This window comes from Pristis pectinata, chromosome 24 (assembly GCF_009764475.1).
Source record: "Pristis pectinata isolate sPriPec2 chromosome 24, sPriPec2.1.pri, whole genome shotgun sequence".
Classification (NCBI taxonomy): Eukaryota; Metazoa; Chordata; class Chondrichthyes; order Rhinopristiformes; family Pristidae; genus Pristis; species Pristis pectinata.
The window spans coordinates 19184852-19320109 of record NC_067428.1 but is presented as its reverse complement, the minus strand read 5'-3'; the positions used below and the strand labels follow the sequence as shown (position 1 = coordinate 19320109).

The window sequence follows — 135258 nt, the reverse complement described above, 5'->3', positions numbered from 1 at the left end:
TCTTTCCAAGTATTCCCCAGCCTCGTGTTGTATCTATCATATAAATTTTCACATATAGCCACAGAAGGATACATATTGAAACAGGCAACCAAAAACATATTGAGGTCGAGTTTAGGGAGTGTTTTAAATGAGGATAGAGGAAATTCCAGAGCTCGGGCCCAGACACCTGAAAGCACAACTACAATGTTCATTAAAATTTGGGAATGAGTCAGAGGCCAGATTAGGAGGAGTACAGATTGCAGACGATTGCAAGGGTGGAGGCCAATACAGAGATGGGGAACGGGTGCGATTAATGGTGGGGGGGGGGAATAGAAAATCCAGAATGAGCAGTGAAGGTGACTGAAGAATGTCTGTGAGTCTTTGTGTTGATACCAAGCCTATTGCAACACAGCAAAAAAAGGCACACAATGTGGCAGTTTAGGGATAAAAGCCAAAAAAAAAAGAAGTGAAGATTGTAAAAGGCAACTTAGTCTGGTATCCAAGCCAGAATGCCTGCAGGCCAGCACCATTGTTTCAGAGGAAATCAAATAGCTCAAAGAACCACCTACTCCTTGTCTTGTCTTTCTGTGCAGCATTTATTATTTGTACCAGCAAGGATTGTATTTTGTGTGAATCTCCTGGAAATGGGGTGATCACAATGTGATCTATAAAGGGGATGAATGGCTTGGGTTTCTATAGCTTTGAATTCTCAACACTCTTTCCAGCCAGTGAAGTAATGTAGAAGTGTACTCATTGTTGTCTTGTTGGAAACTTGGCAGCCAATTTGTACACAGCAAGTTCTAACAAAGTCCATTATAACAATGGCCAAATAATCTGTTTTAGTCTTGCTGCTTGGGGGATAATTATTGGCCAATGTATCAGGGATATGCTGCCTTGCTCTTCAAAATCAGTACAATGAGATCTCCTGCATCCGTTCAGCAGAGAGAGCAGGCAGGACCTCAGTTTAACATCTCCTCTGAACGATGGCATCCAGCATTCTCTCAGTACTGCACTAGGATGTCAACTCATGCCTCTGGTCCTGAAGTTTGACCCAACAGCCTTCTCACTCAGAACCAAGAGTGCATTGGGCTAGCTTCCATTTCAGACTTTTGTACCCCCACACTGAGCACCAGTGTGAAAGCCCATGAATACACAATCCAATCTCTCAGTGTTATATCTAAACAGGGAGAAGTTCTATTAAGTGGTTTCCTCTGTGGTTTGCATCACTGGTGGGTTTTCCATCAGTGAGTATCTAAATTTAAATTTTTTAAATTTAAATTTTAAATTTTAGATGTTTAAATTTTATTTACAGCGTGGTAGCAGGCCCTTCCGGCCCAAAGAGTCCGCGCCGCCCATTTTAAACCCAAATTAACCTACCCATACGTCTTTGGAATGTGGGAGGAAACCAGAGCACCCGGAGGAAACCCCCGCAGACACAGGAGAACGTACAAACTCCTTACAGACAGTGACGGGAATCGAACCCCGATCGCTAGCACTGTAATAGCGTCGTGCTAACCGCTATGCTACCGTGCCGCCCCTGCTTTCCCCTGCTTTTTAATTTCCCTCCAGTTTCTCTTCTCTAGTGAGTTATTATGATAAATATCAAGGCAATCATTGCTGCTGAGGGGCTGCAGAGTACACCTCAATGAGTCTGTGATTTCTGCTTGCTTTATTGGAGGCTTAGGTGTGTGTTCAGCAATAGTAAGATAGGTAAAAGTTCTGAGACTCTGTACCACCTTGATTGTGGTACTCCAGTTTTCTTTTGGTTTATTTCTTGCAGAGGCTCTGTCCTTTTTGACTTGATGAAGTCAGTTTCCATTGGCACCTGACTCAAATCACCATTCTTCATTCCAGCTAACAGTGCTAACAGTCTGCAAAAGGATATCTTCTCTCCCATTTGCTCACCAAGATACTGAATTTAACATTAATCTTGAATTTAAGATAACAAAGATGTTCTATTTATATGTTATGCAAAGCAACAGCGCATTGCCAGATTGACTTTCTGCTAATAACAAAGAACAGTTCATCAATAGAATGGAATTGGTTTATTGTTGTCACTTGTATCATGATACAGTGAAAAACTTGTCTTGCATACTGTTCATACAGATCAATTCATTTTACAGCGCATTGAGGTAGTACAAGGTAAAACAATACAGAATGCAGAGTAAAGTGTCACAGCTACAGAGAAAGTGCAGTGCAGGTAGACAATAAGGTGCAAGGTCATAATGAGGTAGATTGTGAGGTCAAGAGTCCATCTTATTGTACTAGGGAAGTGTTCAATAGTCGTATAACAGCGGGATAGAAGCTGTCCTTGAGCCTGGTGGTACGTGCTTTCAGGCTTTTGTACCTTCTGGGAGAGGGGAGAAGAGAGAATGTCCAGGGTGGGTGGGGTCTTTGATTATGCTGGCTGCTTTACTGAAGCAGCAAGAAGTAAAGCCTCCCCTCCATGGACTCTGAGGGGAGGCTAGTTTCCATGATGTGCTGAACTGTGTCCACAACTATCTGCGGTTTCTTGCAGTCCCAGGCAGAGCAGTTGTCATACCAAGCCGTGATGCATCCAGATAGGATGCTTTCTATGGTGCATCAATAAAAGTTGGTGGGTGTCAAAGGGGATGTGCCAAATTTCTTTAGCCTCCTGAGGAAGTAGAGGCACTGATGAGCTTTCTTGGCCATGGTGTCTACATGGTTGAACCAGGACAGGTTATTGGAGATGTTCACTCCTAGGAACTTGAAGCTCTCAACCCCCCTCGACTTCAGCACCATTGATGTAGACAGGAGCATGTGCATCGCCCCCCCCCCCTTCCTGAAGTCAATAACCAGCTTGTTTGTTTTGCTGACATTGATGGAAAGGTTGTTGTCATCACACCATGTTACTAAGCTCTCTATCCCCTTCCTGTACTCTGACTCGTCGTTATTCAAGATATAGCCCACTACAGTGGTATCATCTGCAAACTCGTAGACGGAGTTAGAGCAGAATCTGGCCACACAGTCACGAGTATATAGGGAGTAGAGTACAGGGATGAGGACACAGCCTTGTGAGGCACCAGTGTTGAGAATAATCATGCCGGAGGTATTGCTGCCTATCCTCACTGATTGCGGTCTGTTGGTCAGAAAGTCAAGGATCCAGCTGCAAAGGGAGGTGTTGAGTCCCGTGTCTCGGAGTTTGGTGATGAGTTTGCTTGGAATTATAGTATTGAACGCGGAGCTGTATTCAATAAATGATAGTCTAATGGAGGTGTCTTTACTGTCCAGATGCTCCAGGAATGAGTGTAGGGCCAGGGAGATGGCGTCCGCCATAGACCTGTTTCGGTGGTAGGCAAATTGCAGTGGGTTGAGGTTTTCTGGGAGGGTGGAGTTATTGTGTGCCATGACCAGCCTAGTACTGTTAACCAATATTGCATACATTGCATCTCTGTTTTTTAATGAAAAATAAACTAAAGGCTCGAGCAAGCATCCAAAATAACTGTACAGTCTCTGTGTCCCTTTGTTCAAATTCCTCCAGGTAATTGGGCTGAAAGATCTGGTTCTACATGTGCTCTTCCAAAGTGGAACGGTCTTGTTTGCCATGACCTTGTATGATTTGGAGTGTGGCATATGTCAAGTCACCACTGTCTTTTGTCATGTGATGTGTCAGACAGGTGTGGGCTTCACCCATGCTGTGTGTCCAAGCAGATCTTCAGTATCATTGTTGCAGTAGTGGGCCTGTATTCTTTTGACTACCTCCATTTATCTTTTGGCACCCCTCTGCAGTTCTGTTCTCCCTCTTCTGGGAACAGCATTGACATATTGATCTGCAAGTTACATGGCTAAAGTGGTTACTTCTATTTAAGTACTCTCCATGGTGTAGCATCAGTCCCATTTGCTATTTTGTAATGCTTCCAAGTTTAAGTCTAACATCTTTCTGTCCTAATACAATGAAATCCACATCAAGGTTCTCCAGACTCCATGCGTTCAACAGCTTTTGGAGAGCTTCTCCCAGCAGTTTTCAGTGTTGGCCTGTTGTACATCAATAGCACATTCGTTATAACCACACTGCCTCACGGCTTGCTTCAGGAGGATACTGTACCTTGCTTTCAAGTCAAGTTATACCGTCATCTCAGTGTAGCTACTTCATGCAGGCACCTCTGACAGTGGTGCATCTGTCAGCTTTATTAGGTCCAGGTACAGTGTATAAATTTTACACTTCCATCAGTCATCACTCTGACAGAGGCAGGAATTGAGTCTGTGATGTCCCTAAACTGCCTGACTGAGCCTTGTTCTCTGTTAATCAGCTGGGCTCCAGGTCACCTGAATAACTAACTTGATCCTAACTGGGTCTCATGAGCTCAGAGTAGATAGGAAGGACAGTATGGTAGCACAGTGGTTAAACATTATTGGACTAGTATTCGGGCATGTGGCAAATCGATCTGGCAACAAGTTTGAATCACACCATAGCGGATGGGGAATTTAAAATCATGCAGCATCACGGTGGTGCAGCTGGTAGAGATGCTGTCCCCAGCTCCTGAAATCCAGTTCAATCCTAGTCTCTGGTGCTGTCTGTGAGGAGTTTGCACCTTCTCCTTGTGGCTCTGTGGGTTTCTCCCAAGTGCTCTGGTTTCCTCCCACATCCCAAAGACGTGCTGGTTTGAGAGATTAATTTCCCAATATAAATCTCCTCTAATATAGAATCTGGAGGCAGCTGATGAGAATGTGGGGAGGATTGGTTACAGGGAAAATTGGTGAGGGAATGGGATAGATTTAATGGGCTGAAATAGATTTGGAATTAAAAAGCTGATCGTGGAAATGATGACCATGAAACACATAGATTAAGTGTTCTTTAGATTTGGAACTCCGCTGTCCTTCCTTAGTCTGGTCTATGTGATTCCAGGGCCACTAGTGTAGTTGATACTTAACAGCCCTCTGAAGTGCCGGTTAATGTCAGGGCAGTTAGAGAAAGGCAATAACTGCTTGCCTATCCAGTAATGCCCACCTCCTCTGAATGAATGTAAAAAGAAGACAGAGACACACAAGACCACAGATGCTGGAATCTGGAGCAATACATGAGATGCTGGAGGAACTCAGTGGGTCAGACAGCATCTATGGAGGGAAATGGACAGTCGACAATGGATTAGACGAGTCCAGTCCAGATGAAGGGTCTCAACCTGAAACATCGACTGTCCATTTCCCTCCATAGATGCTGCCTGACCCACTAAGTTCCTCCAGCATCTTGTGTGTTGAATGTAAAAAGAAAATTGATTGTAGGGAAGGGTGAAGGAAATATTTTCAGGATTAACCATATCTCATTATTATTGAAGCAGCGAAGTACTATGGAGTTGTGATTTCATCTCTGGAGAGTCTTGGCAAGTGTGGAGAGGCTGTTTCCAGGACATGGGCTGCAAGTCCTGAAAAAAGACAATAATGATCCTTGCCTTTTCTTTGTTTTTCTTTGTTCTCTGTCCCAAAACATGATCAGACTCCAAAGTTTTCTGTACTGTACTGCTGTTGCACAATTCTATCAAATGCACAAATTGGTCCATCTACAGCAGAGTATCCACCTGAGGTGAAGAGAGACTGCTTAGACTGTTCCACTGAATACAGGAGACTTACAGGACTTGGAATGAAGATAATTGAAGGATTGATGAGTTTGGTAAAGAGAAGCTATTTCCTCTACTTGGGGCATTCCAGAACAAGGGGGCATTATAGAGAGCAAGTTCTTTCATGGGTGATGTTAAGAGCACTTCTTCACATCAGAACAATGGAAATTAGGAACTCACTTCCCCATGAAATGTTGATGCTGGCAATCAATAGAAAATTTCAACCCTGAGATTGATGGGCTTCTGTTATGAAAGCATGGCTACTGCCTTGTGTTCATCCATCAGAGTAACACATTGTTCCATTGCCAGGCCAGCCGCAAACCTTGACTTGGCATCTGCATGATCCTAAACTGCCTTCATGCAGTGAGCAGATGAAAAGTATTGCATGGGTAGTAGAGGTTATTGAACTGAGGCAGATAGATAGACTTCAAATGATGTCAGCCTCAATCCAATTAAGTAGCATCAGCACTGCAAGATTGAATCCTGTTCCCGTAATACCAACTTAATGGGAATTTTGGAATAGAAAGAGAGAAATCAATAAAATAGTTCCTGTTCCTTATCCAGTATCCTGTGATGGAATATGTACGTGGCCATGGGAACTCAGTGAACAGAAGGTGAGAAATTACCATTTGTGCATAACTGGATGATCAGAATGAATCTGATACCCCTAGAGAATCCCTTGACATTTGTCAGCACTTTCTGGTGGCAAGAGAAACATAATGAAATCCAATCTATTATTTTTGTAAAGTTCTGTAAATCAACCTCCTTGCAATTCCTGTTGATTATTTGTAGTTGTTTCATTTTTTGCTTTTGTGTAAGGAAGTAGACTGTAAGTGCAGTCTGGTCTTGTTTCCAATCCATCAGTCCAGTCTTCACAACATTCCTATAAACTGATCTCTCTCAGCCAGAGAATGTCATTAAATATGAGACTAGCTCAGCAAATCGACCAAGTGCTCAGACCAGCTTCCCAGTAATTGAATTGGATTCCATAAATGTATTATTTTGCTTCCTGTCTGCAACACTTCATACAAAATTTCTATTTGCTTGGATATCTTATGTAGTGTAGAGATTAACACTGCTCTAGTTTTCTCTCTGTTTAGTCACACCTGTGCATCAACTGTGGCTCAGTTAGTAACATACCCATTTTGGAATCAGAAGGCTGTGGATTCAGAGACATGAGCACAAAAGTCCTGACTGAACCTCGTACTAAGGAAGTGCTGCATTGTTGGCACTGTAGCCTTTTGAATGAGACATTAAACTCTGGCCCATCTGCCCTCTTCGATTTTTGTTAAAGATCCGAAGACACTTCTTTGAAGAGTAGGAGAGTTCTTCCTGGTGTCTTGGTCAATATTTATCCCTCAGTAGGCATCTGTAAGAGCGGGTTATCACAGAACTGATTTTACTACATGTAAATTGATTACTGCAGTTCCTACACTACAACTGTGACCACATTTCAAAACCTCAGTGGAGAAGGAGCATTCAGGATAATATTGGGAACCTCAAGTCTGTGCACCAAAGGCACACAGAACAAGTGTGTAAACAGTGGAAGGAACGCACCACCACACAGACTCGTCATCTGTGGAAAGTATGCAGATTTCACTTTTGCCTCATCAGAACCCTCATAACCCACAGAAATGGAGTGGAACTAAATCTTTCTCCGTCCTGATGGACTGCATGAGAGAGAAGAGACACTTCAAAATTATTGCTTCATGCAAACATTTTCTATCAGAAAGAAAGGTTTTCATTGATATCAAAGCTTCTTACAGAGAGCCTGGTGTCCCAGCCAAAACCCAATGAGACCCACCTCTATGTTCTGCTTGTTTCCACACTCCTCAAGATGGAGGTTAGACATCACCTCCTCCATTTCTTTTCTCCACACATCACATCCAAATTTTTGTGGATGTTTTAATAGCATAGCAGATTGCGAATCCCAAGGATGGTATCATCGAACTGCTGCTTCTCAATCTCTCCTGTTCGATATCCCTGAAGACAGGTATTAGCCCGGCCCCAGGCCCCCAACACTTGATGGATGGCCTCTTCTCTCCCCAGCCTGGGCCCAGCCCCTCCAATACCTGATAGGGGCCTCCTCTCTACCCCGCCCAACTCTCTGACCCCATCCGCCCTCCTCTGCTTCCATAACCCAATCCCAGTCCCAACACTATCCCCAGCTGTTCTCACTCCTCTCTGTCTTCTCACCACCTCCCTTCCCCCCCCCACCCCCACCTTCCCCAGTAACAGTGATAGAGTTCCCTTCATCGTCACCTTTCACCCCACCAGCTCTGCATCCAACACATCAGCGTCGGCCATTTCTGCCAGCTCCAACATGATCCCACCACCAGTCACATCTTCCCCTTTTTCTCCCTTTCTGCTCTCCACTCTCTTCATCACTCCTTGGTCTGCTCATCCCTCCACAGCGCTCCTCCCTTTCCTCCTGTAGCCTTAAGGGGTACAACACCTGTCCCTTCACCACCTTCTTGACCACCATCTGGGGACCTAGACGGCCCTTCCAGGTAAGGCAGCGATTCACCTGCACCTCTTCCATGCTTATCTACTGCATTCAGTACTCGTGATGTGGCCTCCTCTTCATTAAGCCAAGCACAAACCAGGTGACAGTGGCCTAGTTCGCAATGGCCATCATGTGCTTATGGTTGCATGTCGCTTTAACTCTCCTTCCCACTCCCACACTGACCTGGAGCAACAAACAATCTGCTGGAGGAACTCAGCAGGTTGAGCAGTATCTGTGGGGGGTGGGGGGGCAACATTTCGGGTCATGGTCATGGTTTTGGGTCAAAACCCTGCATCAGGACTGAGAGTGCAGAGGTGAGATGGCCGGTGAGAAGGGGAGTGGTGAGAAAAAGATGGAGGAAGGTTTGTTTTATTTTTATTTTTTTGTATTTTTTTCCCCTTTTTCCTCTTTCTCCTCTCTTTGTTTGCCGCCATCTATCATTCACCTGCCACTGTGTCCCAGCTCCGCCTCTGCTCCCCTCTCCTACCTGACACAACCTGCCTGTCATCTTACACCCCTCCTCAGTCCACCAATCACCTCGGACTCCATTCTCACCACCCCCCCTTCTCGACAATTCCATTCCTCCCACAGATGCTGCTCGGCCCACTGAGTTCCTCCAGCAGATTGTTTGTCGCTCCAGGTTCCAGCATCTGCAGTCTCTTGTGTCCCCAGATCAACCTGTCTGTCCTCAGCCTTCTCCATTGCCACGGAGAGACCAAAAGCAAAATGGAAGAACAACATCTTCTATTCCATCTGGGCAGTTCATCCCAATGGCATGAACATTGAATTTTCCAATTTTGGGTAACCCACCATCACCAATCCACGTAGTTCTCCTCTCCCTTTGTTCACCTCTCCTATCCCCCTCACCCCACCCAGTTCCATCTTCCAATCATCCTCTCCCCATCTGATTCCACCTATCACCTATTAGCCTCTGTTCCCTCCCTGCTTCCTGTACTGCTGTACACTGTCAACCTTTCCTCCCCTCTCAGTCCTGATGTGAGTCTGGACCAAATATGTCAACTTACACCTTTTGCCTCCACAGATGCTGCTTGACCTGTGAGTTCTTCCAGTGTTCTATTTTTTTGTCTTCCAATATTCCTGGAGGACAGCCAAGGTGGCAGTATACTTGGAAGCTTCTACAAGAATCAAAAGAGGAAATTATAGGAGGTTGACAGTAAAAATGTGCAACAAAAATGCTGCCAACCACAGCCTCTCCAACCACTTACCCTCCCTGGGCTGTACATGAACCTTTTCCTGATTCAGCTTCCATCCACCCTGCACACCCAATCCCCCCTAACAATACTAGATCACAGTGGTGAAGAGGCCCTGATCTACCAAGAACTCCGATACGAGCATGCAGACTCCTTGCGGACAGCGGCTGGGGTTGAACCTGGGTCGCTGGCGCTGTGGAGCATTGCGCTAACCGCTACACTACTGTGCCAAGGGTGGTATCCATGTGGAATCAGCTGCCAGAGGAAGTGGTTGAGGCAGGTATGATAACAACTTTTAAAAGACACTTGGATAGGTACATGGATTGGATTGGAAGGGTTTAGAGGCTTATAGGCCAAACTCTAGCAAATGGGACTAGTTTGGATGGGGCATCTTGGTCAGCATGGACCAGTTGGGCCAAAGGGTCTGTTTCCTTACTGTATGACTCTGCTGACTCACCCTAGACTCCTAGAGTTTCAGCCAACTCTACCCCGCCTACTGAAGAGAAGTGTCCCCACCTCTTCAAATCACGTCAATGACAGCAGAATTCCACCAATGAATTAGCGGGGGAGCCTGGTTGCAGAAATTCAGTGGTCATAGGAATACAGTTAGCAAATTTCATGTCAAATAACTAACACTCTGCATCGTGCTTCTCCAGCAAGAGCATTAAACTAATACGTCAACTGGAAACCACCAACAGTTAGTTACCCAGCAAACCTCAAAAACAAAATAAGGCAATTTTTTGTGATTCCAAAGAGTTAGCAGAGAGGTGCAACCAGTATTGAGGTTGATTTGGACCATATGGTGATTTTGACTGGTTAACGGACCAGAATACATCTTGCCCTCTACTTAAAGATTCAAATACTAATGGTCGTCTTGTTGTTTATGATTCAATGTTGACAGTCGTTTCAAGGAGACCATATGCTAGTGAAGGAAAAAAATCAGACCAGATTCCTGCGCCTTTGTGTGAGAATTGGGTTATATCTGTATAGGCTGTTTTGAACATTTCCAAAGTCAAGTAGCTTTCAACAGTCACTGTCTCAACCCTAGACTCTAAAGAAAAGAGAGGTTTGCATTACTTAGCATCTTTCACAACTGCACGTCCACCCAAGGTGTTCTGCATCTATGAAGTACTTCTAAAGTGCAGGTTAACATGTCTACCAATTTGTCTATAACAAACTCCTACATTATTATTATGGTCTTGGCCAGAAAACCTGTTATGTTAGAGTGAAGTTTTGATGGTCATTGGCCAGGATACCAGTGAAACTCCACATGCTCTTTACTGAAATGGTCAGTTGCATCTTTTGCATCAACCTGACAGCAGCCAAAGGCTTAGTTTATTGTCTCATCTAAAAGACATCACTTCTGACAGTGCAGCACTCCCTCGCCACTGCATTGGAAGGTCAGCCTGGATTTTTGTGTTCGAGTTCTTTGGGTTGGTGGAGCACACTTTCTAATGCTGAAACGCCCAGCAAGCTGAGCCATGGCTAACATCAGAAAATCATCATCTTAAGCACAGGAGGATATGCAAAGCTGCATACTATAGAACTGAGTGATCTGTTCACTTTTGTCACTTGGGTTCACCACGGTGTAAGTTACCATTTTTTCCACAAAAGTCATACTGTGTCGATTAAAGCTGGATAAGTGGCTTTTTAAAGAGTTTATTTGCAGCTTGTAGAAGTGTATGCAAGAAATAACCAAATATCTCATGGAACTTAATGTTCCTTTTCTTTCAGATAAGAGGGGAAACTGTACAGAGAGTGGCTGAATTTCTACTTGGAAAGTTGCAGCAAGTCCTGGAGATTGAGGTTCAGGAAGAAATTTCACAGCTATTCATCTTCATGGACAGTTTGCTTATGATTAATTGCCTGTCACATGAAGTTGGGTAAAGTGCAACCTTGACCTGACTTCTGGAGTAAATAGATTTGATGCATTTTATATTATCTACATCATATGTGTCAGCTTGTCTCAGCTGGAAGTATTCTCACTTCAGCAGGTATGATTTCTAAGCCCTGCTTCGTAACCTGAACATTTAATCTATGCCAATCATTCAGTTCAGAACTGAATAATCATCAAATGATACAATCAAGGAAGATAATTGGCCCATTAAGTCTTTGCTGAGTCTTTTAAAAGAATTAGTCCCATAGTCCTGCAAATTTCCCTTTAAGTAGATGTCATGGTCTGCTACCTTTGCCTGCGAATGCAACTGAAAATCAGGCAATCAATGGCAAAGACTCCACGACTGACCACATGCTGGATGGAGGGGAGGTGACTGATGTAGCAGCTGAAGATGATTGGGCCTGGGACACTGCCCCAAGGAACTGCTGCAGTGATTCCGTTTATACCTCAGGAGACCCTGACACAATGGTAAAAAAGGTCTTGGGATGTCAGGAGGTGACTCACTTACCACAGGACACCCAGCCTCTGACCTCCTCTTGTAGCCACTGTGCTTACATGGTTGATCCAATTGAGTTTCTGATCAATGGACACCCCCAGGATAAGTACCCTATAACGGTAATGCATTGAATGTCAAGGATAGGTTATTATGCTCTCTTGTCGGAGATAATCATTGCCTCTCACCTCTGTGGTGCAAATGTTACTTGCCACTTATCAGCCCATGCCTGAATGTTGTCTTGGTCTTGCTGCAAGCAGGCATGGACTGCTACCTTTACCTGCAAATGCAACTGAAAATCAGGCAATCAATGGCAAACACTCCACGACTGACCACATGGTGGATGGAGGGGAAGTGACTGACGTAGCAGCTGAAGATGATTGGGCCTGGGACACTGCCCCGAGGAACTCCTACAGCAATTCTGTTTATACCTCAGGAGACCCTGACACAAGGCAGGGCCTTGTTATTTAGGAGTGGGTTGGCTTCAGGGTGCAAACACTATCAGTGAACCTGGAAAAAACAAGTCCATAGCAATTGAATTAGGATCCATGATCCTTTCAGGTAGTTCATTGAAGCCCACAGATTAAAGTTACTTTCCTGTACCTTCCCTGCTGTCTCTTTTGTCAATTATTTTAAATCAGTCAGCTGGAGATGAGTAAATTGGTCCAAAAGGTTTCTGTTCCTGATCACTGGTTGAACCGCCCTGCTGGGAAGTGCTCTGATAGTGTGCAGCTGTGCATCATTCTCTTCTGGTTCAGCAGTCTGCATCTACAGACTTGGCACTTCCCTCTACAGTCACCATTTAACTGACTGTTCTCAGAAGCAGAGGGTAGTAATATGTGCAGAAATAAAGCCCTATGAAGTGAGGTGCTTTAGGTAACAAGAACTCTATTGAATTGTAAACAGAATAAGTTAAAGCAGTTATGTCCTCAGTGTCTGATACACCACATAGAATCATGGAATCGTTATGTGACAGAAGGTCATTCAACCCATTGATTCTGTGTTTGCTCCTCGTTGAGCAATCCAGTCAATCTCATTCCCTATAGCCCTGCAGATTATTTTCTCTCAAACCCCTGTCCAATTCCTCTTCAAAGCCATGATTGATTCTGTTTCCACAACCCCAACAGGCAGTGAATTTCAGATCATAACTATCTGCATTTTTTAAAAAAAATTCCTCACACCTTTTGTATTATTTGCACCGTATTCTGAATCTGTGTTCACTGGTGCTTGAATCCCATCACTCGGGGAACACCATTTCTCTATCTACCCCATCTGAACCAGTCATGAGCTTGCAAACATTGTCAAATTTCCTTTCAACCTTGATCCAAGAACAGACTGAGCTTCTCCAGTCACACCCTGCATCTGAAGTCCATCATTTCATCATAGTGAAATTTTCCTGCACTCCTTTTAGTGTCCTTGTATCCTTCATTAAGTGTGATGACTAAAACTTGCTGCAACAGAACAGTGTATGATTGTGTAAAAGGTATCCACAGTGACACGACAGGTTAAATGACTGCTTCCTGTGCTGTATGACTATAAACAACGTGGTCTGTGAAGATCTATATTAATATTTTTTTTTCTCTCTTTCTCAACCTCAATAAGACTTGGTTTGCCCACTTGGTCATCGTTGGATGAACATTTAAGAGCTCTTCCTGTTCACCGTGGAAGGTGTGTCCACTCTTCACTCGCTGTGATTGTGGGGGTTCCTGGCATCGTGATTTAGTAATTAAAGGAATATGAGAAATCACATTGCCAGGGATTACCACACAGTTGCAGGCATGGCCAGCTGTAACAAACAGACCTAACAGCAAAAGCTTCAAACTTGTAGAATAATGGTTTCCTGTTAAGTGAGTCACAGGGTGTGAGGTCATTGACTTGTTGTTTAAGTCCAACTCTCAGCAATCTTCAAAAATTTTAAACATAGAAACAAGTTAAATAATGTGACTGGGGTGAAGGTTTGGCCCATAGCTGGAAACAGGAGATCATTATCCTTCAGGTCATCTTCATCCTGGCTTCATGAAGAAGAAAGTTCTGAATTAGAAAGGATTTTGTCTAAACTGTTCCTTTAAACATGGGTGCAGGACTATTGCTTTGCACAGACTATTAAATGTTCATCAACTCAGAACAGAAACAGATTCTTTAGACGTTGAGCCATTCTGACACTCCATGCGACTGGCCAGGCCTGAGATGTGTGCTTAACTGGGCACCTCTATAGCACACACATCTGGAGCAGTGTCTGTTTGGGGTTGAAATTAATTCCCAGGTTATGGATTAGCTCTGCTAAGGCTAAAAAATGAGAAATACATGCATTTCTATAGCACCTTTCTTGGCTCCCAAAGAGCTTCACAGCCAAGAAAATACTTTTGAAGTGGAGTCACTGCCATATTGTGGGAAATAGAAAAGGCTGTCAAGTAACTGTATTAATGAGCAGATAACCTGGCTCACTAATAACCACCCCAATAACATCAAATCGACCACAGAGCTGCAGTTATGGTCTGGCGAACTGACCTCAATATCACACAGGACAAGCATCAACCCAGCACACAAGTGTGTGGCTATGAGATAGTTTCCTTCTTCCTGAACCATGGCTTCCCCTCCACCACAGCTGGCAGTGCCCTTGACTGCATCTCATCTATTTCCTACCTACTGTTCTCACCCTCGTTCCTGGACAGAGCAAAGACGGAGATCTCCTGTCATCACCTTCCATCCTACCACCCGCTGCATTCAACAGATCATTCTTCACAATGTACACCCACCTTCAACGAGATTCCACCACCAGATGCACTTGCCTCTCTCCTCCCCTTTCAGCATTTTGAAGAGAACGTTTCCTTTGTTGCATCCTTCTCCACCAACCTCTCCCCTTCTTAAGGCACTTTCCCATGCAGCCACAAGAGATGCCACACCTGTCCTCTCATCTCTTCCCTTCCCACCATCCAGGGACTCAATAATTCTTCCAGGTGAAGCAGTGATTCACTTGCACTTCTTCCAATCTAGTGTACTGCATTTGGTGTTTCCTATGTGGTCTCTACATTGGCAAAACCAAATGCAGATCAGGTGGCTGTTTTAAGGAGTAGCTGTGTTCAGTCTGTAGGGGCAATGCCGAGTTTCCTGTTGTCTGTCACTTTAATTCTCCATCCCATCTGCACTCTGACATTCTACCTGTGGCCACCTACATTGTTATAAGGAGGCCAAACTTAAGCACCCATCTTCATTCTGGGCATGTTTCAGTCTTCCTGAACTCAATGGAATTCATTAGCTTTATTTGGCGTACTTCCTCTATCAGAAGTGACCATTCCATCAGTAATAATTGACTCTCTATTTTTCTCTCTGTTAGCACAGCATTTTGCAGCTTTTACACTTCTTTGTGTTCTTGCTTACTAACTTTCATAACGTCTAAGTTCCTTTGTTCAGGTCTCTTTAACTAACCCCATTAATCCATTAACTGGATGACCTACTTTACAGGTTATCCCCATGGAAAACCTAGCCTTGCCTTACCAGAGATATGTCTTTGTCCTATCCATCCCTGCCCAAACTCTCTGCAACTTTAAAACAACTTGTTTTTTTTCTGTTTCTTTTTCCAAGGTCGGACAAAGTGTCTTGAGCCTGAAACATTAACAGTTTCTCTTTCCACAGACACTTACTGGCCAGCTGAATATTCCAGCATTTTCTGTTTTTGGTTCAGATGTCCAGCATGTGTAGATTTTAGTTTTTTGATTTTAATTTGTTCAGGTGATCTTGGATGAGATGGAAATATTGGCCAGGACATTGGGGAGAACACTTCTGTCATCTTTGAATTAATGCCTACTGTCCCCTGTAGAGATCACGTAGGTTTCAGTTTAACATTTCATTTGAAAAATGTCTCCTCCAATAGTCCAGCACTCCCTCAGTACTACAGTAGATTGGTGCTCAAGTCTCTGTAGTACTCCCAGAATCTAGCTGTGGCAAGACTCCCGCCTCTCTTTTAAAAGAAAAAAACATTTTCTGAGAGAGAGTATTTTTATGATCGATTCATACACAATTCATGCAAATATAGGTAATTTTCTTTAATATTTACATTTGGTACATATTACGGTCATAAATTGGTGATATATTACGGTCATAAGTTGAGTGATCATTTTCATTATGTGATCACCACATAAGCTCTGGATGAGATATAAATATTGGGGAGAACACCTCGAGTCATCCTCGAATGTCTGGCCTTCTGATGCAAGAATTGTTGGTGACCCCCAACAGGTTCATGAGGCAGAGATTCCTCTCCCCCTTCCTCCATCTTCTGATCTCGAAAGAAAGTACTCTTCAGACTGGCACAGAACTGAGCTATTTGGAGAGCAGAGCCTTGTCTAAAATCCTGTTCACAGTGGCTAAGTTCAGTTCCACCGAAGAAAAAGCCATTCTTCTCCCATTAACTGTTTCCATTGCCAGAGTTCATTTGCAGAAGTTGTAAAACAATAACTTGTACTTACACTGCACCTTGAATATAGCAAAAGATCCCAAAGTTCTTTGCAGAAACATTTAAATACATGACAATAAGCCATATAAGAGTGGTGGAGAACAGTGGGGACTTTCAAAAGGGAAATGGATGGATATTCGAGAGAAAGCAACTTTCAGGGCTATGAGGAAAGAACAAAGGGAATTGGGACTGAATGAATTGCTCTGTAGAAACCTCACATTGACTTGATTTGTCAAGTAGCTTCATGAAGCAGGGAGTAGTATATGTTTGATGATGCTCCTGTGAATCTCCTTTGGAAGTTTATGGAGCATTTAAGGCTATATTCAAATTGTTGTTATAATTGGGTTTAGGGTTGCTGACCCTTCAGGATCATCTTGGCATTTTTGGGAACTGAAAATTCGCCTCCTGGATATGACAAGGAGCCATGCAAGGGAAATGTCACAAAATGAGTCAAATGCTGTTCTTTAAATTTCTTTTGAACACTTAGTTTTAGAAAACCTAGAATCAGAATCAGGTTTATTATCACTGACATATGTCGTGAAATTTGTTGCTTTGTGGCAGCAGTACAGTACAAGATATAAAGACATAAAAAATTACTATAAGTTACAAAAATAAATAAATAGTGCAAAAGAGGAATAATGAGATAGTGTTCATGGGTTCATGGACCGTTCAGAAATCTGATGGTGGAGATGAAGAAGCTGTTCCTGAATTGTTGAGTGTGGGTCTTCAGTCTGCTGTACCTCCTCCCCAATGGTAGTAATGAGAAGAGGGCAGGTCCCGGGTGGTGAGGGTCCTTAATGACGGCTGCTGTCTTCTTGAGGCACCGCCTCTTGAAGATGTCCTCAATGGCGTGGCGGGGGGGTGGGGGGAGTTGGGGCTGTGCCCATGATGGAGCTGGCTGTGTCTACAACCCTCTGCAGCTTCTTTCAGTCTTGCACATTGGAGCCTCCATACCAGGCGGTGATGCAACCAGTCAGAATGCTCTCCACTGTACATGTGCACAATTTGCAAGAGTCTTTGGTGACATACCAAAGCTGATGGGGATTGACATTGGTTTACTGAATCCAGTTGAAATGGAAGGAACCTGTCACTTTCTGCTCGGTTCTGAGGAAGTAGATGGATGTGTCGGACACTAATGATGGGGAGGGTGTTGTGTGTGGGTTTTCAAGTAAGGCAGCCCCAGACTGAATGGCCTCTTTTTGTGGAATCTCCAGGGATACTTTCCAGATGTTGCAAACTCTTCTCGGAAGCCTACGGAATGGACCAGTTCCCATTGACAGTGGTGACGTGATGTCATTGAACCAGGCCATGACCTCCTGTGCCTACTGAGCTGATAACAGTGAGTCTGTGAAGTACTGGCTCAGTTCAGCAGGAACTGGAGTCGGGCCTAACAATATCCATGGGGGGTCGACAGGTGAACAAAAGGACCTATGTTTCAATAAAACACCTGTTCCACCAACAAATTGCTTTGACATTCTTGAAGTGGAATCAGTATTTACAACTTAAATGCAGCAGCTTTTTTTTAACAATAAGCAAGAATTTGAAAATGGCAATGAAGATAAGTGGTCAGATAATTTGATAGCTGCAGTGTTGGTTGAGAAGGGTTGTTGACCAGGACTCATCGAAAGCTCCTCACACACACAGAATTCCCAACTGGGACATTGGTAGTGCACTACTGTTGGGACACTCCTGGCTTAGTAGAGCTTCCTTACCCAGGACAGTGGAAGGAGTTCCTTGACTGGGCCACTGAGACTGTTCCCTTTGTCCAGTCACCAATAAAATTCCTGTGTCAGAATGTGCTTAGGACATACAAAGGAACTATTCCTTTTTTTTTTGATGGGGAAAAATCTTAAATTATTGCCAAGCTATTCAGGAGTGAAATCAGGATTCTGGTCTGTCTATCCTGGCACAAATGATGGTTGACATCTGAAGCTCCTCTAAAAGGCAGTATGGGACTGTAATAAGTAGCACCCATTCAAATGTCCTGCAGCCCCATAGTCTGTTTAACTGTGTTGAATATTCTTTCAGAGGATGCGGCCATCACTTCTTGACCATCCATTTTTTTTACCGCATGTGTCATTTCTGGGAAGCACTTTAATATTTTCTTACATTTTTCATGTTGAGAGCATGTAATTTGGGTAATGCAGTACTTCAGAGGGTGTTGACATCACTGGAGCACCAATTTGCCTGAGTGACCTATTGGAATTGCACAGATGTTAGAAGAGGGGAGAATACAAGTGAAGCATAAAAGTTTTTAAACAAAAATCCTTAACCAGTGCTGTAGCTGTGTGTACCGTCTAATTCAGAATTTATTTGGTTAACAGAAATTAAATATTCCAGATGCCATGGTGGGATTTGACCCCACGTCAGTCACCCAGCCTCATTATTAGGTGATGTGGCCACTACGCCACTGTACCTGAGTAGTCATGCTGCTGTACACAAATGATGCGTGTGTTTGCAAATGCTCAGAGGCTGAGCTCCGAGTCATCTCTGACACTTTCATTGAGGCAGACAAGAGCATGAGACTTCCACTCAACACCTACCAGACAAACGTCTTTTGCCTGTACCACAATGTCATTCAAAAGTAAATGTCCGCAATCAGACCCTGGAAAACACAAACCACTTCCCACATAGTGAGAGCTAACTCATGGTAAAGGTAGATATCAATGCTGAAAGTTACCACCACCTTCAATGTGCCAGCACACCTGCTGACCGATTGAGGAAAAGGGCATTTGAAGATCAAAACTTCAGACTTTGAGCAAAGCTTATGGTCTGCTGGGTTCTGACACCTGGATTCCTACAGCAGACATTTCAAGGTGCTGTGAAAATATTACCAACGCTGTCTGCGCAAAGTCCTCCCAATTCACTGAAAAGATAAGCAAACCAACATCAGCGTCCTCTCCCAAGCCAACACCCCCAGTATTAAATTCCTAGTTACACTCAGTTGCATACATTGGGCAGGCCACATCATTTTCATGCCTAACATCAGACTTTCAAAACAGACACCCTATTCCAAGCTCAGTCATGGGCAAAGATAACCAGGTGGGCAGAGGAAACGATTCAAGAATGTCTCAAAGCCTCCCTTAAGAAATGCAACATCCCCACTGATTCCTGGGAACATCTGGCCCATGACAACTCAAAGTGGAGAAGGCGCATTCAGAACAGTGTTGAGAATGTGAGGCCATGCTTCAAGAGCACATAGAAGACCTGTGTTGGTACAGAAGGAGTAGACCAAATCACAAACTACCCACCTACCCCATCAGCCACGACCAGCCCCATCCGTGGAAGAGCTCATCATTCCCACTTTGGCTTCATTGGCCACCTAAGAACCCACATGACTGTAATGGTAGCATGTCATGCTCAATCCCAAGGGATTGCCTGAGATGTACTTTTAACATTTCTATTAAGTCTTGTACATGAAGAAAACCCACTTGGGTAACATGGTAACCATATTCCAACATAATCAGGAAAAGAAGTCAAATGAAGTTATTTTTCTGAACAATAAAAGGACAATAAATGGAATAAAGCTCCAAGTACCCATTGGTTCCTCTGATGATCATCCTTGGATATTTCAGAGAACTGAAGGGAAAATCTTTGAGTAAAACAGGTGACTGTTTTCATTATGGTGGAAATTTATGCAAAAGCTGTCACAAGAGTTTAGAGGCAAATATCCAAAGGTTTGGGCCAATCACTGCCTTCCTGTGATCTAGAGTTGCTAAATCTGGCTGGAGGCTTCGGGATGTTTCATTACTTGACTGCCCACCTCCCACTCTCCTGTCATTGGTTCCTTGGCACATCCTTCCATGAGACACAACAGCAAATGGAAAACAAATAGACTCTTTGTTAATCATTGGACAATTTGACAGCCAATCAAGTTTGAATCTCATCTCCAATATTTTCATAAGTAATGGAGTCTAGAAATTAGTTCCTGAACTCTCTAGGACAATTAAGGATCACTCTCAAACATAAAAGAGAAAAGGACTTGTGTCTATATTGCACCTTTCACAGCCCCAGGTTGTTTTTAAGAACTTTTGCAATATAGCCACTGTGGTAGTGTTGGAAACAATGCAGCCTATGTACTCGCAGCAGGCTCCCAGAAAGAGCAATATGATAATGGCATACTAATTTATTTTTGGTGTTAATTTAGGGATAACTATTGCTTAAGACACTGCAGATAATTTCCATGCTCTGCTTTGAAAGAGTGCTGTGGGATCTTCCATGTCCGACCAAGGGGACAGTAAGATGATCCTTCTGTTTAATGTTTCACCTGAAAGATCACACCTACAATGGTACAATACTCTCTCAGTGTTACAATGCAGAGTCAGTGTAGATTGTCATGCTCAACTCTGTGGAAGATCCCGGTTTTACCACTAGTTCCTGACTAACATTGAACTGCAGAAGAACCATGAAATGTAGCCCCTGCTGACCAAGGATTAGCAACGAAAGATTGGCAGCATCTCCTCCCACTCAGGTAAGACTTGTGGGGATCGGTGATGGTGTCTTCCTACTACTCAGTTCTCCTTACTGCACTGTCCTTTCCCACTGAACTCATACTCTGATCATCTGTGAATGTCAACAAACCCCTTGAATTATACACAGTATGTCTGCAGTGACTCACGCAAGGCAAGGTTAAATACACAATAGTGTTTTTTTTATTAAGTTCAAAAATATTTATTCACAGTTTACAAGCTAGATAACAATCGTAATGGAGTATGAGATGGTTTAATACAACTTTGTTGTATCATCATTTCATGGATTCCAGAAATGCTTTGTCATAATCCTTTAATACTTTGATCTACACCAGCACTATTTCAGTGTCCACACTTAAGCCATCAACAACCCATCCACACTGTTAATATCACAAAAGATCATTCTAGCACTTGAAAGAAACTCTTGATATTAGGGAGATGTTTGCACATCAATGTCGAGTTATATCAAACTGCATTGTTATACAACAGCTGAACCCTTGAACAGCACTCCACTGTTTTACTGTATCTGTGTGCACTATAATATTGGCACATCCTCAGGTGAAGGGTCAATTTGGAAACTATGAAATCTTACTTCGGTGTCTTTTTAAAAATGATTCAGTCTTTGGATGCAGAGAACTGGAATTTCACAGTCCATCCACAGTTGCTAATGTTGACGTGATGGTGGTGACTTGCCCCCTTGAACTGTTATGTGCTGATGTGCTGCCGCTGTGTGGTCAAACTGAATTTTAACTTGACAAAATTTACTAGTGACACGTATTGGTGTCATATCCATACATTGTCACTGGAAATGATTTTATAGTCCATATTTTAATATTTATGCCCCTTATAAATATACAGGCTAGCCTCAAGGCATTTCATTTTGTATGTCCTAAATTAGAAAAATGGCTGTTAGGAGTCTTAATGCAAAATAAGTTCATAGTAGTCTGGATATTTAAATGAATGTATAATGTACAATTGCACAGAATTTGCTGTTAGCTCATCTGATCTACACTGAGGTTCATGCTCCACACTAACATCATCCCACCCACCGTGGCTCACCCCCTTCGGCTCTCTCTCCCTCCCGCTTTAATTTATCAGTTTTCCCCATGGATGGTAACATCTTTCTGCCCTGGGGAACATTGAACTCAAGCCTCGAGCCCGGTATATCAGAGACCTGCAATGCTTAGATGATAAAGGGTTGTTTTCCATTTCACATATGTTCAACCCAGGCCCCTGTTTGACTGCTATCTCTTTTATTGTTGAGACCACCTGTGTAAAGAGCCTAAAGGTGGTTCAGGCATTTCAGCATCTTGCCTTTAAAACAAAAGGTAAAGACATGTTTTGGGTGAGTGCAGAATTTATGTTCCAGTATCAGCTATCAGTTGTATTCACCTCCCACGTGTTCAGTCTGCTGTGGATTCAGTGTGGGAAGTGATACAGCCACCCGCACATTATCTTACACCTGGTTTGCAATCACGACCAAAGACTAATTTTCCCCTTCAGATGTTATATGGTAAAAGGGCAGCCATTAGAAGTACAAGAAGCCACTTAGCCCTTAATGCTAACTTTTTTGAATAAGTGCTCCAGTAATTCTCCCCTACTCTTCACCCAGGGAACCTTCTTCTCTTTAGCTACTTAACCAATTCCCTTTTGAAAGTGCTTCTCAACTCTCTACCAAATGTTCAGGTGCAGTAATGCAATTTATGTCAAAACACATTATGAAACAAGAGCAGAATTGCAACATCCACAGCAGCGATGACGAAAAGTCCAGGGATGCTGTTCAACAATTCGAGCTTCTGAGACACCAATCAGTTGGATTCAGTTGGGTATAAAGAGTTCTGATGCAAAGACAGGAAAGGTACTTCATGGTGGAAGACGCTCAACGGCTGAATAGCCTCCTATGTTGCTCCATTACAATGAAGATGTCTGTAATTGTACACGGCTTATCTCTAAGGGCAATGCTTTTTAATATATACAAATAAGATTTTTGTTTACAGGAACAAGAGTTTTCTCGTGACATGATGGCTCAACATATACTGCCAATCTTCTTGAACACTTATGTATTATATACCAGTGCAAATTTCTGCAGTGTCCAGTGAGGATTCTCTACTGTGGTTTATGTTGGTTTATAGAAGCAATGCCATTCAACAATCTGTTTAGATAAAATCAATTTAAAACTTAATCCCATCTTTTGGTTTTGATAAATGGAGAACATTAATTGTAAAAACTTATCTGAAATGTATATAATAGCAGTGCATTCTGAGGTACCAAAAGTATGTAGCACCAGTCAGGTCTTCAGCCAGTTCACTAAGGTATATTTGTTGCTGTTATGCTGGTAAAAATATGGTGGTCAATTAACATGCAGCAGAATTGTGCAAAGCAGTGAGATTAACAGGCCAATAGATAACGCCTCAGACAGAAAGAGTTCTGAGGAAGGGTACCTGACCCAAAGTGTTGACTGGTTTTCTTCTGATGCCACTTGACTGGCTGAATTCTTCCAGTGCTTCCTGTTTTTGTTTCTGCAGTTTTATTTGTTTACAGAGAGAATTGTCCCATCCTTCACTAGATTCTCACAACAACAAAAACATAGTCATCATAAAAATCTTAGAATGCTTCACAAGAGTATTAGCAGATAAAATTTCATATCTTTTACCCAAAAGAGCAGCCAGTCTTTCACTCAGCACCTGATTTGAAAGACAGTACCTCCCTTCAGGCACCGCCCCTTCAATACTGCACTGAAATGTAACCAGGACCACGTGCTGAGGATCCTGGAGTGAGGCTTTAATCCAACAGTTTGTGGCTCAGTGGAGAGCCAGGAAGGCACGGCCATTGAATAGGCTGGGAAGATCCTCTCATCGAGTTCTGCTGCCATAATCTCACCAATTCTAATGGTGAAGTTAAAGCAGGAGAAAGGTCGGAGCTCCTGGGATACTTGCAGTGGCTGGAATCGTGTGGTGAGAACTATACCCCTTCTGACTTGGGCAAGGTCTTCTTTGGACTCAGTAGCTTTGAATTTCGGAAGCTCTCCCTCAGTCTGTAGGAGCTGTCGGTGGAGGCCCCGAGCACCGACTCACTGCGGCTCAGGAAGGTGGGCAAGGGAGTGCCAGCTTTGATGAAGCAGAAGCACAGAAGCCTGACGATGGCCCGTCTCACATCCTTGCTGCCAAAGGAATAAATGATGGGATTGATGGCTGAGTTGACCACAGCCAAGGTAATAGTCCACTCCATGGTGTGTAGCTTAGAGCAACGTGCCGAGTTGCAGAAGACGTCCAGAAGAAGGAGCACAAACAGAGGGCTCCAACAGACCACAAAGGCAGCTACTATCATGAATACAGTCTTGAGCAGCCTCACTGACTTCTGCCTGCTCTTGCTACTGGCAACAGACTTGGCGCTGCTTCGGACTAGCTGGTAGATGCCACTGTAGAGTGCCACTATCCCAATGATGATGATGCTGAACATCACAACGCAGAAGAGGATATAGCTCTTGGAGTACAGAGGCAGCAAGGTGGAACATTTTTCAAAGTTGCATATGCAGTTCCAGCCCAGCAGCGGCAGAAGACCTATAAGGGAAGCCAGCAGCCAGCACAGTCCAATCAGGCAGTAGACCCGGTAGGTTTTGTTTGCCGATGCATATGGTACAGGTTTGACCATGGTCGCGTACCTCTCCATGGCTGTGATAAGCAGGCTGAACGTTGAGGCAGCCAGGGCAAAGAACAGGACCCCTTCCCTGAGGAACCAGAGTGTGGGCGTGATGCGAAAGGTCTTTTCTCCTGATAGGCACAGGTTGACAATGTAGGCAGTGCCAGTCAACAGGTCGCAGAGGGTAATGTTGGCAATACAGTAGTAAACCCAGCTCCGGAAGCGGGTGTTATTCAGGATAGCGAAGAAGACCAGCAGATTCTCTATGACGACGAAGCAACTGACGATTATGAAAATGATTCTGACAATGCCCATGCCTTCACTGGGCAGTCGTCTGTTCTCCAGCTTCCCGGTGTGGTTATAATGCAGGAGAATGATGCCTGCTTCTTGGCTGGCATAGAAAGCCATGCATTCACTGATATTATTCATTTTGTTGAAAAGGGATGGTGCTGAAGAACAATGAATGCACATGGACATCAACAGAGCCAGGGGACTTTTGATTGTATCTTAGACAGGGCGTCAAACTTCAAAGAACCTGCAAGCAAAATGAAGGATATTATCACCAAGCTTCATTGGTAACAATTATCTCACTTCTGTACAGATAAAGTCAATGTGGTTGTTATCAAGTGCTGGTCCGAGACCTAAAGCTCTCCAAGTGATTCTCCTGTAGCACTGAAATTTTGTTATGATATGTTCATTGTATTATTCACTGTTTGGCTGTTGATACTCTCACCAAGCCTGTCTCAAGGTACCCAGCACTTAATAGTTTTTTTAATATAGAATTTAATATTGTAAAACAATCTGCGGTGTTTCACAAGGCAAAATTTTAAACTCAGTCGGATAAGGAGATATCAGACGGCCAAGCATTTGGTCAAAGATGCAAATTTTAAGAATCTCTTAAAAAGAGGAAGAGGGGAGATTTACGGAGGGGATCCTAGAGCTTGGGGCACAGGGAGTGAAGGTAGCAATTCAATTTGGGCATGCAGAAGTGGCCGGAGTTATAAGCTGTCAAGATATTGAGGGATGGTTGGGTCGGAGGAGGCTGAGTGAGGGACTGGGGTCAGTTGGTAAGTCCATGGAGAGATTCCCAATGTTGGGGATTTTGAAACTGAAATATTCAACCCTCCATTTTATTTTTACTCATTTTTGGGATCTGGGCATCGCAGGCAAGGCCAGTATATATTTCCCCTAGGAAGGTGGTAATGAGCCACCACCTTGAACCACAGCAGTGCTTCTGGTGAAGGTACTCCCACGGGTAGGAAGTTCTAGGATTTGGACCCAATGACAATGAAGGACCAGCAATACGTTGCCAAGTCAGGATGGTCTGAGAACCGGTAGGTGATGGTGTTCCCATGCCCTTGTCCTTGATGGTAGAAGCTGCAAGTTTGGGAAGTGTTGCCAGAGTAGCCAGGGCAAGCAACTGCTGTGCATTCATGGAGACGGTACACACTGCAGCCATTCTGTGCAGGTGGTGGCGAAGACAGGTGCCACTCAAGCAGCCTGCTTTGTCCTGGATGACAATGCGCTTCACGAGAGTTCCAGGAAACTTAGTTTATTTTAACAAAAACTCTCCAAGATATAAATAGAAAATATATTAGACATTTTCCTTTCTTCCCTCTCGTCGTTTCATTACTCCTGACCTCCCTGTCATAGGGTATCATTTCTTATCATTATCATTGCACAAGTATTTCACTCATTCACGATACAGTACTCCACCCTCTTCTAACCCACCTTTTCCTGGCTGTACACTTGACACAAAACAGGTAATCTTTAATATTTTCCATTCTTGCTATAAGTTCATCGAAGTGAAATATTAAATTGATTTCTCTCTCCACATCTGCTGCCTGACCTGCTGAGCACTAAAGCCCTGAGAGAGTGCTGCACTAGCAGAGGTGCCATCAATTGCATGAAGTGCTAAGGCAAGGCCTTTCTGCCCTCTCAGATGAGCAGTAAAGACCCATCACACTGTTTGAACGAAGAGCACGGGAGTGACGACACTTCAACAATACATCACTGGCTGTAAACTGCTTTGGAATATGGTAAAAGAACAAGTATTGCTTGCCTGTGTAGAAAAGATTCTGCATTTCTTCCCTACGTAGACAAGCAATACTTGTTACTCAGTGGTGCCATTGCTGGAGTGACCTTATTTGGGGTGCTCAAAATCTCACTTACTGCTCTTTTAAACAATGCCTCATTTTTTTTGTTGATGATATCATCTGTACTTTTGTACACAGACTCTTGTTATGAGATCACTGAATTTGCCTGCAATTTGGTTGTTCATTTTGCCCCACTACTCTAAATAAACCTCAAAAGCAATGAGAATATGAAGAAACAAGCACATCTGTGTGTTTTAAAATGTTGTAAATATAGGTTGCTGCATAGGGACTCGAGGGAATAATCTTGACCCAGCGAAAGCACCAGGCTGATTCTTGTAACAGAGAAAGGTATGAAACAAAATACATGGGAGACATATAGACTTAAGAAAGAAATTATTTTAATTTATACAATATGTTCCCCAGCCTTGATTCAAAAACATTTTACAGCCATGTATATGAAGTATGAGTAGTAGTTATTATGCTCCTCAAACCTGCCCCACTATTCAGTTTGATAATGGTTGACTTCTGACCTACTTGCCTGCCTGATCCCTCTCTCACTCTTTCTGTGTGCAAAATGTGATCAGTCTCAGCTATGAATATACACAGCACCTGACCATCTACATCTGTCTCCTGCGCTTGTCAGCATAGAATTTGCGCTCTTGCCTCTGGACTGGGGTTTAAACCCACTAACTTCAGATTAGAGAGTCACCCATTGAGGCACAATTGAGGTAACATATCCATATCCTGATATTGCTCCATCTGAAAGCTGCCAAGATAAAAATGTTGCAGTGGTTGGATGACTGACTGCCAACATTCTAAGAGTATTGCTCCTGCACTTATTCAGCAATAAGCTCTTACAAAAACAAGTGGCTGCCACTATATTGTACATGCTGCAGTCATAACTGGCAGATTGGAAACACAATCAGTCAAGTTTCATTGCACAACTCAAGTTCCTCTTTGACAGTAGCTGTAACTTGCTGAATTTGCTTGGGTCACCTCACTTGTATGCTTTACACTTCTTGCATGAGAATTTCTGCTGTGTGCCCATTGTCAGAGGAACACGTTCCTCCCCAACTTATGCATCCTTGTTTGGTCTATAGAAAACAGACACAGGAAGGGAGGTCTTCTCTCAGCTCGCCAGACTTTTGTTCTTCTTACGTTCCAATGCAAGAGTTTTCATTGCTCAGTTGCTGGCGCTGCATTAACACAACAATTTTCATCACCTTGGCACGTTCCCAGGCACTCACAGCCAACGTAGTGGTTGCTTTTTGTACTGTTGGGAAATGAAGCACAGCAAGATCCCACAAAACCCCCAAAGCAGAATAAGCAGCTAGAGCAGCTCCCTACATTTAGTGGGGTAGAGATGGATCTGGCTGATCTCAATAACAACAGGTAATAACAGTAGCAATTTAAGGTAGGGATTAGGAGGATTGGAGAGGAGCTGAGGAAAAATCATTCACCCAGGAGCTGGTGGGATTTGAACTCACTGCCTGAAAGGACGGTGGAGGCAGGAGCTCTCACCATATTTTAAAATAGCTGGATGGGCGCAAGAAGAGCAATAACCCCAGGGTCACAAACCCATTTTATTTAGAGGCATAACCCCAGGACCACAGTCCCACAGTCTAGTTGCAAACACCCATTTAGCCTACAGTTCAGCAGAGGGGTTGACTAGATGACTTTTTCAGACTGTCTGTTCTCCTGGGTGTGAATGTTTTACATTCCCCTCTGACTCACTTTCATAAGCTCTGCACTTATCACATCACACCTCTACTTGTTTACAAACCTCATCTTCCCTCCTACATTTTGCACTACGCCCTTTGAGTCTCTCAATAACAAACATCTGAATACCCTGTTCAGAGAGGTTGCCCTGGACATTCTGCAGAGAATGGTGCATGTGTATGTGTGTGAGGGGAGAGAATGAGAAGGAAGAAGAGAGAAGGGTGCAGAGTGGGTTAAAAATGGAGAGAGAGAGATAGAAGGAGGTCAGACAAACAAGAAAACTAAGGGAATGGACAGGAGAAAGGAAAGGGATAGGATAGATACAGAGAAATGAAAGGAGTGGCACAAAAAGAAAAAGGGAAAAGAGGGGGAAAAGTGAGGAAGGAATCAAGGAGAGAGACGACAATGAATACAGAAAGTGAAAAGTAAAGGAGTCGGAGTACTAGATGTTGGGGAAGGTAGAAGGTCACCTGTACAGCACCTTTGCCTCTGAGTTACATTGTTGTGCTTGGAAATCCCACTCCAGCATCTTAAGCATGAAAACTTACGTTGGTGCTTCAGTCCAACACTAAAAATTCCAGCAGTGCTCAGTGGAACTTCCCCAAAACTAAGGCCGTACCTGCACTCTCAGATGGATGTAAAAGACCCATGACAGTATTTTAAAAGTAGAGCAGGGAAGTTATTGTCAGTGACCTGGGCAACAATCATCTCTCAATCAAATCTCTAAAACAGATGATCTGGCAGTTATATTGGAGGTTATAGGGTGCTTGGTGTGCACTAATCACCTGGAGTGTTTATACTTTGAGAAGTACTTTGTCAGCTGCAAAGTGCTTTGAGCTGTCTGAAGTCAGTAAAAGATGCTTTCCAACTGCAAGTCCTTTCCTTTTTAACACTATTTCTCCATTCTGACATATTTCCACATAGTAAAGCCACGTTTTCAGAACTTCTATATTCATGATGGTAATATGCAGATTTTTCAAATACATGCATTGAAAGCATCAAGAAAAAACTAAATTATGCACAAATTAAGTTATTTTTCCTTCAGCCTTGGATACAGGCTTAAATACAATGTTACTAGTGCCTATCAATGCAAACTGTTAGATCCACAGGTAACAGACTTTAGCTGAATTTAAGTAAACTTCTCCCTGACTAGTAAAATGCTATAAAGTTAAGACAATAACAACTCTGCTTGTAATTGTTTAGTGCAGAGATATGGAAGGTTGAACTTACCACGGTGATGTTGCACACTTGTCCTTTCATTATGTGAGCTGCTGCTTACTCCGTGCCGATATTTCAGCAGCTTCCACACGCCACAGCTGCCTGAACTACGCACATGGTCTCTTCAAATTACAGAAGTTGCAAGTAGACTTGTGATCAGTCTACTCCACCCAGGATGACAAGACAGACCGAAAGGACTGATAAGACTTGTAGTCCTTGCACATGAACTTCATGCAGCTGCACAGTTCAGGATTGAAACAACCCCTGTCCAGCTCACGTTATCTTAACCTGTTAGCTGCCAGCTGTCTCTGGAGAGTCATTTCTATCCTGCAGGGATTTCTCCAAGATGCCATTAAATATACAGTGAGGGGATCCACTGTATTAGAAATACACCTGCACTTTGGGGCTCAATGTTAGCATTCTTACCTCTAAGTACAAATGAAGTCAAAGCAAAAAAAACAAAACTGCTGGAAGAATTCAGTGGGCCAGGCAGCATTTGTGGAGGGAAATGGGCAGTCCATGTTCCAGGTCTCAACCCAAAGGTCAACTGTCCATTTCCCTTCGTAGATGCTGCCTGACCCGCTGAGTTCCTCCAGCAGTTTGTTTTTTGCTCCAGCTTCCAGCCTCTGCAGTCTCTTGAGTCTCCAGAATGAATTCAAATCCCACTCCAGAGACTTTAGCAGAAAATCTTTACCTGGTGCTCCAGGGCAATACTGTGAGAGTACAACACTGCCAGCAGTGCTGCCTTTCAAAGCAATATCAAACTGAAACCTCTGACTGTTCTCTCAGATGGATGCAAAAGATCATATGCAACTATTTAGAAGAAAATTATAGATAAGCTGGTCATTATGTATCCCTTAATCACAAAACTAGATTATCCAGACTTTATCACATTGCTGGATGTGGGTTCTTGCTGCGCAGATATTAGCATCTGTGCTTCCTATGCTAGAATATAACTGCATTTCTGAAGTACTTCATTGGCTGTAAAGTTGCTTTGGATGTGAAATTGTCGAAAGTGCTACAGAGAAGAAAGACTTTTTTTCTATGGAACAGGGAGGTACAGATTCCTCGTGAGTTGCTATAAGGTGGAGAACAAAACTTGTTGGTCCCGTACGCTCCAACACCAGTTCACAGGGATTTGGTGTGGGCTACTTTTAAATGCTGGTCTATTCTGTTTCAGGGACCCAACCTTCAGGCAGACCTTCTGGCCATCGAGTTCTTTTATTTATTCATTCATACAACGTGACTGTCGCTGGAAATGCTGGCACTTATTGTCCATCCCTAGTTGCCCCTGAACCTGAGGGGGTGTCGTGGGGTTGGGTCTTGAGTTACAGCTCAGCCAGATCTGGTAAGGATGGCAGATTTCCTTCTCTGGAGGATATCAGTGAACCAGGTGGGTTGTTACAGCAACCCAGTAGTTTCCTGAGACATTATTAATTTAATTGAACTTGTGTCAATGGATCAACAGTCCGGGCCTCTGGGTGCAAGTACAGCAACCCAAGCCCTGTTGCATTGAACTGTGCCCATGATAGAATGCAGTGGAAGTGTATGTGGTGAACTAAATGTGGGAAATGCAAGCATTTGGGCATGCATGGTGAGAATCTACATTATGGTCTCTATGTGATGCTACATTTTGTGTATATTGTACACAAGGGACATGAAACCTGAAAATGCAAAGAGTGTTCACTGAGTTATGGAGACACAAGGGATTCTGCAGATGCTGGAATCCGGAGCAACACACATAAAATGCTGGAGGAACTCAGCAGGTCAGGCAGCATCTGTGGAGGGAAATAAACAGTTGAGACCTTTCATCAGGACTCCCCCAGTCCACCAGTTTATTTCCCTCCATAGATTCTGCCTGACCTGCTGAGTTCCTCCAGTATTTTGTGTGTCACTGGGTTATGGGTCAAGTCAAGTCGAGTTTATTGTCAGATGCACAAGTACGTGTATGCACAGGTGCAATGAAAAACTTACTTGTAGCAGCATTGCAGGCACATAGCATTAGAGGACTGAGACCACTACTCTCTGCAGCTTCTTACATTCCCGCACATTCAAATTGCCATACCGGACCATGATGCAACCAGTCAGGATACCTCCAACGATACCTCTGTAGAAGTTTGTGTGAGTGTTCAGTGACATGCCAAACCTCCTTAACCTTCTAAGAAAGCAGAGGCACTGTTGTGCCTTCCTTGTGATTGCATCTATGTGCTGGGTCCATGTGCTGGGTAGACTGTTTGATTGCATAATCTGTGCATTTCAATGAGTCTGTACCATGTGTAAACTTGGTGAGTGTGTGCAAAATATGTGTTCACAAGGTGCCTCATGAATGTGTAAGCTGAGTGTCAGCTGTGGTCAACAGAGAGTATGTCTTTGAGGTCTGCTCAGGTATAAATTTAGATCTAGTTCCAACCCAAGCCCAAGTACTAGCCCTAAGCAACCATCATCCCTCTGTGCGTCTTTTTGCTTGTCTCTCTATCTCTCACACATATACTGCTTGCCTCTCTCTCTACTTGCCAGCTTCATTCTTTCTCTCTCCTTTATCTGTGTCTCTTATTTCCTGCCTACATGGCACACACAATCTAGCCCTGGCACTAGGCTTGGGTTGATATTCCAGTTCCAGTAAGGCTGTATATGGATACAGGATGAGACAGGGTTGGCCTCAGTACATCTGTCCCCATCACAGGATATGTTCCCTAGGGTACCTTCCCTGTGGACAACCAACACATGCCCTATTAGAACATAGAACATAGAACAGTACTGCACTGGACAGGCCATTCAGCCCACAGTGTTGTGCCGATCTTGATGCAAATTTATACAAAATGTCCTCTTCCTCTGCAACATCCATATCCCTCCATTCCCTTCATATTCGTGTGTCTATCTAAAAGCCTCTTAAAATCCACTAAACTGCCTTCTTCCACTACAACACCTGGTAACCCATTCCAGTCACCTACCACTCTCTGTGTAAAAAATTTGCTCCTCACATTGCCTTTAAACTTCCTCCCTCTAACCTTAAAAGCATGTCCTCGGGTGTTTGGCATTTATTATTATTTAGAGTCTTCAAAAGAGAAGAGCTGGGAATGGCTGTACAAGCTTTTGCACAAAATGAAAGCAGCCTGAAGTAAACATGGTGCAGCTTGCAGAGCTGCTGCCTCACAGCTCCAGTGACCTGGCTTCAATCCTGATCTCTGGTGCTGAATGCTTGGAGTTTGCACATTCTCCCTGCGATTGTCACAAAATGCTAGAGGAACTCAGCAGGTCAGGCAGCATCTATGGAGGAAAATGAACAGTCAATGTTTTCGGGCCAAGACCCTTCATCAGGATCCATTTCCAGCATCTGTAGTCTCTCTTGTGTCTCCCTGTGACTGTGTAGGTTTCTTCTGGATGCTCCAATTTCCTCGAACATCTCAAAAACGTACATGTTGGTAGGTTAATTGGCCACTGTAAATTGCCCCTAGTGAGTGGTAGAATCTGATGGGAGTTGACGGGAATGCAGGGAGAATAAAGTGGGGTTAGTGTAGGATTAATGTAAATAGGTGTTTGATGGTCAGTGTGGATTCGGTGGGCTTAAAGGCCTGTTTCCATGTTGTACCTCTCCACAATTCTAAAACCCTGTTTACATCAATGAGTCACAGACAATGTGTACCCTGACAAATGTTCAGCATGCACCTCACCCCTGTGTAAAGATGCTGCAGATGAATTTAACTGAGATGGCAAAACAGGGATTGTTTAAAAAAAAAATTGAATGGTGAATGTGAGGAACTGCTGACATTCTGAGATTGCTTCTAGCAAACAACACCCTTATTGCACCAACTCCCAACGTCAGTCAGCTTGTGCAAGAAGAAAAAGTCTACGACAAACTGTGTTGAGATCTTCCTGTTTACTGTCTTCATAGTGTCTCTGTGACAAGGTACAGGATATTGATCTTTGATGTCTAGTTTTGCAGGCAGATGATTAACCGCCTTACTCCCTCACCCTGCCCTTCCCCCTCATGCTCCCCTTTCCCCGACATATCTCCCTTCAAAAACATTATGTTAGAAAATGTGTATAGCTCTGTGCCACAAACAGCAGTAGGTGTTAGCTTATTTAATAATTTTAAGGATGCAAATAATGACGCTATTTCCAGTAAGAGAGAGGTTGATTGGATAATTCCCCATTGGTCAAGCTTGCTGGACACATTGTTACAAATATTGCATGTAACTATCTTTCACGCACTGCAATTTTCTGTGGAAGTTGCCACGGTTTCACTGGGAGAAGGTTGGCAGTTTCTACCATAAGTTCAGCTTCCTCCACTCTTTAAAGAAGCTGATCCAGAAATTCTAGTGGAAACAAAGGGCTTTGGATGCAACTGACCTGGAATTGCACAATTTCAAGTTTGAAATTATAGTGCGTGATACACAGAGGCCAGGTTCGGAAATGTTGACAATCACAGGGCTGTGTAAGGGGGGGAATTGGGATGCTAACGTTAATGAATAGCTTGGAGAGAGGGGTGCTGATGGCAGATCAGAGGATTGGGGCATAGGTCTCAATTGAGTACTGAGATGCCAGAAGGATGGAAGATAAGGACTTCACTAATTCCAGAGGGCCCGACAATGGGCACTCCTGGTAAAATAGGAGTATTGCACAGGGAACAAAACCCTGGAGTAAAAATTACGGGAGGATAATAATGATTCGCATGGTGTGATTCTCATTTGAATTTTCACAATGAAAGAAAATGACCCAAAAATGGTCATTGTCATGTTTCACTCTAGGAAAGTAAAGACCTTCTTCAGTTGCATGGCACTGGAAAAATGTGTTTCAATTCATTTTTTAGGCAATATTATTTTCTAAGTAAATTAACTTTGCTGTAAGCCCAGTCATATGCCAGGCATGAAACAGTTGCTTGTTATTAAACAGTCATGGCACCATCTTTGCAAATGCCGGGAATTATTTTTATCTCTCTATATTTTATTTCATTTGTTAATAAGCACTCTGTAACTTCAAATTAGAGAGTAACAGACTTTTGATAGCTAAGGATCTGTGGGGCCTGAATTCATTAGCACTTGTCCCCAAGGATAAAATACAAGGAAAGGTTACATAAACTAACATATTCCCTGCAATGTAGATTAATTTTTTTGAGATATTAAGGGTAGCTGTTTGGGAAGGTGAGGGGAGTCTACCATTTAATAAGATCATGACCGACCTTTTACCTTAGCACCACTTTCCTGAACTAACTCCATATCCCTTCATTCCCCTAACACACCCCAAAATCCATCCATCTCTGTCTTGAATATAACCAATAATTGAGCCTCCACAGTCCCCTTGGGTAGTGAATTCTGAAAAGCCACAAGCCTCTGGGTGAAGAAATTTCTTCATGGTCCTGAATGGCTGAGTCATTTTGAGACCTTCACAGAAGAAAACACACTCAACCTGCCATATGTATTAGATAAGCAAGGGTCAAGTGAGAATGAAGAGCTGAAGGAACTATTAGTCAAAAAATAGTACCAGTTAGTGAGTTTAAGAGCTGATAATTCCAAAAGACCTGATTAACATCCTAGGGTTTTGAATGATGTGGCGTTAGAGATACTCTGTTTATCATCTTTCAGAATGTTATAGATTCTGGAATTATTCCTGGAGGACAGCTCACCATTTAAGAAAGGAGGGTAAAAACAGGGAGCAGCCTACCTGTTAGCCTTGTACCAGTGGTAGGAAAAATGCTAGAATCTGTAATGACAGAACACGTTGAGAAGAATAATAGGATTGAGCAAAACCTATATGGATTTATGAAAGGAAAATCACGTTTGACTATTCAGCTGGAGTTTTTTGAGGATGTGACTAGTAGAATAGATATGGAAGAGATCCAGTGGATGTGGTATTTGGATTTTCAGAAAGCATATGATAAGATCCCACACATGAGGTTGATCTGCAGTGTTAGAGGACATGCAATTGGAGGTAATATACTAACATGGATTTAGAATTGGTTATCAGACAGAAAGCAATGAGTGGGAGTAAACGGATCTTTCTTAGGTTGGCAAGCTATGAGTAGTGGGGTATTACAGGGATCAGTGCTTGGGGCCCCAGCTATTCACAATCTATATCAATGGTTTGGCTCAAGGGAGCCAAATGTCATATTTCCAAGTTTGCTGATGATACAAAACTAGATGGGAATATGATTAGGGAGGAGGTTGTTAAGAGGCTTTCATGGATTATGGACACTGAGTGAGTGGGTGAGAACATGGCAGATGGAATATAATATGGAAAAATGTGAGGTCATCCACTTCGGTGCATATAACAGGAAAGTGGAGTATTGTTAAATAGTGAGAGTTTTGGTGTTGATGCTCAAAGGGACCCAGATGCACCTGTACACATGTCGCTGAAGACAAGCATGCAAGTGTAACAAGCAATTAAGAGGGCAAGTGGTATGTTAGCCTTTATTATGAGAGGATTTGAATACAAACTTAAAGAAGCGTTATTGCATTTGTATGAGCCTGGGTGAAGTATTGGACATCTTGAGTATTGTGCCCAGTTTTGGTCTCCTTACCTAAGAAAGGAGGTACTTACCACAGAAGGAGTGCAGCAATGATTCAATAGGCTGGCTCCAGGGATAGCGGATTGGCCGTGTGAGGACAGATTGAGTAGACCAGGACTGTATCCTTTCAAGTTTGGAAGGAGGAGAAGATATCCTATTGAAACATACAAAATTCTTAATGAGCTTGGCAGTCAATGCAGGAAAGATATTTCCCCCATCTGAGCTCCAGAACCAGGGCACAGTTTCAGAATAAGGGCCAGTTATTTAGGACTGAGTTGAGAAGTTTCTTCACTGAGAGGCTGCTGAATCTTTGGAATTTTGTATTCCAGGTGGCTGTGGAGGCTCAGCCTTGGAGCTCATCAAAGCACAGATCCATAGATTTCTGGACATTAAGGGAATCAAGGCGTATGGGGTTGTGCTGGGGAAAAGGGCATTGAAGTAGAAGATCAGGCATGATCTTAATGAATGGCGGAGCAGGCTCGAAGGACCTGATGGTCTAATTCATTGTTTATGTTCTTAGACTCCCCGGCAAGGAGAGGGGGAGATAAATGGTCTCTTCCTGTGCCTATGTTTCATTGAATGGGAGAATGGGCTTGAGAGACTGAATGCAGTAAATTGCTTCCTATGTTCCTGTTACTTCCCTGCACATTGTGGTCGACACTCCCTGGTCATCATCCATTATTTGTTTATATGGGAGGTTTGACAGTAAGTGCTACTGGTTACGTATGGGTGGTTCTGTGGTGGAACTTATCTACTACCTTACAGAATTTACTGCACAACCAATTCTCTTTCTTCTCCTTTCTAACCCAGCCTGCTCAGCACATCCTCCAGATGGACTCTGCCCCCTTCCCACTCTTACATGTCCTTGCTGCTGTCTGGGTAAATTCACCTGTTCAACTATTCATCTGTTGGTATGTACAACAGTGTTAGCAGTAATGGAACATTAATTGTTGAGCAAACCTACATTACACCATTTCAATCATCTCTGATCTAACTCCCTATATATGCTTTACCCTATATTAACAAACATCCACTACACTCAGATTTAAGACTAACAATTAACCAAACACCAATTGCTGAGCGCAGAAGAGAAATTCAAATTTCTACCACAGGAATGTGTCCTAAATTTTCTCCTGCCTTTCATTTTCAGACTTTTCTTTCCCCTAGACTCCCCAACCACCAGAAATAATTTCCCTTTATCTTCCCAGTCAGTTCCCCATAATATCTTGAAATCAATTCAAACCACCAGGTAATCTTTTAGCAACCCTGGTTTGGCTAGTCTTTCCATGCAAAGTAACCTTTGGAGGCCGTGGCTAATATGTATTCAAATTTCATTAACTACCCTCACTATATCCCCTTTACGCGAAAATTATGGAGACTGAAGTATTGAATATATTGAAAGCTGAGCTGGACTGATTTTTAATCAATAAGGGAGTCAAGGGATAGGGACCTGAGGAAAGGTGGATCAACCATTGAACAGTGGAGCAGGCATGAGGGACTGAATGTCCTACTCCTGTTCCTGTTCTTATCGTCTTACCCTCAGCTGACAAAACATAACCTCAGATTGCTTCAAAAGTTATCTCCTGAACTTGTTTTTTCAATTAATACAGGTATCATATAATTGCAAGGATCATTTTTTTATTTAGTCTGACTTTGAATCCTAATAGAAAAGAGGGCCTTCAGTGCATAAATTGTCATTGATTGTGCATATGTTTGTCCTCGTTCTGCTGTTGATTACTGTCAATGTGGAGGAAATGTTTTGTGGTGAACAGCTCATCCAACATAGGAGAGGAACTAAAACTGGAAAATAAAGAATACCATGAATACTAATAAAGTGCAATAAAAACATTGTGTTCCATCTTTTTATGTATTTGCCCAGAACTTTTCACAATAACTGCATGGGTGAAATTGTACCTTTAGTTGATAAACAGTATTACCGACTTGACTGAGACATTTCAACATAAATTTCCCTTTAACAGATTGCACACATTTTTACAAGTATCGCAACAACTTACTGGCTTCTTGCAAGCATTTATTTGCTTGGGCTCTGAGTGAAACTATTGATTTATTCTGCACGTGGTTCCAAGAGTTATCATTTGTTGTCTGTGCCCCATGTTGTTCCATTTTATACATAGAGGGGAAAAGGGGACAGAAAATTTGACACACTAGTTCTTCTCTACTCCTCACCTGAAGCCCATGTACAGGAGTACCTGGATAGTAAAGATCCACACAATTTTTGAGTGGATTTTTAAGTGCCTTACCTCAGTTGGTAACATTTTCTCTGAGTCAAATGATAGTGAGTTTGAACCCTGTCTCCAGAGAATTAAGCACACTCAAATTCTGAGGGACTGCTGCACTATCTGCTGTTCTATCTTACATTTAAAGCACACTTAGATGGATGTAAAAGACTCCATGCCACTATTTTGTAGAACATCAAAACCACTGCCAAAAGATTATCTGTAACACATTTGTGTGGGGGGAGCTTGCTGCACACCAAGTGTCTGCTAGCTTTCCTTCACTACTTGGGCTATAAAATGTATAGGATATTGCACAGTAGTGGGGATATACACTGCTGATTACACAATATTCAATTCCATTCACAACTCCTCAACAAATCAAGCAGTCCATGCCTGCATGTAGCAAGACCTAGACTTAGTGGTAAATCACTAGAATTCTCTATCTCAGAGGATTATGGAGGCTAAATTATTGGGGATACTTAAAGGGAATGTAGATAAATTACTGAAGGATCAGGGGATTATGGGCTCTGGGGAACAGGCACAGAAGAGGTGACAAAGCCTGGGGAAGATCAGCCATGATCATATTAAATGGGGTGCAGACCTGAAAGGTTGAGTGGCCTACTTCTGCTCCTATTTTTTTGTTTAATGGACAATATTCAAAATGGGCTGATAAGTGGCAAGTAACATTTACACCACAAAGTGCCAGGCAATGACTTCCTCCAACAACAGTGCCTAACTACTTTCTGTTGATATCCAATGGCATTACAATCATAAAGTCCACCACTATCAACATTCTGGGAGGTTACCATTGATCAGAAACTCAGCCAGACCAACCACATAAATACAATACCAGTCAGAGCCTAGGATTCTGTGAGAAGTGTCTCACCTCTGGACATCCCAAAGCCTTTCCACCATCCACAAGGCACAAGTCAGGAGTGTGAAACAGTGCTTCCCACCTGCCTGGATGATTGCAGCTCCAACTTTCAAGAAGGTCAATACCACGACAAAGCAGGTAGCTTGTTTAGAATTCTACCCATCACCTTAAATATTGATTCCCTTCATCAGCAATGTACAATGGCTGCAGTGTACACTCTCAGCAAAATGCACTGGAGTAACACTCCCAGGCTACTCTGACACACCTCCCAAACCTACAGTTCCTGACATCAACCACACACTTTATAAAAAAGTACCCCTCAGATCTCCTTTAAAACCATTTCCTCTCATGTTAAACCTTCTGTTTTTGACATCCCTACCATGGGAAAAAGATTCTGGCTATCCATCCTATTTATGCCCCTCATAATCGTATATACACCTATCAAGGAATACAATGGTTCCAGATACAAGGGATGACCATCACCTGCATGTTCTCCTCTAAGTCACACATCATCCTGACATGGAAATATATCACCAGTCCTTCATCTCCACTGGTCTAAACCTTGGAACTCACTACCCAACAGCACCTTCGCCAGAAGGACTGCAGCACTTCAAAGAAGGCAACTCACCACCACTTTCTCAAGGACAGTTGGGATGACCAGTAAATGCTGGCCTTGCCAGTAATACCTAGATCCCCAAAAATGAACAACTAGCAACAAAATATTGGACCAAATGGTAAAGAGTGCCCAGGGAATACTCAGAAGATAGATCAGGAGTACTGAGTCTCATTTGTTGGGAGGGAGGGGTGGAATTATCTCAAATACTGCCTCTCGAAGGTATCTACCCCAATGATTTTCTCTAAAATTACTGCCTAAACCCCTTCCACCTTTCTATCTTTCCCCCTTTTATACACTCTTTAATCAATACATTTGAGACATTAAACCTGTCTGTCTGCACAGGGACATGTAAAAGATCCCATGATTCTATATGAAGAGTAGCAGGTGAGTTACCCCTAATAGCCCAACTGAAATCTCTCCCTAAACCAATACCTGAAAATTAGACGATCTGGCTATATATGGGATCATGCTATGCTTAAATTGACAGCCATATTTCCCTATATTGAAACAGTAACTATGCTTCTGAAGATATTTCTTTGGTTGTTTCGCATATAAGGCTGTCACTTTGAACCCTAGGATTTGCTTTTAGTGGATTAGAACTGAAAAACAGACAAGGTAAATGGATAGAATTTTTGCTGTGTTACGAAGATGTGTAAATGTGGGTTTTTCATTTTTCTCAGAAACGGTCACTTTTCACAAATTATTTGGAGGATTTAATCTCAATGTGGTCAAATGTTTCCTGGTAACAAGTTAAAATTCTAAGAATAAGGAAAGTGTGCTCTTCATTTACAGCTCTATCAGTATTTTGTGATAAACAGGTATTTCCTCTTTTTTAACAGTAGAGTGCTGGCTGAAACAGAGATGGACATCAGGCTGGGGGAATGAGAGATGGGCGGTGGAATTGGTTCAGGATTGTCCAGGCAATACTGCTGTAAACTTCATTAGCATTATTTATCCATCATCAATATCTGATAAACTATCTCACATTGTTCTGATGAAGGATTTTCAACCTGAAAAATAACAATTGTCTTTTCACAGATGCTGCATAACCTGCTGAGCATCTTCAGATCTTAGTTCAAACATTCTTTTTTGTTGTGTAAGAACAAACTTCTGTTAAAAAAACATTAAAAATAGGAGACAAAACTCTGGGGTTCATTTCCGGAGGATTAGAACTGAACAGCAGAGAAGTTGTATTAAACAGATAAAATCTTAGTTAGACCACACTTGGGGCACTGCGAAGAATTTTGGTCTCCATAGAATAAACACTTTCAAAAGTTTCCAAAAGTTTTTCTGGAATGATACACAACTCATAGAACAGAACATAGAACATAGAGCAGTACAGAACAGGAACAGGTCCTTCAGCCCACCATGTCTGCACCAACCATGATGCCAATCTAATTAATCTATCCAACTGCCTGCACATGGTCCATATCCCTCTATTCCCTGCCTGTTGATGTGTCTGTCTAAATGCCTTTTAAGTGCTGCTATTGTATCTGCTTCTACCACCTCCCTTGGCAGTGCATTCCAGGCACCTACCACCCTCTCACAAATCTCCTTGAAACTTTCCTCCTCTCACCTTAAATCCATGCCCTTTAGTATTTGACATTTCCACCCTAGGTAAAAGACCCTGATCGTCTACACTATCCATGCTTCTTATAAGTTTAGATGCTTTATTAAGTTGCCCCTCAGCCACCGATGCTCCAGAGAAACAATCCAAGTTTGTTTAACCTTTATTTATAGATAATACTTTCCAATTCAGGCAACATCCTGGTGAAACTCTTCTGCATCCTCTCCAAAGCCTCCACATCCATCCTGTAGTGTGGCAACCAGAACTGCACACAATACTCCAAATGTAGCCTGACTAAATTTTTATACAGAGGTTGTATCTATCAGGAAACATTGAATAGACTTCAGCCTCTTTTGTCCATGAAAGAGACTAAGTGATGGCCCAGTAGAGGTTTTTTAGATGATAAGGTTTGATAGGGTAGATAAGGTATGTGTAGAGATGGTTTCATTTGTTGGTAAGGACAGAATTAAGAACAGTAACTACAATATGTTGCTAATACCTGCACTGTCTGCCTGCACTGTAACTATAACACTATATTCTGCACTCTGTTATTGCTTTTCCCTTGCACTACCTCGATGTACTGATGTGGTGAAATGATCCGTATGGCTGGCATGCAAAACAAAGTTTTTCACTGTACCTCGGTACATGTGACAATAATAAACCAATTATCAATTACCAATAAATTGAGTACAATGTTGAGGAGAAACATCTTTACCCAAAGAGTCGTAAGAACGTGGAACTTGGGGAATGGTTGAGACTCGATGGCATGGATTTCTGAAACAATTTATAGAGAAATAGATAAATATTTGAGAGAGAAAGGAATTGAAGGATGCATTGATCAGGTTAGTTAAAGACAGGTGAGAAGTGGCTTCTATGCACCTCAAACATCACCAGAACATATTGGGCTGAACCACCTGGTTCTGTGCTGTGAATCATATCAAAAGAATATTTGTAACCCAGAGTTCACCAATGGAGTGCTTGTTCACCCAGCACAACCCTCAGTGCTGAGTCCAGAGACACAGAAGAGTACATTCTCAATTTTTGCTGTTAACGTGGGTCTAGAAGGGTCAGTTTAAGCAGTCAATATAACTTTCCAAAAAGGAAAAAAATGCAGGGCTATAGGGAAAGATAATGGTGTGGGACAAATGAGATGGCTTTACCCACAAGCACAATGGGCTGAATGCCTCAATCCTCGGCTTAAGATCCTATTACATTGGGACTGTATCCTTCTATGCCCTGCCTATTTAAGTGCCTGTCCCAATGCCTCTTAAACATAGTAATTGTACCTGATTCCACCACCTCCTCGGGCAGTGAGTTCCTGACATCAACCACACACTGTAAAAAAATTGTACCCCTCAGATCCTCTCAAGTTAAACCTATGCCCTCTTGTTCTTCACATGCTTACAATGGGAAGAAGATTCTTACTACCTATCCTATGTCCCTCATACTCTTATATACTTCTATCAAGTCATTCTTCAGCCCCCTTTGCTCCAGGGAAAACTAGTCCAGCCTATCCAATCGCTCCCCATATCTAAAGTCCTCCAACCCCAGCAACATTCTGGTGCATCTCCTCTGCACTCTCTCCAGTGCAAACAAATCCTTCTTACAGTGTGGTGACCAGAACTGCACACATCACTCCAATGTGGCCTCACCAGTGTTTGTAACATTGAAACATAATGTCCCAACTTATATTCTGTGCCCTGACCTATGAAGGCAAGCATGCCATATGCCTTCTTCACCATCCTAACGACCTGTGTCACCACTTTCAGGTGACCATGGACTTAACCCCCGAGGTCTCTCTGTTCATCGACATTCCTTAGTGCCTTATCATTTACTGCATATGTCCTACTCCTTTTTGACTTCCCAAAATATATCATTTATCTTTTTTTTTAATTAAAGTTCTAAGCATTATCTAATGGGGTATAGGACCTTGGCATTTACAGCTGTTCTTTAGCATACTTTAAATCTCTTTCTCTATTATGGGTGATAGTGCAGGATAACAAAGTGGGTAGTGATAACCAGAATCTGTCAGGAAGGGATTGGGCACACAATCCTCTCCATCTGGAGTCAGTGCAGTAAAAAGTTAAAACTGAAGGCTCTTTTTTGGAAGGGATGTAGCATTCACAGCAATATAGGTGAGTTAACAGAGCAAAGAGAAATAAAGAAGTATAAAATCTAATAACCATCACAGAGGGGTGATCAACGGGGGAAGGGGACATTAATCTACATTTAGACTGCACTGACCAAATTAGCAGTAATAGCATGGAGAGTGAATTCATGGAAAGTATGAGATGGTTTTCCAGATCAGTACGTTGAGGAACCGACTACGGAACAGGTTATTTCAGGTGCAGTATTATGTAATGAGAAAGGGTTAATTAAAGAACTGGTAGTTATAGGGCCAATAGGGAGCAGTGATCACAATGTGATATGTTTATATAAAAATTGAAAATGAGTTAGTTCAATGTGAAGACAGGGTTTTAAAATGAGGACAAAGCAAACGATCATGGCTTGAGGTATGAATTGGCTATTGTAGAGGGAAATTATATCACAATAAAAATGACTCTAAACAACCAATGGCTAACACTTGAATAATTAATTCATAGTTCACAAGTAATATACATCCTCTTAAGGCTAAAGAAACCCAACAGGAAAAGTAATCCAGCAGTGGCCATCAAGGGAAGTTGAAGATTGTATCAGATTTAAAGACAAGTCTTATAAAGTTGCCATTAAAAAATATCAGCAGGCCTGATGATGATTGGTGACCAGATCTGGCAAAAAGTCACTGACCTGAAGCATTAACTTTGTTTCTCTCACCACTGATGCTGCCTGACCTGCTGAGTATTTCCAGCATTTTCAGTTTTCATTTTAGTAAGTCTGATATGTGGGAAATTTTCAAAATTTATCAAAGAAAGACCTAGATATTGATAAGGAAAGGGAAAGAAAAATCCAACAGTAGTCTAGCAGGAGACAAAAACAAGCTGTATAAGAATGCATTGATATGTAAAAAGAAAGATAAATTAAAGTTAATGTGCATCACCTGTAGACTGAGACAGGAGAAATTTGACTGAGGAATAAGAAAATAGAAGAGGAATTGAACAAGTGTTTTGTGCCTGTCTTCACGGAAGAAGACACAAAAAACTCCAGAAATAGTGGAGATCCAAAGAGAGTGAGGAGCTCAAAGAAATCAGCATTAGTAATTAATTAGTATTGGGGAAACTGAAGGGACTGAGAGGTGATAATCCCCAGGACCTAATGACCTGTAACCTTGGATTTTGCAGGAGGTAGCTGTGGAGATAGTGGATGCATTGATTGCATTTTCCAAAATTCCATAGGCTCTAGAATGGTTCCCACAGATTGGAAGATAGCAAATGTAACCTCACTATTTAAGGAAGGAGGGAAAGAAAATATGGGCCAGCTGGGCTGACATCAATGGTGGGGCAAATGTGCTGAAATTTTTTATGAAGGAAGTGGTAATAGGGCACTTAGGAAACTATGGAGTTATGAAAGGGAACTGAAAGCACTGGGGCCCTGGCTGTTCACAATCTATATCTATATGGATGAGGGGATCAATCATAATATATCCAGGTGTGCTCATGATGATTAGTTGTGTGACATTGTGGGTTGTGGGGTGATGCAGAGAGGTTTTGGGGGTTACAGAGGTAACATGAACAGGGAGAACCTGATAGATGGAATAAAATGTGAAAAAAATTTATGGTCATTTTCTTTAGCAGAAAAAATAGATAGGCAGAGTATATTTAAAGGGGAGGAGATTGAAAGCAGTTGGTGTTAAGATGTACCGGGGTGTCCTTGTACACAAAATTAACATACAGTTACATCAATCAATAGGAAGGCAGGCGGTATGTTGGCTTTTATTACAAGATGATTCAAGTACAAGAGTAGAGGTATCTTGCTCCAGTATAGGGGGCCCCAGTGAGACCATACCTGAAATATTGCACACAGACCTCATCTCCTACCCAAGGAGGGATATACTTGTGATAGGAGGAGTGCATCACAAATTCTTGCATGAGGGGAGATCAAGCAGACTGGAACACACTCTGAAATAAAAACAGAAAACGCTGGAAATACTCAGCAGTACAGGGGCATCTGGAGAGAGTTAAAGTTTCAGGCTGATGATCTGTCATCAGAACTAGGAAAGGTTAAAAAAAAGACAAGTATGTTTAAACTATCTTGAGTTTAGAAGAATAAGAAATGATGCCATTGAATGATTATGGAGCTGGGACCATATTTTGGCTGGCTGGGTGTTCAGAATCGGGGTCACAGTCTCAAAATAATGAGTCATAGAGAAAATTAGAAGAAATGTCTTTCCCCAGAAGATGGTGAACCTTTGACATTCTTGACCCAAGAAGGTTGTGGAGACTTAGTTACTAAGCATATTCAAGGCAGATATCAATATATGGGTTGGTGTAGGAATATCCACTGAGGTGAAAGATCAAGCACGATCTTATTGAATGGGAGGGCAGGCATGAGGGACCAGATGGCCTGTACCTTCTTCTATTTCTTTTGTTGGCATTGTTCACTGCCCAAAATCAGACTTCCAAAAAGAAACGCTTCTGAGCTCCACCAGGATCATAGATTATCAGGGGACAGAGAGAATGTTCCCAAAGCCTCCTTGAAAAAAATGTAGCATCTCTACTGACTCATGGCTCATGACCACTCAAAATGGAGAGGGAACATTTGGGATGGCACTGAGAATCTCAAGTCTCTTCATCAGGAGTGTGCAGAAGCCTAGGGAGAACAGTGGAAGAAGCACACCACCTCTCAATCTATCCACCCCATGAAGAACCTTCTGCCCCAACTGTCTGAAGATCCCACTGAAGACTTCAGCCACCTCAGAACCCACAGAACTGAGTAGGACCAAATCATCCTTGATCCCAACGGATTGCCTAAGGAGGAGGAAATATTCCAGGAGGTTTCATTACAGGTCTTTTTGCCTTCAATCTGTCAAGCACCATTATTCATGCCATTAGTTGGCCAATGAGTGTTCTACATGGTATGCCACCTACAATCTCCCAATCGGAAAATGGAATCGTCCTGTATTACCTGATCTCACAACCATTGACTATTTGTCAAATAACCTTTTTCTTTTCCATATCCTCAATATTAGTACAGCTAAGGAAAGAAAAAAATAAATGGAAAACATATTGTTAATCTTCCTGGGGTTTTCTCTTGTAGAATTGTGGAGATTAATCTTTCATTCCTAGAGAGTCCAGGGCAGTACTGGAGATTTAGCAACTCCAGCTGACGCATTCTCAGTGGCCATTCCCTTGTGGCCTGTGGGTGTTTATAGACTAAATCCCAACTTTAAGGAGCAAAGGGTATAGAAAGCACTTCCCCAATAAAAAGAGGAGCAAAAACATTTGGAAGAAGAGGTTTTTGTGTTTTCATTAGCTTAGTCTGAGTAGGATTCTCAAAATATCATTCATAAGTGATATATTCTCTCAGCGCTATAAATAACCCACTCTGAAAAAACACAGCTACCCACACAGGAAGAGACGGTTAGGGTGGGGTTGGGAGGCAGGGCGGGGTATGGGTAGTTTTGCTCTGTGATGTTGTTTAAGAACCTAAGAACTGCAGACAGTTCTGGCCACTTGGCCCCTCATGCCTGCTCCACAAGCCAGTAAGATGGTGGCTGATCTTTTACCCCAGTGCCACTTTCCTGTACTTGTCCAATATCCCTCAATTCCCTAAATAACTGAAAATCGATTGATCTCTATCTTGAATACAGTCAGCACAAGAGCCTCCATGGGCCTCTTGGGTAGAGAATTCCAAAGATGACTAGGCAAAGAGATCTCCCCTCATCTCTGTCTCGAGTGGCCAGCCCCTTGTTTTGAGATTGTGAACCTGGTTCTAGACACCCTATGCAGGAGGAACATCATCCTTGTATCTAGAAACTCATCCCTGTAACCCCCATATTTTTGAATAAGCTCAGAAGCCACAATGGGCAAATTTTCATGGCCCTGATGCAAGCATGTTGAAAAAAGAAAGATTTGCATTTAAAAAGCACCTTTTACGCGGAGAATGAAGCACTTGTTCAAAAATATACAGTGGTCTGAGCAACTTGTGTGTTGATGTTAGAAGCAACCAGCATTTAACCTGTCCTTACTGGAATAGCTCCAGCAGATATCTGGATGGTTGTCATCAACTAAGAAGAAAGGAAACAGCAAACAGAGGATGCCAGACCCCCTCTGCAGAAAAGCACCAGACGTCAGGCAGGAGGTTCCTCATGACAGCACAGGTATCCAGCCCTGCTGCTGTGAGTTGTAACAAGAACAACTTATAGACCATGGCAGTGGGATCAGTGCAGGCATTAGGGTGACTGAGTAGTTTCCTGCAGGGACAGGAGAGAAATGGAGCACCTGACAGACCCAAAACCACCTCCATACCAAGCCACAGGTAATACTACAATACCCAAGTGCTGTGACTGCAGCAAGATGCTAAGTAGGTAACAGCTTTTCATCTGCTCACTGCTTGTGGACAGCCTGTGCAAGGTTCAGGATCTCACTGCGGCCAACTTTGCATTGCATCACATTTGCATTGAACATTGATCCCATCAACAGAAAGATCTCTGACTTTGGTACATGGACACGAGAAGAAAATCCAGTCTAAAGTATGCTTGAGATTCAGTCACTATTGTCATGTAGATTTTGGTAATATATTGTTTTAAAGGTAGTGTTGCTCATGGTTCAGTAGTCTCATCTTCAAGTCAGAAAGCTGTAGGTTCACTCAAGCGCTCAGAGTTAAAAATTACTCTATGATTCACAAAAGGAATCAATGGCTTGAAGTAACCAACAGGGACTTTCCTTTCATCCACCTCCTTCCAATCTCCCCTTGTTAGCATTCAGACCTGACACAACCTGGGGCTCTTCGGAGCAGTTTCACATTGCCCAGTGCAGTTATTCACTGAACCATTAAGGGAGTGTGCCTGAATCAAAGATCTCCAGTAACTGAATGGCAGTAGAAAGGCAAGAGGGAAGACCTGTCTGAGGAGGGAGAAGGAACATTTTTTTCAGTTACAGAATGTTAGACCTCTATTGCCTATCCCTGAAGAAGATGGTGGGGAGCCATTTCTTGAACCACTGCAATTTTTTGGATGAAGATACTCCCAACCTGCTATTAGAGAGGAAGTATATCACACTTCCCTTTCTTTTTTATCTCTAACCCATCCCAACTCTTTTTCATCTTGCCTCCTAAAAATCATATATATGTTTGCCAAAGATTGAAGCAATATCTGCCTTGAAGGATCTAGAGAGATAACTCGCCAAATCTCCATGGGTAAATATCTGATTCACGTTTCACACTTTCATACAACTTGTTTATATGATGTCCATTCATGTGTAAGTGAGAACCCTTCGAGGTCATACATGTCAAAATTCCTGTTTTTATCAGAATAGTCTGTTTCCATGAGCAGATCTCTGCCAAACTTCAAGAGTCCTCAGCAGCTGCATAGGATGTTAGAAGCTTCTCTCACACTCTTGGATGGGTCAGGATTAAAAATGAGTTGGAAGTATCTGTCATTATCTCAATTTCAAAGTTCTTTTTTGGTCCTCACCCTCTTTATTCTAGCAGAAAAATTAAAAAAGAAGCATATTAGCTAAATGGTGAGAGAACTCTGAAATACAAAGGGATCTGGATGAATTGCAAAAGGCCACCATCAGGTACATCAAGCAATTAGGAAAGCTAACAGAATGTTATTTAGTGCTAGAGAAATTGGAAATAAAAGTGAGGAGGTTTTGTTCCAGTTATTTGGGGTATTGTTGAGACTACATCCTACTTCTGTGTACAGTACTGGTATGTTTATTTAAGGAAAAATGTTAATGCATTGGAAGTTGTTCAGAGAAGGTTTACTAGGATAATACCTGGAATGGACAGATTGTCTTATGAGGAAAGAGTGAACACACTAGGCTTATGACAGCTGGAGTTAAGAAGAGTGAGAGGGGACTAAATTGAAACATGTGAGACGTTGTAATACACAAAGGAGCTGGAGGAACTCAGCAGGGTCAGGCAGCATCTATGGAAGGAAATGGACATACAATGTTTCAGGTCAGGACACTTCATCAGGACTCTGATGAAGGGTCCCAACCCAAAACATCAACTGTACATTTCCCTCCATAGATGCTGCCTGACCCTGCTGAGTTCCTCCAGCTCCTTTGTGTGTTGCTCCAGATTTCCAGCATCTGCAGTCTCTTGTGTCTCCATATTAGACATTGTGGAGTATTGATAGGGTGGATTTGGAGGGCATGTTTCCTCTTATGGGAGGACCCAGAATAGGAGTCACTATTTAAATATAAGGAGTTGCCATTTAAGACACATATGAGGTGAAATTTCTTTTCTCTCAAAAGTTCTTAAGTCTTTGGATATCTCTTCCTCAAAGGGTGGTGGAAGAAAAGTCTTTGAATATCTTTAAGGCAGAGATAGATAGATTCTTGTGAAAGCTTACCATAGGCATACAGGAAAGCATATTTGAAGGTTTACAATCAGCTCGGCCATACTCTTACTAAATGTCAGAGGACAGTCAAAGGATCAAATGGCCTATTGCTCCTTATTCGCATGTTCACATGATGTTCATATCCTTGTGAAGTCACTAATCCTCTGGGATCTCTGTGCACTTCCAATTCTACCTCTTGCATATCCACAATTTTAAACACTCCACCACCAGCGGCTATGGCCTCAGCTGCCATGGTTCCGAGGTCTGGAATTCCTTCCCTAAACTACTTTGCTTCTCCACCCTACTCTCCCTTCTTCTAACCTACTGAGTGGACAATGCTTTCAGTCAAATGCCCCAGCGCCTTTTTTGTGGCTCAGAGCCAAATTTAGTTTGTGCAAAGTGTCCTTAAGTATTCAACTATGTTAAAGGTTCCACATAAATGCAACGTCTTCTTAATCTTGTCTTTAACTGTGGTGATGTTAAAATGGAAGGAATTGTCTCCAAGTTAAGGTGGTCATCTGGGATTTGCTTCCTCTCCTGCAGGACTTGGAGAAGAATTCATCTCTTTTTTTCTAAAAATGACCTGAGGTTTGCTCCCACAGTTTATGTTATTAGGTAGTTCAGCATTTTTAGGAATTACAGCAGAAAAACAGTTCAACTGATCTGGGTGTCTATACCCAGGCTTCCTGCCACCCCATTTTCATCTAGTAATATACTATAAGAACATAAAAAACAGGAGGAGGGGGCCACTTGTGCCCCTTGATAATTCTCTGTCAATCCTCAACTCAGTCCTAAATGAATTAAAATTTACCCCTTTTTCTGAGACTGTGCCCTCTAGTTCTAGACTCTCCAACCTGAAGAATGTCATTCAACATCCACATTCTTTGTTATTTCTTTCCCCTATGTCTTACTTCCCCTTAAGTGCACCAACGGTAGTCACCTCGACAACATCATGCAGTAGTAACTTCCGTATTTTAACCACTCTCTGTGTAAATATGTTTATCCTGGTTTTATTTGTGCTTATCTTACCACTGAAACCATCTTCACCAGGTCTGCTCTGTCAAAATCTTTCATAATGATCAAAATTTCAATGAGGTCACTTCTCAGTGTCTTTTCTACTTGGTCTCCAAATTATCCTTTACACAGCCTCAAAACTCCAATCTCATGATCTTTTCCTTTTACCTTTTTAAAATCCAAACTGGCATGACAGAGCTTTTTCACATTATCTACGTTTTCCTGCTTATCATTTTAGGTAACAGAATTTTATGTCTAGTTTATAATCCTTATGGCGATGGTGCAGTTGACAAATTGCCAGTCTAGTAATCCGAAGGGCTGGCCTAACAATCCTGAGAAATGAGTTCAAATACCACCAGAGTAGCTTTAGAATTTAAATATAATTAAATACTGTGCCTTTTTTAAGAAACAAACATTGGTCTCAAGAAACCACTGGATTTTTGTCATTTCTCTTTTGTGGCCAATTGTAATGAAATAGGAATTAAATGTTTGTATCATGTTATAACTGGGAAGCACTTCCTTACATGTAATGTTCCCCACTATCCAGCAACAAATCTCCACAACCTCCCCCCTATTTCACCCTCCCCAACTCGTCTCTCTTGAATTGGCTGCTTTAACTACTTGCTGGAGTCCTATCAAAGGGTGGTGCTCACTACGACAGACAGTTATGTCATACAAGTGTCTGATCATGAGTTCCCTCCCTTGAGAGCATCTGGAAGTGCCAAGTTTGTTTATCCACTCACTTCAGACACAAGTTATCTGTTTCAGGGAGATGATAACAAGACTACGCAAACATGTGATCAATGATAATCTCATGGACCAGGCCTGTGAGATGAGTCATTAGCCCTCTTTATAAGCTTTCCTGCCCCACTGGTAATTAGTAAAATCAAGTCTTTCTCTTCTGTCTCCTTGCACTGTACTTTCTCTGTAACTGTCACACTATATTCTGCAATTTGTTTTTTTCTTCCTTTTGTACTACTTTGATATATTTGGAATGATCTGTCTGGATGGCATGCAAACAAGTTTTTCACTGTATCTCAGTACATAAACCAACTACCAATACTGGAAATTCGATTCTAAGATCCTCTGGCTCTAACCACCCAACACAGGTTTCCACCTCCAAAGCTTACCACAAATAAACAAAAATAAACAAAAGGAAATGAAAAGGAAAAAATAAACATACAGTTTGATTAATGCATCTTTGATTCAGTCTTAGAGACTCATTCATGGAGAGCTCTGGATGTTTGGCAACCCTGCCCAAGAACCTGAATAAGCACAGTGCTGCACAGATTTGTAGTTCTTGGGAAGGGAAGGACGGACATGAAGGATTCAGCTGAGCTCTTAAAATGCCCAGATCATGGCATCCTGGGGACCAGTTGATACTCTGAGAAACTCAAGTCACTCAGCAAAGGTACTTTATTCATTCGCCAGACATAAATGTAATTGGTAATTGGCTTACTATTGTCACATGTACCAAAATAGTGAAAAGCTTTTGCTTGCGTGCCATCCAGACAGATCACTCCATACATATGTACATTGAGGTGGTACAAAAAGGAAAAACAGAATGCAGAATATGGTGTTACAGTTACAGAGAAAGTGCCATGCAGATAGACAAATAAAGTGCAAGGACCACGATGAGGTAGATTGAAAAATCAAGAGTTCATCTTTAGCGTATAAGAGGTGTGTTCAAGAGTCTGATAACAACGGAATGGAAGCTGTCCTTGCGCCTGGTGGCATGTTATTATTGATTGTTCATCCCTAATTACCCCCAATCATAGGAGGCCGTTAAGAACCAATCACACTGATCACAATCAGACCAGCTAGGGTAAGAATAGGAGACTTCATTCCCTGAAGGACATTAGTGCATCAATAGTTTTTATGGCTGTTTCATGTTAACAATTGCTGGGTCTAGTTTTTTAATTTCTGACTTAAGTATTTTAATCTATGATGAAATTCAACCTCCTCTCCAGATCAATTGTCCAAGTCTTTGGATAAAAGTCAGCAAATTTAATCACTATCTTATTATTCCTTAAATAAAACAATCACTTGTCTCAACTATCTCTAGCTCAGCCCACCGGCTCATGAACTTCGATCAACTAAGTGGGAAGGTCTGGGACATTTTGCAATAGCTGCCCTTCAGGCAAGTAAGAGAGGATAGAGGCAGGATCCCCAGGGCAGGTACCACTTCATTTGGATCTGATCTCCGGGTACAGACATGGGCCCTGGGAAATCCATATTGTGCAAAGAGATGGGACTTAACATGTCCTATCCTCCTTCTTCCTCTGTCTTGCGCATGAGGGATGGAGAAATGCTGAAGTCAGTGATAGCAGCTCCAACTACTTCCCAGCCTGGAGCCATTTACCACAGCCGATAATGGTTTACAGAGAGCCTCAAGTCCTTGGAGAAGTCATTCCATATTATTTACAGCATAGAAACATTTAGCCCAATAGGTCTATGCTGGCATTTATGTGTTGCACAAGCCTCCTCCCGCACTTCTTCCAATGCAGTCAACAGATTCCATGGGGTTATGTCCTGGAATGCTTTCAGGGATGATGGATTTCAGTTACATGGAGGGAATGGAGAAATGGGGGCTATTCCTCAGCAGAAAAAAAAAATCGAGGTAATTTTGATAAAGGTATTCAAAATGATGAAGGATTAAATAAGGCAAAACTTTCACCATTGGTAGAAGGGACCAAACCAGAGGGACAAAGTTGTAATCAACAAAAGTTTCAAGAGATATGGAGAAAAATCATTCTAACAAATGAGTAGTTATGATCTGAAACTCACTGCCTTAAAGGCTGGTGGAAGTGGATTCAATCATGACTTTCAAAAAGAATTTGGTAAAGTTCCCGAAAATGAATAAAAATGCAATAACTACAAAGAGGCAGGAAGTGGGAATAATGTCATATCCCTAGATAAAGCTGTTACAGCTTCATTGGGTGAAATCGCTTCCCTCAGTGTTCTAACAGTTCTATGATTACATGGATTGCAATGGTTGAAAGGTGAACAGAGGTAATGCAGTGGTAACTTTCAAAAGGACATTGGGTTGACACTTGAAAAAAAATACAGAGGTGCACAGAAAGACCACAAGAACTTGGATAGATTTTTCAATGGTATGCTGAACGGTCTCCTTCATTACTGCATTCTGTTTGTGGGGTGCGAGAATAATGAACTTTGGACACCGCAGGGTTTGTTACCAGTGGGAAGCTTAGTTATCTATTGCAGGCTTATTCAAAAATCAAAATGGAAAATGCTGGACTCAGCAAGTTGGGCAGCATTCAAGGAGAGGGAAACAGTTAACATTTCAAGTTGATGATCTTTCTTCAGAAAGACAAATTCCAGAGAAAGCTGTAATCGCAGGTGGATCCAAAACATAAAAGTTGGAATTTCTGTTGGAATCCATGTGAAGTAGGGAAGTTTTGCTATTGTATGCAGGACTTTATTGAGACCACACCTAGAGTTCCAGTCACAGTTTTGATCTGCATATCTCAAGAGAGGTATACTAGCCTTGAAGGCAACGGACAGGTTCACTAGATTGACTCCAAGCATGAAAGGATTGCCTTATGAGGGAAAATTAAGCAGATTGGCCCTTTTCTCCCTGGAATTTGGAAGAATGAGAGGTGGTTATTGAAATATGCAAGATCTTGAGGAGGCTTTACAGGTAGTTACTGAGAGGATGTTAAAAACTGGGGGACAGTCTCAGGATAAGAAGAACAAGATCAGAGGAATTTCCAGTGGAGGTAGATTCAAATGTAATATTAAAGAGGAGTTGGATAAGTATCTGAAAGGAAGGAGTCTACTGGGAGTGGATGAACTGGATTGCTCTTATGTAAAGTTGGTTCAGTCTTCAAGGGCCAAATGGCCTCTTGCCATGCTGTAACCATTCTGCGATTCTGCCAGGTGGAACTCCTGGAAGAGTCTATAAATTAAACAATACTGGATCTCTGAAGGAAAAACAAGCAAGTTGTCTTCAACTAAAGAGATATTTTATTAAATTTCTTTTACCTTTTATTAAATAGTTTATATACAGTGCAATTAAACTACAGACCATCTTTTCAAAATCACTTTTAAAAAACTAATTACACATTCACAGAAGCCAAGTCCCAAACTCTGGTGCTTTACAGACACCCCAGCTCATATATTTTCAGTACATAAAGGACTGAGTTAGATCCAGGACATTAATGCTTTGGAAGCTTCTCCCAATTACTTAAAATCTGTCAGCTCTGCTCACCCTAAATATCTTAATCTGAAACCTGGTGCAGTAAAAAATGTCAAGTGTTAAATCCTTTGATTTCCAAATCAACGTGGAGTTGAAGGTTCTTTAAACCCTATGTATTTTAAAGAGCTTAATTGCAGAAAATTATTACTTGGACCAGTCTTCCCCTTCCTGAATATTTTTGTACAGTTTAAAGGGATTCAGGATAAATTTACTATTCTTTCTCCCAATTCATAAGATAACCTTTCTCAAAAACAAAGTGTTGTACACTAAATCTGAAGTGCCAGACCTGCAGCCTTCAGTCTAACTGAACTGCTGCACCAGTCTCTTCCTCCCCATGGAACACAAGGACTTAAACCTTGGTTCCATTTCCATTGCAGTGATTTGAAGAAGGAACTTGCTCCTTGGATACCTTTTAACATGCACCACTCAGCAGAAAAAACAATGCAGTGTCTGAGGGCATTTAAGAGGTTGCCGCGACCACTATTTTGTCTTCCACTCTCCTCAATGGACCCCATTCAGTACCTTCCACCTCAGGTTGCACAAACAGAAGTGTTTTACCCTGTTAGTGCAAAATTTGGTGATTTACTTTGCAAACCACATAAACAGGAGCTTAGGTGGAATTACAATTAAATTGTCAATAAAGCCACCATTGTGCCATTGCTTTTCCTGGGTTTGTCATTAATTTATCAGACTAGTTTAATTTCTAACTTAAAAAGTGCTGTTTTTGCTGTTCTACAAATAAAAAGATAGGTCTGGCCGTAATAATGAACAAATCTACAGGAATTTCACCAGGAATGCTCAGAACCTGTTCTCACTCTACAGAGGTTCCCTCCTCATCTCCTTTATCACTCTGCACCTCTTGCTCTTCTCTCAGACCCTGACCCTGCCACGCCCCCCCCCCCCCCCCCCACTTGCTCTCTCCCACTCTATATCACATCTTCCAAACTCTGGTCTCCCTTCCCTTCCAGTTTCCTCTTCCACGCCACTGCTCTTCATCCACAACTCCTCTTCCTTGCCCCATTTCACCTTTCCCTCAGCCCCCGGCCTATTAACCCCTGCTCCTGCCCACCCACAATAACCTCTTGTCTCTCAGAGTTGCGTCTAGTTTATGGCTCTCTCAAGACCAAGTCAGATTAAGGGTTTGAGTTTTATTTCAAAAGGCAAAGTAAACCAATGTGATATACTGGGAGTACTGCTCAGTTCGAAGATGAGGTGTTAATTTGAGCTCATCTCTGCTTTTTTCTGGGTGGTGATTAATGATGCTGTGCAATATTTTTAAGAAGACCAAGGAGTTCTCCCCAATACCCTGGACAATGTTTATCCACCAATTAACATCATTAAAACAGATCATCTGGTCATTATCTTGTCATTAAATGTGGGATCTTGCTGTGCACAGCCTGCCCTTCCTGTTTCTTAGATTACCCGTAGTGACTACACTTGCAAAAGTACTTCACTGGCTACATTGGATGCTACAGGAATAAAAATCATCATTGATCCATCACTACCATCTCCTCCCGTGCCCCTTTATACACCTTTTGCACGCATCTAATCCCACTACTAAAACCTGACTTCTTGTTTCTGTTCTAAGAAACCAGTAGCTCAGAATGTCACTGTACTCTGTCAAAGAAACATATGGATTAAGCAAATAATGCAGCACAAACGATTTGAAGTGCTTGAAGGGTCCTGGGGCATTTTTGATGTGTTTGTGATGTTCTTGCTCCATTACCCTTAATTCTATTCCCTCCCCCACCATTTCCCCATTCTCTTGTTACCACAACCACCTTCCTAGCTTTCCCTCACTGGCAAGGAACAAACCAGGCAAGCAATGCGCAACAAATTGTACCAGCCTCCTCTAACTTTCTGTAATTTTAAACAATTTCAAAATCTGTCATTTTGCAACATCCCAAATCCTGAACATCTCCAAAACCCTCCCACCTCCAGAGTCTGGGAGGGTTGAGCCACCAGTAAACCTTTGATGCATGACGCAAGAGAGCAAGGTCAAACATTACGCTTAAACCTTCAACATGTGCGCAGAGCAATAAAGTTGATGATTAGTTGAATGAAGAGGAAGAAAAGTTGTAATTAACAAAAGATGTAAAGCAGGAGGTGTTACATGCTGCAGTTTCTGAACACAACAGAAGATGGCAATATATCCCGACGGTTATTGTCACTGCAGGCACAACCACACAAATGTGACAAAATTAAGTACTGTAAATGCTTGATAGACTCCACCTCTGATTGCTCTGCCCAATTTTTCAATCCCTACATTAACCAGTTTCCCTTAACCATTCTCTTGGAATTGGTGATCAATGCTTCCAATGGCTTGAGCAATAATTTTCAATAGCTTGTTCTCTGACCTCATGCCAAAGATTGTGTGTTCAAGCAGCCCTTCAGCACATAACCCGAGCTAACACTCCAGTACCCCGTTGAATGTGCAGTGTTTCAAGTGTGATTTTAAAACTGAGGCCTCAAGTGGCCTTATTCAAACATACAAGGTTTGAAGGGTTACTTGACAGGGTAGATATTGAGACGTTTTCGCAAGTGGGACAGTCATGAACAAGGAGATAGAGCTACAAAATAAGGGGACAGTGGTCTACAACTGAGCTATGAAGAAATTTCTTCTCTCAGAGGGTAGTGAATCTCTGGAATTCTCTGCCCCCCACCACCCCCCTGCACCCCCCCCCCCCACCCCCAAGGGTGGTGGAGGCCAGATCATTAGATATATTTAAGGTGGAGATAAATATTTGAAAGATCAAGGAATTGAGGGCCATGGGGAACCAGCACAGAAGAGGAATTGATGCCAGCATGGATCAGCCATGATGACATTGAATGGACAGATAGGCTTGAGGGGCTGAGTGGCCTAATCCTGCTTCTATTTTCTTCTGTATTTGTTCTTTTTGGAGAATGACTAACACCATTTTGAAGAAGTTGTTCTCCAAGATCCTCCAGCTAATATTCATCCCTCAAGCAACAAGGTTGAATATCTGGTGATTATTTCACTGCTGCATTGAGATTTTCTCATCAGTGACAGTGACTATCCAACTTTAAAAATACTTCATTTGCTGCAAAATGCATTGGGGGGCCCTGAAGTCAAGAAAGTGCTTTATAAATGGAAGCTTCAGAGGGGAGATGAACAGATACCCTAGTAACTCAGCCAGAATTGGGCATGAGCTTCATAGTTCAAGGAATCAATGGGAGCAGGTACACAGAATTAATATAATTATATATACTGTTAAATTCTCTATTTAAAATTAAACTAAAAACTAGCAGTTTTGACGTTCAGAGCCAATGCAGCCTCAGTGAAGACTCAGTAGGGAGCAACAGAAGTGGGAACCATTAGAATCCTCATTTCTATCACATAAAAGAAAATGCAGAAATAACTCAAACAGCCAGATCAGGTCAGGGACAAGTTACAGATTATAAGGGACTCAGTAGGTCAAAGTAATTATGGGGGTGAACCAGAGGGCAGACCACATAAAACAGTGTGTGCTGGTTTCTCTGTAGACTCCTACCCTACCCCTTCTCCTCAAGGGAAGAGGAGGCAGAAGACCAGTGAGGGGGAGGAGTGGGCACTGCAGAGGTCAGGTGGGAATGAGGCGGGCAAGGAAAGGATTGTGGTTGGGTAGGAGGAGCTAGGGAAAATGCAGACAGAATCACAGGGAGGTGGGGTGGGGGGGGGGGGTTGGTGAAGGAACAAGCAAGAGAAGGAGGTAAAGGGATTCAGAGCGGCTGAGCCGAGCAGAGGTTCGCCAGTTGGATAAGTGCCAGGGCTCCATGCCAGCGCTCCTTCTGCTCTTGCAATTGGCGACCAGAATAGGGTGACAAATCTTCCTCCTCCTCTGGGTGGCTGCCTGCTGAGTTCTTCTGCCCCTGGTCAGCTTTCTGGAAACCTGTCTCTTCCTTCATAGGGGTCAGCCTCTGCTCCCGGCTCTGCCAGTACCTGAGGGAGTCACACAGTGAAGAAGAACATCAAGCTGGGGCAAAGAGTATTAAAGCAAGGAAGTTAGGCTGATCCTTTATAAAACACTGGAGTGCTGTGTTCAGTTCGGTTACCTATAACTCGAAGGATACAAAGACATCAGAGAGGTCCGCAAAATTTTGCAGGAATGCTTCCTGGGATGAAGGAGCACAGTTACAAAGAAAAATTAGAGAGGTGGGGACTGTTTTCTTTAAAGAGATGAAGGGAGATTTGATAAAAGTAAATAGACTGATGAGGAGTCTGGACAGAATGGATGGTGGGAGGCTGTTTCCTATGGTCGAGGGTTCAAGGAATGGAGGAGACAGATATAAAACAAATGGGAAAGGAATTAAGAGTGTCATGAGGAAAAACATTCTATAAGCAGTGTGCAATTGGAATCTGGAATACACTGCCTGCAGATGTGGTGGAGGCAGGTTTTATTGTGGCCTTCAAGAGGGAAATGGATAAAAATAATGCTGAATAAAAATTTGTAAAGCTGCATAGAATCGAGAACTGGCATGAACGTGATGGGTCAAATGGCTTCCCTCTGTGCTGGAAACATTCTACAATTCTACAAAGACAAGTCTGGCAGCACTTGCTTTCATCTGAACAGCCCCAACACTCCTGCACAATAGCTCAGCTAGTAACTTCACATTGCTCCCCACTGACACAGGCCGATTCCAGAATGTGCTAGTTGTACTTCCTCTACAACTCGAGGCTGCAGTTATATAGCACCTTTGACAAGGAAAATCACCCCAAAGATACAGACAAATGCAAAAGGCTTGGCCAAAGGGCTGGATTTTAAGGAATCCCATAAAAAAGAGGGGAGGGGTGTGAAGGGATTAACTAAACCAATAAGGAATTGCCAATAAGCTCGTCCACCCGACTGAGGTGAGAATGTGAACTCCCTACCAGAAGGTCATGTGTGGGAATGTAAAATCAACCTTTCTGCAGAATGCAGTGGATATGCATAATATACACACATGCATGCCTTTAACATGATTACTGGTCAGGAGTGGACTGTGTCCCTGCACATACAATACTCCCATGGGGTGTGGTCAAGATAGTCGAGGAAGTAGCATAAAGGTATTTAAGGAGAAAAATGGGGAGAAAACAAAGGATGAGAAGTTTATGTCATCAGAGTTCGACAAAGTAGGGAGAGACAAGCAGCACAAACACAGCAAGGACCAGGTGGGCCGAATGGCCTGTTACTGCACTGTAGCATTTGTTCAGAAGCAATTCTGAGGGATTGACGCTTGTACAAGCACCGAGGTTTAGACCATCACTTGACCAATTTAACCTTCCATCACTTCACCATGGAATTCACTCCATTCCTCTGGCTGGGCGAGGTGTGGAAGTGGTATTTAAATAATCACCCACTAAGGATTCCATACTTGATCCCTATGCAGAACATTTGGCTGGAAAGTGAAAAGATCTGGTTGTGAGACCCAATATCACCAACCCTTCCACCGTCAGCAAGATCACCAACTTTCACAACCTGAAAGGGGATCATTGCAGTGAATTTTAGGGAGGGTGCAGTGGCAGCAACTATAGGGCAGCACGAGCTGGCACCAAGATAGTGAGTGGGCTCCCTCACACCCCAATGGTTGTATGATTGGAGATCAGAGACCTTGGTCACTTACCTTGCAAGCCACGCTGCCACTGCCTTATCCTCTTCAATTGCCGTGGCACGGTCCTGGTCCGACGCACCCTGCTGTCTCCTCAGCCTGGCGTACGGGTGCTTGGCACAATGCCGGTTGGCATGAGCAAACTTCGTGGCACAGCCTGGTGAGAAACATCAGAAGGAAAATTTTCAGTGTCACTTAATTTAAATCCAATTAATTAAAATGAATTATTAATAAATAAGCAACTTATTTGGATCTGAATTAATTAAAAAAGGTTAATGACTGTGGAAAAAAAAACAGACTGCCATTTAAAATCCCATCTGGTTCACCAAGATCCATCAGAGAAGGAAATCCAACATCCTCGTCCTTGTGTGACTCCAGATTTAAAAGTTAGAGGCAATTATTGAATGGACAATAAATGCCAGCATTGCCAGCAACATCCACATCCTGTGTATGATTAAGTACATTAAACTTAAGAGTTACCATGGCTGTACTAATCGCCAGCAATACACATACTGGGCATCACACAGACCCAGCAGAGATACCTTTTTTTTAAAATCACGCTTTGTCTCCAGGAGGAAGCTAGGAACACATCCTTTGCAGCCTCTCACACTGTCACAGGCAACAGATAACAGTAAAACACCACAGCATCCCAAGAAGTGGTACCACACATGTATCCATGAATATATAGATATCCTATGGATATATTAGCATAGGTGAACAAAAGCTCAGAAGGTTTTAGGTGTGACTGATGGGATGACCGGCAGTGGAGGGATGGACAGTCGGCTATGGTTGGGGCTGAGATCCCAGAGATCTGCAGGCTGCAGAGGGTTACAGAGAAAGGGAAGAGGTGAGACAGTGGATGAATTTGAATAAGGATACAAGAAGAGTATGGCAGAATGTTCCTGAAGAATGCATCAATAATAGTGGTCCTGTGTCTCAAACCTATGTTCTAACCTGATCCCACATCCTCCAAATCCCACAGAGTTCATGAATCTAGCAACAGACACTGAGTATTCACAGCATTTTATGGTTAAGAATGCCAAAAAATTGAAGGAATCTCTCATCCTCTCTATTCTAAGGGGCTCTTTTTCTCCAACACTGTGAACACACCCCACTTCCCTGCCCCAAATGCCCCAGTACCATAATCACCTAACACAGGAAACATCAATCCCGACAAGCCCCTGAAGAATTCTACAAGTGTCAATGAGATCATCTCTCATTCTTTCAAATACAACCCCACCTCCTCAGTCCCTCCTCACAATGCAAGACCTGTAAAATGTGAACTTTAGGCAAAGACAATATGTTAGATTTTAAGAAAAATTAAGGAAGGAACAAAGATTACTCCTCCTGGAGGATCTGACAATCAGTCCAGGTGGATCTGCAGTACTGCATTGATTGAACACTCGACACCACTCACAGAACCTGGAAAATAAACATTTAGCTGGAATCTTTCAGGTCACCTTGCCCACTAAACACCAGGAAACTCATCCAAGGTCTCAGATGGGTCCGAGTGGGTGGCATTCTCACCTCTGAATCAGACAGTTGCGGATCAAGACTCAGCCCAGATTCCTGTGTCCAGGTTTCTGGACTAAGTTTCCCTTTGCAGTATTGAGGGAGTGCTGCACTGTCAAGAGCGAGGCCATCAGGCAAGGTGTTAAACAAAGGCTCATCTGTCCTCTCAGTTGGACATAAAGATCTAATCCAGAAACCCAGTGCCTTGACCAATCCTTTTCCTGAAACAGATCATCTGGTCATCAACAAATGGTTGGTTGTCGGAGCCTTCTGTGTACAAATCGGCTCCTGCATTTCTGCAAAGTTGCAAAGTTCTGCAAAGTTCTTTAGGGTGCAGAAATTCAAGCTCTCCCTTCAATCTACCATGAATTTCATTTAAAAAAAAGTTGCATTTGTCATTACCTTTCACAATCCCAGGATATCTGAAAGCAACTGTTTAGTTTCAGAAAAGCCTTAATCTGACTAAAAAGCACAACAGGCTTGTGGGGCTGAACACCCAGTTCCTTTTCTTACGACAGTTCTTTTGAAGGCCAAATGGCTATAAGATTTCATGAACTTCCTGATTAGTTCAGATGTGCCATACCTCCACCCACAACCGCATCCTACCTTCAACCCCACCCCTCACGTAAATAAGTGCCCACATTAACACCGGGAGTATTGCATGTAATGATATTCTCTTCTTTATTTAAGAAGAGACTATAATTACACTGAAGGCAATCCAGTGAAGGTTCACTAGTTTGATTCCTGAGATGAAGGGGTTGTCTTGTAGGAGTGATTGAGCAGGTTGGTTCCACACTCACGGAAGTTTAGAAGAATAAGAGGTGATCATACTGAAACATAAAAGGTATTGACAGAGTTGATACAGAAAGCAATTTTCCCCCAAGTTGGGAGTATCCAGAACTAGGAGCCAGTGGTGACAGCACCATGGTACAGCTAGTAGAGTTGCTGCTTCACAGCTCCAATGACCCAGGTTCAATCCTGACCCCCGATGCTGCCTGTGTGGAGTTTGCACGTACTCCATGTGACCATATGGATTTTCTACAGATGCTCAGGTTTCCTCCCACATCCCAAAGACATGCAGGTTGTAGGTTAATTAGCCACTATAAATTCTCTCCTAGTGTGTAGGTGAAAGATAGAATCCGTTGAGAATTGATAGGAGTGTGGAGACAATACAATGGGATTAGTGTAAATGGGTGCTTGATGGGCCCACCAGGTCCACACCAACCAAGAACCCACTTCTGTGCTCTATGACTCTACAAGAGTTTCAGAATAAGGGATCTCACATTTAGGGAAGAGAAGAGGGGGAATTTCTCTTAGAGGGTATGAATCTATGAAAATCTCAACTTCATAGAACTATGGAGGCAGAGTTCTTGAATATATTACAAATAAAATTCTTATGAGGCTTCGTAGTGTAGATATGTGGATGATGCTTCCTCTGTCTGGGGTCACAGTCTCAAAATAAAGTCTCAGCCACTTCAGACATGAGAAGAAACTTCTTCACCCAGAAGGTAATGAAGCTTTGGAGTTCACTACATCACAGAGCTGTGGAAACTGTCACTGAGCACATTCCAGACAGAGATTGATAGACCTTTAGATCTTAAGTGAATCAAGGGATGTTATGTTAATGCAGGAAAGTGGAGCAGAGGTACAAGATCAGCCATGATATTGCTGAATGGTAGAACAGGCATGAGGGCCCAGTACTCCTGCTTCCATTTCTTATATTCAAGGCTAAGAAAGACTTTTCGACTAAAAGGATATAAAAGGTTATTGCGATCAGACAGGAAACTGGAGCCAAGGCCAAGGTCAGATCAACATGATCTTACTCAATGGACCCTTGAGAGACTATATGGCCTAGTCTGCACCTAATTGTTGTGTTCCGATGTTGGCCACGTCCACCCCACCAATCCTCAGCAACTTCCCTGCCTCATCACTCACTCACCTGGCTCGGAACAGATGAAGGGCTTCTCACCAGTGTGCAGGCGCTGGTGCGTCTTGAGTTGTCCGCTCTGCACAAATGCCCTCCCACAGCTCGGGTAGTCACACACGTATGGCCTCTCACCTAACGCCGCACAGAAAGGGAGTGGAGGAAGATAAAGAAAGGAATGTTAAAGTAAAAGTACACAATAAAACAAATCACTTTTGCACGTGGTAAGGAGATCACAGACATCAAATTCTTAAAACATACTGCAGCTTTCCTGATAGATAACATTTTCAGAGTGATGAGGGATCAGTCATGGAGGTTTTTAAAAGGTCTAACAGTTTTCCTTAGAACCAGATTTTTTAAAAAATAGACTTATTTAATTATTTATATTTAATACCCCTCCCCTGCTATGGTGAAATTCAGACTCCTGTCTCTGGATCAACAGTTCAAAACCCTGGCTGCTGGTCCAATAATTTAACCACTATACCCATTTTTAATAATAAGGTACTGGAATCGGAAATGAAACGTTCTGTGGAGAGAGAAAAACGGATGTTTTTTCAGTTCAGTAACTTCCCTTCAGAACATCTCTGATCCAAGGTCACTGACCTGAAATGTTAACTTGATTCCTCTCACTGCAGGGGTTGCCTGGCTTACCGAGAAGTTCCAGCCTTACCTTACTTGTTTTCAAATTGGGAGGAGTGGGGTCTTGAGGAAGTAGAGAGACTAAAGTTCAAGACTTAGGCACCACAAAAGTACAAGGGAGGTTTCAGTTAATGGAAACAGTGTTGAGTGAGACCAAATTTAAAAGCCCGCAGATGAAACAAAAACTAACCTCCAAAAAAAAATTGAGTGGCTATGCTGGTATTGTTTCCTTCAGAACAAAGGCTAAGATTTAATCAAGGTGTATAAAATAGTGGTCAAGACAATGATGAACAGGGAGGATCTTTTTCCTTTGACAGAGGGGGTCAATAACCAGGGAACATAGATTTGAGGTGTGTGGGAAGAGGACTAGATGGGAGGTAAGAAAAATACATTTCATTGAGGGTGGTGAGGGTCTGGAAGTGATTGCTGGAAGTGGAGGTGGAGGCAGGAACCCTTATCACACTTAACCCTCAAGGGCTATTATGAGCAATTGAAATACTGTAATCTACAGGTTATGGAACAAGAGCTGAAATGTGGGATGTCTCCACCTTTTAGCATGGACATTATGGACTGAAAGGCCTCCTTCACTAAATTACAATGCTTCTAATTCACATGAAGCAATTTGATACAATTTCCATTACATTACCAAGACTTTTGTGAATGCAAGTAGACCACAAAAAGAAGGTAAGATCAAGATTGACAGAGATCCATAACTAGGACCTTGGAATGGAATCTGAGAAGGTGATAATGTGATGGGGTAACTGCAGTCAATGTAATCACAATGGGCATTTTGAAAGTTAATTGAAAGAGACCAATGAGTCGTATGCACTCTACACTCTTGCTTACCAGTGTGTGTCCTTTTGTGAGCTTGGAGTGATTTTTCCCGTGGGAATACTCTATTGCAGATGTGACAGCGGATCCGGCTGGTGGACAAAGTGCCTTCGGTGATCAAATCTCGGACTATCTCTGCTCTGGGGCGGCCACGCCGTATCCCATCCTGAAACACACAACCAGAGGGCATCAGCAGTGAAACCCTGACATTGCCAGGTTAGAGGCCTGCCTGAGTGAAGCAAGGAATATCACACTACCCTCTACTTATTCAGAAACTTTCCTGCCCCAAAGTACTACTGAGGAGCATCACAGAACCAAAATCAACACAGAGAGGTTTTAGGGAAAGTGAGTAAAAGAGGATAGAGCTCAAGAGACAGAGAGAGTTAGGGAAGGAATTTCAGAGCTTAGAACCCTGGCAGCTGAAAGCAAGGACACTAATTCTGGAGTCATTTAAGTGGTATGACTGAGAGGAGCACAGGTATCTCGGAAAGTTGAAAAGGTTAGAGGAGATTACAGATGTAGGGAGAGGCAAGGCTGTGAAGGGATGCAGAATCAAGGAGAAGAATTTTAGAATAGAGATTTTGATTAACTGGGGATACTGGAGTGATAGGTGAACAGGACTTAGTTTGAATTAGAACAGAGATACCAGAGCAGTGGATAAGAAGTATGCAGAGGGAGGGCTGATCAAGAGAGCAGGAGGTGAGAAAAGGCACAGGTGAGGGTTTCAGCAAACTGAGGCAAAGTCCCGATATGTGGTCCAAAGCTTAGCTCAGGATCAAGCACATCATGAAGGTTGTGAACAGTCCAGATCAGTTTCAAACAATTCCCAGGAGAGGAATGGAATCAATATCCAGGGAACAAAATTTGTTGCTAAGTTCTAAGACACAATATTTAGTTGGAGGATATTTCTGCTCATCCACAGAGTACTACAGAACAAAAACAGGCTCATCTACTCCACGCCGACCTGATCTTCTGCCTAGTCCCATCTACCTGCACCCGGACGTATCCCTCCAAACCCCTCTCATCCATGTACCTATCCAAACTTCTGCTAAATGTTACAAATGAACCCACACCTACCACTTCTGCTGGCAGCTCGTTCCACACTTGCACCACCCTCTGAGTGAATAAGTTTCCCCTTAAATATTTCACCTTTCACCCTAAACCTATGATGTCTAGTTCTAGTCCAATCTAAAGGGGAAAAGCCTGCATGCATTCACCCTATCTATACCCCTCATAATTTTGTATATCTCTATAAGATCTCCCCTCATTCTCCTGCACTCCAGGGAATAAAGTCCAAACCTATTCAACCTTTTCCTATAACTCAGGTCCTCAAGTCCCGGCAACATCCTTGTAAATTTTCTCTGCACTCTTTCAAGCTTATTGATATCTTTCCTGTAGGTAGCTGACCAGAACTGCACACAATCCTCTAAATTGGGCCTCACCAACGTCTTGTACAACTTCAACATAACATCCCAACTCCTGTACTCAATGCCCTGGTTTATGAAGGCCAATGTGCCAAATGCTGTCTTTACAACCCTATCTACCTGTGACACAACTTTCAAGGAACTATGGACCTGTATTCCCAGGTCCCTTTGTTCTACCGCACACCTCAGAGCCCTACCATTCACTGTGCAAGTCTTACCCTGGTTTGTCCTCCCCAAGTGCATCACCTCACACTTGTCTGCATTAAATTCCATCTGCCATTTTTCTGCCCATTTTCCTAGCTGGTCAAGATCACGTTGCAATCTTCAATAGCCTTCCTCAGTCTCCACTACGCCCCTAATCTTGGTGTCATCGGCAAATCTGCTGATCCAGTTTATCATCTAAATCATTAACATAAATGATAAACAAAAACAGACCCAGTACCAATCCCTGCAGTACATCACAAGTCACAGGCATCCAGTCAGAGAGACAACCATCTACTACCGCTCTCTGGCTTCTACCGCTAAGCCAATGTTGAATCCAATTGACTACTTCATCCTGAATGCCAAGCGACTTAACTTTCTGGAGCAGCCTCCCATGCAGGACTTTGTCAAAGGCCTTGCTAAAGTCCATGTAGACGACATCCACTGCCTTTCCTCGTTGACCCTCTTGGTAACCTCCTCGAAGAACTCTATAAGATTGGTTAGACGTGACCTACCATGCACAAAGCCACGTTGACTATCCCTAACCAAATACTTATATATCCTGTCCCTTAGAATACCTTCCAATAATTTACCCACGACTGATGTCAGGCTCGCCAACCTATAATTTCCCGGCTTATTCTTAGAGCCTTTCTTGAAAAATGGAACAACATTAGCTATCCTCCAGTCCTCCAGCACCTCACCCATGGCTAAGAACGTTTTAAATATCTCTGCCAGGGCCCCTGCAATTTCTGCACTAGCCTCCCACAAGGTCCAAGGGGACACCTTGTCAGGCCCTGAGGATTTATCCACCTTCATTCGCCTCAAGAGAACCAGCACCTCCTCTTCTATAATCCAGATACGGTCCATGACTTCACTACTCTTTTGCCTCAGTTCTATAGTCTCTGTGTCCATCTCCTCAGTAAATACAGATGCAAAAAAATATATTTAAGATCTCCCCCATCTCTCTAGGCTCTATGCGTAGATGACTACACTGACCTTCAAGAGGACCAATTTTGTCCCTTGCTACCCTTTTGTTCTTAATATAGCTACAGAAACTCTTGGGAGTCTCTTTCACCTTGTCTGCCAGAGCAATCTCATGTCCTCTTTTTGCCCTCCTGACTTCTCTCTTAAGTGTTCTCTTGCATTTCTTATACTCCTCACGTGCCTCATTTATTCCTAACTGCCTATACCCAAGAACATAAGAAATAGGAGCAGGAGTAGGCCATCTGGCCTGTCGAGCCTGCCCCGCCATTCAATAAGATCATGGCTGATCTGGCCGTGGACTCAGCTCCACCTACCTGCTTTTCCCCCATAACCCTTAATTCCCCTACTATGCAAAAATATATCTGTGTCTTAAATATATTTAATGAGGTAGCCTCTACTGCTTCACTAGTCAGAGAATTCCACAGATTCACTACTCTCTGGTAAAGCAGTTTCTCCTCATCCCTGTCCTAAATCTATTCCCCCCCAAATCTTGAGGCTTTGTCCCCTAGTTCCATCCTCACCTACCAGTGGAAACAACCTTCCTGCCTCCATCTTATCTATCCCTTTCATAACTTTATACGTTTCTATAAGATCCCTTCTCATTCTTCTGAATTCCAGCAAGTGTAATCCCAGGCGACACAATCTCTCCTCATAGGCGAACCCCCCCCCCCCCCATCTACGGAATCAACCCGGCGAACCTCTGCACCACCTCCAAAGCCAGTATATTTTTCCTCAAGTAAGGAGACCAGAACTGCATGCAGTACTCCAGGTGCGGCCTCACCAGTACCCTGTACAGTTGCAACATAACCTCCCTGCTCTTAAATTCAATCCCTCCGGCAATGAAGGCCAACGTTCCATTTGCCCCTTCCATAACCTGTTGCACCTGCAGACCAACCTTTTGCGATTCATGCACAAGCGCTCCCAAGTCCCTCTGCACAACAGCATGCTGCAATCTTTCACCATTTAGATAGTAATCTGATCTTCTATTTTTCCTTCCAAAGTGGTTGACCTCATATTTTCGAACATTGTACTCCATCTGCCAGACCCTTGCCCACTCACTTAACCTATCTATATCTCTCTGCAGACTCTCCGCATCCTCTGCGCAATTTGCTTTTCCACTCAATTTAGTGTCATCAGCAAACTTAGATACACTACACTTGGTCCCCTCTTCCAAATCGTTAACATAGATCGTGAATAGTTGTGGGTCCAGCTCCAACCCCTGCAGCACCCAGTTCACCACTGATTGCCAACCAGAGAAACACCCATTTATCACAACTCTCTGCCTTCTATTGGTTCGCCTATCCTCTATCCACTCTAATACATTACCCCCAACTCCATGCGTCCTTATCTTATAGATAAGTCTTTTATGCAGCTTCTTATCGAACACCTTCTGGAAATCCAAGAATACAACATCCACCTGTTCCCCTCTATCCACTGTGCTCATTATATCCTCAAAGAACTCCAATAAGTTTGTCAAACAGGACCTGCCCTTCCTGAATCCATGCTGTGTCTGCCTAATGGAACCACTTCCATCCAGATGTCTTGCTATTTCTTCCTCAAGCATTTTTCTGACTACAGATTTTAAGCTAACTGGCCTATAGTTACCTTCCTTTTGCCTACATCCTTTTTTTAAACAGTGGCGTGACATTTGTTGTCTTCCAATCCTCCGGGACCCGCCCAGAGTCCAGAGAATTTTGGTAAATTATCACAAATGCCTCTACTATAACTTCCGCCATTTCTTTCAGTACCCTGGGATGCATCCCATCAGGACCAGGGGATTTGTCTACCTTTAGGCCCACTAGTTTGCTCTTCACTACCTCTTTAGTGACAGCGATTGTATCGAAGTCCTCACCTCCCATCGCATCCATAACATCTCTCTTTGGCACGTTAGACGTGTCCTCCACTGCAAAGACCAACACAAAATAGTCGTTCAAGGCCTGGCCATTTCCACATTACCCAATATTAATCCCCCCTTCTCATCTTCTAAGGGACCTACGTTCACCTTAGCCACCCTTTTCTGTTTTATATGATTATAAAAATTCCCCCTTCTCATCTTCTAAGGGACCTACGTTCACTTTAGCCACCCTTTTCTGTTTTATATGATTATAAAAACTTTTACTATCTGTTTCTATATTTTGTGCCAGTTTACTTTCATAATCTGGCTTCCCTTTCCTTATTGCTTGCTTGGTGGTTCTTTGTCGCTTTTTAAAGTTCTCCCAATCTTCCAGTTTCCCACTACTCTTGGCAACTTTGTATGCATGAGCTTTTAGCTTGATGCCTTCTTTTATTTCCTTAGTTATCCAAGGCTGGCTCTCCCCACCCTTACTGTCCTTGCTTTTAACTGGAATATACTTTTGTTAAGCACCGTGAAAAATCTCTTTGAAAGACTTCCACTGTTCCTCAACTGTCCCACCATATAGCCTGTGTTTCCAGTCTACACTAGCCAACTTCTGCCTTATCCCGTTGTAGTCTCCCTTGTTTAGGCATAATGCACTGATTTTAGATCAAACTACTGCACCCTCCATTTATATGAGAAATTCAATCATACTGTGATCACCCTTTCCAAAAGGATCCCTAACTACAAGATTGTTAATTTTACCTGTCTCATTCCACAGGACCAGATCTAAGATAGCATTTTCCCTTGGAGGTTCACTAACATGTTGTTTAAGAAAGCTATCACGCATACATTCTATGAAGTCCTCTTCAAGACTGCCTCGACCAACTACATTCACCCAATCTATGTGGAAGTCAAAGTCCACCATGACAACTGCCTTACATACATCAAATATTTCTTGGTTTATTTGGTTTATTGCCTGTGCCACTGTAATGTTATTTTTTGGTGGCCTATAGACAATCCCACCAGTGATTTTTTTCCCTTACAAATCCTAATCTCTATCCAGATGGACTCAATATTCTGCTCCTTAGATCTTATATCAGCTCTATCACCCTGATCTCATTCTTAATTAAGAGCGCTACCCCACCTCCCTTACCTTCCTGCCTGTCCTTCCATATTACCTGATACCCTTGGATATTTAATTCCTACTCATCTCCACCCCACAACCACATTTCTGTAATGGCAACTAAATCATACCCCTTTGTTCTGATTTGTGCCACAAGTTCACTGACCTTGTTTCGAATACTATGGGCATTCAGGTAAAGTGCCCTTGCACTTATTGTCCTTTTAGAATCTAGTAACGTTTGCGTCCTTTGCGTTTTACTTTTCTGTACTCCACTCTCACTTTTCTCTTTTCTAACTTTTGCTCTGACCTCTGCTTCCCTCTGCATGGATTCCCATCCCCCTGCCATATTACTTTAAACCCTCCCAACAGCACTCGCAAACAATCCCCCTAGCACATTGATCCCAGTCCTGCCCAGGTGTAGACCAGTTTGTACTGGTCCCACCTCCCCCAGAACCATTCCAATGTCCCAGGAATCTGAAACCTTCCCTCCTGCACCACTGCTCAAGCCACGCATTCATCCTAACTATGCTGCTATTCCTACTCTGACTAGCATATGGCACAGGTAGTAATCCTAAAATCATTACCTTTGAGGTCCTACTTTTTAATCTATCTCCTAGCTCCCTAAATTCAGCTTGTCGGACCTCATCCTGCTTTTCTCCTCTATCGTTGGTACCTACGTGCACCATGACATCTGGCTGTTCACCCTCCCCCTTCCAGAATGCCCTGCAGCTGCTCCAAGACATCCCTGACCCATGCACCTGGGAGGCAACACACCAACTGGGAGTCCCATTTGCGGCCACAGAAGATCCTGTCTATTCCCCTTACCATGGAATTCCCTACCACTACAGCTCTGCCACTCTTTTTCCTGCCCTCCTGTGCAGCAGAGCCACTCACAGTGCCATGATCCTGGCTACTGCTGCCTTCCCCTGATGAGTCATCTCCCCCAACAGTATCAAAAGCAGTATATCTGTTTTGGAGGGAGATGACCGCAGGGGACTCCTACACACCTTCCTGCTACTGCTCTGCCTGTTGGTCATCCATTCCCTATCTTGCCATAGGCCCTGAAACTGTAGTGTGACCAACTCATTAAATGTGCTATCCACAACATTCTCAGCATTGCAGATGCTCCAAAGTGAATCCATGTGCAGCTCCAGTGCTGTCATGTGGTCTGTCAGGAGCTGCAGCTGGACACACTTCCTGCACACGTAGTCATCAGGGACAGTGGCAGCCTCCCTGAGTTCCCACATTGCACAGGAGAAGCATGACATGGGTCTGAGCTCACTTGCCATGACTAAAAAGCTTTGAGGGAAAATAAAGAGGCAGAAAAATTGAATAAGAATGTACCCTCACCTTAGTGTTGCTCGCCCTCCTCACTGAAGCCCGGTATTCACAGGTTGGTATTCACTCTCAAAATGGCTGATCAGCTTGACCCTAACTTTTTATTAGTTGCTGATAATTAGCTAATCACCTATTAACTAAAAATTAGCTGACTTCCCTCTTACATTCCCGCAAGTGAAACTCACAAGCACAGAGACTCACCTCTTTTCAACATCTCCCGCCACAAATCTTGCTCCAACCCCCGACTGCAAGGTGTCCTGATATGTGCCACCTTTTTCTTTACCAGGGTCTCAATAGCCCTCGATAACAAAGGTTCTCTAAACCTGTTACACTTGCCTTTTATTCTAACAGGAACATACAGATTTTGTACTCTCAATATTTCACTTTTGAAAGCCTCCCACTTACCAAGCATCTCTTTGCCGGAAAACAGCCTATCCCAATCCACACCTGCCAGATCCCTTCTGATGCCATCAAAATTGGCCTTACTCCAATTTAGAATCTCAACCAGAGGACCAGTCCTATCCTTTTCCATGATTATCTGGAAACTAATGGAATTACGATCACCAGATCCAAAATGTTTCCCTACACACACTTCTGTAACCTGCCCTGTCTTGTTCCCTAAGAGGAGATCCAGTATCGCACTCTCTCTAGTTGGGACCTCTACATATTAAGGAAGCTTTCCTGAACACATATGACAAACTCTATCCCATCCAATCCCTTTACAGTATGGGAGTTCCAGTCAATATGTGGAATGTTAAAATCACTTACTATCACAATCTTATATTTCTTGCAACTATCTGCTATCTCTCTACCAATTTGTTCTTCTAAATCCTGCTGACTATTGGGAGGTCTAAGATATAGACCCATTAACGTGGTCATCCCTTTCTTATTCCTTGGTTCCACCGATATTGCCTCAGTAGATGAGCTCTCCAATATGTCCTCTCTGAGCTCTGCCGTAACATTTTCCCTGATGAGTAATGCCACTCCTCCCTCTTTAATACCTTCCTCTCTATCACGTCTAAAATATCGGAACCCCGAAACATTGAGCTGCCAGTCCTGCCCATCCTGCAACCAAGTCTCACTAATGGCTACAACATCATAATTCCACGTGCTGATCCATTCATCTACTTTTCCTACAATACTCCTTGCACTGAAGTAGACACATCTCAGAACATTAGACCCACCATGCTTATCAACCAGTCAATTTCTGTCTTTGCTTGTAGGCTTAACATCTGCTTTCCCCACAGCCTCTCTACTTGCTGCCCTGGCACTCTCCTGCAACTCTAACTTAAACACCCCCCCCCCCCCCCCCAAGCAGCACTAGCAAACCTTCCTGCAAGGATATTGGTCTCCATCCAGTTCAGGTGTAAACCGTCCCATTTGAACAGGTTCCACCTGCCCTGGAAGAGAGCCCAAAGATCCAAAAATCTGAAGCCTTCCCCTCTACACCATCTCCTTAGCCATTTTAAATGTCAGGAAATCTTTGAAACAAATTGGAGACTTGAAAGAGGTAAAAACTGGTAATAATGGTAATAGTGTACCAGGTAGAATGGATGGCATAGTTGGCATATTCCAATGGGCTTCAATACTACTGAACCAGGCAGGTTGAAAGAATTACAGTATGTACAAATTGCCATCAGGTCCCTTTCCTTGCATACTATTTGACAACTTTAGCTGGAACATATTGATATCCGGTCAGGTATTAACTACCTCCATTTGTTTAAGATTTTTAATGCAGCAAAACACTCAGAGGCAGGAACACCAGTGACATTGAACAAAAACTGACCCCAAGCTATCCAAGAAGCTATCATGGCAAATCAAAAGCTTGTAGGTTTTAAAATAACTTGTTAAATGAAGAAAGAGAGGCAGACAGGTGTGTGAAGGGATTTTCAGAATAAGTGTTGTGACAGTGCAGCCTTTACGTATAGAGATGGACAGGAGACCAAAATTAGAACAGAGACCTCAGAAGGTGGAAAGGATGGAACTCTCTGCCGGTAAAGACACCAGAGGCAGAAATGTTGTTTCATTCAAACGTTACTTAGATAGACATTTCGAATTACATCATCTGAAAAGGCTGCAAACTGAACTGAAAGAAGGCTCAATACAGAATCGCGGAATGCCAGGAGACCTTTTGATCCATCTGCATACCATGCTTATGTAAGAGCAATCCAGCTAAATCACTTTCCTGCCCTCTCCCCATAAGCCTGAATGTGCCTCCACGACTCCTAATCATTTGCTGTGTAAAAACTAACAGGAAGGAAAATAAATGTCAGGCTTGCCGTGACACAAGCATCTAATGAATTTTTTTTAAAGAAAAAGATAATTTACTGGCTGAGGATGTTAAATAAATGCAAGTTTTTAAAGCCACTGTCATTATAAACGGGATTGCATGTCTGTTGGGTGGAATTTCAGGGAGATTTGGGAAGTTATTTCAATGTATTGGGTGATTAGGAGGGATCAGATTATGGAACTTTTCTCAGTAATATCAAAATTAATAACTGCAAAAGGGAGCAGTTTTGTTGCAATAGAACACTGCAGAAAGTCCCAGAATTTCCTCTTGCTTGACAGTCACTTTAAATTGGCGTTCCCACAATAGCCAATCAGACATGCACTCGTTCGGGGCGGGGCCACGCGTCTCCATGGCGATAGAATGTTGGCGCCTGCAACATTTTTGGCGGGTTCTACGCGGATATTTACAACTTTTATTTTATTTTTTAAAAATATCAATATTTAAATTACGCATAATAGCAATGATAAGAAAATAAGAGACTTTTCAAGCTGCGAATTTGCAGGCATTCAATTGAAAAATAACGCAATTCTGCAAATTTACCGTTCTATTTAGAAAGCCAGTTATATGTTTTTTTTAAAAAAGGACATCTGAAAAGCACATTACTCTCTGAGGAGAGGAAATGAAACTAAGAGATTTCCAACAAACTTACTTGGCTCCGGACCAAATGCAACTACAAGAAGCACTTTCAACTAACATTTATAACAATTTAAAATACAGATACAACGGATCAATTCGGTTTACTATAAGTACAAGGTCTTTGTTAAATGCCCTTCTCATCCTGACACAGCCATTTCCCACATAAGGTATTAAAATCCTGTTTGACAGCCTCTGGTCTGCACCAACTCCTTTAGGAGATTCATTCAATTGAGACAGAAATTGTTACTAGAACGGCAACATTCTTTTACCTTGTAGGCTGGGAGGTCAGGACTCTGCCCAGGCGAGATGGATCCTGCCGATCCGATGCTGGGAGTCGGGCTGAGGGTCATGTTGTTGGAGTTTTCCGGCCATTGGCATGGTAAATACATTGACAAGTGACCCAGATTTACCTCCTCTGAATTGCACGTGGATTTAATTACAGAGACAATCATCCGCTTGGGTGAATCGCAACCCGCAGCCCCAGACATAATGATATACATTGATTTTTCGTTAAAAAAAATGAAAGTCCAGTTCTTGTAAAGTCTCTTATCCTTCGTTGTCTCTCCCGCGTATTTTTGGCTGCTGGGAAATCTCATTGACCAATCAGACCAGAGACACGAGGGAGTCCCCGCGCTTTTCGCCCAATCATCTGGTGAGTTTGTGTGTGTCAAAGCTGGCATTTAAACTGATTTTTTAAAGCTGAGAGCGCCTTTAAAAAACTCTCCAAATGACTCAGGCGCTGGCAAGGCTAATGCGGAAGCACCGCATCACCCCGTGTGTTAGTAATAAGGAAAGTATGCTCTTAAATACCAGTCCCCTTTGCAGTTAACATACAGTAATATCGAAGGATCTGGAATACAGTAATTTTTCAGTTTAAAGAGGCAATGCCTTCTTGTCAATATATTCCGCATGTAGCCCAGCAAAATAAGAAACAGGAGCAGGAGTCGGCCCTTCCATCCTTCTATTCCATTCAATAAAATCGTCACTGAGTTTCTCCCTCCCTGGTAGAAAATCAATATATCCTTAATTCTTCTTTCAATATATTCTTCAATGCTCTTAGTATCTGAAAGCGTGCTGACCTTAATTTTGAAATATACACAACAATAAGACATCTATAATTGCAATAAGAAATCTTTTCTCTTGTACTTTAATCCCCTTTGTAATAAAAGCTAACGAACTGTTTGCTTTCCTAATTCTTTGATGCGTCTCTGTGATTCATGTAGAAGGACACACATGCCCTTCTGAAAACCACCTTCTCAATCATCTTCTACAAATATTCTGCTTTTATATTTTTTCTAACACTACAATTTCACATTTCTCACTTCATCACCTGCTACTTATGTGGCTTATCCTGGTTTCAGAAGTTAACAAAGGATTTCTGGCATAGAAAGAGGGCATTTCACCCAACCAGTCTATGGTGCACCCTACTTCTCCCTTCCTAAACTTACATCTGTTACCTCTACCTCACATGAGTGTGCAGTTTCTTCTCAAACGTTTCTATACTATTCAGCTTAATCACTCCCAGAAAACTCCACATTCAGACTAGTCCTTGAATTACTCCTGAATTCCCTCTCACAGCTCTGGAATCCTTCTCACAGCTCACCATCCCACCTGCAAACTAGATACAATGCCCCAAATTAATGATATAGATTCGAAATAGCTGAACCTAAAATACACTACTAGTTAGTCAACCAACCCGTAAAAGGCCCATTTATATAGATCTGAATTCAGTCTTCTGACTTGGAGACAAGATGGCTATCACTAATCATGCCTGACTCATATTGGGTTCTCTAGAAAAGATTCATTCTTTCTGCATGAGTGTAATGAACAATGTATTATTTCGGTACTGCAGGAAGCTCTCAGACAAATTATTTTGCTGGAAAAACAAGAGACTGCAGATGCTGGAATCTGGAGCAAAAAACGAATACTGAAGCAACTTAACAGGTTAAGCAGCATCTGTGGAGGGAAAGGAATTGTCAATGAAGTTATTCTGTTCTTGGACAGTGTCCATAAATCTGTACTTCTTGATGTGGATCACAGGACAGCAATAAATAGGAACTCTTGCTCTCCCTTTCCTACCTATGTGAATCAAGATCAGATGTAGTGATCCAGGCCATTTTTTTTAAAAATAGGAATGGGGGGGGGGGGAGCAAATGTGAGAATTGCCAGTGTTACAGCACCCATCCAACAGGTTATAACACACCCCAAAAGCAAAATAGTGCAGATTTGAAACAAAACAGAAAATGTTAGCAATATTCAGCAGGTCGTACAGCACCCCGGAAGAGTGCAATAGATTTAGCGTTTCAGGTTGATAACCATTCATTCATCAGAACACAAAAAAAACTTTTTAGAGGCAGAGAATGGAAAGAGAAAAAAATTGAAAAGCTTTTTGACAGAGTGAGAATCAAGAGATATAAAAGGATGATTGCACAAGGCATAAGGGGATAATAATGTGAGAAGTGAAGTCATCAGTTTCTCTGTATCTTAAACACAGTTACATATTCACTTTTTTCTGCAGTTTTGGTAAGAGATTGTTATCCTGAAATATTGGCCTGGATCTTGCTGGTAAATGGAAACAAGGCCACAGCTTCTCCACATTATCATCAAACGTGAAAATCCTGGATTTACTGAGATATGGAATGCTGAATCTGGCAATGTTCTCTGCAGGGAGTCCAACAGCAGAGTTCAATCTAGCTGAGATTCCACAGCATTTACAGTGGGGAATCAGTTCTCAAATCCTGCACTATTAAATCTGATGCTGGAACCAAGCAATGGAGATTGTAGGGCTGCAGATATAGAACAAAGTTCCGGTCATTTTGGTTTAAATCTTAAAACTTTAAACCATGTGTGTGTTTAAATGTTTTCAATTAACTTTTATTTAAAATTTGTTTTTTTAAATAATTAAAACAATTGACAGCTGGCAAAACTGGGGGAAGCTGTCAAACCATTCATGGATGTTTCTGTATCCAGGCTTCCTCTACAAGCTATGCCATTACTCAGGATGGCTCTTGGATCCAGATGTTTTGGGCCTGCAAACATCTGGCAAGTCTGGGTGTAGGGAAACCACCAGTGGCAACTCTGACCACCTGGTGCAGGCCAGTAATATTGCACCCCATTCCATTATTTCTCTTTCCACAGAACCTGGCAGTTTTTACAGAATTTGTCGATTTCAACTCAGCTCACCAGCATTGGCAGTGTTTGGCTTTCATATTAATCTTAAATTACAAGTTGACCCCCTCTGCTGAAAGACTGAGGTATAGCACTAACTCAGAATGCCAACAATAATCTACATTTATGTGGCACACAATGTAGAATATTACCCCAAAATGCTTCACACAGGTGTAATTTAAAACAAGGAGCTGCTGAGGCAGGGAAAGCGATATTTGTTGGTATGATCATATGCTTGGTCGAAGAGATGAATTTAAAGAGGATCCTGAATAGAAATCAATGGAGATATAAAGAGGTTCAGAATGATATTCATTCCAGAACTCGGCCTTGGGGATGTTCAGGTACCATCACCAATTAGAGGGTAAAAATCATGGACTGGTTTTGGGATTAGATGAGAATTTGGTGGGAGTGGGGTGATATTAGGGGGAGGGTATGAAAAGGATGGTGCAAGTTAGGATACAGCAGCAGAGATTTTGATGACTTCAAGTTTGCTGAGGCTTAAACAAAGGAGACTGGCCAGAAATCCATTGCAATAATTACCATGGGTTCACAGTATAGATGAATTGGGGTTGGTTGGCGTTCAACAATGTTACAGAGGTGGGATACAAGTGGTCTTTGTGATGGCTCAAATATGTGAACCAAAGTAGAGTTAAATCTGACACTAAAGTCATGAACATGTTGATTCAGCCTCAGAATGTTACCAGACAGATGAATGAATTAATTTACTTTTGCCATTTATTGCATCTCCCAGCTTCCCAGGTGAAGAATGACATGTTCTTGCAGTATAAAGTTCTGACTTTATTCCCACAATAGCTGAGAAGTTCACTCACTGTTCCACCAATAAGTTTAACTTTCATTCTCACAACAGTAGTTGGTCATCTTACATTAAATTTTTGTCAACTTTGTACAGCGGGACCTCACAAAAAGTCAGCAAGGAGAAATACGTCTTCAGACCATCAATTTGGAGGACTGAAGATGAGTCAACGGCAATAGTGGGATTGTACTGTGTCATGATTCCATCAGCTTTTGGAATGGGGAGATTTAAGCAGGTTCCTTCTTATGGGTGCTATTCATTGAATTCTACTGCAAAGCATGCCTTTCAGATAAGGAAGAAATCAAGCTTGACTGTGATGGTACATGTGGTTGAATAATCTGCTGATGCTAGCACTGGTCTGTGGTGCATTCAGTGAAGTTCTTTGAAGGATACTGTTACCCATAGAACTGTGTACATCAATGGGTTTCAAATAAGGAAGAGGAGTGCTGCAGTGAGCAATCAAAAAACCTCAAGTGAAAATAAGTCACCTCTAAGGCCAAATAAAAATTGACACAAATCAACAGTCCTGCTGAAATTCAGTTCTATGAACTTTAATGGAACCAAATTCCTGATTCCTCAAAGCATTTCCAGCATCTATAATCACACAAGTTGGGAGGATGATGGAATGCTCAGCACCCTCCTGGACAAGCCCAACTCCACACCCACCAGGACAAAGCAACCAATTTAGATGGCTATGTTCCACCACCTTGAATATTCACTCTCTCCAGTCTGAGTACCACCTATACAATTCACTCCAGTAATTCACCAAGATACTTCCACAGTACCCCTCAAATCCACAAACACTACCACATAGGAACATGGCAACATGTACTTGGGGACACTGCCACCTGCAAATTACCCTCTGTTTCACACAGCATCCTAATTTGGGAATATATAGCTATTCCATCACAATTGTTGCATCAAAATCCTGGAATTCCTTAGGACAAAACATTGACTACCTCTGCTAAAATGACCACAGTGGCTCGAGAATATGATGATGAGCTGCCTTTGCAAGGACAATTATGGGAGGGACAATAAAATTTGGCCTTAGTGGTGACTTCCAATTTCCATAAATTAAAATAAAAACAACACAAAAATACTTATCCAATTTTATTAAACCAAATTCCAAAATATTTGAATAATTTTTGGGAGCAGTCATTACATTATTCTAGGCACAAACAGCAAAACCTCAGCAGATTAGACATCACTTAAGAATATGCTCTTTAAAAAAAATGCACAACAAACTCCAACCAAACCATAAAGGACCACAAATGCATTTATTGAATGGTACCATTTTTCACCTCTGTATGCATCATGTACTTCACTCAGTGCACATTAAGATTCCTGTGTATTCATGGTGTGCTGTCATGTTACTGTATTAAAGTAAACTATATTAAATTGTGGGACCCAAACATGTAGTTCTCCAACAGCACCAGTGTTACACAAGAGGTTATGGTTCTCTGCATAAACACACTAACATCAATACAAAGACATTCTTTGAGAAACCTTAGCCAACACCTGGGTTGTATAATTTACTTTGCTTACAGGTTTTGAATTCACTTTTTAATGCATGGAGAGTTATTTTGACCCTTTATCACTGCCACTCCCTTTAACATGTATAAATATTTATATTTAAGAAATGCCTTTGTTATAATTATTTTGTTATGATCATACTTGACCAACTGCTTTCTTACTGATAACATCATTAGAAATGCTTAAAAACCATGGGGTTCTAGGATAATGTTATAATTTACAGTTTGATAATGGGGCAAGAACTGAAAGTGAGAACCACAAGTGTAAGCGAGAGAGATGTGGTCTTTTGAGATAAGGGTTTGGGCAGAACAGGTTGGTGATGTCACTTAAGAGCAATCTTGACATGCAGTAAAGAAATTATCTTTTGACTATATATCCTACTGAAAATACAGAAATCATAACATCAGATCCATAACCCTCCACCAAGTGGTAGCCATAAAATATCCAAGATAGTGAATGCAATTATGAATGTTGAAAATAAAGGCTGTGCCATTATATACTTCTGAAACAAGGGGCAATTTTGTCAGATTTTATATTTTGTCAAATATTAGGTTGCATTCTGAGAAATTGACAAATTTCCATTGATAAAAGCCACATCAATTTACTGAAGAAAATAATTTCCTGCTGTATCTCCAGCTTACACAGGAAATCTTTTTATTAATTTTCACAGTTCTGGTACTCCATTCTGCCAGATTATTCATGTCCCTCTGTATTAGAACCCCCAGTGGCTCAGAGGCCTCATCTGCAGTACATCAGCTGGAAGATCTCATTAAATTTTGGATTTGACATTTATCCATCTCCTCTTACTAACTAGTAAAACATAGAAAATGACGTAATCCTAGGGTTAAATGACCAGAATATACCCAAGCAGTATCCAATATGACACAAGGCAAGAACAAATAGACATAAAATACCTTCCCATCATCATGCAACACGGCTGTGCTGGAAAAAGAACCAGGGTCATTTTAGGAAAGCAGGCGTGGAGACTTCATCATGGCATGCAGCATGCTGTGCAAGCTGCCCATCTGAAGACAGTGGCCAGTGCTGGAGAAAGAACTGCATGGAGACCTGGGGGGCCACGAGACTGAGCCTGAAGAGCAGCAGGAGTAAGAGGGCTTTCAGGGAGATATCCCTGTTCAGTATCCATAGCTTTTATCTCCTAAGTGAGCACAGGAAGGAGGCATTGACTAGATGTGATACAGGATACTATTTCATATCGAAGACTTTTTGAAATGTTATCCGCCCTGAAAAAAAAACAAGGCATCCTCTCCACAGTCCAGTAATAGTGTTAATCACAGTGAAGTGCAGATAACTTAATAATCCCAGCACCAGATGCACTGGGACCAAACCTAAAAGGAATATAATGCACCATTAAACCAAAATGTTGTTCATTCTTTAATGTTCTACTTTTGTTATCCTCAGGTACAATTCCAGAGATGGCAGAGGCACTCCTCTCATCACTCATGGAGCAATTCTTCAAATAAGGTTGCTGGACAACTTTACAGAGCTACGGTGACCCCATATCTTTCAGTTTTTCCTTAAGTCAAACGTGCAAACCAAATATAGTTACTTTAGTTGAGCTCAGCTAATTAAGCCCAAACTGCAAAATTTCTTGGTCTTCGTGGCATCCATCAAGCACCATTGTCAATTTTGTCAGTCACCATGGATATTAACTTTATGGAAAGAAAACTACAGAAACCAAGCACATTGCCATAAACATTTCCTCTGTACTGCAATAAGATTCTGTACTGATCACATGCCATATAGATACTCCATTTCTTTTTCTGCTTTTTTTGAAAAGATTAAAAAATTATTACTAACAACATGTCGACATTACATCCATCTCTTCTCTAGAAGGTGGCAATTTCTCCTTGGAGTATTACTGATATTTATTATTCTGCTGAACTGGTCATTCATCATGTGTTAGGCAATGAGCATTGGTAAACTATCCTACTACTCTATAGCTCAATACAACCAAGCCTAGTCTAACTTTTTGTTCAATACCCTCACATAATTGAGCTAGTGCCACTGATCCAGAGCAGCAACTTCAGCCAATTTTCCCCTTTCTAGGGTTACAAGAGGACATTGCAGTGAAGAGTTCATTTATGAGAAAAGGGCTCGTTTCTTAGTTCTGCTTTCCCTATGGAGTGATTACAATTGAAAAAATTTCACACAAGTTATAAATCTTGCTTCATTGGAAGGGTTTTGCTAGAACTCAGCAAGTTCTGGTTAACCCATTAGCCTGCTGCAGTTGAACAACCATATTAATATTTGAAAAAAAATCTATCTGGAGAGCAGTTCATCAGCAATACAGGGAGAAATTACTGTACCATGGTGGAAGATTATACATGATGTACAGTGAAACAAACAATCTCAACAGGCTGAAGGGGCAGACTGCTTTTCTTGATCTACTCTCAGCCCTTTGCTCAGAAGAAAGGCTTCTTGTTTTGGCTCCCGACCCAAAAAACACTTTAGCATGTCCTCAGCATCCAGTGAACCACCCGGTTTAAGAATAGAATTTCGATAATCTACTCCAACCTACAGGCGAGAAGCACAAAATGAGATTAGGAGGCTCTTTTATAACTGAACAGGATGTAATGTCATTAAGTATTGTTTTATTATATAACTGTCAGTTAGGAATGTTTACAACTAGAATACATAACAATGGAAAACCAGAGCTTGGCTATAATTACATTATATCAGGGGAATGATAGTTGAACTGTGGGACATGCAACCAGCAAGTCCCCCATATTGTGCAGCTGATAATGAGCTACACTCAGGCTGCCAGCAAACCTCTCTGAACATAAGATGGCTGAGGCTTATGGGAAAACTGGACAAATACACGAGGGGCAAAGAAAAGTAGGAAATGTTGATGGGATCAAAAGGAAGTAGTGTGCAAGAAGAGCAATTCACAGCATAAACACCAACTCAGATCTAAATGGTGTGAATGGCCCACTTGTGCTATTAGGAATATGAAAATTGGAAAATATTTCCTCATAATGAAGTACTTGCAAATCCAATAAATCATTTTCAAACTTGGTTTGACATCCTAGTGAAGTTATATTTCACAGGATGCCATAGCCAAAAAGGTATGAAGCAGCCTCTTGGAGGGGCCTTTCTTATTAGTGGGTTTAATTGTGTTGAACACAATAATGTAATCCTCATGTTACCATGTACAAAAATGATCTGCATTGTTGCAGATAACTGCACCCAGCAGCAAGCTGGATAATGATTTAGAAAACCATCCAGCAAAGCAAAAATGACAGCAATTTTTAAATATTGTTCCAGAAAACATTCAAAAGATTCGCAAATGTCACTGTGAGTTTAAACAGAGACAGACAAGAAAGATGTAAAATGAAGTTGTTTTGAAAGTGTGAATAGAGAAATAATCTGGCTGGTGAGTCAGTGACAAGAATCATCAGGTTGAAGTTTCCACAGAGAGAGGAGAAAGACAAGGAGATATTTTCACATGAAAGGTTTAAGGAGTATAGAATACTTTGACTCGAAGTCTTTTAAGAGAATACTGGATAAATATTTTAAGTAGAGAAAAGTACATGGTTTTGGGGAGAAAAAATGTAGGATTATTGGTTTTGGATTACTCCAGTAAAGAGAAAGATCTGATGGGCCAAAATTGCCCTTCTGGAACATACACTCATCTGGGACAATGCAGTCAAGGTTAGGGAGGAAAAATGCTCCTAGTGACCATCTAATAACCCATCTTGTAAAATGACTTAAGTCTGGTTACATTTCAGATGTCAGTTTTTTCCCCTCCTAAACAGAACTTGAAAGAATCTGTACCTTTGAGCTCATGATGCCTTCTTGTCGAAATCGGGTGTAGAACATGTCCATTGAGTATACCTCACTCCAGAGATAACCGTAATACTGGGCATCGTATCCCCCAGCTAAGTGTCCAAATGTGGCTGGCATATTAGTTCCTGAAAAATAAGTATTATTTCTCCAAGTCAGTATATTTTACATATAATGTTATTTCTATTTATTAGATTTTTATAGGTGAAATCTAGTCAAATTTGTTAGGGTAGCTTGATTACACACAAGTCATTAACCATGTGCAGCACTATATATTAATATCAATAAGCAAGTGGCAGCCAGTGTTGAAATCATTTCAACAAGTAGGATCCTAGACATGATGCTGTCTACTGAGGTGATGTATCACAGACAATCCAGCAGCAGGGATGGTACAGTTCATGGATGGCTATTTCATGATGAGGAGAACACATTCATCATTTGTATCAATGGCAGAAAAAGGCATTTTTCTTTTCAGCTACCTGGTGATACTGGAACTCCCAGTATCTCTTTACATAGTCTGGCATACTCTTCCTTGGCATCAATATCTGCATTCGAGCTCATGTGCAGTGACTGATCAACCTTTGCCAAAACTATTTGTCTTAAATTAAAGAGACCTGTGTAAGAAGAAAGAAAGAGAGAAATTTATTGGCAGTTGTCCTTTTTAGTTTCCTTCCCAGGCTAAGCACCATTATTATCTGAAGAGCAAGTAATGACACAGATCCCAGACTTTGCTAATGCCTTTCTGGACATGTCACTAATGGGTGGGTACAAATTCTGCTGATACTTTCCACATGGGTGCAGAGAAAAACAGCCAAATAAGGACCTTTCCACAGCATCAGAAATAAATATAAAATGCTCAGATGCTGACAATTAAATCCAAAACAGTATAAAAATGCCTTACCCACTGAGCTCCCCCAGCATTTTGTTTTTTGCTAAAAATGTTGTCATTCTACTGGGATGGGCACTCAGAGTTGGACAATGTCAGAGTCACAGAAATGTCAAATACATAATCTATTCAGTACAGATCTCAGTTCTTGTCAAAGACTTCGCAAAATTGGGTGTAGAATATGTGCATTGAATAGACTTCATTCCAGAGTAAACTGCAATTCCCAGCATCATATCCCCCAGCTAGGTGCATTTACAAGATCACAAGACAAAGGAGCAGAAATAGGCCATTCGGCCATCGAGTCTGCTCCACTACCTCACCATGAGCTGAACTATTCTTATCTAGCCCCAATTCCCAGCCTTTTCCCCATATCCCGGCCTTTTCCCCATATCCCTTGATACCTTGACTAATTAGATACCTATCAATCTCCTCCTTAAACACCCCCAATGATTGGGCTTTCACAGCTGTATGTGGCAACGAATTCCATAAATCCACGACCCTCTGGCTAAAGAAATTTCTTCTCATTTCTGTACTAAATGGGTTCCCTCTAATTCTAAGACTGTGCCCTCTAGTCCTGGACTCATCCACCAAGGGAAACAACTTAGCCACACCTACTTTGTCCAGTCTTTTCAACGTTTGAAATGTTTCTATGAGGTCCCTCTCATTCTTCTGTACTCCAATGAGTACAGTCCAAGAGCCAACAATCGCTCATCGTATGTAAGCCCTTTCATTCCGGGAATCATCCTCGTAAATCTTCTCTGAACCCTCTCCAACATCAGTACATCCTTCCTAAGGGGCCCAAAACTGCACACAGTATTCCAAATGAGGCCTCACCACTGCCCCATAAAGCCTCATCAACACATCCTTATTTTTATACCTCTCGAAATGAATGCCAACATAGCATTCGCTTTTCTTACCGGCGATCCAACCTGGTGGTTATCTAGGATATCCTGCACGAGTACCCCTAAGTCCCTTTGCACTTCCGTACTTTGAATTTTCTCCCCATCTAGATAATAATCTGCCCGTTTATTTCTTCTTCCAAAGTGTACTACCGCACATTTCTCAACATTGAATCTCATCTGCCATTTCTTTGCCCATGCTCCTGAACTAAGACTCTCTGTAACCTACCTGTTTCTTCAATCCTCCCTACTCCTCCACCTATCTTTGTGTCATCTGCAAACTTAGCCACAAAACCATTTACCCCATAATCTAAATCATCGATATACAGTGTAAAAAGAAGTGGCCCCAACACCAACCCTTGCTGAACACCACTGGTAACAAGCAGCCAACCAGAACAGGATCCCTTTATTCCCACCCTTTGCTTTCTGCCTATCAGCCAATGCTCCACCCATTCTAATATCCTTCCTGTAATTCCATGGGCTCTCATCTTATTAAGCAGCCCCTTGTGCGGCACCTTGTCGAAGGCCTTTTGAAAATCCAAATATACAACATCCACAGCCTCCCCCTTATCCACCCTACTTGATTTCCTCAAAAAACTCCAATAGGTTGGTCAGGCAGGATCTTCCCTTCATGAAACCATGCTGGCTTGGACCTATCTTGTCATGCACCTCTAGGTATTCCATAACCTCATCCTTGAGGATTGACTCCAATAACTTTCCAACCACCGATGTCAGACTAATAGGTCTGTAATTTTCCCTTATGCTGCCTCCCACCTTTCTTAAACAGCAGAACTACATTTGCGACCTTCTAGTCCTCCGGATCCATGCCAGAGTCCATTGATGCCTGGAAAATTATCACCAATGTCTCCACAATCTCTAAAGCCACTTCCTTCAGAACCCGAGGCGGGACTTCATCCGGTCCAGGAGACTTATCTGTTTATGGCAGATCCTCTCTAAGCTACTTCCTAGACTAACAGTTACTCTTTCTGACAATTAAAAGAGGATTAAAACTTAGTCTTATGTCTTTTTGAAAATTTCCCTTGCATCGCACTGCATGGCTTTTTTTGATAGGAGTGGGCCAGGGAATGTGCATGTCCCAGGATCCATAAAAATGTTATGTTTTGGCATTAGAGAAAACAGAATTTATTTCCTGAACACTGATGCTATTGTGCAATCAGCTACAGGAGTATACCACATTATTAATCCAAAGGCCCCATTTTGGTTCTTCCATCATTGGAATGCTTAGTCACAAAATGGAAGAGTAAACCCCATGTGAGCTCTTCACTTTTGCTCATTTGTTAATTTAATGTATGACTACATAGGTGTGAAACATGGTATTAATACCTACCAGTGTTAGCTAGCCTGGATTTAAGGAGCTTTTCCAGAAGATCTTGTGGAATCATGCTCCCGTCCTTGTAGTGCCTAGACATCCGGAGTAGGGGTTCCTTCTCCCAAACCCAGTTCTCCAACATCTGAGAGGGAGCCTCCACAAAATCTCGCTCAACATGTGTTCCACTGAACATCGCAAATTCAGCCTGTCATACAACAGTAAGATCACAATATGGTGAAATATAGGATTGGGCTGTTAACCATAATAAGAGCTACTTCTCCTGCTCCCACAGTGCTGATTAATAATAAGTTTTACATTTATCTGGTACTGTCTGGTACCTCAATAAAATTGTTAAACTTCCTGAGTCCACAACAATGGTCAGCAGGGTATTTTACCAGTGAAGGACATCATAGCCATGCAAGTTACAGGAGGAGACATTAGGCTGCAATCAACATAAGGTGGATTTCTTTACCCCTCCAGCTAAGAAGCACAGAGGCCAGTTGGAATGCTTTTTCTGTTAACCTGGATGAAATCAGGCAACACCACATCAAACTAAGCACCATGTGGCTCAGCTCCAGTGATGCAAGGGAGTTACCAACTAAGCAGTCAGGAACAACGTTTTATGAGATGAGAGACAGCTGAGATGCTGAAGTACTGGTGTACCACTTATGCTAGTTTTGAGAGTGTAAAAGTAATAATACTTTGCAGAATCAAGAGCAGCAGAGGGAATCACTTTTAAAGCACAATACTGGCAATGGCAACATTATGAAACTGACCACACAAAGTTTTAAAGGACACCTTCCTCCTGATTGTACAATTAGACAGTTTTCTGTCTCAATTTTCTCTTTATATGGACTATGGATGGTAGAGGACACCACCAATCAAATGCATGGGGTGGGGAGAAACTTGCTTCTCCCCTTCCCCCCCCCCTCCCCAAATCAAAAACTAAAAAAGAAAAACTTAAGGAAGATTTGGAGTATGAGACTTCTGCTGTGTGTATATAGTCTGATGATGTGAAAAAAGGAGACATGGTAGCAAAGAGGTTAGATTACTGGATTAGCAATCTAGGAGCCAATACTGATGGTCCAGATTCACAAATAGCTGAAACATACAGATATGTACTTAAAGATTCAGAATGATGGATAGACTGGTTAGGGCTGGGATGAGGAGAAATTTCATCACTCAGATGGTGAAACCTTTGAAATTCTTTGCCCTGAAGTCTTGATCATTTGATAATAGATTTCAGGACATTTAGGTAATCAAGGGATAACAGGATGATGCTGAGGTAAATGATCAGCCATGATCTTCATGAATTGTTGAACAGATCCAAAAGGATGAATGGCCTTCTCCTGCTCTTATGACAAATATAAAATCCCACCTCAGCAAGAGGGGATTTCAAATTCTGTTAATTAAATAAATTACACACATTTATTTTCTTCTAAACTGCTAATGACTTTATAAATCTAACTGGCTCCATGGCCTTTAAGAAGAAAATCTACTGTCCATACCCAGTTTAGTCAAAATACAACTCCAGATATTAACACAATTAGCTTTTAACTGCTCACTGAAATAGCTTAGCAGGCCACGAGGTTCAAAGGTGGGCATTAATGTTGACCTTGCCAGCAAAGTCCACATCTTCACATTTGAAAGAATTGATGAGATGGGTGGAGGGTTAGAAATCACAGATAGGCCACTGTTGTTCATATTTTCCTATGGCACCTAGCAAACAAGGTATGGGAGTAATGGTAGTATAATGCAAAAGCCAAACGCTGTGGATGCTTATAAATCTGAATTTAAAAAAAAATCAGAAAATGCTGTAAATTGTCAGGTCCAGCTGCATCTGTGAAGAGAGAAACTGAATACAGCTTTCAGGTTGAAGACCTTATGTCAGAACTGGCAACATCAGGATTCAGTAGTACAAAGATTATGTTATTTATCTAATTGCCATAAACCTAGAAAATTGAACTGAAAATTCAAATTCCACCATGGCATCAGAGGAATTCCAATTCAAATTTATCGGCTGCAACACAACACAGACAGATTTTCTAATGGAATGTAATACAGAGAAGTGCAAAGTATTTATCAGTCCAGATAAAGGGTTTTGACATCAACTGTCCATTTCCTTCCACAGACACTGCCTGACCCAGAGTTCATCCAGCAGTTTGTTTTGTGCTCCAGCTTCCAGCATCTGCAGTCTCGTCTCATGTGAAGTATGTATTTTTGAGGTGCAGGAGGGGCAACATAGACTTTATGGCAGTTCTAAAGAGCATGAAGTAAAGGAGGGACCCAAGCTTCTTTTGATGATGCCAGGACATACTGAGGAACTAGTTAGTGAAGTATATGGTATCTGGTGCTTCATAACTAGAATTATTGAGTAGAAATGAAAGGAAGTTGTTCTATATAAAACTCTGTTTAGGCCACAATTGGAGTATTAAGTCCCATTTTGGTCTCCAAACTTTAGGAAGGATATAAAGGACCCAAAGAGGGTGTAGAGACGAATAATTCCAGGGATGAGGAGTTTTAGTGACAGGGCCCAGTTAGAGAAACGATAGTTGTTCTCCTTTAAGCAATGAACGTTAATGGAAGATTAGATAAAGGTATACTGGATTATGATGGATTGAAATAAAGCAGACAAAAGATGTTCCCATTAGCTAATGCTAAAATTATAAGGGGAAGGATTTGTGCAAGACACTTTGAAGCGATATGAGGGGGGTTTTTTCACCCCTCCCCCCAAAAAAGAATAGTAATGATCTGGAACTTGTTGCCTGGAAGGTGATGGATACAAAGACAAAGAGTGAATTCAAGATTAAATTGGATAGGCACTACAAAGAAATAAACTTGCAGAGGCATAGGGATTGAGTGGGGAAATAGGACTAACTGGATTGCTCTCCAGAGAGCCTGCATGGACTAAATTGAATGAATTTTTTTTTTGGCAACAATCGCTCTTATGTATGAAAGCTATAGAATATTAACAAAATACCAATCTCAAGATCTGCCCAAATTTGGAATTATCTGGCCTTGTTTATAGCAAAGGCTGATAGCTAAAGAAGGGAGACAGAGATAATTTCTTCATTCGGTTTTTAAGAATAATAATTAAGTCATAGTGCAACAATATATAAAGATGTTCACATTCTATATTGTAATCCACTGCCTTAATTGGAAAGCTTATCTATGGTCACAGAGTACAAGTAGGTTCAGGCAACATGATCCAAAAAATCAAATAAACTGGCAATAAACATAGTCTAGCCCCACAATGAACCATAGCAAATTGGCTTTGGAACTGGAGGGCCACTATTACTGCAGCAGTAAGGACTGATGCCTTAAGGGCAGAGGAAACAGAGAAAATGCCTTTGATACTAATATGAACTACAGCAATAATGCCACTGGTGGAAGCAAGAAATCTCACCTGGGAACAGATCTGATGCATTACATGACCAAACTCATGGAAGTAGGTCTCAACCTCATCATGCTGAAGTAATGACGGAGCACTGGGAGTTGGCTTGGTGAAGTTTGCCACCATAGCAGCCACTGTGATTTGCCTTGTATTGTCTGGTAACAAGCAGCCTGGTTGAAGTCCAAAGCAGGCAGCATGTCCATATTTTCCTTCCCTGTAAAAACATACATAGTAGATTTAGCAAAAATATCTCCCGACAGTTACTGTTGCCAGTTATAATTAACTACAACAGTTACCCGAATGCCTCTAGTCATTTTCCCAAGGGACTTGAGCAGAATTTATGTCTAAGATTAAAAGTTGAATTTAGAGTGACTTGAGTCTTGAACAATTTTTAAATCACACCTTTTCCCTATTCAAGGAAATAGAGTTCTTCTCTCATTATTGGTCCTTAATGACTCCCAACTCTATTCTTTATCCTCCTCTGACTTATTGATACAATTCCATAGTTGTTAATGCTCTGATCTTTCAATTCTTCTTCCTCTTAAACTACATACACAACATTCTTCTTACAGCTCCATTCTGATGGAATCTAAATTATCCCATTTCTTACTGTTTCATTTAGACCCAAACTTATCATCTTTAAGAAAAAAAACAAGCTTAATCAAACCTAAACTTTGCAACCTTCACTCAGCACAGACCACAAACTTGAACCTTTCTAGTCTAATTGACCTGTTACAAAGTGGGAACCACACTTCACCTAGCTAAGTTTTATGATAATAACATTACTCGAATTTTGTTCATGCTTTTCTATACTTCGAACTAATATATTTGGAAATCACCTTGGATACAAATCTAAGTAGAATTGTCCCAGCAACTCTCCAGATGCTGTGTCTTTCACAGAGTACAACTTTACATCCTCATGCCATACAGGTTCTTTCTCAATGAGTTCGAAGGTCAATCCTAGCAGTTCCTGATAGATATCCAACAGGCCAGATGTTACCACTTCCATTGGAAAATATTCTTTCAGCAGGTTCTGATCCACAGAATACTTCAGCTCCTCCACCTGGTTCATGTAGTAACGTAGATCCCAGGCATTTATGATACCATCAAAATCCAGCTTTCGTTTTGCACATTCTTCCTTCTTCAGGTCTATGATAACTGCCCTTTCTTCTTCACCAAGTGGTTTTAGTTTCCGTGCTAGTTCATCTGAAATACGATATTGAAAAGATTTATATGTATTGATGCTGTCATCAGATTAACAGAAATGGCCTTTCCACGAGAACCCAAGTGTCATTTCTACTTTCCTGGTGAACCGCATGCTGTTCCAGCATTCGCAAGGAAGAAAATCTACTATCCCACCCATTCATGCCTACACACAACCCCGGAACCATCAATACAATTGACTCTTAATTGCCTCCTCAGTTCAAGGACAATTAGAGGTGAAAAAAATGCTGGTCTTAACAGGGGCAACCACACCTAATGAACAGATAATTTTAAAAAGCTCAGATTGATTGGTTGGTGTCGTTAGTGTGGATAGAATAAAAGAGGTTCAGAAGGTCCTTCTGGTGAACAAAAAATTAAAAGAAAAACAAATTGAAAATTTAAAGCATTTTATTAAGGAGTTCACACCTGATCCTTTAGGGACCATGGGATAGTCCAATTTAGCCAATTAACAATTGTCACAACCAAGATGGCAGTCAATAGAAACTGGACAGTAAGTAAATTCCCATGGCCTTCATGGTGCCTCTGACCCATTCCTACCAGGAAAATAGCCAAAATTGTATACATAATTTCTTTACTTGCCTTTTGCACAATAGCAATCAAGGTTTTAGGAAGATCACTCCATTTCAGGATTCAGAATTTGACACAATGCTGTCCCCAAGTGGTAAGAATTCTCGTAATTTCAACAGAGTAAGTCACTTTGTTTTCCATTTACAGCAATTCCACTGTATGAAACTGCAAAGTTATAACAAGTTCTATGTACAGTATCAGGCTCATAACATATAGAATCAAACTATGAGCATCTTCACCTGGTAGATTGTAGAGGCTTTCACCTCAACACCCAAGGATAATGTCAAACCTAAATCCTTGAAACAAAAGTACATTCCATTGACTCCCTGTACCCTATACTCTAATGACATTCATTACCGAGAAAGACAGTGACATTCTTGCTGTTCTTAGCCATGTTCATTTCTAGCACAAAATCCGCGTGGGTCTTAAAGTTCAGGAGACCAGATTTCTTTTTACGAAGCGCTACCAGTTCTTTAAGGATCTTCGTATTGTCCTAGATCAGTAAAAGAGAGCAAATTCCTTTTGTCTTTATATTAAAACACTAGGCAATACAAGTGAAAACACATTTTTCTGATATGCTCTGCCTTATACATCCTTGCTACGCCCAATCATACTTTGAAACTACTTAATGAATTTCTAGTTACCTGGTTGCTTCACCCATAATGGTACCAAGTCATGCTGGACAGAAATGTCCTATATTCCAATCACAATGGGACTCTCTATTGTGGGACAGGAAGATGGAGATAAGCAAGTCAGACTAGGCTCCTGTTGGATCACAATTCAGTGATTCTGGCTGGGAAGTGCAAGACACAATGTTTCAAATCATTGGCCAAAGGGTCTGTTCCTGCGCTGTACTGTTCTAAGTGCAGCTGCAATACACAAATGGATTGTATTCCAGAGGAAGTTTATGGGATAATTTAATGAAGGTGTTCAAAATAAGGAATAGAACTGGAGAGGAACAACTCTTTCCTCTAGAAGAGGATGCTGCCTTATAGCTCCAGGAACCAGAGTTCGATCCTTACCTCAGGTGCTGTCTGTGCAGAAGTTGCATGTTCTCCCCACGATTGCATTAGTTTCCTCTAGGTGTTTTGATTTCCTCCTATGTCCCAAAAACATGCTGATGGATTTATTTGGCTACTCTAAGTTATTCCTAGTATAAGTTAATGGCAGAAAGAATCACAGGGAATTCAATGGGCATGTGTAAGAGAGAACAAGTTACAGGGGTACTGGGAAATGGAACTGCTCCCTGGGAATTGGCATGGATCCAACAGACACAATGCCTTCCATCTACATTGATACAAGTATATATTTTGGGCCTTCAAGGTGAACAGTAAAAATTATCGAAGAAAGCAATCTTGCAAATGTTACACATCACTTAAAAATTTCAAAGGAAGGTAGGTTTAACTTGGAGAGTAAAGATACTAATGATAAAAGGTAATTATGGTATTTATATTGAAACAGAAGTACAGGCATTAATAAGAGATTTAACAGAAACTTCCTTAATTGGAAAGTGGCAAGACTGCATTGGCTGAAGCAAATGACATAGATATATTTAAAAGAAGGTAATTATGCACCAGAAGGAAATAATGAAAGGATAAGGTGAAGCAAATAAACACCAACACAGAACAGGTAAACTAGCCAGTTTCTGTGCTGTAAATTCTCTGTTTATAGAACAGAGGTCATCAAGTAAAGCCTAGCCTACCTCCATACAGCGGGAGTTGAAGGCTTGCTCCATCTTCTTCCTAGTTTCTGGGACATAACATTTCTTCATTATGGGAAAATAGTGTGGGTATTTTAGTGTCACCTTTAGCTTCCCATTTTCCATTTTCTCCAAGCTACTGATAAAGTCATCAGGGAGACCACCTGGAAGCACAATATAATACTATCAACATCAAGGCCCACAAATCACTTCAATACAAACACAATTATTCATATTACTTACTCAATAGTGTAACAAAAGATCAGACAATTGACTCAAAGGAGAAATTTAGGTTTGCCCTCTGGTGCAGCTGGTAAACTCATCCAGAAATAAGAAGTCTCTCATTCACTCCCTAATCTGCACGAAGCAATCTGAATTTAAATCGAACTGTTGATGGAAACTCCAATTGGCTTCAATATTCCAACAGTAAAACTGGCAAAAAATTACTATCCTGTCATCTCTGCTTTAAAACGTGGTCTGACAATGACAGAGGAGAACAAAATGTTCAGTTTCATTTCCATACATTGAAACAATCCAGGCATTCATAAAGCATAGTCACTTGGATAAGGTAGAGAGTACCCAGGACCCAAAGAAATATAACCCTCCTCCTTAAGAGGAGAAAATGAGCAAAATACAAGTGAAACAAGGTTAATATTCTGTAATATTTTCACTAGTTATGTCTGAATGAAAGCAATTTCAAATGATGAATTGAGAGTATCATAGAAAAGTATATATTAAAGATACTTATTAAATGGGCAAGAAAAATCCAGCTACATACTTTATTCTGAAAGTTGTTCTGTGGTGTATATACAAAGCAAACAAAGACTTACACTGAGACTACAGAGTATGAAAACAAAAGACTGCAGATGCTGAAATCTAAGAACAAAAAACAGAATGCTCGAAGAACTCAGTGGGTCAAACATCTGTGGAGGCAAAAGATGGCCCTCTTGAACTTTCAGTTGCATATCAGTTTAACTCTCCCTCCCGCTCCCACAATGGCCTGTCTGCCCTTGGCCTTTTCCATTACTACGGACAGGTCAAACACATACTGGAAGGACAGCATCTCATATTCCTCTTGGGTACCTTACTACTCAATGGCAAGGACGATTAATTTTCCAATTTGAGTAGCCCACACCTCTAGAGTTCTCCTCCCACACACACTCACCTGTTCACCTAGTTTTCTTCTCTATTTGTTCACCCCTCTCAACTCCCAGTACCAGCTACCCATAATCCCCTGCCATCTGGCTCCATCTATCACTGAATCAATGAAGAAGGAATCAGCCCTTCATCCCCCCTTCCCCACCCACCTACCTTCCCCCTCTCACCTGGACTTACCTGCCAGCCTGTGCACTCCTCCCCCAACTTTATTCTGGCTTCTGCCCTCTTCCTTTCCAGTCCTGATGAAGGGTCTCGATCCAAAATGTCGATTGTTTATTTTCCTCTATAGATGCTGCCTGAACTGCTGAGTTCCTGCAGCATTTTGTGTGTATTCTTCCAACATTCTGTTTTTTGAGACCACTGAGTAGATGCTTTTTTCTCACCACACTTCCAAAGGGACAATGATTGCTCGATCCGACAATGGATCGTAAATGAATAATTGAAATGTCATACTCATCTACTATTACTCTGCCTGAATATCATTTCAGTCTTTACAGTATCAAGATATATACCCCAGAGTTAAATTCACAGCCCTGAAGATTAATTACCTTAAGCTTGAAATCTTGCGCTCATTAGCTGTATAAATAAATATAGTTTCACTTGTCATATACAGGGATAAATTCCAATCCAATTTCCATCTACGAAGTAACATTTTTCTCACCGAGTTCATCCTGTGTAAACTCCAGGAACGTCGTATTCTCATTTAAGTTCTTGCAGAAGTCTATACATAAAGTGCTGATTCTCTTCTTGATAGCTTTGATCTCCTGAAGCACAAAATAAATGATGTTAAATCCTTTCACTAGTATTTCACAATTTACCAATATTTTAGGAATACAGTACATTTCCAGAATAACAATGTATTTAAAAAGAACATTAGATACTACAGGAAGATCCAGTGTCCTAACTAAACAGCTACTCACAAAGCTAAAAATAAACAGCTGAATTTCACTGGAGACCAAGCAGAAAAATCCAAGTAGTATGATACTCTGACAGTGGAACCAGAAGTTTCAAGATGCCACCTCTGTTCTATGCTCAGTTAATGATTAGCTGGTGTACCAGTTACTTCAGGCTACTTGGGTTAATTTTACACAATACTTCTGTCTGCTGCCATTATGAAGGATAGTTCTGCATACATTTTTTCAGTACATTTTAGTCTATTTGCTGAGTAAGTAGACCAAGCTTAATTTCCCATAGAAGTGTATTTTTTTTTAATTTGCAAATCCTGCAATTCACTGGCTGAGTCAGTAACATCAGTAAACACCCCATCCACAAATGGCCCAGGGCTGGTGGGAAGTTGTGCGAGAGTGTGTTACGGACTCAGTGAAAGTCCCTTTAAGATAGAGAGTGTGTGTGTGTATGGGTGTGTGGGGCGTGCTTACGTCAATAGAAGATAAAGGACGTAATGACGTTGTTGAAGAAGTTAGAAGAAGAAGAGAGAGAGAGAAGAAAGGGGAGAGAGAGAGAGAAGGGAGAGAGACACCAGCCTGCTAGTTTTCTCTATCAATGGATGAGAAACAATAACTGTGTCTACCAATGAAATCCATGTATGGAAGTTGGAAGTAATCCGGTGGAGTTCACTTTGTTGCTGACCTGTAGAAGGAAACAGGTATTTGTGTGTGGACGACCACAATTCGGATGCTTTTCGGGGTGAGGAAGTCACTATCGAGTAAACAATGGAGTGTCGTTTGGGTTCCATCGTGGAACATTTGGATTTCGTATTTACTCTCTCTATGTTTCTCTATGTCTACGTCTTATCTTAAGACAACGGTGGTTGTTGAAGAAGCCCTTGCTCATGTTTCACCTTATGGCTTGCGGAACTGAACTTTAAGAACCATTCCGGAACTGGGAGTTTTGGACTTTGTCACACACACACACAACGAGTTTAGTTTTGGGGTTAACGTTCGAGGTTTAACATTTTTGAATTGAACATACTAACATTTTTACTTTTATTTTACGTATTATCATAAGTAGTGATTAATAAAATAGTTTTTAACACTAAATCATGCTCAGTGTGTTTCTTTTGTTGCTGGTTCGTGACAAGTGAGAAGAGAGGAAAAATGCAGAGAGGAAGGAAAAAAAACTGGGAATTGGAAGGTGACTGATAGCAGGGAATGCCAGAGATTGACAGTTGACCAATCGAAGCACAGAGGAGTCAACTATTTTACCTTGAGGGGAGCACTCCAGCTCCTCCCAGCCACAAGGAATTGCAACCATCCAATTACCTGTTGGACCCATCATTATTTCAATTTCAAGTTTTTGCCTGGACAACACAGAGCAGTGGTCAACTTTATAATCAGGCACCTAAAAGCATTGCAGGAGCCTGATATACATATTAAATTGAGGCAAATCATCTCCCCAAGAATAGCAGCTGGTGCAAATCTTCTCCTGTTTTTAATTTTTAACCATTACCCCTCATACCCCACACAATGTGGCCACCTGGGGGGGTGGGGGGGGTGGAAATGTTAATATTAATTTCACTTTATTTTTTTTTTGAAAAGCATTCACATTTTGATTAAATAACTATCTCCAAGTGCCATAATTTACTGCTATTCACCTCTTGCTTATCTTTACACAAATGGAGTCCATTTCTTTTTCCTAATTTCAGCAGCCTTTCCATGTAGCGCCGAGCTTCTGGCCATAGTTCTTCAGCCTGACATTTATCCTGGGGAAAAGAAAACAAACCTCCAGAGTGACAAGAAACAAGGAATTATCTTAAATGTATTTATGTTTCAATTCAATGGAATCTAGAAAATATCCTCATACAGAAAAAGTGTCTTTTACACAAGCATAATTTCTAGTACTGTATATTGATTTGCTAGCTAGAACAGTGACAATTAGGAGACTTTATTCCAGAGTAACAATATTTTCCCCATCGGAGATAGCTGCAGGATAAAACATTTCACATCACATTCCCCAGCAAATCTTTTGTTTACATAATTAACATTGGCTTCACTTATGTTATTATATCGACAAATATTTACACAATCTTTCAGGAAAAATATGCAAGCTGAGGGTGGTACATATATGGAACAAGCTGCCAGAGGAAGTGGTTGAGGCAGGACCAATTACAACATTTAAGACATTTGGACAGGTATGTGTATAGAAAAGGTTTAGGGAGAAATGGGTCAAACACGAGCAAATGGGACTAGCTCGGGTGGGCATCTTGAGTCGGCATGGACAAGTTGGGCCAAAGGGCCTGTTTCTGTGCTGTATGACTCCATGACTGGGAGTGCCAATGGAATAAGGTAACAGACCAATTAATCTACTTTTGATCCTACTGAATGATGGGGAAGTAATAATCAAGACATCAGGAGAAATTTTGATTCAAGTAGTCACATTCATCTTTTTGTGTCAACATGAAGACTTCAGTTTAATATCATTGTTGAATGAAACCTCCAACAATGTAGCATTCCTTCAAATACAGCAATGAGATGCCAGCCTAGATTATGCCCTGTAATCCTGGTGTCAGTAAAACCCATAACTTTATGATGCAGAAGCAAATAAGGTAAAGTAATGATGTCAGATGAGTTCTCTACCTGAAGTATGCGTTCACACAGAGCTGTGAAGAATATGATAAGAATATCAGGAAACCAAGATGCTCATGATCTCAGAAAAAATGAGTTAGTCAATACCAATGCTCAAAACAAAAAAAATTCTCACCACCTGAATCAAAACAGGCTCGTTCAGGCTGAACAAAAGGAGATGTCTCCACTGTTGTCTTCACTTCTGTACCTCATTGATATCTAAGTAAGCTATTCATCAGTGGACTATCTCTCAACAGAACACATTGCAGCAAAATGCTTGGGCTATCATCAGCAGCAATGTCCCTTTGCTCCTGTCAGCAGCAGGGTTCCTTAGCCCATTGAGCTGGAATCAACTGAAGAAATGCAAATGCAAAAGTCTAATGGTGCTCTGAACATACTTTTGAAACTAGTTGTAGAACTATCAAAAAAGGAATCTTGCAAAATAAAAGTGGCCTAAAAATGTTCTTCATGTCACACCAGCACCCCTACACTTAACTCAACCAGTATCAATTCTCACCTGAAGAGCCACTATCCTCTGGTAAACATCTTCTCTCATGCTCATCTCCACATCAAATTCGGACAACCGTTTGTCTGCCTCAGTGCTAGCAGCCCGAACTTCTTTGCAAGGAGCAACATGCTGTGGGAAGTCTAGAATATTCCGCTGAACTGAAATATTAAACAATTTCTTAGTATTAGATCCAAAGCATTCAACTGACCAATCTTCCATTATACCAGACAGATATTAAGAGAAAATCCAGTGTAATGCACATGGTGTAGTTCATTGGGAAGGACATTCTTACTGCTCCCATTTTGAAATTTCCACTTGTCACTTCAAGATTCAACTATTCACTATGGAATAAAAGGACATTGGCTTGTGGACAGTATGAAAGTCTTGCAATATAACTTGATGTCTTCCTCACCTGACATCCACAAGCATACACCTTCCCACTTTATTTACTGGATAGCAACTAGGATAGAAATTCCAAGAAATGAAATCATTACAATGTGTTTTTGTTTTCAATGCTTTGAAATTCACAATAGAGTTGATATTTCTGGCCCAACCATTGCATTGCCCACTTCTTGAAGTGGGCATCACAGGCAAGACCAGCATTTATTGCCATCCCCTAATTACCAATTAACCTAACAAACAGCACGTCTTTTAGGATGTGGGAGGAAACCAGAGTACCCAGGAGAAACCCACACATTCACAGAGAGAACATGCAAACTCCACATAAACAGCACCGAAGGTCAGAACCGAACCAAAGTCACTGGAGCCATGAGGTATTGAACTACCCACAGCACCAATATGCCACTCTTGAGGCCTAACACTTATGTGGTGCAAATGTTATTTGCCTCTTACCGCCCCATACTTGAATATTGTCTGAGTACTGCTGCATGCAAGCATGGAGTCCTTCATTAAATGAGGAATTAAACACCATGCAATCATTAGGAATCAACACCAATTCTCATGGAAAATCTATGTTATAAATTGTTGAAATGTGACTTTTTTTTAAAAAATGTGACATAGTGCAAACTCAGTCATAATACACACACTATATTCAGGTGATTGAACAGTTCATAACTTTGATGTGCGACTTCTGGGTTCTACTATATAATGTGAAAATTGACACAACCTCAGATCTATTTGTCCAACAAAGCCACAGAGAAACAAAGGTAAAATCTCCTGTCAGCAGCTATCCCCACACAAAACAGTTGAACGTTTGGCCTATTGCTTACATCTGCTTACAAAGGTTTTTCCACAATACGAACCATTCTGAACAGTGCTTTCTAGATATAACATCAATTAATTTGATGGGGTCACCACTGAAATTTCTCTGTGCTATTGACAGTACAGATCAAAAGTGTGGCACTTGTCCCTATTCGGTACAAATAATTTTGTTTTAGATACTAATAATGGAGTTTTCTCATTCACAATGTGTGCACATTAGTCTGCAATTAGAATATTATAGATACAAACTGAAATAAAGGGGATTTATTGCAATGAGCTGGCACCTGGGACACTGAATGAAAACACCAATTTGTAAAAGTGGTGTCACAGTAGCCAAAGATTGGATATATTTAGCAGACATCTTTTCCCCTTTCTGTGATACTTGCTGACATTTGATTCCATGCACATTGGCTAGATTATGGCCTTCAGGCTTAGATACGAGTCACAACAATAAACTGCCAACATGAAAGATGTCACTTATGCACAGATGCACTGACAAATGAGGCACAGGTGACTGTGAATTCAGTAGTGCGTAATAAATATAGCACTCCCACATTGCTGTTTCTAAAGTATTCCCTGAAGAGCTTGCTGAACTGCTATTTCCATCTCTATGTGCAAGCACAGTCCAACAGCTCACAAGTTAAAATCATAGTGAATTTTTAAGATCATCTTCCTGGTTAAAAATGTAAACTAATTCAATTTTGCAAGGAGCATGATATAACATGGCACAAATGAAAAGCCACTATTGCACAATGTGCAATTTCACCCATCACTCAAGAAATCATTTACAATAGTTAATTTCCTCTCCAGATTTTACTCTTTTCTATCTGAAGAGGTAAAATACGTACCTAGTAGTTACCATGTCCCAAGTCTAAACTGCAAGTGCTGGCAAGCTATTCTGCCACAGGGGTTCATATTGTAATGATCAATTCTGTCTGTATCAGAGGGCCATTTTTCAGTGGACATCTCTTGTATGACTAGGAGTCTGAAATTTTCTTCCCCCTTTCTATTCCAGAGGACATGGAGGCCAACATCAAAACAAGAGAGAGGGATAAGGAATAAGCTGACCACCGTAAAATGAGTGCTGGCAAAACTTCCAGAACCCATAAACTAGCAAAATCCATTTACAACATGGAAAAGAATAGATAACTAAATAACCATCGCTGATATGCAAAATGCAAATTTTGCCCAACATATTTTATTGAGCTCATCAATTAAGTAATGAAGGCATTTAAATCAATATTGCACAGTGATTTTGAAATGAAATTTAATAATGTACCATAGTAGTCTTTTTGACAAAATTGAAATCCATGGGATGAAAGGAGCAGTGGTAGCATGAATACTAAATTTTCTACGAAAGCAAAAACTATTGGCAAACAGTTGTTTTTCTAGACTGGAGAAAAGTATAATTACCTGAAATGTTAATCCCTCAGCTCTAGTTACCTGTACTTAGATACAAGAGGCACAACTTCAAAACTTGGAAATGGAATACACAGTATATTAGACATCAGGATGGTAGATGGACTGGTGAAATAGCAGTTGGCAAATAAAAGTTAATGGAAAAATATGAAATGATATGTTTTGTAAAAAAATGTTAAAGGACAGATATTATTAGAAATCAGTGCAGTTTTAAATATATGTACAAACAGAAACCATATACACAAACCTTTGAAGATGATCAATAGGTTAATGAGGCTGCTAAATAGCAATACAAGATCCTGTATTTGTAAACCAAAGGTATACAAAAACTAAACCATTATAATTTAGTGCTTTATCTTAGCTGGAGTTTAATGTTCAGGTCTCCATTCTACACTTTATGAAAACTGAAGATTTCAGAGAAGATCCACATCAGATAGTAATCCATTATTAGTTCAGCAGAGAAACTTGAATAGATCTATTTCAAGATTAAACTTAATAGTTGTGCTCCAAAATTTGTAAACATTTTGATACAGTAGACAAGGAAAACGTGTTTCCTGTTGATATAAATTGCTGGAGACCTCAGATTTAAAATCATTGATAAAACAAAAACAAAACTGAAAAGTAGGCATTGGATTAGGAGGTAGCTTTCAATGCTACATTGTTATGATTTGGAATTCAATACCTGAAAGGATGATGAAAGCATTTTCAATAGTAATTTACAAAGGATTTTGCATGCATACTTGAAAAGAAAAAAGAATAGTGACGTGGGAAAAGAGGTGATTGGGAATAAATTGAAATGCTATATCAAAGAGTTGGTACCAACTAAAACTGGTTCCTTCTGTGCTGTGTGACACAATGGAATGTAAGACTCCAACTAGTGTCAAAGTGAATTCAGTTAATTCAACAGGAGAGTTTTCTTTTTCTTTAACAGTGCAATCTGATATCATTTTATGAGGCATATCAGTCACGGTTGACACAATGGATAATACTCCATTTGTTTGAGTTTCTTTTCCAAGCCAAGATAAAAGTTGCAGATAAAACAACCAAATTAGCAATGCTTTCCTAATTTTGAACCAGCTTCTGAATCCAGCCTAATTGACCTAAAATTCTAAAAAGAGTTCTTGGAGATGCTTCTACTACTGAAGGGCATACTTTGATGCTCATGGTGGTTTTGACACAATAATGAAATCCAAGCCATCAGCATCTTTAAATTTTAAGTTTCTAACACTAGTCCAGAGTTTGCATTGGCTCTTCAACTAGACAATCTAAAAATAATCTAATTAGCCATCTCTCTCTCCCCCCAACAGCTCTATGTCTTCCTCAGTTTCAATTATTCAGAGCCTTGAAGGAGGGCATTCAGCCCATCAACTCTAAATAGCTCTATCCAATGAAGAAGATATCCATTTATATAGCATTTTACATGACCTCAGGTATTCCCAAACTCCATTAACAGCTTGGTAGATATTTTTTGAAATGCAGTCATTGTTGAAAGTAGGTTAAAAAAAAACACAGCAAGCTCCCACAAAGAGCAATATGATAAGAAACAGAAGCTGGCCATTTTATTTTCTGTGGTTGGTCTTCCATTCATCAACATCAAACTTCAAAAAACAACCTTCTGGAGGAAGGCAGCATCTGTGGATGCAGAGGGATGGTCACCGTTTTGAGTTGAAACCCTGCATCAGGATTGAATTCAAGCACCCGCAGTCTCGCGTCTCCATCATACTTCAAAGCCTGAATTTGCAAAACTTTGATAATGGGATAAATACGTGTTACCACACAAGAGACCAGCAATCCCATCATCTTGATTCCGGTGATGTTGCAAAATTAATGGACGAGTCAATTCATTAAATCCCAGGACGTTGCAATCCCCGAACCCTTCGCCTCCCCAAGACCCCATTCATCAATGCCCCCCTCACCCGTGTATTCCACCTCGATGTCGGCCAGCTCCTTCAGCGTGTTGTCGTAGGTCACCTCGGCCAGGTCGAGCGAGCCAACGCGATCGTACACCCGCCTTGTCCTGCACATCAGGGCCTGGGCCTCCTCCTCGATTTGCTGTTTGCCCAGGTTCCAGCGCAGGCGGTTCGGGCCTGCGGGCTCTCCTGTCCCGCCGCCATTGATCAGCAATTTGCCGGTGGGAGACATGCCGCTTTTATATTTTATTTAAATATAATCAAATATATATTGACACCACGATGGATTTGCAGTAACCTCTAGCACCAATACTTCACACTCAAATCACCAACACGCTGACAATTCAAACGTGGATTCCCTTCAACCGTCGGATGCCAAGTCCCGCCCCTGCCTCATCCTCATTGGTTCACTTTCCCATATCTATGCGTCAATCAATCATTGCCCAGCGGACACTAACAACGATAACAAGAATAAACATTTCAGGTCACAACGTCATACAGCACGGAAACAGGCCCTTCAGCCTAACTAGTCCATGCCAACCAAGATTCCCATCTGGCCCATATCTCTGTAAATATTTCCTATCCACGTACCTGTCCAAGTGCCCTTTAAATGTTGTTACTGTACCTTCCTCAACCGCTTCCTCTGGCATTCCACATACTGACCACCCTCTGGATGAAGAAGTTGCCCCTCAATCAATGATCTTTCATCAGGAATGGAAAAGCTTGAGGTGCTGTTCATAGGCTTCGTTTGGAGGAGGTCATAGACAGAGTTCAGAGGGGGAGTGGGATGAGAATTAAAGTGACAGGCAACTGGAAGATCAGGGTTCCCCTTGCCCACTGAATTCCGCAATCACCCAACCTGCGCTTGGATTCCTTGTCGTAAAGCAGGCCAATTCAGCATTGAATACAGTTCACTAAATTTGATGAATTGCAAGTAAGAGGGAAATTGTCAGCTGAAATGAAAGAATTGAAGAATCATAAAGGGAAGAGTCTTTGCAATGCTTAAAGGGAAAATGTGTCTTATTGACCATGATAGAAATTATGGAGGATAATCTGCTGAATGTGAAGGCTGGTGGAGTAGAAGGCGAGGACAAGGGGAATCTTCTCCTTTCCCTGAGTGGAAGGAAAGGGGATGAGAGCAGAACTTTGGGAAATGGACCAGGACCCAAGTGCAAGTGAATCACTCTTTCACCTGGAAGGACACTTTGGGTCCCTGGTCTAATTTTTTGTTGGAAAGGCTCATCATCCTGTATTATCAACTCTTTTTTTTAAAAAAAGTTTTAAAAACACGATGTGAAACTTTAGTAGAGAAAAACTACTTCCTCTAATGACTGGTTCAGTAACCAGAAAGCTACAAGTTAAAATCTATGGCTAAAGTTTCAGAAAGGAGATGAGGAGAAATTTTCTCTTGTACTTGATGCCACTGGGAACACTAACCAGATCATGGAAACTGATTCCAATAACAATTTAGAAAGGAAGTTTGACAACTATGTAAGAATTAGGAACTCAGAGTTATGAACTAAAGATAGGTATGTATGGCTGAACATGACTGCTTTCTCAAAGAGCCTGCCATAAACACAATGGAACAAATGGCTTCCTTCAGTGCTGCAAGTTTCTTTCATTCAAAACCATAGGTATTTTCTTTTTAAAGAGACAAAATAATGTGTAAAATTATGACAAAGTTAACAAGAACATTTCAAATTCTGATTTTGTTTCTTCCTAGTTACCATAGGGTTTTGGTCTAATGAAGATCATTTTGCAAAGCAAAATAGTACAGATGCTGGAAACCTAAAATATAAAGTCCAAATCTTCCTACTGTTCTACAAGGTGATATCAGAACAGAGAGATTAAACCTACTTGGAAGGATTGAGCAGGGTGTGGTGCTTTTTTTTCCAACAGAGAAAAGGTTGAGGGATGATTGGTTAGAGGTTTCCTATATTTAGGAAAGGGTTGACATAGTAGGTGGAGCAGGACAGATCAGAATCCATAAATATATGACAGCAACCAGCAAATTCAGGAGAAACTTTTTTTATCTCAAGTGAATCATAGTTAATATACATACAGGAGATCATACAGCCCATCACATTTATGCTGACTGAAAAAGAACTTAGTTAAAAAAAAATTTGGTCGTGGAACGTTGATGTCACCGATCACACCAGCATTTATTGTCTGTCCCCGATTGCCCATGAACTGAGGAGAGAGTTAAGGTTCAACCACATTGGTTTGTCTGCAGGCGCATCCAAGCCAGGCAAGGCTAGGAGATCTCTTTCCCTGAAGGGTATCAGCCTTATTCTAGCTTTCTGCACTGGACCCAGAGCCCTGCAGTTCACATTCTTCAAGGTCATTTTTCAAGTATTTTTGTTTGGTGTTTCTGCTTCTGTCACTGTTTCAGGCCATGGGGAAAAGACACTTACCACAAAGGTGAAAATCCTTTCTTCATCTCCTCTCTACTCCCTCTATTAATTACTTCAAACCTATACCCTCCATTTCTGTTCCCTCTATGAAGGAAAATAGATCCTTCCTAGTTACTCTATATTAACCCCTCAATTTTTTTCATTTTTACACATCTCAATTGATTCTCCCTCTGACCTCATCTGTTCCAAAGAAAACTCCCACAACCTATCCAATCTTTTATCATTGGCTAGTTTTCCTAGTCCTTGCAACATTCTTGGAAGTCTCCTTTGCATCCTTTCCAGTTCAAATCATATCTCTTCTTTGAAATGTTGGCCAGAATTGCAGGTGGAACTTGCACTATGCCTCTGCACTCTTATATTCTATGCCTTGTCAATTAAAGGAAAACACTTGTATTCCTTTTAAACTAACTGATTAACCAGTCTGCTGCCTTTAAGCTTCTGTGGATTTATAGTCCAGGGTCCCTCTGCTCCTCCACATCTCTCAATATCTTTCCATTTATTATTTATACTTTTGCTTTTATCCAAATTTGTTACCTCACCCATCTCCATATCCTTTCATTCCAACTGACCTGACTATTTATGTACTCCTGCAATCTAAAGGTTTTCTCCATATTGTGAACTACAGGGCCAATTTTTATATCATTTTCAAAGCTCTTTATCACATCACCTATGTTTACATCTAACATTAATGCATACTAAAAAAAAGCAAGCAATCAAGTACTGAACTTTGTAGAATCCCATGGGTAACAATCTTTCAGTTGTTAAAAACAGCTGTCAACCCTTTGTTTCCTGCACTAAGCCAATTTTGTCATTCAGAGTGGTTAGAATGTGTATTCACGATATTACAATCAGTTGAGACAAGAGATGCATTTATGCAGAAACAAGATGAAGGTTGAAGAAATACAAAGGCATGTTGATAGCTGAATTAGGGTGGAAAATATCTCAAAAGCACGCTGGACCTGTTGTGCTGAAACACCTGTTTTTGTGTTGCAGGTTCTTTGTTATCTGCTATGTCAATTTGACAAAGCATAATTTATTAACCACAACAAAATAAAGGCATATCTAAAATATTACATAACAAGCTTTACTAGTCAACATTTAACTATTCAATTAATATAGTCGATTAAATTACAAACTTAGTAAGAACTATACTTTTAAACATTATTTTAAATTTAAACTTATCTTGTTAACAGCAAATCAGCTCTCTGCCTATCATTAACCAGTCATGTGGAGAACAAGTGCACACAGTGGTCATGAGCAACACATAAAATTAGCCCGCGTTCCAGAATGAAAATTAGTAACAGAAACAAACCGTGCGTCCCTATTTAAAGCTATGCGCGACACCGGCGCATGCGCCGTGGCTGAAGGGGACGCGTGGAACCGGCGCATGCGCTGTGGCTAAAGGAGACTCGTGGAACCGGCGCATGCGCCGTGGCTGAAGGGGACGCGTGGAACCGGCGCATGCGCTGTGGCTAAAGGAGACTCGTGGAACCGGCGCATGCGCCGTGGCCGAAGGGACGAGTGGAACCGGCGCATGCGCTGTGGCTAAAGGAGACGCGTGGAACCGGCGCATGCGCCGTGGCCGAAGGGACGAGTGGAACCGGCGCATGGGCTCTGCCATCTGGACGTGCTGCTGACGGCACTTGCGCAGTGAGGTGCCGCGTTGGTCGTGGAAGTGTCCGCGTTGGTAAGTGTCAGGGAAAAGGTGAGTTTAAGGGAGTATTCTTATAACAAGAGCCCACAGGGCCGCCAGAAAAGTGTTTTGTGATGGGGAAAGGCTTTACCGCATTCCAGAGTTACAGTTTAGGTGCTGTGAGCTGGGTGGCCATGTTGGTACTTGCAGGTGAGGAGGCCCCCAGACATGGTAGGCCGAAACTGGAATGTTCTGTCCTTGTGTTGGCTGCACAGAAATAGCTGGTACATTCCTTGCTGATGCCTTTGTACATCTGTTACATTAACGGATATGCAAAAGTAGCAATGAAATTTAATGATTCAATAGGATTAATGGTGCATTGGTTCTATATTGACATAAAGACGCTTCATTTAATGTTGTCGATTTTGTTCACTGTTTTGTTTACTCATATCAGAGCAGATCTGTAACCATGAATGCATGGAAGAAAGAAAATGTTCCTTTCAAGTGGAATCCCGCTTTGAAAGACGAACTATAGAAAAATACAGTGGATATTGGAAATTTGAAAGAAAAAATAGAAGATGCTTTAAATATTTAGAATCTTATAATTGGATGAGATAATTACACTTGACTGCATTTTTACTTATTTGGCAAAACGAATTAATATTTGGGAAGTAACAAAACCATCTGCTGACAATTTGCAGTAGTAAACTTGATTGAGATAATGTAAAAAAAAGTCTTTTATACATTACTCTAAAGCTATTGTATATGAAGTAATTGAAGTGAAAAACCAAATGCCAGAAATCTGAAATAAAAGCAGAAAATGCTGGAACTACACAGCAGATCAGGCAATATCTCCAGAGAGAGAAGCTGTTAATGATTTATGTTGATGACTTTTCATCAGAACTAGGAAAAGCTAAAAATTAAACACTTGATGCTGCAGAAAAGTGGGAAGGGATGGAGAGAACAATTCTTTGTTTGAGAAAAAGTGGAGACCAAAATAGGCTGAATGACAAATGGTGGGACTATCAGCTGAGAGGCTGGTGAAGGCTTCTGAATTGCAGCTGCTGCTGGAGAAAGACATAAGTAAGAAAAGGGGTGGTTGGTGAACAACAGTGTTGAAATAGTAAGAAGCATAACCTTACTGTTGCTGGAAATGTAAAATAAAAGAATGCTGGAAAGATTCAGCGGGTCACAAAGCATCTGTGGAGAGAGGAAAATGGAGTTGATAATCTTCCATCAGAACTAGTCAGTTCTGACAAAGACTGGAAAAACTGGTTATCTGAAATTGTTGAATTCAATGTTGAATTTGAGGGCTGCAACCATTTATGTAATTCATCTGTTCAGTCCAGAAGAATGACCAAGTTTCCAGTTGCCTGTCTCTTTAACTCTCCTCCACTTGCACTCTGACCACTTGTCTATGGCCTCTTATGCTTTTCAACAATGTCCAAACTGGTCACTGGATAAGTAACATAATTATTCTACCATATCATCAGAGTCATAAAGTAGGGGGAAAAGCCTTTTAGAGCCAGTGAGTCTTTGGTCATCAGCTACTTATCAACACTAATCTCATTTTCCAGCATTTGACCTGTAGCCACGGCAATTCAACTCATCGTTTATCTAGTTCTTAAGATTCTGGTTTCACCATCCCCAGAGGCAATGCACTTCAGATTCCAACCACCCTTTGGGTGAAAAAAGTTCTCCTTCAAATCCCCTCTAAACCTTCTATCCTGACAAGCCTATACCCTCTGGTTATAGATACCTCTGCTATGGGGAAAAGTTTCTCACAATCGACCTTATCCAAGCTCTTCATAATTTTGTTTACCTGAATCAGATTCCTCCTCAGCCTCCTATGCTCCAAGGAAAATAAACCCAGTCTATTCCATCTTTTCTCATAACTGAAATGCTCCATCCCTGACAATATTCTGGTCAATTTCCTCTGTACTCCAGTGCAACCACATCTTTTGTATGGTATGGTGACCAGAACTGCACACAATACTCCAAGTGCAGCCCAACCAGTGTTTTGTAAATTTGCAGCATAATGTTCCAACTGTTATATTCTATGCCTCCTCCTGTGGAGGCAAGCATGTCACTCTGTCTGTGTTGCTACTTCAAGGGAATAATGGACTTTAACCCCAAGGTCCCTCTGTTGATACATTTCTTATCACCCTACCATTTTCTTTTTATGTCCTACCCCTATTTGACTTCCCAAAATACATTACTAGGCACTTGTCAGGATTAAATTCCATCTGCCAGTGTTCCACCTCCACTTTCCATCTGATCTACATCCAGCTGTAGCCTTAGACAACCTTCCTCGCGATCGACAACCTTCCTCGCAATCTACAACAGCACCAACTTTAGTGTCATCTGTATACTTACTAACTATACCCACTTCATTCACATCGAAGTCGATAATATATATCACAAATAAAAAGGATCCCAATGCCAATCCCTGCGGTGCGCCACAATCAGAAAAGCATCCTCCCAATCTTTTGGTGGCTACTCTCTTGTTCCTGATATACTTACGGAATGTCATGGGATTCTCCTTAATTTTGCTTGCCAAGGATATTTCATGACCCCTTTATGCACTCCTAATTTCTTTCTTAAGTCCTCTCCTATATTCCTTAAGATGCTCTCTTCATTCTAGTTGCCCTTACCTGCTATATGCTTACTTTTTATCCCTGATAAAGCCGTCAATATCCTTTGTCATCCAAGGTTCCTTAATCTTGTCATTTTTGCCTTTCGCTGTTACCGAAATGTGCATGTCAGCTGCCATTTCGCCTGCAAACAGCTGTTCCCAATCTATTTTCACCAGGTTCTCTCTTACACTGTTGAAATCAGCCTTCCTCCAATTTAAGACCCTAACTTGAGGATCAACCTTCTCCCTTTCTATAACTACCTTGAAGTTTACATAATTATGGTGTCATTGGCCTATTTCTGCATGATATTGTTTCTTAAGTACTGCCATTATGTTCCTGAATGTAGGTCTACTTTTGCCAGGTCCTATGTTACAATATTGAAATTCTGATGTTACCAGTTTTCACTAAGGTATCATCAACCTGAAACATTAACTCTGTTTCTTTCACCTCAAGTGCTGCCTGGTTTGTCAAGTATTACCAGAAGTCTCTACATTATTTCCAGAGTTTCTGACTGAGATTAGAAATTTCTTCACTAATGAGTTATACCTTAATTCTCTATTCTAGAGGAATCTGAATGCCCAATATATTCAAGGTCGAAATAGATTTTAGTTTTTAAAGGTTCTCTAGAGCTGTGAGGATGGGGCAAGAAAATGGGCTTCAGAATGAGGATCAGGCATGATCTTATTGGATGCCTTGAGGGGCTGCCTGACCTATTCCTGCTATTCTAATGTAATTTTTTTAGCTTGTTATCAAACTCAATTGATGTATGACATTAAGTTGGATCAGCCATGATCTTACTGAATGGCGGAGCAGACTCAAGGGAGAGAATTTACTGTGGTTTTATCTGGTAGTTCTGTATTTGCATACTACATTTGAGCACTCCGTGTAGTTGCTATAATAATTCACACTTTTTTAGTATGCATTTGCATCACCATTTCTTTATGGTATCCTTTACCGTAGTAGTTTATCTCCGGTCTTACAAAGGCTCAGTCTACTTTATTCCTGCTGTGGCATTGTACCAATTGACCTTGGGCTCTTGTCTGAATCAGAGTACTGTATATGATGATTACATTATTGATAAATATAAAAAGTAAGGCTGGTGACTTGTTGATGTCACAATGGGACAAAGAAACTTATTTTAAGCTGTTTTGACTAACAGTTATAAAACGCTGGGCACTTCTGAGATGAAATGACAAACAAATTATATTTTGCAGAGTTCCTTTGCCAAGAAACAAGTAAATTGAAATTACAAAACAAAAACTCAAAATGCTGGAAATTCAAGCAGCTTCTAAGGAGCAAGGAACAGAGTTAACATTTCAGATCGGAAAACTTCCCTTGGGTTCTCTTGTCGTAGCTATTTGACTTCATGACATAACTCCACCTTACAATAATATTGAAGTGAAAAATCATCGGCTGGCGTTGGCGTTTGTACTCAGAACAGTGAGCTTTTGGCTATTGAAACTTAATTAAGTCTCACGCTTATGTAAATGCTGTCAAATGTGGAAGTTTGAGACTTGCTGATTGACAGATAAAGCACTACTGTCAATGTTTTACCCTGTTGGATTCTAGATGTCCCTGTACTCCAGCATAATGCTGGAAAATTGTCACTCAGATCTAATAGCTGCTCAAATTACTCTGACCAATGTACCAACAATCTCAATGTGTTCTGCAGCACTACTTCCATCGTTATCTTTGTAGAAAAATCACAATAACCTTGCCCCAGGATTCATGATTGTTAATCTGCAACTGATTATTTCCTTTCTTGATACTGAGTTTGAGACAAAACTGCACCTATGAATCTTTTAATCCCACAAGTGGAGCAGGGTTTTAACAGTGTTGTTTATAATTCCCCTCTTTCATTCATGCAAAACTGTCGGGGGTGAGATAAGATCTGGATCTAATGCCACAGAACAGAGCATATGCATTCTTAATATTGGCTTTGATTATAAAAAAAATCCTTTTTTTTTCTTGTTTGCCCAACCTTTCAGCCTATGGAATCAGCTTTTCCTTTCCTGTCCATATCCCAGTAACAGGACACTGGAAGTTGCAAAGTCTAGTTTGAATGCCTGCACATGTGCTTTTCTTCTTTTTCTGAAATCTAAACAGGAAATATTGTTAACTCTCCCAAATTTTCTGTTACACATTGTGGATAGAGTCATAGAGTAATGCAGCACAGAAACGGGCCCTTCAGCCCTACTTGCCATGTTGACCAAGATGCCCATCTAAGCTAATCCCATTTGGCCCATATCCCCCTTAAACCCGTCCTGTCCAAGTGTCTTTTAAATGTTGTTATTGTACCTGCTTCAACCATTTCCTCTGACAACTCGTTCCATATACGTGCCACCCTTTGCATGAAGAAGTTACCCTTTTGGTCCCTTTTAAATCTTTCCCGTCTCATCTTGTACCTATGCCCTCTAGTTTTTGATTCCCTTTCCCTAGGAAAAATGAGATAATATTATTGTATTTCTTATTGTCACTTATCTCACCTCAAAGCATTTTTATTACAGCAATTGTAGAGCCTTATTATATCAATAACAATTGTATGTTATGTCAATTGTCCACTTATTTAAGGCTGAGATAGTAGACCAATAAATGATGACTATAAAATCAAATAAACCCTTGGCTAATTCATCCCATGTGTAATTGGGTGATAAGAAGTAGCAACAAAGAAAACTGAGCTGAGTCCTCCTGAAACTGCTCAGGACAGATCACAGGGATTTGGAGCAGATACCTGAAACATCAAGGTTAAGGTATAACAGTGAGATTTACAAGTTTCAAAAGCTTTTAGTTCATGAAAGCTGAAATGGAACTTTAGAAATAACCATTCTGTCACCATCTCTAAAGATAAATGGCATAATACTTGAATACATGCAATACCCACACTCCAGGCAGAGTTGCAAAGCTGGTAACTTCATCTGTTTTGCCTGGAACTATAGATTCCATAGAATGGATGCCTACATGTGTATAGAACTATAACAAGGAAAAGTACTGTATTTAGACAAAATACTTGTGCTTCAAGCTTTGATAGTCATTTCTTCAGAGCAAACATTAATTATGTTTAATTGTGGTGGTGATATTTGTACATAAGCTAAGCTTTGCACTTAGGCGAACACAGGAGAAAAGTGAAATTCATCACCACAAGGGGTAATTGAGGTGAAGGTTATGAATGCATTTAAGGAAAGCTGGATAGATTTTGGATAAAGGACAAGCAGTTATGCTGAGAGGGTTGTGTGAATGAGGAAGAAGCCCATGTGGAGCAAAAACACCAGCACGCGTCAGTGTGGGGAAGTTGCCTGTTTCTATGTTGTGCATTCTGTGTAATTAGTAAAACATCTTGATTAAATTATTTATAAACTCATATAGCATGGAACCCGGCCATTCGGCCCACTGCGTCCACCCTAACCAATGGGCACGCAACTATATTAATCTCATCTTCCAGCACTTGTCCCATAGCCTTCTATGGCTAGACTATTCAAGTGCTCATCTAGATGCATCTTAAGTGCCATCAGCAAGTCTGCTTCTACCACTTTGTCAGGTAGTGCATTCCAGGTACCCCCCAGTCTCTGGGTCAAAAAGGTGCCCCTCAGATCCCCTCTACACCTCTTGCCCCTCACCCTAAATCTATGTCCTCTAGTTCGATATGGAGAAAAAGTTTCCTGCATTTCATTCTATCTATACCCTTAATAATTTTGTATACCTCAATATCATCCCCTCTTAACCTCCACCACTCCAGGGAAAACAGGCCTAGTCTCTCCTCATAAACTGAAATGTTCCATCTCAGGCGACATCCTGGTGAATCTCCTCTGTACATTCTCCAGTACTATCATATGTTTCCTATAGTTTGGGCAGACTATTTGATATCTCCGTAACATTCAATTATTCACAGACCTAAAACGTTGAGCAGTGCTTTGTATTATATAAACAGAAGTAGTGGGGAGAGAAATGGTTGACAAATGATTCCCCAGCCTGAAATATTAACTGTTTCTCTCCACAGATGCTGCTTGTTTTGCTGAATATTTCTAACATTTTCCAGCATTTGCAATATTTTGTTTAATGCACTATTCGAAATAGAAGTGATACATTGTCCGTAACCAAGTTAAGTGGATTTTTCGATGGCAGGAAATAGTTTTTAGTGATTGTACTACTCTTTAATCTGAAGTGTCAGCAAGAGTAATAGGTTTGGTCCCTGATCTTCATTTGCTAAGTTTCTCCAGAAGTTTACAACATCCTGGGGCACTTGACACGTATGTGTTACAATTTATAACTTTCCCATCGTTCTGTATCCACATAGCCTATTTAAGTATTCAAAGAAGTTGGAAATCCCATCTCTGGGGAAATAGTTCACCTTGGAACGAATCATGGCTTTTTTTTATGACACTGCTCAATGGCCTTGAGCTTTCCATTTTCAGACAAATGTGATAAAGATGGACTTGATGAAAAAGCCACACATATTCCCCTGCCATCACACTGGAAAAGCCTACCCTATGCACTGTCATTGAATTTCCCTCTCAAGTTGCAGAGACGTCATAACTTTAAGTCATCATTTACCTAATGTGGTTCTTGATTGTCAAAGTTTGTGATGTGAAGGGGGAAAGTTTAAAGGAGATGTGCGGGCCAATTTTTTTTTCTACACAGAGAGCGGTAGGTGCCTGGTACGGTTTGCCGGGGTAGTGGTGGAAGTAGATGTGATAGTGACATTTAAAAGGCTTTTAGACAGATGCATGAATATGCAGGGAATGGAAGAATATGGATCATGTACAAGGCAGAAGAGATTTAGTTTAATTTGGCATCGTGTTTGGCACAGATATTATGGGCTGAAGGGCCACTGTTCTATGATGTCTGGAGGATGTTCCCAAGATGAACTGAGTGAAATGAATTCTTAGCACATATCATACACCGACTCTTATGATGAGCTTGGGTCATTTCAAGGTTTGTACATTCAAAGTTTTATGAACAGGCTAGCACTTGAATACTAACACTAACATTAAGTCAGCAATCAAAATTAAACAGCATCCCGCTTAAGCAAAACCATTACATTTAGTCACATTAAAGTATATGAAAATGTGACTGACAGTTTGTATAGATGTCAGTCACACTTCTGGATGCTATTATATGACTATGAATCTTGGATGTTACACTAAGGTAAAGCATGTTAGTTCAGCATTTTAAAATGTTATCGAAATTTTTGAGTAATTTTACTAATTAAAGTATTTGTCTCTATTAAGTGCATCGATCTGACAAATTTATCATAGAAACCCCATAATGACGGACAATAAACGCCTCGCCTATTCCATCATTCAGTTTTTACGTGATCAGCTTCAGTCTGGGGATCTGACTTCAGATGCTCAGGAAAGCTTAGAGGGTAAGTGATTATTTGGAGCAACATAATTTTGGGAAGGGACAATGAGTGTGATAACCTGAAAAAATTTGTCATTGAGCTCTGTAACTCAATGTAATAGGGAGAGTTAATAGAAGGGAATGTGTAGATGTAGCATATTTAGATTTCCAAAAGGCATTTGACAAGGAGGCTGGTGCATAAATTAGAAGCCCATGGTATTGGAGGAAGTGTGTTAGAATGGACTGAAAACTGGCTGTCTAATGGAAAACAGAGTTGGAATAAATGACTGGAAGGAGGTAACAAGTGGAGTACAGCAGGGATTGGTTCTTGGCCTGCAAACCTTCATTATTTGCATTACATACTGTTCCTTGCTCAAGGTAGTTAATGTTTCCAAATATGCTGATATGAAAACATGTGGAAGGGCATGTTGCAATAAGGATACTGTGATTCTGCAACGGGATATGGATTGAGTGAGTAGGCAAAAGATTGACAAATGGAGTTTAATGTGGGGAAATGTATGAGAAGTCAAAAGGCAGATTATTATCAAAATAAGTGAAGTATAGAGGGATGTAGATATTCTAGTCCATGAATCACAAAAAAAACTAGCAGGCAGATCCATTAGGTAGTTAAGACAGCAAAAGGCATTTGACCTTCATTGCTAAGGGGTTGGAGTTTAAAAATATGGAGGCTCTGTTGCAATTGTACAGGGTGTTGGTGAGGCCTCATCTGGAATACTGTGTACAATTTTGGTCCCCTTACCTAAAAACAAAATATAGCAATATTGGAGACAGTTAAAGCAGATTCACCAGTCTAATTCCTGGGGTGAGAGGGTTGTCCTACCAATAGAGACTAAATAGGTTGTGCCTGTATTCCTTGGAGTTTAGAAGAATGAGGGGTGACTATTCAAATATATAATATCCTAAAGGAGTTTAACAGTGTAGATCTTGGGATGTTTCATGAGTGGGAGAGCCTCAAACAAGGAGACATAACTACAAGATAAGGGGCTAGTCATTTAAAACTGAGGTACATAGAAATTTCTTCTCACAGAGTGGCGATTCTCTGGAATTCTCTCCCTGGGAGGTGGTGTAAGCATGATTATTATTAGTATTTAAAGTGGGGGTGGATAAATATTTGATAAATCGAGGAGTATGGAGAAATGCCATGGAAGAGGAGTTGAGGCCAGCATAGATCAGCCATGATCATATTAAATGAAGGGCCCGATGGCCTACTCCTGGTTCTATTTTCTAAATCTTTACATAAGTATTTTTATTTGAAACTGGATGAGTAACAGTGTAAGGAACACTGTCATCCGTTGTCTGCTCAATATACTATACTAAGTGGAGACACGACTGCAGATGCTGGAATGCAGAGCAAAAAGCTAACTGCTGGAAGAACTCAACAGGTCAAGCAGCGTCTGTGAAGGCAAAGGGATGGTCAAGATCCTGCATCAGGACAGGGAATGCAGAGGGAAGATGACCAATATAAAGGTGAGAGGGAGGGGTGAGACTGGGGCTAGTGAGTGGGAGATGATGGGCAGATACAGCCAGGTGGGGAAGGGTGACTTTTGAGGCTGATGGATGATAGGTGGAAATAGATAAGGAAAAAAATTGGACAGATGGAGCCAGGTGGGGGAAAGGGGGAAGGCAGAGGTTCAATCTGCCCATCATCCCTCCCTTACTGGGTTCCATTTACCGCCTTGCAGTCTTTGTCTCTACCTTCCCCCACCCCCACCTGGGTCCATCTGCCGAATTTTTTTTTCCTTATCTGTTCCCACTTATCACACATCAGCTTCTGTCTCAAACCTCCCTACTTCCCCACCCAGCCTGGTTCCACCTATCACCTACCGCTGTTCCTCACCTTTATATTGGCCATCTTCCTTCTGCCCTCTCGGTCCCTCAACCTGAAATTGCCAACCATTACTTTGCCTCCACAGATGCTGCTTGACCAACTGAGTTCCTCCAGCAGTTTGGTTTTTTCTTTGCACAATTCTCTATATTGGTTTTGCCAGTCCTACATTCTTGCTTTCTCAGCTGAACAGAGCCAGCATCCAGGTAAGTCATGTCATTATGAGCTCCTTTGTGGTGAAGCATTTGTTGGTGTATTCATAGGGCAGCTTGCATGCACTGCCTCAGCTAGAAGAGGTACTGGGTGGAATTCTACATGCACCTTCATGGCGTGAACAAAAGATATCAGCCAACATATGCATTGTCTGAATTGCCATATCTGTTGAAAGTTTTATAGCACATCTTTGAGGAAGAAGGAAGTCATTACCTGTAATATCATGGGACTTTAACCATATTGGACCTGATACATTTAGGAAAAATGATTTGTAAAAAGGTATGCAAAATTAAAACATAGTTAAATACCAAACCAACCCTAATCAAATATAAGAACCATTCAGGTACATGGAAATTGAGTCTCTCAGTTGAAAAATCTGATGGTTAATTGAAAGATGGTTATTGGTTGTTAATAATTCACCTGGCTGAAATGCTAGATTAATGTATGACTATATCTTAAATGATATATCAATGATCTTGACAACAGTTGCAGTTCAGTGTTTGGAGACGGCATTTGGCATCTCAGTGGATAATGAGGATCTTGCTGTATCTCGAACACTCCCAGAGATTTTTACAGCTGCTATTAATGAGGTAAAAGTTGAATTTGTTAAGAAGTAGCTGCAATTAACTGCTAGCTGCAGTTTTGCTAAGTTTATATTTAACTCTGTATTCTGATTCTGAAATTGGTTTGTTCTCACAAGATTTTTGTTGAATAGATCCATCCATATCATGACTTTACTCATACTTAGCCTGCTATGCAACTTTCTAGATTAATTCTGCTCTATTTGCTGCTTTATCTAAAAGCACCAACTGAACACAAGAACTGTGAGTTGATTCCCCACTCCCTGTTGCAGGTGGTTGGGAATTCATAGAGCATAGAAAAGTACAGCTCAGGAACAGGCCCTTCAGCCCACAATGTCTGTGCCACCATGATGCCATATTAAACTAATTCATCTACCTGCACTGATTACTCTGCCTGCATATCCCTCTATCCACTGCCTGTTCATGTGCCTAACTAAATGTCTTGTAAATATCACTGTTGTATCTGCTTTCACCACATGCAGCATGATCCAGGCTACTGCCACTGTCTGTGTTTCTAACAAAAAACTTGCCTCACATATCTACTTTAAACTTTTATCCTCTCATTTTAAATCCATGCCCTGCAGTATTTGACATTTCCACCCTGGGAAAAAGACTGTGACTACCTATCCTATCCATAACCTCTCATAATTTTATGTACATCTATCAGGTTGCCCCTCGGTGTCCAGAGAAAACAATCAGAGTTTGTCTGACCTTCCCTTATCACTAAAACTATCTAAATCAGGCAGCATTCTGGTGAACCCCTTTTACACCCTCTCCAAAGCCTCCACATCCTCCCTCTAATATGGCAACCAGAACTGCGCACAATACTCCAAATATGACCTTACTAAAGTTTTTTATACAGCTGCAACATGATTTCCTGACTTTAGTACTCAACACCCTGATGATGAAGGTAAGTATGCTGTATGCCTTCATTACCACACCACCTACTTGGGTTGCCACTTCGTGGGAGCTGTGGACTTGTACCCAAAGACCCCTCTGTACATGGATACTCTTGAGGGTCCTCCCATTTACTGGATACTCTACAGTTACATATGACCTCCCAAAGTGCAGCACCTCACTTGTCCAGTTAGATTCCATCTGCCATTTTTATGACCATATTTCCAACTGGTTTATATCCTGGTGAATCCTTTGCTATATTTCCTCACTGTCCACAGTGCCACCAATTTTTGTGTTGTCTGCAAATTTACTCATCAGCCCACCGACATTTTCGTCCAAATCATATACAGATATCACAACAAATCGAGGTCCCAGTGCTGATCCTTGCAAAACACCACTGGTCACAGACCTCCAGTCAGAATAACACTCCTCCCCCACAACCCTCTGTCTTCTACGGCCAAGCCAGTTTTGAATCTTCGTCGACCAAGTCACCATGGATCCCATGTGCCTTAATCTTCTGGATCAGCCTACCATGAGGCATCTCGTCAAAAGCTTTACTAAAGTCCATGTATACAACATCCACTGCCCTGCCCTCATCAATCATCTTTGTCACTTCCTCAAAAAAAACTCAGTCAAGTCTGTAAGATGTAACTTTCCCTGTACAAAAGCATGCTGACAAATCCTAATGAGTCTATGCTTTTCCAGATGCAAGTAGATCCTATCCCTATGAATCATCTCCAGTAATTTCCCTACCATTGATGTAAGGGTCACCAGCATATAATTTCCTGGTTTGTCCCTATTGCCCTTCTTAAACAGAGCAACAACATTGGCCATTCTCCTGTCCTCTGGGACCTCGCCTGTGGTTAAAGAGGTTACAAAGATATCTGTTAAGGCCCCAGCAACCTTCTGTTTTGCAGCTTTCATATAACCTGGGATAGATCCCATCAGGCCCTGGGAACTTATCCGCCTTAATGATCTTCAAGAGACCCAACACCACCTTGATATCAATGTGCTCTAGAATATTAGCATACCCCTCCCTGATCTTGCTGTCCTCCATTTCCAAGCACTGTTGTTATAATTCTTAAAAAGTTATGTTAATTTTTTAAAAGGCAGCATCTTCCTAACTGTAAATGTACTGGACTGATGGTAATAAACATTTTCTGGTGGTCCTTAACATGCCCCCGAACTAAGCAGGAACAAAATAAATTGGGTAAATTTTTGCTGTTTGTTGGCCCACTAGGAAAATCGTATAAACTAAAATTACTTAATGCATTGGGCACTGTGAATTTTTGCTGTATGCAGGAATGCTTGGTTTTCAACAATTGGAACCAGAACAGGAGAGAGAGAGGGGGGGAAAATGTGAAACGTGTGTACTATTGAAGATATTGTTAATTGTTCAATCAACTTGCTTGTTTGGTGATTGTAACCTATTCTAGAATAAATAACTTTTTAGTACTTACATTTTAAAAATATTTGTCATTGAATGAACATGATGTAATTAGCTCTACAGAAACATTATTTTAGTAATAACCCAATGTAGTAATTTTAAAAAGATCTGACTTTTTTATATATATATTTGCATATCTCTCTCTTCCAAAATGCCCAGGCATAAGTTTTTCCTTGTTTCATTCATCTTTTTTCTTTGTCGTACTTTTCTTATTTTGTCAAATGACCGTTAACTGACATAATGCATGAGAAAAATGCATCAGTGAAATGGAGGTTGCTTGAAACCAAATGAAACCCATATTCTCCATTTATTTCCAAATTGGATGCATCTCAGTTCAACTGTTTCATGTTAAGTGTTAGTGTACTTGAATGAATCTTGGATTTCCTCCAGATTTTAAGTCTTAAGTTACATTATGCTCTGTTGGAAATTTGCTATATATCTGTTTTTCTTTTATTTATAAGATCTCTCTTGTCTCATAACCCTTACCAAAAAAAAATTTCTTGATCTTTCGTATTGAAGGTAAAATCAAGTTGCAGTTTTTTCCCAGTAAAATTTTTATAATATTTGCCTACAGGAGATACCTAATGTGGTTGTGGACTCTGTGCTTCCCTCTCCAACTGTTGAAGATCTCTCAAAAGCTGAACTATTGAAAACCGAAGGTAAAAATAATTATTAGCTGTATGTTACATCATCTCATTGCTAATTTATTTACTGGATTAAACAATGGCTTTTTGCCAAGAATTTTTGCAAAAATTGTCACTGAAGTAGGATGCCACCTTTTAGTGTCTGTGTGAGTAAATATCCTTAATTAGCAGGCTAAAAATTTCACTTTCTGTCTAACAGCTGTTAATAGTAGATCTGTGCCTTAACAATACATAAATTAGTGATTTTTTTTTCCTTTGGTTAACGGGTATTTTTGCAGCAGATATCTTGATGTACAAATTAAATAGGAAATTATAAAGTTATGGGGAAAGACTGGCAGTGGGACAAATTGGACAGCCCAAGTAGATGACACCAACTTGGGCCAAATTATTCTATAATGAGGTTTCTGCTTTTGGTTAAACCAGTCTGAACAGAACTCTGGTGCGTCAGTACTAAACCCTTTACGAGCCTAATTGTTGAACCAATTGCACCGGTTTATTTTCTCCAGATGCAGGCAACATGCTACCCTGAATTTGACGGTGTTCCATGACTGGTATTCACCTAACTATCTTAATCTCAGTTTTCACCCTTTAATCTTCATGTAGCCACAATCCCCAAATTAATTTTGGTCCTATTCGCTATAATACAAAATATTCCAATCATTGATTTACTGAAAGTTGGGAATTGTATGAAAAAGCAAAGCTGAACGTAGTCTATACCAGAGATCTTAGAATCTACAATTGTTTGTAAGTATCCACAAGGGAGAGAAAGTTTCTTTTGCATGTAACTGATTCTTATTTCCCTTTCACCATTCAGGAAATGAACAGATGAAAATAGAAAATTATCCGAGTGCAGTGGATTACTACACAAAAGCTATTGAATTGAATCCTAACAATGCAGTTTACTTTTGCAACAGGTATGATCGAAACCAGTTTTGTTTACTTTGTGTTGCAGATTGATCTGTCATATTCTTGGATGCAGTATATAAAAAGTCTCTCATATGAGCTATGATTTTTAGTAGCAAGATGACTTCGATGTGAGAGATATATTTACCATTTTTATCAGGCAACTTTTATTCTTGATGTGTGGCGACTCACCGTCTAGTCGGGCGAACCGGCTCGGCAGTCGGGTCGCGCGGTGTCGGAGCGACGAGGCTCAAGATGGCGGCGGGCCTCGTCTTTCTGAGCGACGGGGAGAACCCGCGCGCGGGAAAGTCCTGATGACGTAGGACTTACGTCATCGCCGGTTCTGGGGGGGGGTTGTGTGGCGACTCACCGTCTAGTCGGGCGAACCGGCTCGGCAGTCGAGTCGCGCGGTGTCGGAGCGACGAGGCCCAAGATGGCGGCGGGCCTCGTCTTTCCGAGCGACGGGGAGAACCCGCGCGCGGGAAAGTCCTGATGACGTAGGACTTACGTCATTGCCGGTTTTTTGGGCGGGAGTTTTCTCCCTTAAAGGGCCCGCGCAAGGCAGGAAAATAAACCAGTTCTGTTTGGCAATCCTCCGAGTGAGTCTTGTTTTATTCCGCGGTAGCAACCGCTACAGATGTTTGGCTTTCTGGTGCTACTTGTTGATTGCCTGCTGAACAGTCATGATCTATACCTTCTATGTTCAAATTATCTTTTTTTTACCTGATCAGAGCTCTGCCACTGCACTGCCTTGGTAGAAGTCAAAAATCCTTTGGCATTATTTTGAAGGGATGTTAAGTTCTCCTACTGTGCCCTGGTTAATATTTATTACTCAACCAATAGCACTAAAACAAATTATATGGCAATTATTATGTTGTTGTTTTGAGAGCCTGCAGTTTGAGTTGCTGAATTTTCTACATTTAAGAGTTAGTACACTTCAGAAAGTACATTATTGCCTGTAATATAATTTGGATATCCGGACATTGTGAAAGACACAACAAATTTTAAGTTCCCTTTCTTGCATTTTATTCCAGCATCTGTAATCATGGTAGTACCAAAGAGTGCACAGAGAAGAGACAAGAAATTAATTCTACCTTTAGAGGACTGAATCTTAAAAGAGAGCAAGCCATTGAGATTTAAAAAGTGACCAAGGTTTCTTCTGGAGGGATGTGGACCATGTGCAGGCAGAAGGGCTTAATTTAATCAAGCATCATTAGGTTAATTAGTTCAGCACAACATTGTGGGTGGAAGGGCCTGTTCCTGTGCTGTACTGCTCTATAGCTTTAATTTACAGCCGAAGTATAAGGTGGTACTGCTGTCTCTGATTTGTTTTATTGCAGCAAAATCCAATACATTATTCTACATTGACTGCTGGAATATTGACTGCTGGAATATTAACTGCTTTTCACCTGCATCCATTTCTGTTCTTTTCCAGGGCAGCAGCATACAGTAAACTAGGAAATTACACTGGAGCAGTACAAGACTGTGAAAAGGCAATAGCATTTGACCCATGCTACAGCAAAGCCTACGGCAGAATGGGGTGACTAGAATTTTATTTTTATTTTAATACTCGTCTTTCCTCTGCTTCTTGAAGTTGTTAGCTCAATGTTTTTACAAAGGGTAATTGTGGGCACATAGTTTCTCAAGTGGAATTTCATTGTTCAGTCTAAATATTGAATATTAGTTGACCATTCAAGTATGGGAGAGCATCATGGGCATACATGAGCTCATCCTTGCAAGATATCTTTCAAGTTAACTGGCAAGAAAACTAACAGGAATCCTACGTGACTAATACAGCATGCTGTGGGGAAATTTGTGACTCAGCTGCCTTGTTAATTGATATTGGAAAAAATGCCACTTAACAGGTATCAAAGCTGGTTTGTGTATTTGTTAAATGCTGCAGTAACCATTTGAGATGTTGAAGGTTGTGTGTAGAAAGTGATTTGTACCTTTAGCTATTGAAGCAATGCACAGATTTAATCAGTGCTAATGTTTGAGAATTATATTTTACACTGATTCTTTTTTGTGATTTTAGTCACAAAACTTGGTCAAGGATTTTATATTGTAATTAGTCATTTGTATGTGTGTTACTGCACAGAGGTTTTCCATGGGGATAGTAGCAGTTAATCAGCAACAGTAAATAGCAGTAGCACTTTTCTGGACACAGGTGGTTAGATTTTTTTGTTCTGGTGAATGTTGTTTACTCTTTTGTTTTATTTTTCTTTTACTGTTCAGCATTTTTTCCCTCTCCTGTGAAACAGTACAGCACTATCTAAATCCAAATTATGTTCTACACAATAGTTATCTGTAAGGATTTAAACAGAACCAGGAAAAAACAACAGATTAAGGAATAGAAAGATGGGCACTGAAATAATTGATGCATGTTAGTATTACCACCAACCCTCTCTTGTAATGATCCAGCATCTCTGACCAATTTTCACAATCAGGAATTAGGATGACCAATGACTTTGCTATTTTACTGCTTCAGCCTTTTGCAAACCAGTTATTGCTGCAACTGATTGGGCATTTTGTTACATCTGATGGGAGACTTCTCTCTACAGATCTACACTAGTACTCAACTCAAACAGCCTTGATTCTTGCATTCTCTTGTGGTAAGTCATATGGTTTAGAGTGCTTTTTACTAGACCAACATTCAGAGGCCTGAATCATTAATCCAGAGAGATGAGCTTGAATCCCACTATGGATTGGGGTATTATTTTAAATAAATCTGGGATTAAGAAGTTAGTGTCAGTGATCTGTTATAAAAATCTATCTGGTTAATTTATTATCCATATACTGTGAATGAATAAAAATAAAAAACTGATATCTAGTCATGAATGAGTTAATAATTTCTTTCATCTAAATATTGACAAGGTTAAAGCCATCATCCTCAATCCTTCCAACTCGCTCCAATGGGTTGAAGCAGGTAGTGTATTTCTCAGTGTCATTTCTCAGGCAGCTGACCAACACCATCATAGTGTAGCCTTCCTTCAGCCTGCCCATAGTGGAAATCATTTATGCCTTTGACAGTTGAAGACGAGATTATTCTGATGAACAACTTCTCAAAATTGTTATTAAATCAGGTAGCATGTCTGGGGAGACAGAATTAACTTTTCAGATTAATGAACCAAAGTAGCAAACCAGTTCTGATAAAAAATGTCTTTCGTATTTTAGGTCTCGAGCACCTGTAGGATTTTGCTTTTCTGTTACTTTCCCCAGACATGCTGCCTGCTTTAGCCTGCCTCCTATCTTTCACTACATGTCAGCTCATCAAAAAGTCTTGCGACACATATCTGTTCTCATTTACTCAGCACCTCAGATTGAAAATTTTGTATTTATTTAAATTGCTTAGTGATTGTGCCCTCTCTTTTACTGGAACCTCCCCTTAGCCATACACCCAAATGTCAAATGCTCCCTTATCTCTGATTCTGAACTTGTTTACATCTCTTTTCCTATCACCGCATCTATTTTTATTTCCTTTGACAGCCATGCTTTTAGCTGTCTGGACTCAAAATCATGGCATTAATTTCCACACCTCCCCTCACCGCCCCCCCCCCCCCCCCCTCCCCATCCCCATTAATCATGTTCATAATCACCAGCTTTTCAAGTAAGGTTTGAATCGATTGGGTTAATGTGCAGCATGGGGAGGTTTTATGCTGAAGATGTCTCCTTTATTTCTTCATTTAAGCAAAAAAAAAATGTTCATTTGTTATTTCTTTCACATACCTTAATGTTCCTCCCAGACAGCTTCAACAATGTCAAAATCCTACTTTTGCGTCATGTAGCTATTTAAAGATAGAGCATCAAATTTGAGGAAGAAGTAATAATACAGGGATTTTAAGCAGCTTTTCTATGTGTGAGCCCTGCAATCAAATAAACAAGGCATTTACAGCTGGATGGTATTTATTGGGCATGAAAATCTTGGTTTTAATCCCAATGACTGCTGGTATTTGCTCTCAGGCTTCCTATACAGGTACCTATTTCAGATAAAGATTTTGTTTCGGACTGTGGTATTGCCAAGCTAGGAAAAGTTCTCTTTGGAAGAATAACCTGTAAATCTGGAAGCGCTCATTAGATCAAGCAACATCAGTGTGGAAAGAAATAGACTTGATGTTTTGTTCCTTCGTCAAGATTGGGAAAGTAAAAAGACAAGTGTGTTTGAAGTTTCAGAGCAGGGGAGGATAGAGATTCTAGTAGGGTGAAGATCAAAGTTGTCATGGAAATAATTGGACATGAAGACGAAAAGAAAATCAAATTGAAAGGGAAATGTACAATGTGTGGAGAGGATGAACAAAATCACCTGAAATTGTTATATTCAATATCAACTGCTAAGGGCTATAGCATACCCAAATGAAAGATGAGGTGCTTTTCCTCAAGCTTACATTGGGCATCAGTGGAGCAATGTGAGAGGCTGAAGGCTCTGAGAACAGAGTGGGAATGGGATAGTGTTCAAATGACAAGAGGCTGGAAGATCAGAGTCACTCTTGTGGACTAAGCAGAGGCATTCTGCAAAGCGGTCACTCAGTTTGCATTTGGCTTCTTCAGTGTAGAGAAGACCTCATCACATTCACTGAATGCAATACACTAAACTGGAAAATGTTTTAATTTAGAGTATTTCCACTTCAGTTCTTGTTCTCACCAGAGCTGCAGTAATCATCATAATCAATTGATCTCAGTTGGGAGCCTGTGAAGGTTGGAAGTACATAAGAGGCCTGCAGCATACTTAAATATTCTGTTTGCTTCCAATGTTTTTCAGACTGCAAAAAAAAATTTCTTGAGGCACAAATGTCATTCTGGCTCATACAGTCTCACACTCTGCTCAGTGAAGTGATGAATTTTGTTCAAGACCTTGCATTCGATTTTAAGCCTTAGTCCAGACTAGAATCTCACTGCAGTACTGAAAAGGTGGTATATCATCAGAAATCCATCATCATTTGTGCCTTAAACTTAGGCTGAATCACCTGCTTGGGTGAAGCAAAAGATCTCATGGTACATCTTGAAGTATTAGACACTCTTCCAGAGTCCTGGCTAATGTTTTTTTCCTTTGAGTAACACCACACAAAAACAAGTTAACCGGTTATTCATCACTATTAGACCTTGTACTGATATACTATGCAATGAGTTATACCTTGCCTGTGAAGTCCTTGGGTTTGATGAAGCACCAGGCAAATTCAAGTGCCTTTTAACTTTGTGTAAAGTCTGAGGTTACCTAAAATGTAATTATAGCATTTTGCTTTTCTCTAATGTCCTTCAGTGGTTGCACCTTATTTAAAGGATACCAAATGTGTTTCTGAGTAGAATTGATTTGATTCATTTCAGGTTGGCCCTGGCCAGTCTAAATAAATACAGTGAGGCAGTTAATTACTATAAAAAGGCTCTGGAGCTGGATCCTGACAATGAATCATACAAAGCAAACCTCAGTGTAGCAGAACAGAAGATTAAGGATGCACCAAGTCCAGTAAGTGCTGAAATAAGTATTTGCATGTATGACAAGATTTTGTAAAGTTCACATAAATGCAATATTTTGTCTAAACTAACTTTCAAATTATTTCAACATTATTTGTCATAATGTTACACAAAAATAAATTCAGCAATTTTGTGAAATGTGAGAGAATTTGAAGAGTGGTTTCAGGTTTAAACAAAAATTTCTCTTCTATATTTTAAAATTATTTGTTTGAGAATATTATCTTTTTAAAGAAGATTTTTTTTTCCCTGAAAGGGATCACCAAGGGTTTGCATCTTTACTGCTAGCTAATCATTTTGTCATTATTGAGAAGTTGTCCCGAACAACTTGGTGGTGGTTAGAATTACATTATGGCCAGGTTTAGAGGATTCCTTATGGCATGACAGATTCCTTATGAAGGGGGCATGAATATATGATGACCACCAGGAGTACAAGCTTTTAAGAGAAATTTCATAACGGAAAGAGAGCTAATTATTGTTACCTGGAGTTGTTAAGGCAGATAAATTTGTGATTATGCGAAAACTTGTTGGATACATGAGAAGCAAATGAATATGGGTTAAAAATAGAAAATACTAGAGAAACTCAGCAGGTCAAACAGCATCTGTGACATTTAAGTGATGAATTTTCACCTGAAAGGTCATGAACATGAAACATTAACCTGTTTCCTCCACCCCCCAACAAACATTGCCTGAACTGACCTGGTGAGTGTATCCAGCATTTTTCTGTTGTTATTTCAGATTTCCAGTATCTACAGTTTCTTTGTTTTTAAATGCATAATAGAACAAGACTTTGAGAAGAGGTCAGGAAGAGGCTTCTGGAGTTTAAACATATGCATGGGTGAATTAAAGTAAATGATCTATCCTACTGTATGTAATTATTTTCAGTGTACATTATTAGCTGTAGCAAGGAAGGATTAACTATCATAGTCTCTTCACATTATTATTTCACAATTTTATGGGTGTGTTTAGAGATCTGATAGCTTTGATTGTGGTGAACATTTAAAGGTAGATTTTACTTAAACTGAGTTCTTTTTGCAATGCCATTGGCAGAACTTTTAAACTCAGACCCTCTGGAAATTTCCACATAAATCCTTTTACCTTTCCTGCACCTGAAAACCCATAAAAAGATAATTGGGTGCAGAAGTAGACAATATGGGCCCATCAGAGCTTCTCTGCACTTTAGTACCAAGTTCCCACCCTATCCCCAAGTTCTTACATTCCTTTAATGCCCAAATATTTATTTATTTCCAGTGTTGAATATACTCATCCGAGTATCCACAGTCCTCTGAAGTAGTGAATTCCACGAAGGCACGTTAGTCCTAGATATCTAGCTCCTGATCCTGACACCATGCCTCCGATCTAAGACAGTGCAGCCCAGGGAAACCGCTCACAGCATCTACCCTCTCAATCTCCCTAAAAGCTTAATGTGTTTCAATATTTATGCTTTGTCTCCTAACAAACTTTTGGTCACTTTTTCTGATGCTTTTTCCCTTTTAATCTATTTTCATTGTCCTTTGCCTTCACCTCCACCACCAAGTATAAATGCCTAGAAGTTTAATTGTAACACTTTTTCAACTTTATGCGATATTCTAGCTTACTTTAGGACTTGACTTGCTACTGAACATAAAAACAATTAAATAGGACATGTCCAAAGTACTTCTATTGCATCCATAAGATTGCACCAGGTGTGTGTTATACCAACACAGACTGCACCAATTTCTATAATCCCAGTTATATATGTGAACACAATACCTTTTATTTGTCTGTCTTAATTTTTTTTTGGATACAGAGTTTGTAAGTTTTGGTATTCTTATGCTCTAGCTTTAGGTAACGTGGAAATATTTAAAGGGACTAGATGTAATTAAACTACCTTGTAACTCCTTGAATGTAAGCTTGCAGTCCTTTCTATCCAAGATGGGACAGTAGTAATTATGAGTAGAGAATAAGTCAAGCTTGTAGTCAAGCTTGGTGAATGACTACTGAAACAGGAGTCTTTTGCCTTGCAATTGGGTGTAATTGAAGTTCCTTAGGGTTCCCTTTCCTTCTTCTTAATGATGGCCTCTCTTAACTAAAAATACTTTTTCTCTAGCTCATAGAATTTGTTCTTTCTCCCCCAGACAGGAGGCAGTGGTGGATTTGATCTGGCAGGCTTACTGAATAATCCAGGTTTCATGAATATGGTAATATTGTATAGCCTCTTTTACTTGCTCCTTTTTTTATTATTTTGTTTTTCTTGTAATTAGTTCTACCTCAAGATACTGTTTAAATTAATAATAGCCTGACTCTTCCCACAACTGTTCTGTGACCAGCAATTCAACTGTCTTCCAGTTGGTTGAGATGGACAATCTGTATGATTGCTTTCTCCAGTCAGCCGACTGGCAGCTGAACCACTAAATTTATAATAGTGTTCTCTCCAATGGCTATTTGGAAAGCTATTTCCATATTTAGGAGAGTACTGTGCCCCACAATGAGCTCTATTTCTGCATGAATTTGTAATAAATAATTATTAACAATTTAACACAAATAAATTTCAAGAAATGCCAAAGAATTTAATTGTGTACAGACAAAGTGCATTCTAACAGACATCACTTTTCACTGATTTCCATTTTTAGGCATCTAATCTAATGCAGAATTCCCAAGTACAGCAATTGTAAGTACCAGTATTTAATTAATTGGTTTCTCTTTGTTTGAATTTCAGGTTTTCTGCATTCAGTTAATGATTTGTTTCTTTTTCTGTTGGATAGAGTTTCTGGAATGATGTCTGGATCCTATGGTCCAGTAGGAGGAAGCGCAGGAGGGCCTGGAACAGGAGCCAATGACATTGCAGGCCTCATCCAAGCGTGAGTGTTCTTTTCATATAATATCCCTCCTCCCTCGTACCATTTTTGTTAATCTCCTCATGCACCCTAGTCCAACATTTTGATGTTTTTCCTCAAAGTAATTTAGTAAATTCTGGGGTTTAAAGCAAATGAAAGTAAATTCTGTGGAGCTTGAGTAACTTGCCTCCAACAGCAATGGATGTCCTCTGCTCAGACACTTCAGTACCATACTGAGCGATTGCTGGGCCGAAACACATTCTGCCTTCTCTACCCCACCTCAGCTGGGCGTGATATTTGAAAATGATTTGGGAGCTCTACTGGTGAACACTTAACATATAACCAATGCCAATACAATTTATTTTATCTCTGTCTTTTTGGGAAGCAGGCTACATGTTGTCGTACTTATTTTTAGTATAGTCACTATTATTATTTCATTAAATGTGAAGTGCTTTGGACTGGACTAAAGATTTGAAGGATCCAGTATAAATGAAAGGGTTTGTTTTATCTGGAAGATTTTCTGTATCATTAATTTGAAAAATGCTTAAATGTAGAATAAATTTCATATAAATGTAGAATTAGGAGCAGGACGAGATGACGTAACCCCACAAGCCTGCTCCACCATTTAGTAAGATCATGGCTGATCTGATCGTAATCTCAACTCTGTATTTCCATCAACCTGTGGTAACCTTTCACCCCCTTGCGTACCACGTTTCTTTCTACCTCTTGTTTAAAAATATTCAAAAGCTTGCTTCCACCACCAGCTTTCAATGAAAGAGAGTTCTAAAGGCAAACAAAATTCACTTCATCCCTTTCTTAAATTGATGACTCATTTTAAACAATGACCTCTAGTTCTAGATTCTCCCAGGAGAGGAAACATCTTCTCCACAACCACCCTGTCAAGACAGCTCAGAATCCTGTGTGTTTTCAATCAAGTTGCCTTTTAGTTACTGAGATGGCATCCATCTTTGGGCTTTTGGGTCTGTTACCATGTTCAGGGTGCCTTGGGCTGTTATGTTGGGTCTAAGCAACTTATGTCAAATAGTGTAACTCCAGATGTTGGCATTTTTACTGTTTCTGGGACATGTATGCAAAATTGCAGTATCCCCAATTTCCTGCTCACAGGAAATTGGGGATACTGCCCCTCTTCTTAATGTAAAGTGCTTTGGTTGGAGGGGCCGGAGTTGTCTTGAGTAATGGAATGGCACTAAATTCATGCCAATCATGGCTCATTTCTGTTGTGACTTGTTTTGTTTCTGTTTAAACACAGAGGGCAGCAGTTTGCACAGCAGATGCAGCAGCAAAACCCAGAGCTAATTGAACAGTTACGGAGCCAAATCAGGAGCCGAACCCCTAGTGCCAGCAATGAAGAACAGTCCTAACAGCAGACGAAGTGAGTGTTGTTTTGACAGCTAACTGGAGATGTATGCAACATGTGGTAAGATACCATTTTTGTTCAGGAGGCATGGTAGTGATTGTAAAAATATACAAGGTATATTCCTTAGTTTTTATTTTTCTTTAAAGTGTGAATATAGAGCAAGTTCCAGCTACTTCATAGACACCAGAAAAGAAAATATATTTAATGATTGGAGGTGCAGTGCCTTTCTAAAAGAGTCTCTTTAAAATGAAACAAAGGCCAAATAAAGACAGAAGCTTCAGAATTCTACTGTCTGAAATTCTCTAAATTTTTTGCTTCCTTCCATTTCTTCTGGCAGCACCACAACCTACGATTGATGAAATGTTCTAAAAAATCCATTGGAAGTTCAGAGTCTGCAAATTGAGAATTTTGAGGCTCTCTGATACTAGTTTGCCTGTGCACTTCCAGTATTTTTTTTTTACCAACTTAGTGTTCCAGTTTTGATTCCTACTTCTGTTCTGATTTAGCTGGTAATGGTCAGGATGGCAGATTTGCACTGTTCATCTGTCGTGACATTGATTGCCATCCAGTGCGCCTCACCCCAAACAGCATGCCATCCTGCTCCTCCCCTTGGCTAGAAAGTGCACATGAGTAAATTGGACACTGCTGTAACAGTCATGTAGACTGTAGTCTTGCATATGAACAGCTTTTATGCTTCATACAAGAGGCTGATACCAGTGGAGCTACACCCAACTGCATTGTTGTAAATGTTCTTTGAAACCAAATACCTTTGGTTTTGATTGCTTATTTTGCTTTTGGATGTTTTTAATTTTGCAGGAGACATGGGCCGGTCCAACCCTTACTACCACTACCACTAGTTCTTCTGCAAGTTGAGGTTATCTTTGCCATGAGGAACTCAAAATAATGGTTTCTACTGTCACTTGCATGTTCAGGCGGATACTCAGGGCGAAGAGCCGACAACTTGTACACAAGAAATTGAAACAAAACTGGGCTTTCAGGCTTGCAAAAGCATCTCATCAACTTTTTGTGGAATTCCATGTATTGAGCTTTCTGTGATTCTCAAGTTTTTTTTTAATCAGAATTGTCAGAGGAACACCTAACTGCACTGTCACTTCAGATCATCTGTCAACCTGCAAGATTCCTTTGTTTCTTAGGGGGAAAAAAATCTACAGAACGAACAGCAGTGATTTTATACCTCGCCTTCTCACAATAGTGGCATTTTTATTGATAATTTGGTACTGTTTAGCTTGCAAAGCTTAAGAACTTTTTTGTTGCCCGAAATATTTTTCCAGAATTTCAGAAGAATAGACCAGCAGAGTCAGTGTTTAAACTAAATACAGCATATGGGATGACTAACATCATGTTTTTCATTCATGTAGATTTTCTTTTAATGGTGTATAAGATTGTCTGTCTGAAAATGTCACATGGATTTGTGATTAGCTTTTTAAAGCAAGAAATGAACACCAACCTTAAGGTGGCCCTGTGACAATTATTTGAAATATCACTAACATCACCAGCTTGACAGAACAGAGATTAACTTCCATTCTGTAGATGATAAATTTAGGAAATGCCTTTACAGTGTGGCCCTCGGTGCATGCAACAAAAAGGTAACAAGTTATTAATTGAAATCTAATTGTTCACTGTTATGATTAGTTGTTATTGGCAGTGGTGGGGGGATTGTGGTGGAGAAATGGGGACGGACAGTGGGTCGGAGGTCCCAATTTGGTAATCTCAACCACTTCAGGATACGGCTGCTGTTCCCAGGACTAAACAAACCTCATATTTTGAACAATTTCATGTGCAGTGTTCTGGCTACAGGAATAAAGGAACTTCATTGGTAGCCATTGTTTATAACCTGGTTGTAAAAAGGATAAAATGAAATGAAGGTTCTTTTATGTTATGTGAACTATTTCCATTAATTTCTTTCAACTCACTTATGGAGTCATTTATTTTAATTTCACAATCACTATTCATGGAAGTGTTTTGGTGTCCAGTTTGTGCTCATATATTCAGCCTTTGCAATGTGGATAAAACAACAGGTTTGCTATTGTTGTGGACCGAATCCAACCCAAGAAGCTGATGAAAATTCCTGCAAGAATTGGATGCATTCATTCACTGATTTGTACTGAACTTTCTGGATCACAGAATGCAATCCAGAAAATTCTGATTTAAAAAAAAAATCCAAGAATCCCATGTCATGAAGATTGAAATTAATCAGTTGCCATAACTTGATTTGTCAGGTTCCTTTCTCCTTACAAGTTCATAATGGTTCCATGCCGAAGTACACCAACAAAGGAGAAATACATAAACCATATGTTGCAGGTGACTCAGATTGAGTTTTGATTGTCAGGGCACCCATTTTGATTTGCAATGTTTCAGTGTTATTATTAGCCATCCTTCCAAAAATGAATATTTAAGCAAAGTTCCAGCCCAGATAGACGGTCGTCTTCCCATTTATAATAATGAAGGTTAGTACTTTGCCAATGACATACTACTGCCCCCAGAATAATCTGATAATTTAACATTTTTAATACATTTGAATTGCAGGATATTTGTACATTGTGTTATTTAAATAAAATTTAGGAGGAGTATTGTTCATTTAATCCACAGAAGAATCCAGTGCTATCAAACTGTCACCAGTCAGGATCTCGTTATGTACAACAATAACATAAAGTTCTATACAGAAGTTCACTCTGTGTTTGTGGTGTTTGTATTTCGAAAGTGGTTCCATTTTGTGTTGCATGTATGTTTGAATCCCAGCCCAACATAACACATATGAACAACCTTGCTCATTTTCCCTCCAATTTCAACACATTTAAAAATATGTAATGAACCAAGATGCAGTTTAGAAGACCACAAGTTCTGGTCACACTATAGTAACACACATAGTTACTATGTGTGTTTTTCAAACTTCAATCCTGTCCTGCTTTAGTAAA

General features: G+C 41.1%; 4 protein-coding genes across 9 annotated transcripts; 1 reads left to right on the top strand and 3 right to left on the bottom strand.

Annotated features, from left to right (window-relative positions):
• Positions 1-20419: 20419 nt before the first annotated feature.
• Positions 20420-29421, bottom strand: s1pr4 (sphingosine-1-phosphate receptor 4). The gene is made up of 2 exons (XM_052038129.1): positions 29263-29421; positions 20420-24752 (listed from the first exon to the last, which is right to left on the bottom strand). Exon 2 carries the CDS (start codon positions 24692-24694, stop codon positions 23540-23542), a length of 1155 nt encoding a protein of 384 aa, XP_051894089.1. The 5' UTR covers positions 24695-24752; positions 29263-29421; the 3' UTR covers positions 20420-23539.
• Positions 29422-57452: 28031 nt separating this feature from the next.
• On the bottom strand, positions 57453-75584 carry LOC127582619 (zinc finger protein 367-like). The gene is made up of 5 exons (XM_052038062.1): positions 75323-75584; positions 65236-65386; positions 63766-63885; positions 60330-60471; positions 57453-58668 (listed from the first exon to the last, which is right to left on the bottom strand). The coding sequence occupies exons 1-5, from the start codon at positions 75551-75553 to the stop codon at positions 58449-58451; spliced, it is 864 nt and encodes a 287-aa protein (XP_051894022.1). The 5' UTR covers positions 75554-75584; the 3' UTR covers positions 57453-58448.
• A 4549-nt stretch (positions 75585-80133) lies between these two features.
• On the bottom strand, positions 80134-104509 carry LOC127582618 (thimet oligopeptidase-like). The gene is made up of 12 exons (XM_052038061.1): positions 104121-104509; positions 99574-99722; positions 98087-98194; positions 96194-96296; positions 94378-94538; positions 93033-93168; positions 91724-92090; positions 90897-91098; positions 87509-87695; positions 84855-84989; positions 84367-84503; positions 80134-83106 (listed from the first exon to the last, which is right to left on the bottom strand). The coding sequence occupies exons 1-12, from the start codon at positions 104344-104346 to the stop codon at positions 82942-82944; spliced, it is 2076 nt and encodes a 691-aa protein (XP_051894021.1). The 5' UTR covers positions 104347-104509; the 3' UTR covers positions 80134-82941.
• Positions 104510-108065: 3556 nt separating this feature from the next.
• Positions 108066-135012, top strand: LOC127582628 (small glutamine-rich tetratricopeptide repeat-containing protein alpha-like). Of its 6 annotated transcripts, XM_052038088.1 has the most exons (14): positions 108153-108215; positions 112012-112237; positions 115602-115726; positions 116023-116159; positions 118680-118783; positions 121693-121777; positions 122577-122676; positions 124101-124205; positions 127985-128123; positions 130246-130308; positions 130741-130778; positions 130873-130968; positions 132215-132337; positions 133139-135003. In XM_052038088.1, exons 4-13 carry the CDS (start codon positions 116060-116062, stop codon positions 132324-132326), a joined length of 942 nt encoding a protein of 313 aa, XP_051894048.1. In that variant the 5' UTR covers positions 108153-108215; positions 112012-112237; positions 115602-115726; positions 116023-116059; the 3' UTR covers positions 132327-132337; positions 133139-135003. The 6 variants fall into 6 exon arrangements, with proteins under 6 accessions (XP_051894047.1, XP_051894046.1, XP_051894048.1 ...); XM_052038089.1 differs by lacking the exon at positions 112012-112237 and having other exon boundaries at positions 108159-108215; XM_052038085.1 differs by lacking the exon at positions 115602-115726 and having other exon boundaries at positions 108169-108233; positions 133139-135012.
• The last annotated feature ends 246 nt before the right edge of the window (positions 135013-135258 follow it).

Excerpts from the sequence above, each read along its gene's own strand:
- s1pr4 (XM_052038129.1), bottom strand. The coding sequence starts at position 24,694 with ATGTCCATGTGCATTCATTGTTCTTCAGCACCATCCCTTTTCAACAAA.
- LOC127582619 (XM_052038062.1), bottom strand. The coding sequence starts at position 75,553 with ATGTATATCATTATGTCTGGGGCTGCGGGTTGCGATTCACCCAAGCGG. Across the intron at positions 60,472-63,765 it reads CTTCATCTGTTCCGAGCCAG|GCTGTGCCACGAAGTTTGCT; the intron begins GTGAGTGAGTGA and ends GTTTCTCACCAG. Across the intron at positions 58,669-60,329 it reads GTGGCAGCGTGGCTTGCAAG|GTACTGGCAGAGCCGGGAGC; the intron begins GTAAGTGACCAA and ends TGACTCCCTCAG.
- LOC127582618 (XM_052038061.1), bottom strand. The coding sequence starts at position 104,346 with ATGTCTCCCACCGGCAAATTGCTGATCAATGGCGGCGGGACAGGAGAG. Across the intron at positions 96,297-98,086 it reads TGTGTAAAGATAAGCAAGAG|GAGATCAAAGCTATCAAGAA; the intron begins GTGAATAGCAGT and ends TTTGTGCTTCAG. Across the intron at positions 92,091-93,032 it reads GAATGTCACTGTCTTTCTCG|ATGAACTAGCACGGAAACTA; the intron begins GTAATGAATGTC and ends ATCGTATTTCAG.
- LOC127582628 (XM_052038086.1), top strand. The coding sequence starts at position 116,060 with ATGACGGACAATAAACGCCTCGCCTATTCCATCATTCAGTTTTTACGT. Across the intron at positions 122,677-124,100 it reads GCAGTTTACTTTTGCAACAG|GGCAGCAGCATACAGTAAAC; the intron begins GTATGATCGAAA and ends GTTCTTTTCCAG. Across the intron at positions 124,206-127,984 it reads AAAGCCTACGGCAGAATGGG|GTTGGCCCTGGCCAGTCTAA; the intron begins GTGACTAGAATT and ends GATTCATTTCAG.